Source organism: Pituophis catenifer, unplaced genomic scaffold (assembly GCF_029215685.1).
Source record: "Pituophis catenifer annectens isolate HBS135680 unplaced genomic scaffold, rPitCat1.0.hap2 SCAF_1, whole genome shotgun sequence".
NCBI lineage: Eukaryota > Metazoa > Chordata > Lepidosauria > Squamata > Colubridae > Pituophis > Pituophis catenifer.
In genome coordinates this window covers 296,550,928-296,695,106 of record NW_027256881.1, presented here as the reverse complement: position 1 = coordinate 296,695,106, position 144,179 = coordinate 296,550,928, and the positions used below count along the sequence as shown (strand labels likewise).

The following is a 144,179-nucleotide window of genomic DNA, read 5'->3' as shown; positions in this document are numbered from 1 at the left end:
AAAATGTTTCTCTGAAGTTGAAAAAGATGCCTAGACTGCTATGTTAAAAGTGCTAATGCTGACTTTTAAAATGTTAATAATGAAGCCTGAAATTGCAGGCAACAATTCTCTCATTTGGTTCTCAAACTGTTTACCTTGCTGAACCAGTATTATATTTAGCAAGAAAATGAGTAGTTAGTATTTGAACTGTGGGTTGTGGAGCAGATTTTAAAAGTTGTTGCTGATTGGGTAGTACTGTATCTTTCTGAGAAAGTACTGTATTTTTCGGACTATAAAACACACTTTAGACTTCCGGGTTGGCTCCGCAGCGCCATTGACGGTCTTTTTAGACCGCCGCCCCCGTGATTCCGTTGAGCCGTTCTGACAGCGTTAATCAGCTGTCAAACGGCTTGAAAATCTCCCCTTCGGGAAAAGAAGGGGAGGAGAGCAGGTGGGTGAGGGTAGAGCTCCCCGAAAACCCCTGGATTAATTCCAGGGGTTAGGAGGGCGAGAGCTCCCCGTTCAGCCCACTGAAGCTCCGGATCCGGGGGGACTCTGTTTTTTTTTACAGAGCTAGGCGTTGCGTCCAATTTCTGCTGTCAAACAGAAGATTAAATGATTTCAAAAAAGCAGGCGGAACAGAAGCAGGAGGACAAGCTTTTTGCAAGTATAATACTTAACTCCGGGGATACAATGTTTCTAATTGGATTTTCTGAGCTGGAAGTTAAGATGGCGTTTCTTTGTTGCGATTTTAAAAGTGAAAGTTAGAAGGAAAGTCTTTGCTAATAGACTCGTGCTCAGAGACTGGCTTTAAGTTGCTGGAATAGATTTTGAAGAGCTGTTTGGGAAAAGATTATTTCGTTTGGTGATTTATAAAGAAATTGCTGAAAGCTGCTCAAAAGGATGGCTCTGACTTTATGATTTTATGGTTGTGGGAAGAAAGAAAATCTTTTTAAAATAAAATGGCTTCTAAGAAAGGAGATCTTGAAAGTGCTGGAAGCTATTTGGAGGTGTCAGAGACGAAACAGTTGTCTGATTTACAGAGTTATAAGGATTTTGATGCAGAATTTACAGAATTTATAAAAGAAGCCATGAATAATCATACTGCAACTATAAGTAATCAAATAGCAATTCTTAAAGGGATAACAACAGAAATGACTGAGGAGACAAAAACAACTGCGGAGCATGATGACAATTCAGGAGATATTCTGATTGCAGCAGAGAGGGTGGAAGAATCTTCTCAAGAATTTTCGAGCTTATTCTCTGCTCTTTTCGGAAAAATTGATAGAATCTTTCAAAATTATGACTTGGTTTGGAAAAAAGTAGTAAATGACCAGATTTTCGAAGTTTCAGAAGATGAAGGAGATTTGCCAGTGGCATTTATACATTTAATAGAAAAGAAACAACTGAACTTTTTTTCACAAACTTTTGACAAACTTTGGTTTTACAGACGAAGGAATGAACTGATTTATATAAGCATGAAGAGGCGATTTGGGGGCTCTAAATCAGAGGAAATTTTCTCAAAAAGGGGACAATCTTTGCAGTTACATCGACCTCAAATTAAAATGAAAAACCTCCTCAAAATAGAAGTAGGAGGGATGCAGAAAGATTGGAAAAAATATAAAAAGAAAGCAAGAATGGAAGATTGACCTTTTCTTTTGGCTTTGTAGTTGTTCTACTCATGGTTAAAAATGATTATGTTTTAGGTGTTATAACTACTGAGGGGGAAAAAGTATAAAGTTAAATATTGATTTTTAAATATGATGTATTAATGGTTGATTAATCCTTTTTGGTTTTCTAGTTTATGTATTAATGGTTAATTATGTTGATGATTATCTTTCAAAATTTTAAAAGTTGGAGGGAGGAATAATGAAGGGGGGAAATTTAGAAACTTAAAAAATGTAGAAATTTAATTAGTGAATACCTAAGGTTTATTTTTTGTTATGAGATTTCAAAATAAGAAAGCAAGAATGGAAGATTAACCTTTTCTTTTGGCTTTGCAGTTGTTCTACTCATGGTTAAAAATGATTATGTTTTAGGTGTTATAACTACTGAGGGGGAAAAAGTATAAAGTTAAATATTGATTTTTAAATATGATGCATTAATGGTTGATTAATCCTTTTTGGTTTTCTAATTTATGTACTAATGGTTAATTATGTTGATGATTATCTTTTAAAAATTTTAAAAGTTGGAGGGAGGAATAATGAAGGGGGGAAATTTAGAAATTTAAAAAATGTAGAAATTTAATTAGTGAATATCTAAGGTTTATTTTTTGTTATGAGATTTCAAAATATCTGAACTTTGAGAAAAGTAGGAGGGGGAAAAATGTTTTTAGGTTTGAATGTTTAATATTTGTTAATGGTTTTAAAACTCTTAAGTTATTGGATTACATGCTACTTTTGAGTCTATAAAAAGGGAGGTTGATGAAATTGTAAAAGGGGAGTTAAGGGGTCTTGGGAGTTATTAAATCTTGCAGTTAGCTAGTTTATTTTAGCGAATGTTTGGTGAAATCTATACCCTGTTTTTGTTCTGGGAAGTCGGGGGTGGGGGGTGGTGAGGAGGGGTTGAAGATTGAGTTTACCAAGGATTGATTTTTTTTCTCTCTTTTTCTTGATGATAGTTTGAATGATTGTTTATATTGTATACTTGTTTGATCAGAAAATAAAAACTTTTTATTAAAAAAAAAACACACTTTAGTTTTTGGGGAGGAAAATAAGAAAAAAGCTGATTGGCAGGTGGAGCAGCCTCCTGGAATACCCCCAATCAGCTGTTCCCAAAAGTGACTTTTAGCAATTCCTTGGTTGTAAGCTCTGTGCCTTGCTTTTTTTTGCTTTTTCTGTCTCTGAAAGCCTCCGAAACAGCTTCAGAAAAAGCCTCTGAAGTTGTTTGGGGGCTTTTTTTTCTGAAGCTGTTTCTGATGCTTTTTTCAGCCTCTGAAACCTCAGTTTGAGAAGCTGGGCGGGGCTACATTTGGAGTATAAAATGCACCCTAATTTTCACCCTCTTTTTGGGGGGAAAAAGGTGCATCTTATACTCTGAAAAATATGGTATTTCATCCTGAAGCAGCTTATAGCTGTGTGATGTCATTTAGATCACCGGTCCCCAACCTTTTTGACTTGGTGGTCCAGCTAGTGGGTGGAAAGGAACTGGGCTGCATAAGTGCAGTTCAACTCACATGTGCATGTGCACCGGCTCGCCACTCATGCAAATTGAGCGGCGAGCCACCAGTTGCAAGTAGGCCACCGCCTGGGGAACCCTGATTTAGACTTCAAGATAGTTACAACAAATGCAGCCATATTGTGGATCTCTTTTTCGTACTTTACTCTATGTAACTGTTGGCAGGAGTGATTGCCTTGCATGTTTTATAGTTATGTCTAAATGATGATTTAATTTCTTGTGATGAGAGTGAATGAATTTCTTCCAGCCATAGCCAAGAAATAGTACAAATTACTTGCCAGGACAACCATAAATGCTGGAAATGCACCATAATCTATTAGGTAATCTGATGATTTCAGGGTTATATGCCAAGGCTTGGAAAAGATTCTCTAAAGTGTAAATGTTATTATATTTGGTTATTTGCCCTGTGCAAGCTTGAATTTTAATATCCCAAACTCCTTCATAATTAATTGATGTAGAAGAGCAGGCAGAGCCTGGTGTGGCGGTGGTGGTGTCAAGCATGGACTCAGCCTAGAATTGTTACCTGTCCACAAATGCTCCAAGTCCAATTAGTTTCACATTACCAGAATTTTTATATTGGCAGATAACTGATAAAGAACATTTTATTAAATAATAGAAAATAACAAGCAATGTAGATAAAGCTAACTTTATTTGGACTATTACAGAACAGGCTAACAAAGACACTAATTGTATAAAAAGCTTAAAAACAGAACAATACCATTCCATACCAACTATACTGCTATTTGCTTTATTACAAAAAAGTTCAAGTTCAGTTTCCTCACTCAACAGGCATTTTTAAGCACAACATTAGCTCCAAACAAACTATGCAATCCATTTATACTGCTATTTGAAAGGGTGTGATGGCCAATAATAATCTAGCTTTACAAGATACACATGGCATTCTTCTATCATACAGCAAAACACAGAAAGGCAAGTTTTTTCTTTAAAAAAAACCCTACACTAAGTATCATCCTAGAGAAAGGCAAGGTTTATGTAATTACAGGAATCACAAAACAGAATGTTATGTGTTCAAGAAAATTATAATTAGCCTGATGTACTTATTTTGCTTCCATACATGGGTAGTTACCTTAAGAAACAATAGTAAAAGCTTGAATCAAATTTAAATGAAAGCAGACACTTGCTTCTTTATGGGATTTGGGAATTCACTTTCTTCTTTACAATTAAATAGGAAAGACTAATGTGCAGAATATTAAACACTCTGCATGGAGTTTGCCAATAAATGGAGAAAGTTTTCTATGCAAGATGAAGCAGCAACAGGCTCTCACAAACCTCTGTAAAAGACATTTATTTCTACAAAAAGAGACTTATGATACAATTGAATCACACAAATTTAACTATGTACCTTTTAAAATATACAAGAAACTTTGAAGTAGAGGATACTTAAAAAATGGAGGGGTTTCAATATTTTATTTTACACATCTGCATCTTCACATAATTTGATAAGTAACCTTTTACAAAATCATGTAAAAAGCACAATTGCCTGGTAAAGAGTCTTCAAAAGATTTTACACTGCATGCAATTAAAGCAGCCTTTTCTTCCTTATATGGACTCTTTTCACTCAAGTAATCTTCTGCTGCAAAAATTAGGGTAGCAGCCTGGTCTCTTCTGTTAACGCCTTTTGTCTTTCCTGTCTGATTTACGGTCTCTTTCATTCCGTGAAGTCCTTTTGCCTGACCAACTACTTTCTGATATAGACCTTTTTCTGTCCGACCTTGAACTTTTATCCTTTGATCCTTTTGCATCTCTTCTGCTACCTTTTGATGACTTGTGACTTCTATCTACTCCTGAATTGTCCCTTCGCTTACGTTCCAAACTCCTTCTATGCTTTCTATCTCTATTATGTCCTCGCCCCCTGCTTCGACTTCTACTCTCACTGCTACTAGAACTACTAGTACTTTCTCGACTACTAGTACCACTGCTACTACTGCTGCTGGAACTGCTCCGACTACTGCTTGTACCACTGCTAGAACTGCTCCCACTGCTACTACTTGTAGAACTAGTACTACTAGTGCTACTACTAGTACTCCGACTTCGACTCTTACTAGTTTTGTTTCTTGCCCTACCTCTGCTTCTGCTCCTAATTTTGTTTTTAATTTCTACACTTACTGCCTGGACTTGATCTGCCTGCATTTCAGGCAGCTTTTCAGACACTACAGATTCTTTGTCTAATTGTGGCGCTTGGTCTTGAGCAGATTCCAAAAGTGGCAAAGGCTGTGGCCAAATCAGAGACTCTGACTGAGGCTGGACCTCAGCCTCTGATACTGGAATGGATTCAGGCTCCTTCTCTTCTGACTCCTCTGGTTCAGCATCAACTTCTGGCTTGCTGGGTTCCTCTTTTTCCAGGGCAACCGTAGGCCCTTCCTGTTCTGGCTCTGCATTACATTCCATTTCTGGTTCAACCTCTGTGCTAATTTCATTTTCTAATGGCTCTGTACAATCTACCTCATTAATTTCCATTACATCCTGCTCACCATCTATTTGCTGAATACCTTCACTTTCTACTTTCACTAGCTCAACTTCCTCAGTTTGGTTATCTGTCTGCCTGTCATTCTCTTTAACTTCAGCTTCCTCTTCTACTTTAACTTCCATTTCCTCTTTTTGCTCTTCCTCTTCCTGTTCTATCTCCCCATCACTATGACTAGCACCTATCTCCTTTTCTTCCCTTACCTCTTCCATTTCTATATCATTGCTCTTATTACCTGTCTCCATCTCCTCCACCTGCTGTACCACCTTACCCTCTTCCTGATCCTTGTTCTGGTCTTCCTTCTTTTCTTCTTTCTGTACCTCCTGGTGTTCTTTTTCCTTCACAGACTGTCGTCTGGGCCTGGCTTCCATTTTATTAATTTGCTCAGCAAATTCAGTGCGTCTATTTTCAAACAGTGCTGAAGAATAAGGAATATATAATAAATAGCAATTAGATTCATAGTTTGAATAACTCCCTTTATATAACAGTATCAAATAAATTATAATCCATGTAGGAAAGTCATGAACTCCACCTCTAATTCATCATATGACCAGCACATTTGTTATTTTGCCATATCTACTTGCATATAGAAATACATGTTTTAAACCAAGATACACAAAAGCCAAGTTTGTAAGGCATTGCCAATCTATGAAAGAAAACGTCTGTATATAAGTAGGTAGAGCTAACAATCTACACATTCTTTCATTTAAGCCAAGTTTGTAAGACACTGCCAATCTGAGAGAAAACTTCTATATGTAAGTAGATGCAGCTAACAGTCTACACATTATTTCATTTAGTCTAACATAGTGAACAGATGAGGAATTTTCATGGTTCCATGAGAAACCAGAGCCTCAGAACTTACATCACAAACTAAATACACCATGTTTATAGCTGCTTATTATTTTCCAATATGGAAGGAACGATTTTGTTTTAGTGTGACATGCACAATCTTACCAAAATTACTGCTTTTTACTATGGCAATACAGAAATAAAAACATACCATTTAGCTTTTTTTGGGAATCATCAAACATCTTCTGGGTAGCAGGGCACATTCTGCCAGGTATATAGAATAGATGAGGTTTTGTCTTCGTTCTTATATATTTAATTATTTTGGCATTATGTTCATTCCATTCTTCTTGCTGGAAAAAAAATTGTTTCTTTTTGTTTCTGGTTCCATCCAGAAAACAAATATGAAATAGCTACCATGTTTTCTTGAAAATACAACCTACCCCAAAAGTAAGTCCTAGCTTGATTTTTACATGTGCGCCCAATATATGTCCTACCCCCCCAAATAAGCCCTAAAGACCCCACCCACTCCAGAGTGCACAGGTAAAAATTAAGCTAAGGTGGGGATGGGGTGGTGGAGCTGCCTACTACTCACCTTCGGACAGTTGCAGCCAGGCCCATTTCTTCTGCAGCCAGGAAGGTTTTCCTGAAGGTCTGTGCAGCCGATCAGTGATCGGCTGCACAGACCTTCAGGAAAGCCTTCCTGGCTTCAGAAGTTCCTGAAGGCCTCGGACAGTGAAAAGGAGGTTGGGGAGAGGGAGCGACACACACAAGTGAGATGAGTCAGAGGACGACAGCCCCCGGAAAATAAGACCTGGTGCCTTTTTTGGTGGGAAAAAAATATAAGACAAGGTCTTATTTTCCGGGAAATACGGGTACTAAATTTCCACTCACCAACTGAGCAAGTTCAACTTTTTGTTCCAATAGTCGTAGTTCTGTTTGTTTAGCACGTCTTTCCTCAAAGAGTTCTCGTCTTTCGTTTTCAACCTGCTTTCTTTCTTCTTCTGCCTGCACTTCAAGTTTCTGCTCAATTTCTTGTCTTCTTTTTTGCTAAATTAGAATGGCTTATAGTTAATTCAATAGCAGCATTCTTATTTAAGAAAGTCATGATAATGCACAAACTGAACCAATTCAATTCTTTTAAGGCAAACAAAAGTATTCTTCCCCAGCATATATACTGTAGATGGAGATTTGGTCTAAGGAGATTAATACTGAAACAAAAATTGTCCCCAATGTTATATAAGATTAACAGCATAATCAAAAGTAGTATAGAATTGCGTAAAATATAACTTAAGATCAAATGTATTTCAGATGTTTCTTCTAATATAATATGCGGATGAAGGAGTTTGCAAAATTTATTTACCTACTCTGTCTTTCCTTTGCCAAGCCACAGAGTAAACTCACAATAAATTATATGGAGAAATTCCCCTAAACAAAGTGAACCATGGCATTAAGAAACTGAGATCAAATATGCTCAGTAATCAGATGGAGGTAAATTCTGTTACTGGAAGCTTGTTTCTCTTGTGGAATGACACTACTGGCTACAATCTACAGGATTTATCTGTAACTTTTTATGACTAGTAGGAGTTTGCTGTCTAACCTCCTGCTTCACTGAAATAAAACAGTTCAGATCTGTTATATCACTGCGAATGCACTACTGATTTCCCTACTGCTAAAATTAGATTTTGATGATCTCAAATTCTTATTTGTAAAATATGAGAAAATGCACCAAAAACATTTTGCTTTCTGTCATAATTAAAATGTCCTCCTAAAAGTTGCTTCAAAATAAAACATACGCATGACTAGAATTGATATGGCCACCAGATTGTGTATTTTTCTATTATACAGAAGTATTATTTTTCCTGCACAATTTACTAAATATGAAATTAATACCCTCTCAGTAGCAACTGTTGATTCTTGTTTAAACTTCTGAAGAGTACCCATCAACAGGCCAAATATACGCCGATTCCTGACAGAATACAAAATGAAAACATATAATTATACCACAAATATTGGTATTTTATTATATATACATAGTTTTTTTTTCAAAAATTTCCAAGATCACTAGCAGCTATAAATATTGTAAAATACCAGGCCTCTGTGGCTGAGTTGGTAGTTATAAATGTGATTATTAATAATTAACCAAATATTTTTTTAAAAATCAGCAACCATGACTCTGCCCACGGCCCAGAGTACAATTCTGATGTCATTCAAGGTTGAATCAGTCTTCTATCCTTCCAAGGTTGGATGCTATATTCCACAGTATATGTTTAGTACAGTTAGTCCTGACTTTTCAATAGTTCATTTAGTGACTGTTCAAAGTTACCACGGCATAGAAAAAAAAAGTGACTTATGACCATTTTTCACACTTATGACAGTTGCAGCATCCCCCTGGTCACGATTTAGATTCGGATACTTGACAACTGACTCACATTTAAGATGATTGCAGTGTCCCGGAGTCATGTGATCTCCTTTTACAACCTTCTGACAAGTAAAGACAATGGGTAAACCAGATTCACTTAACAACTGTATTACTAATTTAAGAACTGCAGCAATTCACTTAACAAATGGAGCGAGAAAAGTTGTAAAATGGGACAAAACTCACTGAACAAATTTTTCACTTAGCAACAAAAATTTTGGACTCAGTTGTGGTCGTAAATTGAAGACTACCTGTACATTTTAACTAAGTACTGCCAGCATTTTTCACTCAGAAACTGGTTTGGATCATTGTTCTACAGGCATTTTGTAAAATATCTCCCTTCTCAGTTCAGATCAAGCTGAAATGGAACAAATAGCAAAAATGTCCATTCCTAGTATCAAATATCTTTGATATTTGGAAGGTTGGTGGGTACCAAATGTTATTTTGGCTTATGTATGACCAGATATACTACGGCTCTGCTTGTTGGAAAGACAGTTATAGATAATCTAGTAAACAACAGTTTCAGCTGAATTGCTTAGTATAATTCACAGCACAGAATACTGTCAGCATTTCTTATCAACTTATACTACCATTCTTCAAAGTGATAGAACTGCTTTTGTTTCTTGCTGCTGGAATTGGGAAAATTTAAAATCACATGAAAGAGCATGCAATACCTTTGTTTCCCTTTTTCATCCATATTTTGATCTTGAATAAGGTCTCGGCGTGTTCGCTCTTTGGAGGTAGCAACAACAGAGGACTGCAACGCTGGCTGCATAAAAAGATCAGAGTTAGGTTAACAGAAGCCTATTCATTTATTAAACTTATGCTGCTCATCTTGCCAAAGGTAAGTCTTGCATTATATATTTCTCTATCCTTACGCCCCAATAATATTTCAAATATACTTTACTTTTTTAACATCATCATCCTCTGCGTCGCTTTCATGGCGTGATTCTCTCCTGGTCCGACGTTCACCAGCCAATCTAAATGTAATACAAAGTGTCAGAAACAACCAATGTAATTGAGATAATCAAACTTGTGCACTTATGCAGAATTCCAGAACTTGGCATTAGCCAATAAGAGTTTCTTTTATTAAATTGCATTGTGGAAGGAATATTTTTAAAACAAGTATTTGCACACTCAATTCTGATAGATATCTAGTAATGAGGGATGCTGCTCTACAGATAGTCCTCATCTCACAAATGTTCATTTAAGAACTGTCTGGAACTAGATTGGTACTTTACAGTCCATACAGCATTTTCAGCCGTCACAAAATGTTGCAAACTCCACACACATACCTGTGATCACGTTTGTGATTTTGTCACCTGGCAACTGGCTCACATTACCATTGGCTGCAGTATCTGCAGTCACACGTTCACAATTTGTGCCTTTTTTGCTAGTTTCTAGCAAAAAATGCCCATTAGGGAGAATGGATTTATTTTGCCATTGTATGATTTGCGTAATAATCACCATAAAATGATTGAAAAATTGGCCATATAGTGGTTGTAAAATCAAGGATTATCTGTAATATCAGGAAAGACCTGATACACCCAAATAACTCTCCTTCATGAGCTGCACTGGTTAAGTTTACTTCCAGGTGTGATTCAAAATGCTGGTCATTACCTATAAAGCCATACCTGGTATAAGGGTTGTGTAATACTTGAGGGATCACCAGTCTCCCATAGTATCTGCTCAGCTGAACTGATCTGGCAGAATTTGGGGTGCTCCAGCTTTCTTCAATTAAACAATGCTATCTGCTGGGATTTAGGAAGCACACCTTTTCTACAGTAGTGCCTGCCCCCTGAAATGAAATTTCCTCCAAGACTCAGACAGCTCTCACCCTGCCTAGTGTTTCAATGAGCTCTAAAGACCTGGCTCTTTGTCCAGGCATAAAGCATGTGTGATGAAGCCCACTTTTCTTCTTTTGAGCCCCACTTTCTTTTCCTTTGTTCTTATCTGAAAGGTTTGTAGTCTTTTCTTTTTTTAAAAAAATAAAAAATATTTTCAAACTGCCCAGAATTGCTAGGAGTCGGGCAGGATATAAATTTAATAAATACTGATACCTGCTAGCTTAATGTGATGTGCAAACCTGCCAAATGAAGCTACACATTGTGGGTAAACTAATCACTGGGCATATTCTACAGTACATTGTCTATGCATCTTGGCAGAAAATTATCCAAAATGTAGGAAACAGATACACTGAATATAGTAAGATATAAAAATAATTTGATTCTTCAACTTAGGTGTAAGTATTCTCTGCTCACCTATTCGTCGACCCTTCTAGATCCCTCTGTTTGGCTGGGGGTCCTCCTCCGCTATCCGAGAATCCACGCCTAACATAAAACAGCAAATTAGCTTTCTGAATGCATACATTTAGAAACATATAATGCTCTATGAAGCTGTATACAGTATATAAAATAGCTGTTAGTTTCTTCATGAAAGGTAAAACTGAAATGCAATAAGTGAAACTAGTAGTATTGTTAAGAAAGAAGCATTTTTCTAGTAAAATGAATAAAGGTTTTATAATTGGAGTAGTAACACACACACACACGCCCATGCATATATTTACTAAAGCATCAGGGTTCTAAAGCTTCCGACTATACCTATTGTGGCATCATGGTAGTAGACTACAGCAGCACAATATGTTTGGATTTCACTGTTTTTTTAGAAAATTTACACAGCCGCCTATTCGCTCACAGCTACTCTAGGCAGCTTACAAACAATGATCATGCTTGATGTTTGCTTGTCTACTCCAGAATTATAATAGAAATCTACAGATCAGATGAAGTCACTTCTGTGCCGGCTTTTCTGCAAAGAGCCTTGTATAATTCCAGTATGCTTATCCAAAGTGCAGTTGATTATAGTTTTTTTCCCCCTAACTTACTACAAATAAGCCTTTTTAGAGAGAAGGTGAACTATCCCCTTACAATATTCTTAAGGCAGCAGCAGCAGCAGCAGTCCAAACAAAGGATGAGCCTCCCAAACAGTAACACAGCGGTGACTTTACAGTAGGCTGCTTGCCACCCAGTTATGACTATCAGAAACACATACCTCGGCGCTTGTTTAAAAGTGGTAAGTGAGACTTAAGTTTGGCTAGCCTTAAATAGATACCGATGCTTTCATTTGGCCTCGACTAGTTAAAACGGAAGCTGAATTTCCGCACCGCAAAAGAACCGCGGGCGGTATTAAAACAGTTCGTTCCTCTCCCAGGTCCTCCGACACTCACCTCAGTAATAGGCTTCCGCGCCCCCTACCTCCACCAGGGCCTGTGATGGCCAACAGTCTACCTTGAGCGGGCCTGGAAAGGAGGAGACACACAATGAAATGCCAATCGCCGGGAGGACGAAGGAAGCACAGAAAGGGAACACCCGCCTCTCAAGAGCAACGCCAGGGGCCCTCGTGTTTGCATGAGCGTTTCCCAGCTCATGCCCGGCACCACCGGGCAAGCCCCTCCTAAGCAAAACTTCCCCCTACGATCCTCTTTTTTATAGCCCTCTGAGCATTTCCATCCGGACGCGGGAAAAAGGAAAAAAAAAAATAAAAAACCCCGTCGAGGACGCTCACCGCGGGCCTCTTCTATTGGAAGGCGGCGCCCGAGCTGCTTAGATCCGTAACGGGGGCAACTGCGAGGCCACCGACACCCCGGATTGCTTTTCGAAAGGAAGGCGCGAAGAAGGCCTCGCGGTGAGGAGTCAACCGCAAAAGCAGCCCTTCAAGTAAGCGAGCCTTTTTCGAAGCCCCAACCCTTCTTCCCCCGCTAGGGTCTCACCGCACATCGTTGGGGTCCCGCCCCGTGAGTTTGCGGATATTCTCATCGACGTGCTTGAGGCTTTCCTTGGCCTTTTCCAGCTGCTCCTGTAGAGCCCGCACGGCTACCGCCATGCCTGCCACCACAACCACGGCCTACCCAGCCGGAACCCAACGGAAAGCACGATGAGGTTAAGGGGGCAAGGAGATAGGCCAGCTTCGCGTCGTGACGTGGCTCCGAGGAACTCACCAATAAGAACTCGACGTTTGGAGTGATACCTTTTTTACCCAAGAGCTATTCGTAACCTCTAGCGAATGGCCAACCTATGAGTATGAGTGGCACGGCATTGCTCCAATCGACGCGCAAGTTCTTAAACCAATGAAGAACTGACGTTAAGGACGTAACGTTACTCGCAACCACTTAATCGCTCTGCTTCTGTAATCCTGCCAATAGCTAAAAATGCCCGGGTAGAATGACATTTTTACAACCAATCAAGTGACAATCACCTCTCAGCACAACCAATCCGTGATGGGCGGAAGGGTTAGTGCTTCCTTTTCCACGCTAGGACAATCCCTAGTAAAATTCGCGCGCTTCTGTAGCTTTCGATAAAGCTTCAGGAGCTGTGATTTGAACTTCAAAACATATCACCCCCAATTAAAAGGAGCCTTTTTATGGATGTATAGACAGAATTAAATGTCAATGACTTCACGTTGCCTCCTTTTAATTGTATTCATAGTTTTCGGTATTACGTTTTTGTGTGCGAAACATTTTACTTTCTATGCGAGCTGCCGTTTTGATTCTGGCAGTACAGAGGTGTAAAAGTACTTTGTTTTGGCTGTTTTCAAGTCAAGTCTCGACTCCTGGCGACTGCCCGACAAACTTCCTACGTTTTTTTGGGAAAGACTTTGGAAGTGGTTTTCCCTTGCTGCCCCCGCCCCCCCAGCTGAGACTGACTGGCCCAAGGTCATGCAGCCAGTTTAGTGCCCCAAGAGGAACTAGAATTCCTGGTTTCCAGCCATTCTTTCTAGCCCACAGCTCTCCAATCCTGGCAACTTTAAACCTGGCAGATTTCAACTCCCAGAATTCCCCATTCAGCAAAGCTAGCCAATAGCAACAGCCCTTAGACTTATATACCAGCAAAGCAAAGCTGGCTGGGGAATTCTGGGAGTTGAAGTCCGCCAGGCATAACGTTGCCAAGGTTAGAGACCCCTGCTCTAGCCAATAGCAACAGCCCTTAGACTTATATACCGCTTCACGGTGCTTTACAGCCCTTCTCTAAGCGGTTTACAGAGTCAGCCTACTGCCCTCCAAAATCTGACTCCTCATTTTCCCCACCTCGGAAGGGCGGAAGGCTGAGTCAACCTTGAACCGATAACCATAACTAACCATTGACCCACCACACACCATAATAAATATATTCCCGTTACTCTTTTTTTCTTTTCCGCAAGAAATTCGCTCCGAAACGAACGAACCCAGCATGTTGTTCCGAAACCATTTTAATATCGCCCTTCGCCTATTATCGCGTTTGCTAGGAGAGCGGCCAACTCCAGTATCCGCCTTTAGTTATCTGCGGTAACGAAACCGAGGCCGGAACGTCCGGAAGCTCCGCCCCGGCAGGCTGACGCCGGTTGCCTTGTTAACGCTGCCTTGGCTCTCAAACGGAGCGGTCGGTGGGGGGGCTCGATTTGCATCGATTGCCTCGGGGCGGGCAAGGGCCGCGGGTCTCTTTCTCTAGGCGGGAGAAGAGCTCGGCATGAATAAATCGGAGATGGCGGACGAAGCTCTCTTCCTCTTGTTGCACAACGAAATGGTGTCCGGGCTGTACCGCGCCGCCGAGCAAGGCGATGGGGTGAGTGTGAAGTTTCTTCTCGCGTGTGTGGGGGAAAAAGAAGGGAGCCCTTCGCGATTCCGGTTTGAGAGCAGTTGCTTCAACTCCTCCTCGTCCTCCTGAAGAGCCCAGGGCTGCTTCCGACTTCCAAACTGCTCTTTAGAGGGGCGCCTCTTTGGGGATCGTACGGCGGGGAAGGGGAGGCGGAGTTTCTGTCAGACTTCAGGGTCTGAACAGATAATTTTAGACGGCGAACCCGTTGGTCTTTTTGGGATAAATCCGAACAGGCGGGTGGGTAGCGCTGAATTCATACGTTTCCCTTTCCGTCTGTGGGCTGAGGAGGCGCTGGGTAACCCGGAATACTAGTGGGAGGGATGATTTGAAGAGAACAAGGACATGGTTTGTTCTCATATTCTTATTTTAGCCTAAGAAACGGTCTGGTTCATTTTTTTTAAAAAAAAAAATTAATGTCCAACCGTGCTTTTCTAATGGTAAATGTATGGCTTTATTTTTACAGGTAAGTCCTTGACTTGTGACCTCAGTTGAGCCCAAAATTTCGGTTGCTAAAAGCGAAACGGTTGTTAAGTGAGTTTTGCCCCATTTTACGCCCTTTCTCGCCACCCTTGTTAAGTGAACCACTGCAGCGGTTAAGGTAGTAACACGGTTGTTAAGTGAATCTGGCTTCCCCATGGACTTTGCTTGTCAGAAGGTCGAAAAAATTGATCACATGACCCCCTAGGACACTGCAACCGTCATAACTATTCCCAAGCATCTGCATTTTGATAATGTGACCATAGGGATGCTGCAATAATCATACGTGTGAGAACCGGTCATAAATTATTTTTTTAGTGCTGTTGTAACTTCAAAAGGTCACTAAATGAACTGTTACAAGTTGAGGACTACCTTGCAAATTTCTGAAGTTCCCTTCCTATAATGCACAATACTGGCTCCTTTTTTTGGGGATAGAGTAGATTCTGTCACTTGAATGAATGACAAAAACTGCCCATTCGGAGGAGTTGTAAATCCCTATTTCTGCCACATCCTGTTGGATGACTTACAGGAGAGGCAAAGCCCAACAGAGTTGACTTCTCATGAAAGCTGACAAGTCTTGTTTCCTTTCCTAGTGGAATTTACCTTAATATCCATGAAGTGGCTTTGGGTACCTCCCACCACCCCCATTTATCGACACTAGCAGTCTTTCTGATGCCATATGACTGTTTTTGCTACAAACACTAACAATTGTCCTTTATTAGCACAATACTGTAGAAGGATAACACGTGCAATGTTTTGCTCTTACATGACAAATGTCACAATTGCTTTCATTTTGATTCTACCTTAAAACAGTTAAGAGAGAATAAGCAGAACCATTTAAAACCATTTTAAAATAGATTATTTACAACTGCAAGGTTCTTTTTTTGTAATTATAGGAAAATGGACGTTGTATTACAAAATTGGAAAACATGGGGTTTAGAGTAGGACAAGGATTAATAGAAAGGTGAGTGCCATGTTTATTTTATTTTATTATTATTATTATTATTATTATTATTATTATTATTATTATTATTATTATTATTATTATTTTAACAATGGGGTTGTGCAATCTGTGGTGCCAAGCTCAAATGCTATTTCTCCAACCCCCTTTTTTAGTTCTTGGACCACCTTGGCTAAAATGTAATTGTTTTTATCTATTTGGAATGGGAAATAGCTGAAACTAGTGCAATGCCTAAAATAGATATATTACACTAAGAATAAACTTTTGGGGCTCTTGCTGACATTATCCAGTTTATAGTCCTGTGATCTTCTAAAATTATTAAGTATGGCCATTAGCCATGGCCGCCTTATTTTAAAGGACCACAGTTGGTAAAATACTAAAGGTAGATCTTTTATTGCCAGTTAGGAAGAAAATGATTGGGATTGGTGTTTTTATCATTATCGAATACATGAGTTGTTATATTTTATAATTAATGTCAAAGAAATAAAAAAAAATGAAAAATAGCTCCCATTGCTGCTATTTAAGAGAGAAAGTTGGTAAGTAAAGTGCAAAAAGTTAATTGCATATTGTATGATAATTTAGTGGTTGCAATAGCAATAAAGCTGCATTTTTTCAATGTAGCCCATGGAGTTCTCTATATTCTGCATACAGAATATGTATTCAATCACTTTTCTCATCCATCTCCTGTTATAAAATCTGTTGGTGTATTTAAGATTTGATTTGATAGGATGTACACATTTTTTAACTGATTGTTAACAGCTAACTGTTTGTATTATCCTATATGAAGATGATTACATGCTGCTGCTATTTGTGTTGCTTTCTCTTAGGTTCACGAAAGATACTGCCCGATTCAAAGATGAATTAGATATAATGAAGTTTATTTGCAAAGATTTTTGGACTACTGTATTCAAAAAACAAATTGATAACCTCAGGACCAATCATCAGGTATTGTAAGAATGAATAATGACTTGTAGAACAAGGAGTCAAACTATATTCCATTGCTGCGCTGTTCTGTTCCTTGTCAGACATTTCAATTCAGTGCATAGGTAAATGGATGTTATAAATAAAAGCAATATGTACATAGAAGTCAAGTTTATTTTTATAGCAATGCAGTTATTTTTCTCCTTGATGAGTGTCAGCAGTACTTATAGTCTTGAATAATATTTGTCTACATTTTCATTGTAATCTTTAAAACATTAATAAAAAAATATAGTGAAAATTGTTGAATATAAAAATTAGTTCTACTAATATGAGGTTTACTATGGTCATTATATGGGTAAGTAATATCATTATAAGGGTAAGTTGATGATACATTACACAGCATAATCCACTGACTTCTGCTGTCCACATTTCCTCTGTACTCAAAGGAAATGTCCACATTTCCATGAATCTAGGATATATTCCAAGTCTGCTAAATACATATAGATGCATAGTAAATCACTTGATAACATGCTACTAAATGTTTGAGTTAGCTAACAATCCCCTTCCCATGTAACATTGATTTGAAGATTTTGAGTAATAACAGAGACTCTTTTTGTCTTTCCAGTCATGCTAATAAAATCATAAATGCAAATTACTGCTTCATTTGTCATATCTAGATCTCAGTTTGCCTGTATACACTAGTGCAATGTATATATTCTGCTTTTCAAATACATCTTTTATTTCCTATCAAATTTGTTGGTCATGTTTGATTACTAGTCGTCTTTCTATCCCTTTGTTACCTTTTTAAAAATCCCTATTTCTCAAATTGAGCCATTCCATAATCTTTAGCTATTTGAAGACTTTTAAAAGTTTTTTTAAAAGTTTGTCTCTTTCTTTAATCACTGACTTGATTCTCCCATATTTTTGGAACATGAGTCCAATTGGACTCAAAAACTCTGAGAACAAGGCACTGACGGATTAATTTTTAAAGGTTGAAAATTTATTCTAAGTTGATTGAGGATAAAAGGACTATAGTTATAGTAGCAAAATTGCTAATGCATCCCTAACAAAAAATGTACAAACACTAATTTGGTTACATATGGGCAATCTTAACTAATTATATTGATATGTGGATCAGCTTTCTAAATGTTTGAATATAACATTAAAATGAATAGCAGGATATAAATGTATTAAATAAAATTTAAAGTGGAAAATGTTCATTTCTGCAGGGTATCTATGTACTTCAGGATAACAAATTTCGTCTTTTGACTCAAATGTCTGCAGGAAAGCAGTATTTGGAACATGCCCCTAAGGTATATATATTATATTATAGTCAAAGTAGCTTTAAAACATCAGGTCTTTCATGGATTGTTATTAAGCCCTCTGTGTCTCCATATATATGTGGGAAGGAAGATGAAATTGTGGTCTCCTGCTTCCCCCCCCCTTTCTCTCTTATGTGCACAGGTTACATCTTATGTATATTAGGCATAATATATATAATATACAACCTGTGTTTTAGGCCTTATATGCATACTGTGCTGATTTGTCTGAATATATGAGGAGCTAAAGCCTGGTAAAGTGAGGAATTGTGTAGTGCCTGCCAATCTTTTCCTCTTCACATCCAATTGAGGAAGAGTTCTGTTTTGATTCAATGGCATTTGAGTAAAAATCTCTCCAGACTTTGCTATTGAGTATTGCAAAATCTAAAAGTGAGGCATGGGGCAAATGTAGAAAGGGCATAGGATATTGTGCTAGCATGTTCAGTCCAATAATTTTACTTGGGTTAAAATATTATTTTTACCTTTGAACAATATAACCACCATACTGTTGTTTTTAATTTGTGAGACTGTTGTGTGAAATCTGGAAGATAAATATTGGATGGGAAACATGTATCTATAAAAAATTAAACACATTCTAACAATTAGATATGCATCTTTGTTACCAATATTATAAGACAAAAAAGATTTTTGGTTCTCTTTATAGGTTCTTTATCATCACATTTTTTTCTTTGGAACTATAGTCAGTCTATTTTGGAAAGGGTCTTAAGTATAACATTAACAGTTACAAGATCTTATTTTGTTATTGGGAAAAGAACCAAATGGCCTTTGCCATTCAACATGGGTATGCTGATTCCAATCTCCTACATACCCTGGCTATTATTTTCCCTATTCTGATAACCTTTAAGGTGGACAATAGTACCGTGTTTCCCTGAAAATAAGATCTAACCTGATTTTTTAGCATGCTCCTAATATAAACCCTTACCCCAAATAAGTCCCAGTTAAGGTTGTTATCACTGGGGGTGGGTTGGGGTGGCCAGCACTGGAGGTGGTGAGGGCATGGAGGCTGGCTGTGTCTGGCAGCAGCTGTAGCCCGCACAGCGCAGGTGAGTTGATTACCTGTCCAAGCAGCAGGCAGAGGGAGGGATGCAATCTGGACGCACTGCATGGACTACGGGAAAGCCAAGGGTCAGTGGGCCAGAGCGGGGGAGTGGCCTCGGGAGACTTGTCTTCATATGGCAGCACTGGAGCAGAAGGAGGCAGAGGCACGGGGTGGGGGGAAGGTAGGTGATCCTGATGCGCTGTGCGAGCCTCAGGCAAGCTGAGAGATGCAAAAATGAGCCTCCCTTGGCTGCCCAGCTGTTCCATCTCACCGTCTCTTGGCGTTCCTACGGCCTGCACAGCACATATGGATCACCTGCCTGGCCCTGTGTCCCTCTCTCCATCTGCTGACGGTGCCGCCAGGTGAAGACGAGCCTACTGTGGCCAGCTGCCTGCTCTGGCCCACCAACTCATTTTTCCCACAGTCCGCATGGCACGCCCGGATCGTCTGCCTCCCCCCTGTGCCTCTGCCTCCATCTGTTGCTTAGCCAGGTAATCAACTCACCTGTGTTGCATGGGCTTTGCAGCCCCAGAGTGCGCCAACCTTTGGCCCCAATGCGCTTGCCTCCTCTTGTGTGTGCATCAGTGGGGTGGGGTGCCCAGCCTGATATCGTGTTTTCCTGAAAATAAGCCCTAATGTGTCTTTTGGAGCAAAAAAAAGAAAAGGACCGGATTTTATATTTTCGGGGAAACACAGTATTGTATTATATACATTTAAGATACTGTAGCTAAATATGCAGCCTTCTGTCTATAGTAGTTGATTGCAAACTGAACATGATGTAGAAGTTGGATATGGCTGAAAAAAATGAATGTAATTTTACATTGTGTCAACAGAAGTGTAATTTCCAAATCAGAGGAAATAACCTACACCATTCCATATCAATTAGCATCCAATTTGAGCACCATTCTGGGCAATGTGCTTCAAGAAGGTTTCAGAGAAATTGGAACGGAAACAAAGTTAATTAAAAGTACAAATCAAGATGTATAAAGATACATATTGTTTATGATCACATTCTTTAAGTACCTGAAAGGTTGTTACATAGAAAATGAAGGGAGAATGGAGGGCACAGAATAAAGTATTTAAGTTACACAAAGCTGTGTCTAGTTGAATTTTATAAAAAAAAATTAAACAGTAAAAATAACTTGACATTGAAATCCATTACCCAAAATGATAGCATGCTTGTGTTTATTGGTTTTGCTCAAGTGAAGGGTAAATAGCCATTTGTCTGTAGTGCTTTAAATTGAATTCATGTACTAAATAGGGGATTGGGTTTGATGATCTAAATCACTGATTCTCAACTGGAGCCTTAGGATATTTCAAGGGGGCCATATGTGAAAAACATGTAATGGGAGCTATGGCATGTGCCGAGGGGGCTACAGAAATGTATTATACTGCATCTTGTTGATGCCAGAAAATGCACCAGTTACTGTACTATGTATGCTTTTGGTAGTAGGACCTGGAGGGGGAAGCACAGAGAAAAAGTTGGAGGGAGGCCATGGATGAAAAAGGATTGAGAAACCCTGGCTTAAACAATAGCTTTCTGACCCTGTCATCTTCTGATTTTTAGAAAGATATGTGTAGTATAACTTCCATTAGAACTTGGGCAGAAAGATAAAAATTAATGTTTCAGAAATGGATCAAGACCCAAACCTTTCCATTTCCCATACATTCCCTCCATCCCTTTACTATTATGGAAGGAAAAACTATGCTAGCTCTATTATGCTGTACTTTATTATCCTTCTGGGAATAATGATAAAACATATTTTTAAATGAAGTCTGAAACAGAAGCAAATATAATTAGAAGTGCCTCTCTCCAACTTTTACCTCATTGAATCATTAATTGTTTGAAATTTGGTGCAAGCTTCTTCCTTTCCAGGCTAGAAAAATAAGTTTGTATTTTCTCAGTATAAGTTTTATAAATTACAGTACTGTATTTTAAGATTAGAGTTTTACCATGAATATTCTGCCTTGATATGTCTTGCAGTATTTGGCATTTACATGTGGACTAATTAGAGGCGCTTTATCAAATTTGGGAATAAAGAGTATTGTGACAGCTGAAGTTTCAACAATGCCTGCATGTAAGTATGTGCTGTATTAGCAAAATAAATCTGCTCTCTTCTGTGTAATTGTAAGATAAAATAAGTGAAATTACAAAACAGTTGCTTTGAAAATACTGATACTAGAACTGAAAAGTATACTGTACCTTAATGTAAAATTAGTGAGATGCCCAAGAAATAAGGTAACAGTAGTTATTGGCAGTAATGTTCAGCAAAAATTGTCAAGTTGAACAGGACACCTGCTTCAACTCACAAATCTTTTCTAAATGTCTGGAGAGAGTTTTTCTCTACATGTGGTACAAAGCTGCATACAGTATATTTGAAGCACCAGGAATCAGAGCTAGCTAGCTCTTAGTTCTCTACTAATTTCCACAATTATGATAGTTTCTTTGTTTGACAACTGTATGAAAATAGAAAGTGCTGAATTATATTCAAATTTAGATAGGAAAAAATGGGATTTTCAGAATGTGAAATAATCCGTTGAGGAGGAAACAGATTGTAGTCTCATACTTTACTTAACTCCAGTTAAGTTCTACTCATCAAGGCAGTGAACAGATTGCATTGTGAAATATAAATTGAAATGCTTGAACCTGAATATTAATAGAATTTATAGAAGTACATGAGGTTGTTTCTGATAAAACAAATATTCCTTAACATTTTTTTTTAATTTGCAGGTAAATTTCAGGTGATGATACAGAAGATGTAAATATAAAATTCATATTGTTGCTTTGTAAAATGGCAAAATGAACTGTATTTTATTTATAAAGCATGTGAAGCTATCCTTTATTATATTACTTGTCAAATACATTTTTTCCAGAAGGGATTAAGTGCAATTTTTCATAATTTGCTGGTACATTTTTAATTATCTACAATCTGTGGCCATGAAAATGAATTTTCATCTTTGTAAGGATGAATAAAATATCCTAAATAAATGCTAAGCTGTAATATAGCCAAATCCTGTACAATTTCATTTTGTAGTGTTGAAATGGGTAAGGGCCATAGAGCTGAGAATGGTACTCCTGCTTTTCAGTTCCAGAAAGGTAGTTTAGATATATTCCATAGACAATAAAATTGCTTCAAGTGATCTTGCATAGTTTTTAAAATGATGCACTTGCTTATCTAGCTGAAAGTTAGATAAACAATGTTAATCTGACAATTAAGCTTGAACTGGGTAGTTATTGTTCCAAATCATATTTAATGGGTAGTATTGTCTGCTAGCCATTCAGATAATACAGATAAGTCTCATGCATTGCTAGATTTTACATTTTGATTTACTGGATTTTCTTTATAAGGTTGAGACTTTAAATAAGAACTTCGAAATGTTTTTGACATATTGGAATTAAAAACAGTGAAGTGGCAGCAGGGTAACAACAAAGCTGCCAATGGGCATGCCCGAGTTCTATTTAGAAATCTTGCTCATCAAACTGAAATTGATAGTACATGGAGACTAATAAGTTTTGGAAGGTAGAATGACCAAAGACCTTATATTCAAAAAGTAACCTTTTGCTCATAACCAAATACATCTCTTAGAAACAGATGCAGACATTGATCTGGATTGGTTAAGTATTTGACATAATGGTCAGAATCTAGCATAAATGTTATCAAGAGGCATATTGTTCATTCTAATCTGTTTCTAATCATATAAAAAAAGTTATTGCATAGTTGGTGTACGATATGCAGATTCTTGCTCAAATACTGTAGGTGCCAGGCATGACTAGGAGATCCTAGATACAGATTATTCTGGAGTGTCAGTTGCATCCTTTCCTGGACTGGAAGGAAATTTGCTCAATTACTCAAGCCTTGGCTACCAGATGTTTGCAGTATACTGGGACTGCCCTTGAAGACTTGGAAGTTACAACTGTTCCAGAATGTGATGGTGCATGTGGTGATGGGGGCTCCTAGGTTCACTGATATAACATGTATTGTGTGATCTGCATTGGCTACGTTTACTTCTGGGTGTAGTTCAAGGTGTTATTATCTTTAAAGTCATACAGCACAAGGGTTAGGTGATCTGTGGGACTTCCTCTTCCAAAGGACATCTACTGATCCTACCAAATTAGAAAGGGTGGGATACTCTACTCCCTTAAACATTGCAGTCTACTGGCATCTAGAAAGCATGCCTTTTCTGTGGAACTCCCTGAAGTTTGTCCAGGAGGTGCTTTTTCAAAAGGCAACTGGACTGTTTTTTCTTGAAGACTTTTCGCTTCTCATCCAACAAGCTGCTTCAGTTCTGAAGAATTCAGGAAACAAACTGAAGCAGCTTCTTGGATGAGAAGCAAAACATCTTCAAGGAAAAACAAAGTCCAATTGCCTTTTGAAAGACCACCTTTCAGACAACCATGACCTGGATGATTGAGAATCCCCTGACACCTTGAAGTCTGGTAGGCCTCTACCCTTCTAGACTTCTGTAAAGTATGCAAGAACTGGCTTTCCCAAGTGGGATAGGATGAGGTGGATTAGATGATTTAACATGGATGTTGGGACCTTGAGCTTGTTGCCAGGTTTTTAATATTTATAGTTTAATGTATTATGCTGTTGTATTGTTTTAATTATTGATTGGAAGCTGCCCAGAGTTTGATAAAAGATGGCTGGCTGTATATAGTAAATGTTTTAAATAAACACATAGATCAGGGTTGAATTATGTAGTCCTTGTGGTCTCTGATGTTACCTAGTTGGGTAATTAAACATCTGCAGGCAAACAACTAAGATCGGAGAATACCAAGGACTCCACTTGGATCAGGCTTTGCCACAATTCCACATATAGAATTAGTATTTGATTTTATCAACATATTATTCAAAGGAAATACATTCTTTAAAAAAAAAAAGATCTACAGTATAGGTCAGTTTTGTATCACACGATTGGATTTACGGAAGGATCAAAGCAGATGAACACCTGAGTGAATTTTGCTATTTTTAGAAGTTAAGCAGGTTTGTACCCTTGTTCAGACCTGAAGGGGAGACCAGTAAGAAATCCCAGAGCTTTATGGTAGTTTGGACAATCAAGAAACATTCTGAAGAAAGGCAATGACAAACTATTTCCATAGCGTTTCCAAGAGAACAATGTGGATGCATTGTTTGAATTAAGACAGTATTTTAAAGCCTCCATGTTTACACTTACAATGTTTTTAAAATGTTATTGTTCAACATAAATAACTTTTTTGATTAGTTTGCTTCAGTTCTGCTGGGTTTTAATAAGATAGACACTTATTGATTCACTGTGTAATACCTCAAAGAGACACACATAGTTTGTAGATCAAGCAAGCTGAATTATGGACAATAATTTGTAAGAAAATATTTTATTAACATCTCCAAATCAGTCTATTTTTAAAAAAAAACAACAAAAAAAAAACTTAAGTATACAAGTATCCACTAAGGTCACATTGGAACATGTGGTGCATCCATTCTTCATACTTCAGTCATGAAAGTACTGCCTGAGAAAGATTAACAACTTGTGCATGTATGGTTTCCAGATGTTTATCAGGATGCCTCGTCAGCCAGGTCGTATTGGTCAAAATACCTAACAGGTGGGAGAAAAAAAATTCCATAAATATTAGTAAAATCTTCAGACAAATCTTGAACAAATGTATCAAAGAAAGGCAGAATTTCACTGTATAGCTTGTCTAGATATCCATTTAGTTGAATAGTGGTATGAGAATTATACTATCTTAACTACTCTTCAGGTGCCTTTCAATGCAGGACACCCTGAATTGATCTTTGCATGAAATCAGAGCATGTGATTCAACGCCTAGTATTTGAAGCTAAGACAGCATGGAAAGACCTTATAAAAGAAGGTGCAATCATCATTGAATTTGATTATGCAATTTTAAGCTCTCATCTCTTTACAATACACAATACTGAATGAGGAGACATGAAAAAGGCACAAGTGAAATCAGAGAAACAGAAATGATATAGCTATATATTAGTTGTTGCCAATGAATATTGTAATATTATGTAACATAATCCAACAATTTACTTTTCAAGTCTCTGGAAAGATAGAATTGGGTAAAAATTACAAGTTATTATTACAAAACAAGGCTCATGTAAGTAACGGTGCAGACTCTTGAAGATAATGGTGGAGAGATTGATTTCCTTTCATAGCCAATTTAGTACACTAATTAAAATAATTTGCCGTACCTTCCAACCAAACAAATCAATAAATTTAGAGCAGAGAGTTTTTCGTCATTCTTGTTCTCCTGCATTAGAGGGAAGAAAAGCATTTAAGTAGTTTGTTTCACCAAATTTCAAGCAATTGTTTTATGTCAACTATTATGAATTTCCAGCAAATTAACAATGGATTTTGGCAACTGTCTGTGATTGATAGCTCTACTAAATATATTTGTAGAAAACACAATTCTCTTTTAAATATTCATTAAATTCATCAAAGACTGCAAACACCACCACCATATTTTGAACATTTAATATAATTAGTATTGCCCTTTTCTCAAGTTTTGACTATCATTCTGAAATATCAACATAACAAGTGACAAATGTACATATTTCAGGGAAATGATGGCTTCAAACGATTAGCATGATCAGGATCTTCTAGTATTCCCTTTCAAGGATCAACTATTTCAGCTTACCTCCAGTACTCTCACTTCAGAGCATTGCCTAGCCAGTTGTCGAATTAGAGAGTGAGCCTCTGGTAATAATGGTTTTTCCAGACAAGCTAACAAAGCATAAAGCCATCTGCCCTAGAGAAATTTTAAGAAATTGCAATAAGAATTTAAAGATAAAACCATATTTGCATTGTTTCTTTGTATCTCCATGAACACATCCATGTCAGTATCTTGGCAACAATGCAAATAATTTCCCTTGTCATCTGGGTTTTTTTTTTTTGGCTATTGTCTAGTTTTCTATTTTTCAGTACAGATTTGGGATTTCTTAATGGTCCCTCCTTTAAGCAATAATTAGGTTCAGTCTGGTTATTGAAGTTTTTTAAATGAGATTTTAAGAAACCACTAAACTTTACTTAGAGGGAAAATAGATTCATTGTTTTTGAAGGCATGGTGATAAGACCACAGGTAAATAGGAACAAATTCTGTATTTTTTAGATCAAAATCAATTAATGCAGATGTTTAATAGAGCTTATAGATGAAGGAGGACCAGTCTTTTCAGAATCTGGGTATGACTGCACAAGGCCTTACACATTTTAAAAAACCTTATACAGTAATGGCTTATGAAGCTTTGTGTGAAAATGGTAAATTGTTTTATAGATTCCACATGAGAACAATAATATTTTGTATTTGATTGTTCAAAACTATTTAATGAGAAGGACTGTGAGAAACCAATTCAGTATGCAGTGGGTGCTGACTTGATATTCTTTTTATAGAGTCTTGTGTATAGCATGAACTGTAGGAATCAAAATATGCTTTAGTGATGTAACAAACAGATTTAAAAGTTAGTTTTAGAGGTGTAATTTAAAATTTACAGGTTTTTATACAACTATGGCATACATTGAATCTATATGAAAGGAATATATATACTAAGAACTGAAAGCAATTCAAAATTCTAAAAGAGCCAATTCAAATCATTCACCTTAGGGGGACATATCCTTTTTATAGCTTTACTAAAATCCAGGAAAGTACTCATGTTGACAATTCCAGATTAAAAGAAATTATTGATAAATAAATGAGTTTCCTTCAATTTTAATTTCAATGGGGATAATGCCTCTTATAACATAAAACTGCAAGTTACCAGTTCTGGAGTAAATTCTTTTTCCACCAGCCAGTTTGTCAAGTATTCCAAGACACTGGTCACTGTTGCCTTTTGGGATAGAGAAACAGCTGTTAAAATTTTGCATGGTGGTTGTTTCTTTCCTTGTAGTAATTACTCATATATTGAATTCGCATGGTGGTTGTTTCTTTCCTTGTAGTAATTACTCATATATTGAATTCTTCTAGCATTTGTATAAAATACCTAATTATAAATCTGCAGATTTATAATTAGGTATTTTATACAAATGCTAGAAGAATTCAATATATGAGTAATTACTACAAAAATATTTTACAATCTTATGAAATACTTATTGAAACAGCTTGTCCTAAAAAGAATTTTAAAAAGTATGCAAGATAGTATAATGAAAATACATAATATAGTTTTTATATATTAAAACAAATTAAAGATCCACTAGGATTACAGACAAAATCAAAACTGCTTTTACCCCTTCTATTAATCTACTGTTTTGTTTAAATCTTTTTATAACACTGTCTCTTCTAGTGAATGTTACTGGATTCTTTGGATTATAGGCTCTCCTAATCATTTTTTTTAATGTTCACAGCAAAATGGAAAATTGTTTTATCGCAAGTGAAAGGGGCTCATGTAAATTTATTTAAAAGTGGAAATAACTGTATGTATGCCACCAACGGATTCCTATTAGGATACTTTCTATTATAATTAGCAGGATTATTAGGAGACCTGAGGCCAGAAAACAGTGCTTCTCCATCATAGAACTATGTTACAGAACAGCCTCTCTTCAGCAGTTAGAGTGGACCCCTCAGTGGGAATTTTCTAGAAGCTTTTCAAGGCACAACTCATCTGGAGAATCTCTAAGAAATGTTTATTTGCCACCTCTATGTTATTTATGATGAGCTATTATACTATAGGCTTGTTCTTATAGTGTACTGCTTTCTGTTATTCTTAATTGTGTAAAATTTTAATTTGTCAGCTGTCATAACTGTAGAAAATTCAAACACATATAAATTAAAACAATCAGTCTATATCTGAATAAATGATGGAAGAGCTATAAAAATTTGGCCATCAACAAGGCAAATATTACTTTACTGAACTCTCTGAAATTCCTCATGCCTTGTTAGCTGCAGCCTAGCAGGTCAAAAAGGGAAATGGAGAATTCTTTGTCTCTCTTCATCTTTTCTGGGCCTTTAAAAATTTTTCCTCTTATTACAAAACAATTGAGATATAACATATTTAAAATATACTTATCACTACTTTAAGGCTAAGAATCTTTAGGGCTCTTCAGATTTTGAGCAATACATTTCTATTTGGGATTACAGGTAGTCCTTGGTTTATAACCATTTGTTTAATGGCCATTTGAAGTTACAATGGCACAGAAAAAAGTGAGTTACAACAATTTTTCATACTTATGACCATTGCAGCATATCCATGGTCACATGATCAAAATTCAGGTGCTTGGCATTTAGTTCATATTTATGATGGTTGCAGTATCCTTTTGCGACCCTCTGACAAGCAGTCAATGGAAAGTCAGAGTCACTTAACAATTTTAGCAAGAAAGGTCATAAAATGAGGCAAAACTAACTTAACTGTCTCACTTAGCAATAGAAATTTTGGGCTCAATTATGATTGTAAGTCGAGGACTACCAGTATCCAAGCTCAGGTGTTTCAAGCAAGCTATGAAGGCAGGTAGGAAAAAAAGGTAAAGCTGGATTCATCACACCAAGACTGGAAATGAAACCGACAACAAAAGTAAAGTACCTGATTCATTCTGCTAACAATGCTCAACAATGGAGGAAAGCCAATCTGAATGAAAAGAAACCAAAATATGTTGGATTTTAAAAAATGGTTGGAAATCTAAATACTTAGCTTAATTTTAGATCTGAACACTAGTGCGCAATTGTCATTTTTTTAGGAGAGATTGTATAGATATTTTGAACGTTTAGAGCTTTGTTAAATTATATTTCATTTATTGAAAACATTTACATAGTTGCCCATCTTATATCAACTTCTGTATGGCTTCCATGTAATTAAACTCTAGAAATATATGCAACAATTACCATTTGCTTCTCTTGAAGCTTAAATTTTCAAAACCAGTTCCTGATATCTATTTATCTAAACATTAAAGCCTGCTTTTCTAATGTATATTCATAGCCATGTTCACAAGTAAAACCAGTACATAATTAAACCCATTTGAAAGAGAAATACAAAAAATACAATCTCCAATACAATACCCTGTTTCCCCCAAAATAAGACATCCCCTGATAATAAGGTAAATCAGGCTTTTGACCACATTTCAGGGTTCAAAAAAATATAAGAAAGGGTCTTATTTTTGGGAAAACATGCTATTCTTATTAGTAATAGTTTTCTAAAAGGGTTCCCAGGGTAGTGTGGCCATTGGGAAGACCTGTTTAACCCTACCAAATTTATTTATTTTATTTTATTTTATTTTATATCGAATTTATATACCGCCCTTCTCCCTGAGGACTCAGGGCGGTGTACAGCCAAAGTAAAAACATAAACTACAAACATTAAAATACAATTAAATATATATATATATTTATATTTGGCCCCATAATTAAAAGCAATGACAAACCAATTAAAAACATTTAAAAAAGTGTTAGGCCAGCCCGGCTTGCTGAAAAAAGGAAGTTTTAAGGGCACGGCGGAAGGCACCGAGGTCTTGGATTCTCCTTATCTCTGGGGGCAGCTGGTTCCAGAGGGTAGGTGGCCCCACAGAGAAGGCCCTCCCCCGGGGGTCACCAGCCTACACTGTTTGGCTGATGGCACCCCGAGGAGGCCTTGTGTGTCTAGTATCACTGGGATTCTGAATATTTTTCTATTTAATATATAAAATCAATAGTCCAGGTATATGCAGCAACAGGATAGACCCATTTTGTTGGACAAGGGATTATATTGTAAATATTTTAAGGATGATCATATGTACAAACTTAATACATATTTCACAATATGCATGCAAACTCTGGATCAAAATATAGTTATTTAAAGGTGATATAATTATTTAGGACAGATTTAACACTTACCTGTACATAATCAATTCCTGGACTTTCATCAGTTGAGATTTGATCTGTTAACTCTAAATACAACTTTTCACCTAAGCAGAATTTTTTCCAACCTTCTTCATCATCTGTTGTAGGCTGAACAATTGAAAAAAAAAAGTCAAGTTATTTTTCCTATTTAATAAATTAATTGGGTTTATTTCCCCTCCCCCAACATATTTTCCTTTATTCAAGGTTCTGCAGCCTTTATTTTTAATTTAAAGTAATTAATGCAAGGTTGATGCAGGAGATCCAGGGCTGGGCTGGCTGGATATCAGCAGCAGCAGGAGCCACCTACAAAGATAGGGGGAGGGGAAGGAGGCTGCCAGAGGAAAAAGTGTAATGATTTTTAGCTGAAGAATGCTGTCAATGCATATATAAAGGCCTACACATGAAACAAATATAACTTCTGAACTCTATGTGAGTCTGAATGTGTAGGGTTGCAAGGCATCAGGGTACAAACCAGGAACTGAGTTCTAATCTTGTCTTAGGCACAAAGCCAATTGGGGAACCTTGGGCTAATCACTCTCAGCCATGGGAAGAAGGCAATGCAAAGCACTTCTGAAAAACCTTGCAAAAAAACCAACAACCCTGTATGGACTTGTCCAGGCATTCTTCGAGAATCTGATACAGTTGAAAAAAAAAAGCTTATATGTAAATTGACAGCATCCTGAAAATATTATGTTTTACTTGCCATTGCTACATTGCTGTCCAAATGCTGTGCTTTCCAGTGATCCCTGTGCTTGTTCACACTCTGAAAGATAAACTTTTGATCAATTAAAAGATTCTAATTAACAAACATTTGATCACTTTAACATATACTTGCAGGTGGTAGACACTAAACATAGAAACATTATTCTTCTCACATAAAACAAAAATACCTCTTCTGTGATTATGCTTGCTGAACTATTTGCTTGGAATGATAAGCATTCCTTTCTGCTTTAAAGTGGCTATTCTTAGCCCTATGGAGATTTAACTAATTCCTTAATTTATACAATCAATTAAATTTAAATCAGATTACAATCCTATCATTAAATAGGATTTAGCAGGGAGGGCATGCTCCAAATTCCTTCTATTAAATGATTTTGTTGGATCCAAAAATTCTACCTTCTTTGTTTAAGAATCTACCCTGTAGAAAGACAATCCCTCTTGAGATCTAGATGGTCCCAATCCTGTTAAATTTCACATAGCATTAAAGACCTGGCTGTTTTCCCCTGGCATTTGGGCCAGAAGACTAAGTGAGTTCTATTGGTTGATGTTATTTTTATTGTAAACTGGCATTGTGTTTTGAGACTTTGTTTAAAAAATTGGAAATATATTATTTGGATTTTTATTCTAACTTTGGTTTTAACACTGCACACCAGGACCTCCAAACTCTTCAGCTCATTGATTCCCTTCATAAAGTTTCAAACTGTTCATTGATCCCCAAGCACTTATTACAATAAAATACATATTACTTTTACTTTTACTGCAAATAACAATGACCAATAACACCATCAAGCATCCACATTTGTCTATCCCAAGTCCTTGGGAAGGACTTGATAGCAAGACAAAAATGCCAAATCCAGTCTGAATATCTGCTGACTATGCAACAAACCATAATAGTAACAAAACCACCCTGCTTGAAACTGCCCATATTCTTAGATGGCACTTTAATAATTTTTATATCCTTGGTTAGGATTTGAATTAAGTGTGCAGTCTTAAATTATACATCTAACTGTAGATTACCCCACATAATAACCAACAGTCCTATAAACTTTGGGGATTGATATTGACCACTTAACAGAACCCTGTTGTATATTAACCAGTGTTGCCTTTCTTTTTACAAACTGTATAAATAAATAAAGTTATTTCATTTTGGTGTGCACTTTATATTTGATATTTAAGCCTTCAAAGTGGAGTATTAGTACCACTAGTACTTTTAGTACTATTTTATTACATATGCATTTATAGGTAAATGCAGTATAAAACCTAACTTTTTCCATAATATCATGTTTGTGAGGTATATTTGGCTGAGAGGCACCCAATGAGTTCTACACCTTGGAAATTCTCACTGATAGCAAACAACAATAGTAGAAAAGTGCCATCTTCCTAAAAATGGGAATTATGGCTGCAAAGACCAGAATAAGCACTGTCATAAGAAACACTCAATATAAAATCACTGAATTTATATACTTGTATGTATGTATGTATACCTGGCGTATGGTTGAAAAATGAGACACTTGTTGTTGTTGCCATTTCAGAGTTGGAGAGTATCCTTCAGGAGCAGGTTGACACCCTGAAATCTAAAAAAACCACAGACAACGCAATGAGAATATTAAGAATCTCATGTTATTCACATATACACAAAGATTTTTCAAAAAAGCAGGACTATCTACAATGAAGGATTGCATTGTAAAGATGAAATAATTTGCATAAATGGCAAAATTAATCTGTTTGATCATGGAAAAAACAAGTCTAAAGGACTGGAAATGTTTTATTAAGTTTTTTTTTTATTGAAAATGGATAAAAATGCCTTGATGATTTTTGAATTAGCTGATTGAAAAGGATCAAATATGGGAAGAAGTGAATTATGTGATGTAACTTGATAGGGAGTGGTGTGATATTAAGTATGCTGGTAACTGCTGTAAGAAAGATCAGAAGTTGCTTCTTTAAAAAAAAAATTCTTACTTTTTACTGCATTTTAAAGTTTTTCTTAAACAGAAAAAATATAGAAAATAGAATTATCTTCTATGTTAAAAAATTCTAATAGTAATAAAAGAATGTCATATTCAATTTTAAAACAGCCACTTTTGTAGGACTAGCTACCATGCAGATGGATTATGTAGAGTGCTTAATTACAAAATTGGCAATCTCTTAAAAGTATTGTACTGTTAACATCCAATCATCATGAGTAGTATACTTGTAATGCTTATAATAATGATTTTTTTAAAAAAACCTACTGAAATATTTACAGTCTGCTTCTTTTTCAGTTTCTTGGGATCAATCTGGGCCACAACAACATCAGGACATTTTGCAGCTTCAATCCTACAAAATAAAAATGTTTGAAATTTTAAGTACTTTTTGATTTCTAATTAAACCTAATTTAGGAATTAAAGAATTAAGTCTGGAAAATACTTAAAAATCATTCCAGCTTTGTCTGCTTATCAGTCTGGGTTTTTCAAAATGAGACAATGAGGCAACTGGACTTTTTTGTTTTTTCTTTTGAAGACGTTTCGCTTCTCATCCAAGAAGCTTCTACAGCTCTGACAGGATAGTGGGGAATGGAAGGATTTATATTCCTTGTAGTCAGTTGGTAATCTGCATCCTTTTAGGGTCCTTGAAGCACTTGGAAGTTTATCTGTGTCCTCAGGGTCACCTGAGTTCCTGTAGTCCTGGTTCCTGTAGTCTGCAATTTTTCTCTGGAAATCCATTCCTACTCCCACACCACTCAAAAGGTGGAAGCAGGAGCTCAGGTGACCCTGAGGACACAGATAAACCTCCAAGTATTTTAAGGACCCTCTAAAACAGAGGTCTTCAAGGTTGGCAGCTGTAAGACTTGTGGACTTCAACTCCCAGAATTCTCCAGCCAGCATAGCTGGCTGGAGAATTCTGGGAGTTGAAGTCCACAAGTCTTACAGCTGCCAACCTTGAAGACCTCTGCTCTAAAAGGATGCAGATTACCAGCTGTCTGCAAGGAATATACAGTAAATCCTTCCGTTCCCCATTATCCTGTCAGAGCTGAAGAAGCTTCTTGGTTGAGAAGCGAAACGTCTTCAAAAGAAAAAAAACAAGAAAGTCCTGAAAAAGCACCTTTGGGATAGCCTTCCTTTTTCATGCAGGAAATCCCACCACCGCCAAAGCAACCCGCCATATTGCATTGCCAGTAGCAAGACCATACCCAGGCGAGCCTCTGAAGTACTTCGTCAGGCCCTACCAGAACCGTTCATCATTATAGAAGAAACGCTTTCACTTCCATGCAAGCCGCACAGGAGTCAATATAAATACAGCGCCCATTTCATACAAATATTAGCGCCGGGTTGACCCCATCCAACTTCGCCCACTCAACCCAGCGCAGCCCCATCCCCAACCCGCCTCCCCTTCCCTCGGCGGGAGCCACCAACAACCACTTCACTTACTGGACCCGCTTTAAGTACTCTTGGGGAGTTCGGGGGGGCACCGTGGGGTCGAAGTCTTCGGCGAGGTCGCAGTCCTCTACGGGTAAGAGGCGGGGCATCAACTCCTCCACCGCAGACTCCATCGAACCGCTCGCAGCGCGCCGCGGCCTCGCCCAGCGCTGGCAATGCTCACGCGCAGAGAGACAACCGACGCTCCTGGCGGCGCCACGTTTGCGCCTGGCGAGTCGAACCTAACCTGACTGCGCACGCGCGCACTTTCTTTTCCCCTCCCCCCCGCTCGTCTGAGGGGACGGATCAGAGCGGCGAACGGGCTTTTTGCTTTTCTTTTTAACCTGCTTCTTCCGTTTCGGAACCGAATAACTCGGCGCGGCGTTTTATGTTATATTTGAAAGCTTTTCTGTTTGCAGTTCTAGCTCTAACGAGTGGAATTTCCTTCAAGGGAGGTTGTGTAAAAATCAATTGCAGGTAGTCCTCAACTTACGACCACAGTTGAGCCCAGCGTTTCTGTTGCTAAGCGAGACATTTGTTGTCAGGTGGCAAAAGGGGATCATATGATCCCAGGACACTGCAACGGTGATAAATACGAGTCAGGCGTCCGACGGGTGAATTTTGATCACATGACATGATCACATCCCATGGGGATGCTGCAATGGTCAAGTGAAAAACGGACATGTCACTTTTTTCAGTGCTGCTGTAACTTTGAACGGTCACTAAATGAACCATTGTAAATTGAGCACTACATGTACATTCACACTTGTTCGTTTGAAGGGTATTTCTATACAGGAACCTTTACAGTAGTTTCCGAGGGAGAGGGAGAGGGAGAGGGGGGCACCTTGTAACCTGGATTGTAAGGCAAAGTCCCATGATATGACAACTGCACCATCACGATTCCACTGTTAAGAACCAGGATTTGAAGAGACTGCATGTCAGTCCTCACAAATGGCTTGAATCCATATATGCACAGCCTAGTTCCGTATACAGACTTTTATGAAGATGCAGGAAAAATGCTAAATGAAACATTACCTTTTTCAGAAGCAACGCTAAAGTAAAATATTACAAGAGCTTTCCTTTATTTATTGAATTTGTTTCCCATCTCGCCACAAGGCAGCTCTGCTATTCATTTTTATGCTTCTCCCTCATCTCAAGATGTTTAACTGAGTTATGCCAAAGGAATCCTGCCAGACTGTGGTTTAAAGAAAAGCAGAAAGTTGCTGTTTTGGGGTGAAACATCACACTGAACCTAGGATCTTCCAACTCCACATCCCACAGCAATGCCTTTTAGCACCCTGGGGGACATTTTTCAACCTATATGTAGAATGCTTCTATGAATACTGGTACAAAAGAAATACATCACTGGCAGGGGTGAAATCCAGCAGGTTCTGACAGGTTCTGGAAAACAGGTAGCGGAAATTTTGAGCAGTTCGAGAACTGGTAGCGGAAATTTTGAGTAGTTCGGAGAACCGGCAAATGCTATCTCTGGTTGGCCCCAGAGTGGGGTGGGAATGGAGATTTTGCAATATCCTTCCCCCAGGAGTGGGGGAAGGAATGGGGATTTTGCGGTATCCTTCCCCTGCCACACACACCAAGCCATGCCCACAGAACTGGTAGTAAAAAAAATTGGATTTCACCACTGATCACTGGAGGTTTTTTAAAAAGAGACTGTACAGCCATTTGTCTGAAACAGTTTCCTGCTCAAGCAGAAGTCAGGACTAGAACCGTATGGCGAACCTATGGCACGCGTGCCACAGGTGGCACGCGGAGCCATATCAGTGGGCATGCGAGTGTTGCCCTAACTCAGTTCTGGCATGCATGCGCACGCCGGCCAGCTGATTTTCAGGCCTTCTGGGCCCACCGAAAGTTGGGAAACAGGCTGTTTCCGGCCTCTGGAGGGCCTCTGGGGGGTGGGGGTGGGGAAGGCTTGGTTTTCGGTCTCCCCAGGCTCTAGAGGCTTTCTAGAAGTCTGGGGAGGACGAAAACAGCCTTCCCACTCCCAGAGGCTCTCCAGTGGCCAGAAACATCCCATTTCCTGACTTCTGGTCCCACGGGAAGTCGGCAAACAGGCCTTTTCCGGCCTCTGGAATGGTGGGGAAGGCCGTTTTCACCCTCCCCACACTTCTAGAAAGCCTCTGGAGCCTAGGGAGACTGAAAAATGGGCCTACTGGGCCCACCGTGCCATCACTTGCCAAAAGTGTGGGGAGTGGGGGGGGGTCGCATGCGGGGGGCATTGAATTATGGGTGTGGGCATGCAACCTCCCCCTGCTTTTGGCATGCGACGGCAAAAAGGTTAGCCATCACTGGACTAGAAGATCTCCAAGGTCTCTTCCAATTCTATGATTCATTGAGAAGACTTATTCATACTTAAATAATACTTAAATTTAAATAAATAAATACAAATTAAATAAATACTGAAAGAATAAGAGCTGCATAGGAAAACCAATATAGGAAGGAAGTGTGAATAGGTTGAGAGGAAAGAGAAGGCTGAGAAAATTGTGTTTGGTTGGAGTTGATGAGAAAATGAAAGGTGAAAAGTTTAGAAAGAAGCAGCATATGAATACTGTAGAAGCAAAGATGGTTGCAATGATATTGGTGTAAGCTAGTTTTACTTATAATTCCTTTTTGCATCCAATACCTTACATTCTTTATTATTTCTTTTTGTGTTCTGCATAACATTGGCTATTCTAAAAAGGAAAAGTGATTAGCTTGGATATATGTGCACATGTACACTACTATAGGTAGTAGCAGGGATAAGAGGCAATTTGATTTAACAGCAGTGACTTTTGCTGTAGAATGACTAAACTGGATACTAATCTTGTATTAGAACTTTTTATATTAATTACTTTGTTATGTAAAAAACTACTCAAGGCAGATTTATAAGGAACTGTTTATTCAGTCTATTTTAGAAACATCACTGCTATTCATTTTATTTAAAAAAAATTATAAAAATACAGCTATATACATATTAGCATTCTCCATACCTGCTTACCTATGGAAAATTTCTACATTAGTAATACTATTCAGTAGACTGTCATCTTTAGAAAAAGCATTAAGCTATGCACTGCAACAAAGTGCATTAAGTTCACATTAAAATTTTAACATCAAGTATATCTACTATAAATCTAAAATATGATCAAAATTATTTTAAAAGATAATATGGGCAGGGGTTATATTCATCACTACAGTTGTTAAATCAAGGCTGATGAAGTTGTGTCTTTTAACTGTTGATGAATTTTAACTCCCAGCAGCCTTTAAAAACATAGCCAACATTAAAGGATGTTAGGAGCTACAATGCAGGTAGTCCTCGATTTACAACAGTTCATTTAATGACTGTTCAAAGTTATAACAGCACTGAAAAAAATGACTTATGATTATTTTTCAAACTTATGACTGTTGCGGTATCCCCATTGACATGTGATCAATATTCAAATGCTTGGCAACTGACTACTATTTATAAACATTGCAGGGTCCTAGAATCATGTGATCACCTTTTGCGATCTTCTGGCAAGCAGTAAATGGGGAAGCCAAATTCATTTCACAACTGTGGCAAGAAAGATCGTAAAATGGGGCAAAATTCATTTAACAAATGTCTCAGCAACATACATTTTGGGCTTAATTATGGTCATAAAACAAGGACTACCTGTAGAAGCACAAATGAAGAGCAGTAACTTTCCCAGAAGTTATAGGAAATAGTACAAAAGTCTTTATTAAAATAGCAACAATGTTATATTGCACAATTCATAATTAAAATTGGTCTTAATTTCAAAAAGCCAATATAATAAACGTATTTAATTATTTTGGTTCCCCCCCCCAGTGTTACTGGAAAAAGTCTGTGTGAAAACCTAGCTCTATCTATTTAAAAGTTCAAAATTTTCAGAATTTAATTCATTCAAATCTGACAACATTATGTGCATTTGTTTTGTTCTCATAAATAAAGTGAATTCTTGATTCACAAATCCAAAACTCTTCAATGTATTTGATGGGCTACATTAGACCCATTAGTAGTGTTATTACCAGTGCCTTGTTCATGAATTAGATACAAACATTTGTTTGTTATGGAACATAAAACTATAATCTACAAAATGTATTTCCTACTGATTGAAGGAAACAGTACACTTAATCTGAAGTTACACATTAAAAAATACATATCTACAGCAGACTTCTGGTATCCTAGAAGACTGAACAAATTATTGGCGGGAGGTAGATTGCAAATATAAGTAAAAACAGCTTTCCCTACTTAATACTCTCCAGGTGTGTTGGAATTACCACTTCAAAAATGCAGCTATCTTGAAGCTGAAATGCCAAGACATTCTGAAGCTATCAGCCTGGAAAGGATGGAAAAAAATGCCTGAGACAAATTGTTAAGTAGTAGAGCTTTCAATAACAAGTACAGGTAATCCTCGACTTAGAACCATTTGCTTAGCAACCTTTGAAATTACAATGACGCTGAAAAGGTAATTTACAATCACTCCCTGATGTCATATGATTGCAATCTGGGCGTTTGGCAGCTGGCTTGCATTTGTAACAACTGCAGTGTCCTGCAATCGTGCTCACCATTTGCAACCTTCCTTGCCAGCTTCTGATAAGCAAAGTCAATGGTGAAGTCTGCAGGAGACTGCAAGTCACAGTCACGTGATATTTCAAGGACTGATGGGAGATTTGCTTAATGATTTAATGACAAAGGTTGTAAATTGGTTGCAGCCATGTGATGCCACAGTTAACCGTTTAATAATGAATTTTTCAGTCCCTATTATGATTCTAAATTGAGGGCTATTTGCATCAGAGTAAATAGCAATGGATAATCAATTTTTAAAAAGAATGAAAAAAAAAATACTAGAATTGATTCTATAGGACAAGGCAAAAAGGAGTGCAAATCCACTCAGCCTAAGTAAAGTAGGCAGATGCACAAGATAAAATTCCTAAAACGAGTTGAAGGGGGTAGGTGGGGAGTTTGATCTATATCTTTAAATCAGTACCTATACCTCATGCAGTGCCGTGATTTTTAACAATCTAAAACACTGATATCACAGCAAAAATGTTTTTTTTTTCCAGTGATCAGTTAGTCTGGATCTTAAAAATCCTACCTGGATTAAAGTATCCTCAGAGTGTACTATGAAAAATGGAATGAAGGCTTCCTAGGGTTCTTGATATAAAGTAAAAAAAATAACCAGTTTTCATATCATTTCAGCAACAGTTACTGCATTTGTAATCTCTCTTGAATGATATATGTTGAAAATGTATTTTCTGAAGGAAGCATCATAAGCTTTTAGAGCATTCTTCTTGATAGCTGAAATTGATGTTCATTATTGCCATCCGGTCTGGGGAAGATTTGCCTGCACTGAAAAAGGTGTTCCAGAAGTTCCTGCTGCTGGGGGATATGCACTGAAACCTTCAGATTGAGAGCCATAGTTTTCTAGAGCAGAAGCAGAGTGTATCTTTAAAGAAACAAACAAGAAATTAATAGTATGTCTAAAAGCTGGAGCCTTGGCCATTCCAAAATCCAAATTTGCCAGCAAGGAAGGTAAATACAACTGTCAGAAAGTTTAATTCAGTGTTTCAGAATATGTAAATGAAAGTTACATCGCTTACATGCATCTGCACAAATTTCACACTTTGTTCCTAATGGAAAAATTAATGGATGAGGATGTTTTATGATACAAATAGTAGCACTGGTATATTGATAGAAGAATACAGTTACAACTATAATAAAAATGAGGTAATGAGGCTTCACTTGAATGTTCAGAATCTGTTATCTCATACAGAATAAAATGTGATTTCTAGAGGTGTTGGATAGTTCCCAGAATTCCCAGTTAAAGGCCACATTGGCAGAATTCCTCCAGCATATATGACAGATGCTAGCTTGGGAAAAGTTACATTAAAATTTATAACCACAGTCTCAGAAATTTGCTATTTAAAAAATTTAAAATGCCTGATTTCATGCAACAGTCCACACTTAACACATCTCTATCAGGGGCAAGCGACTGTTCTGTTATCAAGGGCTTGTATTATAGGAAGGATTTCTGGAGGCTGATGATCTGACTATTTCACTCCAAGCACCTACTGGAAATCTGTAAGAGATCCAGAAGGTACCTGGGGACACCTTCTTAGCTGAACCTTTCCACACAGAGATCATTAGTTCCAAGGAGGCTATGGAAATGTAGCAATTTATATACATACACGTGAATTGTACATTCCACATTATAGCCTATAACCACATATTTTTTAAAAATTCAGATATTTTTCCACCAAAATAATTCTCTGCTTCCACCATACAATCCCTGATGTTTCTTCCTCACATCAAATTTTAAATAACCAAAATAAAATAAAAACTTTTTGTGTTTTTGTATGTATAATACTTTTATTCTTACTGTAGATGTCGGAACACTGTGTTTTTTCCTGATCATTTCTCTATACTTCGTGCCTATCTTATCTTTTTTATTTATATATTGTTTTACCTGCAGTAATGCTGACTGTGCAGCTGCACTGTGCTGAAGTTCCTGGAGGGAAGATTGCGTTGCACTCTGAGCAAGTCCAGGGATGGCAGGTAGAGACAGAAGTCCTGGAAATACTGTATTTCCAGGGGCCTGGAGTCCAGACGTCAGGCTAAAAATGCAGAAGCAGAACATTTTCAAATTCACACATTCAACACTACCAAAAAAAAATATAAAAAAAATTAATAATTGTTACATTCCAACCTATGACCATACAGCTTATATAGATACAATGTATGGAAGCAATCAACATGTGATCAAGAAGTGTTTTCAATGTGACTATTTATTTAATTGTATTTATTTGTATCCCGCTGTATTATTTTGATAAATAACTCAAGGTTTATATATATATATATATATATATATATATATATATATATATATACCTTCCTCTTCCTATTTTCCCCACAACAACCCTGTGGTGGGTTGGGCTGAGAGAGCGACTGGCCCAAAGTCATGCTAATTTGGAACTGGTTATTTCAGTGTATGTAGTAGAAATATTCCAATATTTTATTCCTATTAGAATATCTCTCAAAGATTCCAATCAATTTAAAACAATTACATATCCTCTATTAGAATAAATCTTCCCCTGCTAGATTAAGGAAATTAAGAAAAACCATAGACAGGATCTGTCAACATTTAACAATAAGAGAATTCAGAAAGCAAACATAATAATTATCAGTATTTTATAATTCACACCTAAGACTTCATTTTGCACATTATTGTAAGAAATCTGCCAAAACGACTTTTGACTTTTCGGAGTAAACGTACCCAGCCTGTGCCACAAGTGCAGAGTTGAAGTTTGAGCTAAAGGCCGAGGCAAACCCTGGCAGCACCGGAGCTGGAGATGGGGCTGTGGCAGCTGCTGGCAGGGGTGCAACTGCTGCTACTGTAGAGGATGCCTGGAGCCCAGGGAAAGAAGGGAGAGCAGGAGTGACAGAGGGTGTGTTAGAGACAGGGAAAGGCGGGAAGGATGAGTTGCATGAGCCCAGGGGCACTTGAGGAACAGAAAACAGGGAAGAGACAGCACTGCACAAGTTAAGGGAGAATGGAGGAGCCGGGGCAGCAGCGGTGGCAATGAGTGGCGGAAGAACGGGGCCTGAGGAGCTGACATGTGGGGCAGACGTAGTTGTTGGTGGAATGGACAACAGAGGCCCCGTCGGAGTAAGTGCTGGATTGCCAGTAAAAGCAAAACTGTTGGTCAAGGAAGTGAAAGGAGGAAGTGCATTATATACCGGAGTAGATGAAGCGTGGGAGGGAATAGATGGGGAACTGTTCAGAGGAGAGGTCAAAGCGGGAAGTGCTGGATTGAGGGAACTAGTTAAACTGCATGGTAAGGAAGTAGCTGAGGAATAGGCATGCCCAAGGGCTGCCAAGCCTGAAGTGCTGTGATTGGACCCCCCAGAAGGGGTTGGGATTTTGAGACCTGAAAGAGTTGGGCTTGTGGGTTCAGTTTTAATCAGAACTGGGGCAGCTGGAGCGGAGGAAACTTGCTGTTCAGGATTGGCAGGGCTTGGGCAATGCGGAAGACCCACTGAGGAGCCACAGCTGACCGGCAAATTGGATGATGACATTGTTGTTAAAGGAGACTGCGATGACAACGCAGGAGAAGTGGCACTACTGCTCCCTCCTGGCTGACAGGCGAGGCCTGAGAAAATGGAGAGTCCTGGAGCGGAAAGGTGCTGCAGGGAAGAGGTAACAGTTGGAGTGTAACATTTGTTACTGGATGAACAGATGGCTTCGGAATTCTGACTGAGAAGACCAGATAAAGAAGCAAGCTCAGCAGTCACAGTCGAAGGCAGAGCATTTGAATTAATTAATGAGCTATCGTTCACTGAGAGAAACCCCTTTAAAGCTGATAAAAGCGGGTTAGGTAAATTAACTGGGCAAGGTAAACTAGTGGCAGGAGAATTGGCAATGGTCGATGAAATGGAGCTAGCTACTCCCTGAGGATTGGGGGTCAAGGACAAAGGCAGGCCAGCAAAAGCAGATGACAATGAATTAGGATTATTAGCTGGGGCAGTGACAGTGGCTGCAGAAAAAGGAAGGCTGGCGAAGGGTGCAGGGGCAGATGCAAAGGCTTCGTTAGGTGCAGGGGTGGCACACAGCGTGGAGAGCCCTTGGGGTGCTGCAGCGGCAGGCAGCACAGAAGCCAGTCCAGAGAAAGATGCAGGGAGAGGAGCAGTGCTGGCACCATGAGCAGATGTGGCAGGAACTGCAGGTAGCGAATGGGATTTGACAATAGTAGGAACGGGAGTGGATGGTTGAGGCGGATGGACGGAGGAGATAACCTGCCCAGGGAAGACAGGAAAGGCAGGGTTGGACACGCTTATCCCTGGGACAGCTGGAGATGGAAGTGCTGATGAGTGGCTTATTGCCTTAACCAATGATGGGGTTGGGACTGGAGTAGCAGCAGGATTAGAACCATGAGGTGCAAAGAGATGATTCATTTGTGTGGCAAAAGCTGGAAAGAAACAAAATCAGTAAGAATTCTTGGGAGGCAGTAGATATGTTTGTATTCAACATGAATGCATTTCAGTACAGTTTACATAGCAATGGATCAGCATAGGAGCAAATAAAAGATGCTACTACAACTACCAAAAAGCAAAATGGTATGCAAAACGAGACAAACTCACTGGTTCAGTTATTCTGCTGCCTGAACCGTTACCCTACAATTCAATCACAATTGATTTGGTATTAATTTTAATCCCACATCCCCATTCTAGCTTTTGTTGCTTTAGTAATATGGCCATTTAAAAAATGTAAGGTTCTGCATGTTTGTGTTCTAGTATGAATGTTTTTGTAGATGTTCATTTTTCCATTGTTTAGTTATTTATTAGGTGCTCAAAGCAATCTGGGCATTTTAAAAATCCAAATGAATCAATGTTCACACCACTTTTATTAGTTTAAGCTTCTGTGGCTGTCCATTTCTTATTTGAATGCAAGCAAGTCTCCTATTTTGAACTTAATCTTTCCCAAACAGAAATAAGTAGTGTGAATATTCAGAGGATTTTATACTATAAAATGGGTACTTTTAAGATTTTTCAAAAATTGAGGGCCTACTGTATCTCCATAATTCCTTCCTACCAACACACACACATTCATACAAAGCACCGTGCACTAAAATTTCCAGGTCTGATCATTCATGAGAATGAGGGCAATAGAGTGACCATCCCCAGGCTAGGTGGAACTATAATTAATTTTCTCCTGGGCATCTTTGGGACCGCGTTCTCCGTGTGGAACTAATTCCCCCTGTATCACGCTCCAAATTTGGAGCATTGCCTGTATATGTGAGATAAGTAGGGATCAGCAACATTTTTCTGTGGCAATGCACCCCGTGGAAGAGCCAGAGGTTGTTGGTGTCATTTCAGAAGTTCACCAAAGTGGAACTTTTTTATAAGACTGTTGTGTACATCTGAGATAAAACCTATGATTATTGGTTACTAGACAATCTGTGACCCATTGGGTTATTGTTTCAGAGATATTTTCTTACTTGAGCAGAGAAACAGAATGACCATGTGCAGTGAAAATAGAAGCAACTTTTTGTCAGCTTCCCTACTGACTTCCCTTGTGAAAAACTGGAAGGTACTATTGGAAACACATGACTATGGCTAACTGTGGCAGCATAGTGCATTGAAGAGGCCACAACTTTGCCAAATTTTAATCCCAGAAGAGTAATGCGTTCCAGCTTTTCTATGCATTTTTTAATTCAGCCCATTGATTCAAAAACTGTGTTTTAGAATACACCATTTTGCCCAACTGAAGGTTACAAACAGATGTACAGGAATATATAGATTATTTTAGGGCTCTATCTTACTAATTTCATTTTTATTTTGTCTGTCCCCCTTTGTGAGTCAGTCTGATCTGGTAGTATACAAGCATAAATAGATAAATACTACTGAAAGTAGAAGGAACTAAATTATGTTAAATAGGCCCGATGAACTCATAATACTTTAGAAACTCTGGAGTTTTTATAGTTTAGAAAGTATAGAGAAAAGCAGCATTACTCCAGAAAATATAATTGGAAGGAGTTGTACAGCAAAACTGGTGAACCATTAATTTGAGATAAAAATAATAGTTATTAAGCAACCGCATTACAAAACATACCTCTGACTAATTCTGCTATACAGGAGAAAAAAGGAAACCTTTCTGACTTTAAAGCAATTTTTTAAAGTACAGTAATTGGATCCATGTCTGTTGCCAGTGTTTCCCAATTTTCTTGTGTAACAATTCAGTGTTAGGAATTTTCAAATTGCAAATATATTCAGTTATTTTCTCTGGTAAGGGTAAATGAATACAAGGGGACAAAATTGCAATTATCCATGAAACCCATTATTGCTGGATAGAATTGAAAATTGTATTGTCTCATAGAAAGTCTGTCAATGGAGATTTAAAAAAGTTTACTGGTGAATAAGGCACTTTGTGTAAGACACTTCATTCTATCAAAGAAAAGGACAGCCATTCACTTTTCCAGCAAGCAATAGGACATCATTGCACTCTCATCTGTGACTCGATGCTAGAATAATACAATAATAAGAATAACTTTATTGTCATTGTATGTGTATACACAGTATACCCATACAATGAAATTCACTTAACACCCAAAGACCAGGTCCAACACACATAACAATCCCCAAACACACTCCCACCCACCACAATTCCCCACCCCTAAACCACCCAAACATCCACACAAAGAGACCAAGTACAATGCCATACATACTGTTCACATTTGAGACATACTGCAGAGAACAGTATGCAAAAGCATGTGAAAGGCAGAATGATTTTTATACATATTTTCATTCTCCTGATTTATTCCTGGTTCAACCCAAGTTTATTTTAATGGTTTAATTTTAATTCATTAAACAAAAATGTAATTATTGTTCAATTGGTACTTTAATTGTTCTTGGATACTTTAATAAAAAATAAGGTTTCATGTATTCTCTTTTATACTATATTCATTGTATTGTAAATAGTTAAAGAAAGGTTGTTTTTTTTAAAAAAAGTACAATCCCCTGCATGTTTACCCAGATAAAAGCTCAATGGGGCTTACTTTCAAAGCACAAATATTTTTAAAAGAATTTAAATCAGAACTTGCATCTTATTCTTGTTTTAAGTGGAAATTCAGCTACCTATTGATGAGATCAAATAGTCTTTACCCACTTGTGCTAAACAAAAGCTTTCAATTAATAAAGTCAAGCCATCTCATTGCAGAAAAAAGACTTAGCACATCCAAATCATTATCTAATCAAACCTAGGAACAAACACAATGAATTTCTCACAATAATTCTCAGTATGATATATATCCAGGACTGAGTATGTATATACGTATGAGATTGACTATCAGGGAAAAAACACCTCTAATCAGTTAGTAAATTTGGCACATTTATACTTTATCTTAAAATTGGTATTTTTTAAAATCTGCATTAGATTTATGTATTTGAAATTACAGTGGCTTGTCTTTGTAAATAGATAGCTTACCTTGACTTTGGGAAGATTTTGCTTGATTGGAAAGTTCTTCATTTTCTATATAGAGTATAATGAATTAAGGAAGAAGCGAATACTAAAACTGGTCCAGAATGCGGCCGCGCGGGTGATTACGGGAGTGACATGGCGCTCCCATATAACACCTCTCCTGCGCAAGCTGCACTGGCTCCCGGTGGTCTTCCGGGTGCGCTTCAAGGTGTTGGTTCTCATCTTTAAAGCGCTCCATGGCTTAGGGCCAGGGTATTTACGAGACCGCCTTCTGCTACCGATAACCTCCCACCGGCCAATATGTTCTCACAGAGAGGGCCTCCTCAGGGTGCCGTCGGTCAAGCAATGTCAGCTGGCGGCCCACAGGGGGAGAGCCTTCTCTGTGGGAGCACCCGCCCTCTGGAACGAGCTACCTCCCGGAATACGGCTGATCCTGGATCTCTGCACTTTCCGTAAGACATTTTTATTTCAGCAAGCCGGCCTGGCTTGAATAGGTTTTATGGGTTAGTTTTTAATTGTATAGCTTGGGGTTTTAAATTGGGAGGCCGATTAATTTAATTTATTTTTAGTTCTAGTTATCTTAACTTTTATATTGTATGTTATTTTAATTTTAATGTTCACCGCCCTGAGTCCCTTTGGGGAGAAGGGTGGTATATAAATTCAATAAATAAATAAATAAATAAATAAATAAATAAATAAATAAATAAATAAATAAATAAATAAATAAATAAATAAATAAAACAAATTACTTATCAAATGCAAACAAAAATCTAAGGCTTCCTTTATGCTGCTTTGATTACCAACTGATCTGAAAGAAGAACCAAGATATTTTTGCTGAAGCCTAGTACAGGTAGTCTTCAACTTACAACCATAATTGAGCCTAAAATTCCTGTTGCTAAGCAAGACGTTTCTTACCACACTTGTTAAGTGAATCACTCCAGACGTTACGTTAGCAACACGATTGTTCAGTGAATCTGACCTCCCCATTAACTTTGCTTGTCAAAAGATTGCAAAAGGTGATCACATGTCCCTGGGACACTGCAACTGTCATAAATACAAGCCAGTTGACAAGCAGCTGAATTTTTATCATGTGTCTGTGGAGATGCAGCAATGGTCATAAGTGTGAAAAACACTCATAAGTCACTTTTTTCAGTGCTGTTGTAACTTCAAACAATCACTAAATGAATGGTTATAAATCAAGGACTACCTGTAAAGTGTTTTGCCAGTAAAACCTGGGTTCAACAATGTTAGGGAGAATAACAATTTGCTTCTGCTATAATTTGAGTAATTGGCCAATAACTTCTAGGCTCCATCTAGTTAAAAAAAGGCCATCGTCCTGGCTCAAGCTTCCCCTTTACTAAAGCTCTGAGGTGCTAATTCCCCCCACTGTGATTTTTTTCCTCTTGACGAAGTGGTAAAAAACACCCTGATAGATGCACATCATTTGACATTTCCTTTTCAGAACAGCTACAGCCAGGGATGGGTTGGGGGACCCTGGCAGTGGCTTGCTGAAACCAAGAGCAGGAAGCTGTCCCAGTCTTCCTTCCTACCTTCCTTCCTTCCTCTCTCTCTCACACTCATTCCCCACTCCCTTTATTATTTCTACAAATAACTCAAGGTGGCGAATATGTTCCATATACCTTCCTCTTATGGTTTTCCCCACAACAACCCTGTGAGATGGGTTGGGCTGAGAGAATGTGACTGGTCCAAGGTCACCCAGCTGGCTTTAGTCTGGTGCCTTAACCACTAGACCAAACTTGCTCTGTCTCATGTTCTTTATCATTTACATGTTCTTTTTTACTTCCTGGCTTGGTTGAAACATAAACCGATCACCTAGGCTTTTCAAGGATACCTGCTTTACCTGTTCCTACAGTACTAGAGTTATATGATGGTGTAGTTGGCAAACCAGGAGCTATGACGTTAGCCAGTGGAACAAGACCTGCATTGTTGTAAGCACCTGGTAAGGAAACAAGACACAGAAAATTGGAGAAATAATAAACTAGCATATATTCCTATTGGGTTGCTCTGTTCATTGTCTCACCTTAAGTAGCACATGTGAAAATCACAGTTCCTCCACAAGGCTTTAAAAATATTTTAACATTATTTACTTATGTAAAACTATTCAATAATATTATACATTTCCTGCATACAGTCTGCAAAAAAATAAAAAAAATAAAAATAGCTTAATTTATATTATACTAGGTGTATAATACATAAAACAATCTTGTTGATTTGGCCTGGAAGAAAAATGAAATGTTCATTTGGTATCCAATAAATGGAAAAAGATGCTGGGCAAGAATTATAACATTGTTCGCTCTCCTTCCTTTTATTCTTTTTATTGCTATTTATGGAAGGAACAGAAAATGCGGTAGCTTCAATTCCTAGCACACAACAGATATTTTGCTAAATGTCAATAAAATTCTCCAGGGAGAAGAGTTTTCAGCTCTGAGCACCGCCTATTATTACAGGCTACTAACTTATCAGAAAAGATTAGAGACAAGTATAAAAGAAATATACAGGAAGCAAGCAACCTCAGAGAAAACAAATTTATTCATATATAAATAAGCATATCAGGCTATCAGCTGTCTATGAAAAGTACCAATTAGGTACACAATTAGAATCAATGTCAAATAACAGGAGGAAAGCTTACTGGGTGCAATTGTTGCATGTGGTCGACAAGGAGGAATCGGATAAGGAACAGGCTTGTGTGGATTGTATGTTGCTGGAGCCTAAGCAAGAAAATCAAAGATTATATGCAAAGCTATCATGAAAATAGGCTACCCAAGATAGTGTGCAACACACACGTGTGCCAAATGACACATTTGGCTTTGATAAAGGTTCTTCTTTCCTGTGCTCCTTTCACTGGTTTTCTTTTAGTGGTAAATCTGTTCATTATTTGATTCATCCTCCTGTAGGTTTTCTTTTCTGTCTAGATTTCACCTCTGTGATCAGCTAATCTAAATCGTGGCTTACTTCTGCTTCTCTTTTTTATTCCTGCCCCTTTCTTTGAATCTCAATAATTTTAGCAATTGCATATCGAGAGGAAGTACGGCTGTACCTCTTGCTCAACACCATCTATGCACTGAGGAAACATGTCATGTAACCCTAGGATAAACCTATAGTTCACTATGCTGTAACAAAGCCTAACGATAGGCACTGCCAGCCTAAGTACACTCCCTAACTTATAGTTGTGTTGGACTGCAATTCCCACATTCTGCATGCACAATGTTGGGCACAAATTATAAAAATTATAATCTAAATAACTGAAAGATACCAAGTTGGGAAAGACTGTCCTTAATCAAACTTCTGCTTTCTTGCATTCAGAATGTATTTGAAATACTTTCTTTTCATTCCTTTTATGAAAGTTGTTCTTTCTTAATAGCTAATTTTATAGACATCTGAACAAGGTTTTTTAAACAACAAAATCTTAAATTTATATATCAGCTGCTATTTATAACAAATAGGGGTTGTATTTGTCACATTTGTATTCTTAGTTAATTCTTTTTCCTACTAAATTTATCTGGTTTTCAATAGCAAAGTCAATGGTATCTTTTGATCATGGCATTAATGTGACTTACTGGTTTTGATGGTCCAAGAATGCGAGCTGCTATTCCCTTGCCTTCACTAGAATAGTCCTCATTTTCCTTCTTAACAGGGGAACCCTTTAAAATACAGATTTTCCATTAGTGAATATATAACACTACGTTCGAAGCAAAAAGATCTGGTTCAAGGAGTACTGTACAGTAAGTCATGATTTGCTTATATATGTGTGTTTCTGAAACCGGAGTGTAATATATTTTCAATTTATTCGATAAAGGAAAATATATATGATGATAAACAGCATGACAAGACAGTTTCCTCTACATTTAATCAGCATGGATACAATTTTATTATATAAGCTAGAAGTTAAATAACACGCCTTCTTTGAGATAACCTGAGCAGAATAAACTTTCACAGAGAGAGGCTACAGTTTTCCACAAAACACGATTTATATGTTAAAAGACATATAATAGAAAATTCAGACAAATGGAAAGGTCAGTAAGACCACACGTACAGGAAAAATTCCATTGATACGGCTAGGCTTCCCCTTTGGATAAGGGTTCCCAGGGATCATGCCACAGGAAGATATCATAGCATGAGGTGCTTTGCATCCTGCTTTGGAAGCCTAAAATATAAAGAAACAAAGCAAAGCAAAGCAAAGCAAAACAAAACAAAACCACACACACACAAGAAGTCAGAATGAGTATTTCACTACTGTGAGAGAACATAGCATGTTCTATAAAACATATGAAAGGGAATATTAATGTAATATCCCTATTTCCAGACTGCAGATGAATTATGCTTACTGCAGCAAGATCAAGACAAGCATAGCCTCTATGACAGGGCCAGGCATATCTTGTTTTTACATGCTCCTCTTTCTTTTTTTCAAAGGCCTTCAACTTACACTGCGAGGAAAGAGGGCAGCTGTGGGCAAAGGCCAGCAATGATTTTCTTTTCTTTTATCCAGCGACTAGGAATACCATTTTAGAATTCTAGGCAAGTTTATATTTTGCATAAAAATCCTCTCTGGGAATGATATTCCCTAGCTGCATCTTAGTTGAAATCATCTTTTTTTGCCCTACCTAAAAGTAGTTCTGAAATTTGGGGCAGGGCAAGGTAGTGTCAATATTAATTAGGCAAGTTTCCAAGGAAGATCTTCTAATAAATAATCATTGAAGAAAAATAAGGAAACTATAGTGAAGGTATTTCAGCGACTATTGTATAATAGAAACCCTATATGTAGAAGCTGATTTTTTTAAACAAATATTGTGCTCTTTTCTTTCCGACTTATGAAACAGGCTGCCTGGCCCCCTCATTTGAGTGGAACGGCCTGTTTCTTTTATCCCTTGTTTTGCATAATCAGATTTGCTACCATTTATTTTTCATTCACCGTGTGAAAACTAACGTTCACATCTTACAAGCACTACCCAAATTCTCAAATATTTGAAACAATTGTTTCAGTCTCTGAGTGTGTGCTTAGCTGGGCTCTCTGGGTGAGTAGTAAGATGCTTCTGGGTTCTCTCTGCAAATTTACTTTCAATAGATTTAGTTTTTAAATTATGCTCTATTATGGAACCTCCCAACTGATTTTTTTTTCTTTGACCCTTTAAATAGGATACTTGCTATTTATTGAGTGAAAGAGCCTCACACGTTTTGGTGCCTTAAGAATTAACTCAAGCCAATTGTATCCCTCAGCAATCTTTCAAAATGCCTCTTCTTAACTTTAATCTCTAGCAGGCATCTCCCAATTTCTTTTGGTTAAATACTCCCACTTATTAAGAATGCAATTCCCAGGATTCATAATTAGCAAGGCGGCTGAAATTTCCTCATGGCTAGAGAGGTGTAGAAGTTCTATTTACAAACATTTTCCACAGCCCCATTGTGGATATAATGACTAATTTATATTTTTAAAAATTAAGTTAACAATTTCATAAAGCTCAGAAAATTATTTTTCTTTTCTAAACAATTGGAACATGTCCACACCATTAACATTCTTCCCATGTACATCTGCTAGATTTCTTCTGAGAAGAGCTCATGGATGTTTTTCTTCGACTAGTTTTATAAAAACTCTAAATCATACACGTTCCTTGCCTTAATACCTGCTCAAGAATTCTTCTGCATCTCTTCTTCTCAGACATATTAACTCTGAAGAGGTCTTCAATAAGACGATAATTCTGAGCATCAATTATATTGCTACAAACAAACAGTTTAAAAAAATTCTTTATAATCTTTATAGCCACAATTTTATAATTTAATCTTGCTTCACTATATTTTTCAAAAAGGAAATAATAAACAAAAAGCTAATATGAAAAAATATGAATTTTTATCTAAATATTTATTGTTCATGTACAAAAACGAGTTGTACAGAGCAAGATGATACAAAAGTTACAGCCTTTTAGAAAAAGTGCCTTAATCAAGCAAATAAAATCACGTTTTTATCCAACTAAGTATCAATAAGACTTAAGCTACTACTCGACTTACAACAGTTCATTTAGTGACGTTCAAAGTTACAACAGCACCAGAAAATTGACTTATGACCGTTTTTCACAGTTACCACCTTTGCAGCATCCCCATGATCATGTGATCAAAATTCAGATGCTTGGCAAATGGTTCATATTTATGACCATTGCTGTGTCCCTGTGATCCCTTTTGCAATCTTCTGGCAAGCAAAGTCAGTGGGGAAGCGGATTCGCTTAACAACCGGGTTACTAACATAGCAACTGCAGTGATTCACTTAACAACTGAGACAAGAAAGGTCATAAAATGGGGGCAAAACACATTTAACAATAGAAATTTTGGGCTCAATTGTGATCATAAGTCAAGGATTTCCTGTATTAATGAGAGTATGCATCATCAACAGTGAATACTTACGAAGCCAATAATTCTAGTGCAATAAGTTTGTCTTTGCTAAAAGTGAAGCAGTTGAGGATATTAACCACTTTTGCTGCAGAAACAGCTACCATTTTCTAGAAACAGAAGAAAAGTGGCCTCAGTCCATGTTATATTCTCATTTTAGGCTCAAAGTACAAGCATTTTAATATTGTAAACTGCCCAGAGTTACCTCGTGGTAAGTTGGGCAGTCAATAAATTTAATAAATAAATAAATGTATTTCAGCTTCTGGCAAAAGAAATTTGGATCGGAGACTATATTAATAATATATTAAGTATGAAAACATGCTTTCCTCAGAAAAGAGACTAAGCTATAAATTAAATGAATGCAGGAAAGGCAAATTAAAAAAATCTTCAGTGGGATAAAATTTATTATTACATTAATTTTAAGAAGTCATTGATTCTTCAGAAACTTACATGCTGTAATGCCTTCATCGCTTTTAATTGCGGTTCAGCCCAGGAAAAGTACCTCAGCAGCTCAACAATCTGCAACAGAAGCCATTCTATCATACACCATGTACTTATGCAAGATAATTTATTTGGAACTACTGTCTTCTGTTGAACTAAAAGCATTTTCTCTCATCTTCAAAGCTTCTAAATGCCTCTTTAATAGGCAATAACAAATTCAGTATGATTTGAGCATTTAATATCTTTATGATATAAACATTTTGAGTAATTAGAATGTAAAATTTTCCTCACATTTGATTGGTAAGTAAATAATTTATTTCTATAATTTGAACGTTGGTGTTACAGATACTCCTTGAATTTTGACTGCACTTTGGGAGTGGGATTGCTGTCATGAAATAATGAAGTTATAAAGTGTGACATCATGTGGCTGCACCTCTTAGTGACAGCAGTCCAGGAATTCCCAATTGTTGTAACCCGAAGACATGCGGGCCATTAAGTGGGAAGCAGATGGAAGAAGTGCAGGATTGCAAGGGAGGAGGAGAAGTCTGGTACAGGCCACATGTAAATTAGGGTGGTATTGCAGGGTGGGAAAAGCTGAGGGAGGGAGGGGAAAGAGGATGCAGGTTGTGCGCGCACGTGTGGGGGGGGGCTGGGGAAAGAGGGCCTGGGGAGCATGCATGTGTATAATTGCAGAGAAAGAAGATATGGGATGTGCACATGAGAATGCTGGTAAACCCAGGGAAGGAGAGTGCTGGTGGATGCAAGTGAGTGAAGGAGGAAGGAGGACACATTGCTTCAAGTGAAGAAAGCCGGGGGGGAGGGGGTTGGTGGGGGGGGGGGGGAGGAAAGACACTTGTTCAAACAACTTGTGATGTTCCCTGCTAGCTTCCCCCATTGACTTTGCTTGTGGGAAGCTGGCAGAGAAGGTCAGCAATGGATTATGAGATTATGATTATGAGTGCAGGATCCTGCAACTGATCTTAAGTGCAAACTAGTTGCCAAGCGCTTAAATTTTGTTCAAGTAACTGCAGGAGCACTGAAATGGCTGGAATTTTGAGGACCAATCAAAAGTCCCTTTTTCAGTGCCATTGTAATTTCAAACCGTTGCTGAATGAATGTTTGCTTGAGGACTACCTGCCATTGACGGTGGGCATTCAGTGTTAAGTCTGTATCAGTTCCCACATTCAGCACAGCACAAATCAGAATATATAAAGTACAAACATCTTGTATTGTCCTTTCATACAGTACACTTCTTACAATGTTGGATTAATCAAGGTTAATCTCATGAGCTCTTTGCACAATCCATTGTCAAGGGCTGAAAGGAAAACAAAATACCTTTAAGTGCCTTTTTCATGCTGCAGTAAACTTCCCTTAGTAGTAATGGTTTATAAAACAGTTCATCTCCCTTACCTGTTCACTAGAAAAGTATCCATGTACATATTCAATTGCTTTTAATTTGTATTCCATCAAAACAGCCTATAAACACAGAAATAGCATTTGTTAGTCTTACAGGAATTAAAATGGAAGGTTTCTGAGAAGTCTGTTGAGTGGACAGAATATGTATCAGAAATGAAGATTCTATACTTTTCATAATTTATTTTCTCTTCATTGTTAGCTATCTCAAGTACAATTATTTGGTAAAAAAGGGAGGGTATACAAGTAGTCCTCAACTTACAACAGTTCATTTACTGAACTTCAAAGTTACAACAGCACTGAAAAAAGTGATTTATGGTTGTTTCTTTACCTTTTGACCATTGCAGTATCCTATGGTCATGTGATCAAAATTCAGTCAGTTTGCAACTGGCTCATATTTATGATGGTTACAATGTCTTGGGGTCATGCGATCACCTTTTGCGACCCTCTGACAAGCAAAGTCAACGGGAAACCAGATTCACTTAACAACCAACTTAATAGCAGTGATTTACTTAACAACTATTGCAAGAAAGACCATAAAATGGGGCAAAACTCACTTAACAAATGTCTTGCTTAGCAACAGAAATTTTGGGCTCAATTTTGGTTGTAAGTCAAAGCCTACCTGTAAATTCCTTAAATAATTGGGCCAAAAGTATCAGTATAATCATTCCAATCTGTCTTCTAAATTCAGTGAAGTTCTCACCTTCTGTATATCTTTATTGTACAAACATTGATTACCTTTCTAATTTCATCAAGAACTGTCTCAAATGCTTTTTTATCCATCTTGTTATCTTCAGTCACAGCCTTTTGTCTGTTCCGGTCACCTTTCCTTTTATTGCAGAATTGTCTCCTACTGAAGGAATAGAAAAGTTGTTGGTGGGAAAAAAATTTAGGAGGATCCATTCATCGGACTGTTGAACAATACAGTTGTCTCTGTTAGAATAACAGAAACCTCTCAGGATAAACACACATTCATACCCAGCCTGATACAAGCATCTTGTACATTACGGTCTTAAGCAGAGGCAACAAGATAAACCTCTTGTTATCTTGTCTTGTGAAAGATGCCTTAGATTTATAATGCAATACAATGCATTTTAGATGACTAGTCTCTTTGAATACAACAAGGACTCACCTTGTAGTAAAACTGAACTGAACTCATAACGTGCTCTGCTTGGTCTTTTTTTTTACAGACCCAACCTCTATTCTTATAAAGCCTCGTTTTACCACATTAATAGAGTCCACCACTTGTTTATTCAGTACACTACATACGGAAATCGTGGCCAAACATGACATGTGAACGTCATGGACATTTAATTTTTTTTATACTACATGAGCGGCGCGCAGGTTCCAGACTGAATTCCTATGGCAACATAAGCTCGGCATGCTATTAGGAAGTTAAGACCAGAGACTGAACAGTTTTACTCGTAGGTCAAGCCTTCCTTGGGTGGGTTTGGCTTTAAGGCAGGGGTCTCTAACCTTGGCCCCTTTAAGCCTGGCGGACTTCAACTCCCAGAATTCCCCAGCCAGCTTCGCTGGCTGGGGAATTCTGGGAGTTGAAGTCCGCCAGGCTTAAAGGGGCCAAGGTTGGAGACCCCTGCATTAAGGAACGGCATCAGGTAGGAAAGCGACCTCCAAGAAATCTTTCCCTGCTCGGAAATGCAACCTCGAAACGAGCGAGGCAGGCAGGCCCCAAACCCTGCCCGCAAAAAAGGCTCGAAGCTCCGTCGCCCGTCCTTCCAAGCGCGGCGCTCGGCTCTACTTACCATCAGAGGCGGACCAGAGAGCAGGAGGGGGGGGAAAAAAAAAAGAGCCGCTGGCCGGCGACTGAACCGCTCGCGCGAGTCTCCGAGGCCCCCTCCGCTCGCAAGGAAACTTCGCTCCTCGGCGCGCTTCGGGTGACGTCATCAGACCGGCGCCTCCAACGAGGATCCTGCTCGCCCGGTCCTTCGTTTCAACAGGGGGATGCCGGGAAGGTTGCTCTGGTAGCCCGTTACGGGGCTAAGCGCGGGGCTCCGCACGAAGAAAACGACGCCCGCCAGCGGGATTTAGAAAGGATTAACTACTCCCGGTGGTCACTAGCGGTTGGAATTCAATTCAACTCAAACCTTTATTGTCAGAGTACAACATGTGTATCATGAGATTGGCTGAGCCTCCCTTCGTGCGCTTGGAAGGAAGAATAACTTGACATTTGACTGTATTCAGCGAGCGCGCATTTTCAGAGCTGTGCCAGACTTCTTAGGTTTCCCCTCCTGTAGAAGAGGTCGGCTTCAGATCTCACCGTCCCCCATCTACTGCCTAGAAATGACAGGAATTTGAAGCTTTGTATGGCGGGCACCGACTTGGAGAAGCCTGATGGGGCTGCCTCCCTGTTCAGCTACCAGAGCATACAAAACATTTGCTAGACCAATTCTCGAATACAGCTCATCTGTCTGGAACCCACACTGCATATCGGACATTAATACAATTGGGTGTGTCCAGAAATATTTCACAAGAAGAGTCCTCCACTCTTCCGCTCGCAACAAAATACCCTATGCCACGAGACGTGAAATTCTAGGCTTAGAAAACTTAGAACTACGCCGCCTTCGGTATGACCAAAGCGTAGCTCATAAAATTATTTGCTACAATGTCGATGACTACTTCAGCTTCAACCACAACAATACAGGAGAACACAATAGATACAAACTTAAAGTGAACCGCTCCAAACTCGATTGCAGAAAATATGACTTCAGCAACAGTGGTCAATGCCTGGAATGCACTACCTGGCTATGTGGTTTCATCACCACACCCCCAAAATTTTAACCTAAGACTGTCTACTGTTGACCTCATTCCGTTCCTAAGAGGTCTGTAAGGGACGTGCATAAGAGCACCAGCGTGCCTACCATCCCTGTCCTAATGTTCCCTTTATTTGTATTCATTTTATGTATTCAATTCATGCTTATACTTATATATATATATATTATCTAATACGTACTTGACAAATAAATAAAAGTAAAAAAAATTAAAAACTTAGGGATAAAATGCGTTATTCAGCCAGACTGCAGACAAAGTGGCACTTTGGCACCGAATCTTATATAAGCCCACCATTTTTTATACAGCCAGTGTTGACTCCAGGCAACCACCTAAAATAGTCTCTGCACTTTTATTGGCATGAATTGAGAGGGAATAATTGGCCCAGAGTCACCCAGTTATGTTCATGCCTAAAGTGGGACTAAACTTTTAGTATCTTGTTTTCTAGTACGGTGCCTTAACCACTAGATCAAACTGGTCTCATCAATCCAGTTTAGCTAATAGTATTTATTGCAGGGTTTACAGAACAGTTAGGTTGCAATTCCTGGTATCACACATCATATTTAAGCTGTACACAATTTCAGACTACATTGGCTGGATTCACACAAAATGCGAATAAAAGAAACTATTACTTTTTCTGTGCTTTGAGATACTTGTACCTTAAAAAAATGAGCACTGAAGATGTTGAAGTTGATTATTTACTCCTTATTGGTAACAGTACATTTTGCACAAGGGTATTTTATCATTCATTAGCTCTTTTCCAGGGATAATAGCTTTAACATTCAATAACAATCTTGTGGCACTACTGAAGTTTTCAAAGTAATATTTGTAGGTATACTGGGACAGGAGCTGGAAATATGTTGGATTTAACATTTATTGAAGATCAATTATGAATATTCTTCTCTTTCACTTTCCTAATAATGTTAGTTGGCCAGATTTATATGGATCAGCATATTGGAATATTGTTCCAAATTTTGGAATAATGGATTAATAACTTATCTGAATAGCCTCAGGCGGCATTAGACAAGTGGAAATCATTTACTTTATGCTGTACGCATTCACTGCCGTTACTCTTGATCCTCAACTAAGGACTGTGAAAAAGTACAGTTGGATCAAGCCATATGTGCATTTAGTGCGGCCCTGACACACTGGGCATCTGAATGCATTTAAGAAACTGACAAATCTGAACCGGTTTGTATGCTTGTTGTATCCCAGCAAGGAGGTTTATAGCATGGTGTCTCAAGGAAGGTAATGAACAGCCATCACTATTAATAGCCATTGATGAACTGATTCTTTTTTTTTTATTGAAAAAGTTTTTCAAATACAAATTTTTCCCCCTTTCTCCCCACCCCGCTCCCTTCCCCCCTCCCCTCCCCCCATGGCTTCTACAAGATGAAATCCAAATTAATATCACATTATATAATACTTTACCACCCTTCTACACCACCCCCTATGTGCTAAACATTTCTTTCTAACATTATTATTATGTCCCCCATATACTATACGTTTCAAAACAACATTCGGCTATGAAACTATATAAGATGAACTGATTCTTCACAACCCAGTCTTCGTTTCAAGATTGTCCTGATTATTTGCCATTAGCATCTCTGGGCTACAGATTTCATAGTTTAACTATATGGTGTATTTATATATACTTAAGATATATAAATATTTCCTTCTGTGAGTCCTGAGTCTGTCTGCATGTAGCTTGGATACATGATCTCCATCCAGCGTTAACGCCGTGTAGGAGAAAAGCTGCTCGTAGCGCATCTCTCCTCACTCTTCCCAGCCGAAGAGCCCAACTCGTGGCGGTCCTTCTTTGGAAGGGAGCTGGGAACCACCCCCGCCCCCTACGCCCCCAGACCACGACAGGCATCCGCCGAAAAGATGCTGTTTCGGAGTTGCGGAAGCAAAGAATTTAGTCATGCCAAGCAGGCGGGTAAGCGCTGAGCTGCAAGCGGCCGACACACAAGATGCCTTTTCCATTCCCTCGGGGATTGCACAGCGTCGGATCGGAGCACAAGAGAGAAGTCATCAGCGGCCTTCTTCCTCCTCCTCCTCCAGCGTCCAAGTCGCTCTTCAGAAGAACGAGCGAGAGCCAATCGCCAAGCAGGAGAGGTTTCCCGGCACATGCAAATAAGCATTCCCGCAGAGCATTGTGGGAAGAGCGCGAACCGGAGCTCGCCTCCGTTGGCGACACGGCGGAGCCTCCGGGAACCTGATCCGCTCAGGAGAAAGGGTTTGCAAGGATGAGGGTAAAAGTCCGGCGGAGCATTGCGGGCCACCGTGACCTGAAGTGAGTGGAGCGATGGTGGGAGCGCGTCCCGGCGCGAAGCAAAGCATACTTACCTGGCAGGGGAGATACCTTGATCATGAAGGAGGTTTTCCCAGGGTGAGGCTCATCCATTGCACTCCGGGTGTGCTGACCCCTGCGATTTCCCCAAATGCGGGAAACTCGACTGCATAATTTGTGGTAGTGGGGGACTGCGTTCGCGCTATCCCCTGATTTATTTGGTTCAAAAAGCAGAGGAATATTTTTTCGTTCTTAGTAATTTTGCCAAATGTTTCTTTCCGCAAAATTTGAAGACGGCCCGAAATATTTGCAATTCTGATTCGTAAGGCTTTTAAATATGGTGTTTTTCATATACAAAAAAAGCCTTAGTTTAAAAAGCTCTTCATCAGATGTTATAAAATGACTCATCCGTTCAAGTCATGTCCGACTATTGGCGATTCTTGGGACGAGGTCTCCACATACTCCGGTTTTATACTGTTTTTAAGAGTTTCAGGTGCTTTCATAATATCCCACTCATGGTGTTCTTTGTCACCCAAAGAACACGAGATCCTTCCAACCTGCCAGATCCTTTTCCATCGCTCTTTCTCCAAGCAAACAAAGGGGGGACAGCAGACACGGATGGAAAAGAAGCAAAAAGCAGACTGATAGAAAACTTAAGACCCCTTACGCGAGTAATGATTAAATTAGAACAGCATTGAAGCTGCTTCTACAATCGAAAATATTTTATTCTGTTTTTTGAACCAAATAAATCAGGGGATAGCGCGAACGCAGTCCCCCACTACCACAAATTATGCAGTCGAGTTTCCCGCATTTGGGGAAATCGCAGGGGTCAGCACACCCGGAGTGCAATGGATGAGCCTCACCTTCGGAAAACCTCCTTCATGATCAAGGTATCTCCCCTGCCAGGTAAGTATGCTTTGCTTCGCGCCGGGACGCGCTCCCACCATCGCTCCACTCACTTCAGGTCACGGTGGCCCGCAATGCTCCGCCGGACTTTTACCCTCATCCTTGCAAACCCTTTCTCCTGAGCGGATCAGGTTCCCGGAGGCTCCGCCGTGTCGCCAACGGAGGCGAGCTCCGGTTCGCGCTCTTCCCACAATGCTCTGCGGGAATGCTTATTTGCATGTGCCGGGAAACCTCTCCTGCTTGGCGATTGGCTCTCGCTCGTCCTTCTGAAGAGCGACTTGGACGCTGGAGGAGGAGGAGGAAGAAGGCCGCTGATGACTTCTCTCTTGTGCTCCGATCCGACGCTGTGCAATCCCCGAGGGAATGGAAAAGGCATCTTGTGTGTCGGCCGCTTGCAGCTCAGCGCTTACCCGCCTGCTTGGCATGACTAAATTCTTTGCTTCCGCAACTCCGAAACAGCATCTTTTCGGCGGATGCCTGTCGTGGTCTGGGGGCGTAGGGGGCGGGGGTGGTTCCCAGCTCCCTTCCAAAGAAGGACCGCCACGAGTTGGGCTCTTCGGCTGGGAAGAGTGAAGAGAGATGCGCTACGAGCAGCTTTTCTCCTACACGGCGTTAACGCTGGATGGAGATCATGTATCCAAGCTACATGCAGACAGATTGGTAACTCGCAGAAGGAAATATTCTGTTACTATGTCCTCTTAACCTGGAGATTTTGGAGAGTTAATTTTTTAACTCTCCAAAATGCCTATAGTGGCATCCCAAGGAGAGGAGTTGAAACAGTTTATGTCTAGAATGTAGACATGGTATTTTCTCAGCTTTCCTTCTAATCCGCACAATATACAGGTCTTCAATGGAAACAATTGCTTACAATTGTTTTTTTCTGCAGACTTAACTATCTATCTGTTGGAGTCTGTACCTGTCCTGTTTGGTTGCTGTATCAAACCAGACAGTTATAGAAGTACAAATGACAGACTCAACAATTTGTCTGTAGAACAGCATCAATGGCTCCTGGGGCAGTCTGAACTTTCTGAATGGATGCAGGAAGAACATTCTTTGTTGTGCCATTTTAATGATGGTTCTAATGTTAGGTGTCCATTTCAAGTCCTGGGAAATTATGCTGTAGAATCCAGAAACTTGAAGGTCCCTATTGTTGATACTGTGTTCTCTAATATTGTAAGAGGCGGTAGAATAGGAGGCTCCTCCTAAAATACAATCTCATTTCTACAGTTTGAAGCATGTTCAGCTCCAGATTGTTCCAGCTGTACCACAGGGCCAGTTGTTCAACCTCCTGTCTATGTGCAGGCTTGTCACTGTCTTGAATGAGACCAATGACTGTTGTATCATCTGCAAACTCCAGTACCTTAACAGAGGGATCCTTAGGGATGCAGTTATTGGTATATAGAGAAAACAGCAAAGGAGAAAGCATACACCCTGTGTTAATTGCCCAGGTATTAGATCTAATTTTCCCTAGCTTCACCTGTTGGTTCCTATCTGTCAAAAAGCTATGTAATAATTCACCTACAAGTATGGACAGGCACAGCTAGCTGAATCAGTTTACAGTGAAGAATTTCTGGAATGATAATATTGAATGCCAAGCTGAAATCTACAAAAAAGACCCATGTATAGATCCCCAGGGATTCAAAATATTGTAAGATGTTGGGCACTGCTACTGTATGTCGAAAATGCACATGCATTGAAAATAAGAGTTTGGAACTCCTGTGCAATTATTTGAAAGTACATTTATTAACCAGAATGGCATTTAATTTTCAGTAAACATATTTAAGGTATTATATTCTGCCTGTTATTTTTTTTTTCATTTTTTAAGAAGAATAATTGCAGGGGAGACTAATACAGAGAGTTAAATTGGTGCAATGTTTAAGCATCAAGCTAGAAACCCAGAGACCCTGAGTTCTAGCCCTGCCTTAAGGTACAAAAATAGCTGGCTAATCTTGGGCTAATCATTTTCTCTCAGTCCTAGAAAGGAGGCAGTGGCAAAGCATTTTTGAAAAACCTTCCCAAGAAAATAGCACACAGTCTAGGAGAATTGGACAGAAGGAAAAAATAATAATTTTCAACTGCCAGTTATACATCTCTTTGTGTGCATATATAATATATAATTATATATACATAATATATAATTCAGTGGTTTTCCACCCATTGTGCACTCATGCTAGTTAAGGATAAAATAAATAATAAAAATCTTACTAAAATTACTGGTTAAATTACAATTGAAATTAAATATGAACTGATTATGAAAAACTTTTGTTGTGCAACCTGTGTTTCTTTGAATAATGTTGAACTATGATTTCAGATTGACAATAGAAATTCTACATTTTGGGACCCCCTCGTTGGGGCAGCTGTGAATTGCTTTGGCATATGACTTTACATCAGTAAATGCCATAAATTTCAGAACAAGTAAGTACTGTCAGTATTTGTTTCCCATTGATGATAATCAGAAACGTTGGCTGTGCTGCCTAAACAAGTCTGGGTTATGACAATCCAGTTTTCTGGATTTGCAATGCATGATATACTGGACCATAAATTTACCCCATTGGTGGGATTGCACAACGCTCCATGCTAAAATGTGGTTGGCTAGTTTGTAGTTTGGTGCATCTTGTGAAGATAGCCATGGTTTGAGGACATACCAATTTAGCTTTTTGCATGTTGGCATTCCTCAAAGTATGAATTCCATCACTATCAGCCAACGAAGAAAGTTGCATGACAATGATTCAAATTGTAGGGCCTTTTCCAGGTGCTGAGGTAATGCTCTCCTTTGGTTCTTGAGTTTCAGAAAACCTTGAGGTTTCTGAAGATTCCGTATTTACAGTCCCATTGCTGATCCAGCTCCTGCCTCTCTTGCCTCGGTAGTCGACCTATTTCCTTCCAAATAATAAGTGACCAGTTTAAGAGACTGAATACTTTCTGGCTGCTCTGCATGTTGTTGCAATACTGGAGGAAATACTATTTGAATGCAGTGGTGGAATTCAAATTTTTTTACTACCAGTTCTGTGGGCGTGGCTTGGTGAGCGTGGCAGGGGAAAGATATGTAAAATCTCCATTCCCTCCCCACTACAGGGGAAGGTTACTGCAAAATCCCCATTTCCTCCCGATCAGCTGGGACTCTGGAGACAGAATAGATGGGGGCGGGGCCAATCAGAGGTGGTATTTACCAGTTCTCCTAACTACTCAAAATTTCTGCTACCAGTTCTCCAGAATTGATCAGAACCTGCTGAATACCACCACTGTTTGAATGTAATGTACAACTAAAGGATGTGTTAAGGCCAACTCTCTCAGAGGCAGGGGTATAAAGCAAAGACAACAGAGCATGCAGGAACAAATATCAGGGGATGATGGCACTGGGTGTTTGTGCCAGTGGGAAAGGCCTCATTGAAGAAAACATCTACAGGTAATATTTGACTTACAACCATTTATTTGGCAACCGTTCAAAGCTACAATGCCATTGAAAAAAAAGTGACTTGCAACCAGTTCTTTCACACCCATTGCAGCATCTCCCAATGATCACAATTATGGGATCAAAATTTGAGTGCTTGGCAAACTAGTTTGGATTTACAATGGTTGCTGCTTCCCAGGGTCATGTGATCACCCCTTGTGGATTTTTCAGCAGGCTTTCAACAAGCAAAGTCAATGAGGGAAGCCAGATTTAGTGAAGGATTGCATGATTCATTTAACAATTGTGGCAAAAAAGGTAGAATTGGGCGCAGCTCACTTAACCGCCTTGCTTAGCAATACAAATTCTGGTCCCAGTTGTGATCTTAAGTTGAGGACTTCCTGCAGAACATAGAGTTACAGAAGGCAGCGATATACCATAAGCAGCATTGAGTCTGACAATTCCTCAACACAAGGATACTGAATGTGGATCCATCTGATTATCACAGCAGCTTTCTAGACTCCCTCAGTGTTTTTCAAACTTGGTGACTTAAGGTATGTGGTTTCACACATGCTGGCTGGAATTCTGGGAGTTGAAGTCCACACATCCTAAAGTCACCAAGTTTGAAAAAGAGTACTCTAAATTAGTGGTGAAATCCAATTTTTTTTACTACCAAGGTTCTGTGGGCGTGGCTTGGTGGGCGTGACAGGGGAAGGATACTGCAAAATCTCCATTCCCACCCCACTTTAGTAGAAGGATACTGCAAAATTCCCATTCCCTCCCCACTCCTAGGGGAAGGATATTGCAAAATTTCCATTTCCATCCCACTCTGCGGCCAGCCAGAGGTAGCATTTGCAAAATTTCCGCTACCGGTTCTCCAGAACCTGTCAGAACCTGCTGGATTTCACCCCTGCTCTAAATGCAATTTTACACTGTCTTAATTCTGTGGACAGAATTTCAACAGTTTTATATCAGAAGTGAGGAACGAGGGACCCTTTGACTTGTGGACTTCAATTCCCAGAATTCCTGAGCCAGCCCGGCTCAGCATGGCTGGCTCAGGAATTCTGGGAATTGAAGTCCACGGGTCATAAAGAGGCCATAGTTCACCGCTCCTGGTTTATATGAACGCCCAGCTAGGACATGCAGTGAAGGAAAAGACTGCTGGTGTTGAAGTCCCCTCAGTGACGGGGCGTTTAAAGCGAGGCGAGGAAGAAGGCTTCCCGGCGTCTCATAAGACTGCGAGGACCTGGCGCTGAAGGAGGTGGAGCTCCCGAACGACGCAACAAGCGAAAACATCCTCCCCTTTCAGTTTACGCAATAGCCTCGCTTGGATCTTCGCAATCAGCCACGCCCCTTCGTCGCCTTCCCTCTGCTCTTTTTTTTTCTCCCGCCGCTCAGGGCGGGGCTAATCGGCTCCAGACCCGCCCGTCGCTCGCGGCCCCGCCCCTCTCGCGCGCTCTGTGCCCTTTGACGTGGCACCGGTTTCTTTCCCCCCCCCCCCGCCCCTTCCTCAGCCATGATTGTTGCGTCGGCGGCGCTCAGTTTGCTGGGTTCAGTGTGCGCGAGAGCGAAGTGAGAGAGGCGGTTGGAGGCTCGCGGAGCCGAGGTGAGTCGCGTGAACGGAAGGACGGATGGAGGCGGCACCGAAGAGGCTCGGTCCCTCGTCGTCTGGGCCGGGGAAGCTGGGGGGGGGCACCCACCGGTCCGGTATAGGGAGCGGGAAAGGAGAAGGGGTCTCTTTCGATTTCTTCCGAGCCCGTCGACTCCCCTTACCGGAGGAGATGCCGTTCGCGCTCCTTTGCCCAGTATCCTAAGATGTCCTCGCGGGCTTAAAGCTGGAGGGGCTTCCCTTCCTTTGAAATCGTTTAGCCTGGTGTTGGTGGAGGTTTCGCCTTCAGTATCTTCTGTCCTGCCCGCCTTTATCCGTTCTTCTCCCTTCCTCTTCTTCCAATCACTCCCCCCCACCCCAACGTAGCTTTAAACCCCAAACTGGGTTTCCGACATTCGGCGAGAGGGTTTCCCAACTTGGGAAGGAAGGCATTGTGGGTGTGAATTGGGCAGATCAGTGAGTGTTCTGCTTCCCTGTTGAAGTGGGCGTGTTTGAACATTAGAGCATCATGGAACTATCAGGTGGAGCTGGACTCTCTCTTTTTTTTCTCTCTCTCTCTCTGTGTCTTTGACCATCCCATCTTCTCTGGAAGGGGGTCTAAAGTCTGATCCTCCTAGTTGCATTGAGTTGTATCTCTGCAATCTAACCTCTGACATCATCCCAAAGTGAGATCGTGTACAGGTAGTCCTCAACATACAACCACAATGGAGCCCAACATTTATGTTGCTAAGTGAGAAATTTGTTAAGTGAGTTTTGCCCCATTTTACGACTTTGCTTGCCGCTTTTGTTAAGTGAATCACTGCAGTTCTTAAATAAGTAACACGGTTGTGAAGTGAATCTGGTTTCCCCATTGACATTGCTTGTCAGAAGGTTGCAAAAGGACTCTGGGACACTGCAACTGTCATAAATGTGAGTCAGTTATCAAGCATCCAAATGTAAATCACGTGACTATGGAGATGCTGCAACAGTCATAAGTGTGAAAAATGGTCATAAGTAACTTTTTTTAGTGCTGTAACTTTGAACTGCTGTAAATTGAGGACTATGTATATTAAGCCTATTTCTAAAGCAAAAAAGGGAGAGAGAGATCAGTGTCCTTTTTTAAAATGGAAGTAGGCTGTGGAAAAAGTGTCAGTAAAAAAGGGAGTAGAATAATGTAAAGAGGTTCTTAAAATCAAAACATTAAGCGGGAAAGAGAGAAGAAAGGACTAGATTAGGTTTTTTGGGGGGGGAGAAGCTTAGTAGATTTTTGTAAACTTGAATATTTACTTTTTATAAATTCAAGTGTGTCTGCTTACTCTGCTGCTAGTGGCAAATATTGCCAGTTGTACAAAATAATACATGTATGATATGTTCCTCAAAAGCAATGTAGTTCTGAATCAGACAGTAGCAAATATGGCTTGAGCTTTTGTAAGCCAAGATGTTAGATGAATGAAGGGGAACTTCATAGGATTTGAAGGGGCCTTGGAGATTTTATAGTCCAACCTTCTGCCAAGATAGGAGTCATCGTACCATCTTGGATAAATGGTTATCCTAGCCTTCCTTGAAAACCTTCAGTGATGGAGCACCAACAACTCTGGCAGGCAGATTGTTCTATTGATTATAGTTCTCACTGTCAAGAAATTCCTCCTTATTTCCAGGTTGCTTCTTATCTTTACTTCAGGTGCTATGGAGAATAAATTGACATCTCTTCCCTTCGTCATCAAGTATTGTTATCATGTCTGCCTTCTGTCTAAATATACCTAGTTTTTTCAGCCATTCTAAAGAAGCCATAGAAAGATTTAGCTTCCAAGACTCTTATCATCTTTGTTTCCTTTTCTCTTTCTAGGGCCTCAGTATCTTTTTTGTGTGAGGTGTCAGAACTGAACACAATATTCCAAATGTGGCCTTACCAGTGCAGTGTAGAGCAGTGGTCCCCAACCTTTTTATCGCCGCGGTCCGCTGAGCGCGCGCAGGGGTGGGGCCACGGCCCAGGAGCCTTTGCGCAGGCCCATTGCGCACGGCCCAGGAGCCTTTGCGCAGGCCCATTGCGCACGGCCCAGGAGCCTTTGCGCAGGCCCATTGCGCACGGCCCAGGAGCCTTTGCGCAGGCCCATTGCGCACGGCCCAGGAGCCTTTGCGCAGGCCCATTGCGCACGGCCCAGGAGCCTTTGCGCAGGCCCATTGCGCACGGCCCAGGAGCCTTTGTGCAGGCCCATTGCGCACGGCCCAGGAGCCTTTGCGCTGCAGCGTTCCTGTCCCCCGGCCGCTGCGCGGCCCGGTGCCAGGTACTCCACGGCCCGGCACCGGTCCGCGGACCGGGGGTTGGGGACCACTGGTGTAGAGCATATCCCTTGATCTTGATACTATCCTTCAGTTGATACAGCCCAGCCCAGCCCAGCCCAGCCCAGGACTGTGTTGGCTGTTTTGACAGCTGCAGCACACTGCTAACTCATACTTCAGCGGTGGTCCACCAGGACATCTAGATCCCCCTTATAGGTACTACTGTTGAGCCAAGTACTGCCTATCCTGTATCTGTGCTAGAGCTAATTTTTCCTGCCTAAGTGCAGGATATTACTTTTCTTGCTATTGAACTTCATCTTGTTGGATAGGCCACAATGCTCAAACCTGTCAAAATTCAAAATCTGAATCATGACTCTATCTTCTGAAGTGTTAGCAGTTCCCACCAGCTTTGTGATGGGAACAAATTTGATAAGTGCCCCTTCAATCCCCTCATCTAGGTCATTTATGAAGATGTTGAAGAGCAATTGTCCCAAGATAAAACCTTGAAGAAGCTCATTGCATACTTCCCTCCATATAGATGTAGTTCCATTAAGGATCACAAGTTGAATGTTTTTGATAGAGATACTGTCTGTCTTACATTGTTCTATTTTATTGAGAAATAGGCTGTGGTCTATTTTACAAAATGCCTTACTGAAATCTACCGTGTTTCCCCGAAAATAGAACATGTCCTGAAAATAAGGCCAAGCCTGATTTTTGGGGTGGGCCTAAATATATGCCCCTCCCTGAAAATAAGTCCCTCCTCTCTCACGCACACACAGGTCGCTCACCCCCCCAGCCCTCCCAAGGCAGACACATCCCTGTGAACTCCTGCACCCCCCGCCCCCCCTCGCTTTTGGCTGCATGCAAGGAAAGCAGCAGAAGTCTTTCTTTCTCTCCCCCAAACTCTGCCTCTGTGGCTTCCAAACCCCAGCCAGGACAGCAGCCACTCGGGGAGTGTGCTTCCCACTCTATTGTGATGGCTGGAGCTGGACCTTGCAGGGAGAGCTGGCCCAGGCTGTGGCTTCCATGCGGGTGCTGGTGGTGGGCGTCGGCGGCATTGGCTACAAGCTCAAGGACCTGGTGCTCTCCGGCTTCGCCCACATCGACGTGGTGAGGCCTAGGAGGCGCGCAAGCAGGGAGGTGGGGACAGGCACTCACGTGGGTTGGTGCCTTTGGGCCGCTCGCGTTCTACACACGCACACACACACACCATGGGAGGGGAGGGGCTTGATGGTGGCATGCGAAGGGAGCCTCTCTGCCAGATTCCCGGCTGTGAGTGTGCAGGCAGTCCAGGGCCTCCTGCACCCCTGAAATAATAAGACCCCCCCGATAATAATGCCAAGCCCTTATTTTGGGATTCAAAAGAAAATAAGACCCTGTCTTATTTTCGGGGAAACACGATAAGTACGCTGTATCCATAGCATTTCCTTGGTTCATTAATTTAGTCACTTTATCAAAGAAGGCAGTAATAACCAATTTCTTAAATATTTTGACCTACATTTCTCTTTTGTTTCCCAGGTTGCTGTTTTTGATAGGTTGGACTATTTTTTTTTACTTTTGCAAAAAGACAGATGCAAAAAAGGAATCAAGCAGTTCTGCCTTCTCCCTACTGTCACCTTTTTGTTATTTTCTCCTAGTGAATCAACCATTTCCTTGACTTTCCTGTAGCTCCTTACATATTGAATTTTCTTGTTATTTTTGGTATTTGTTGCAAGTGTTAGCTCATTCGTGAACCTTAGCTGTCCTGACTCCGTCCTTGTAAAATTGTGCTATTTTCTGGTAATACGCTCAGGTTACAAGACCCTCTGTCTATTCTTTATACTTGTCCTCTTTGTCCCTCAGCTTGTCATACAGTTCTTTGTGCAACCATGCTGGTCTCGTCAAATGTCTCTTGTTTTACTTTCTGTGTGATATTGTTTTTGTTTGGGCCTTTATTATCTCATTTTTCAGAGTTTTCTATGCATCCTGATTTTTTTCTCCAGCTAGAATTTCCATCCATGGAATCCTCCTTATTCTTTGTCTTAGTTTGTTGAAGTCAGCTCTCTTAAAATCTGGAACACTAGTCCTTCTTCAGTTACCTTTGCATGCAGTATGGTGAATCCTTATATGATACGGTCACTCTCTTCCAAAGTTCCTACAATTTCCACTTCCTCGACCACTTCATCCCTATTAGTAATTATCCAGTGTAGTTGATCCTTTAGTAACCTCTCCATCTTTTGGGTGATATGTATGTTAGGAACCTGTCAGGGTAAAGTTCCTCTTTACTACAGTATGTGTTTCCTGGATACTTCAACTAACTGATTTATAAAAAAAAGTTCATCTATTTCTTCTGCTTGGCTGTGTGGCTTGTAATACATACCTATACAATGTCATTTCTTTTTCCCTTGTATTTACATGTACCTTAAACTTACATTTTTAAAGAGTGAAAAAAGGCAACAAGAAAATTATGCAATATCTGATTTTTTCAAATATAAAAGTACTGTATCAGATTTTAAAATCTGACAAATTAAGATTTTATGTACTTTAATAAAGAGATTGAAAGACATGAATATTAACTGTGTGTAACGTATTCCATGAGGATTTGCAGAAAAAACAAGTTATACCCCAAGGGACTAATTTGTAGTCATCTGTTTTCCAGCTTGACTAGGCATATTGAAATAGAATTAAATATTTTTTTCAAAGGGATAGCTGAATATGTGCAGAAGGTTGTTTCCTGGACTTTGAATTGATTACAGTAATTGTTTGACTACAGTAATAAATAGACATATAGCTGATAAATATGTTTAGAAAGAATTAAGTCCATGATGTAGTGGTTGATGTAATGGTTTATTTTTTATTTATTAAATTTCTATGCCATCCAGCTCTCCTACAAGGGACTCTGGGTGGCTTACAAATTATAGAAAAAACTGAAAAAAAATTAAAAGATTAAAATAAACTGACATTAAAATATTAGTAAAAACTGCACTAAAAACTGCAAAATCTCCATTCCTACCCCATTCCAGGGGAAGGATACTGCAAAATCCCCATTCCCTCCCCACTCCTGGGGCCAGGCAGAGGTGGTATTTGCCGGTTCTCCGAACTGCTTAAAATTTCCGCTACCGGTTCTCTAGAACCTGCTGGATTTCACCCCTGGTTCAAAGATAACCCCGTGTAGAGCGCATTACAGTAATCCAGCCAAGATATGATTAGAATTTGAGTAACCATGCACAGGGCCCCAGGATTCAGGTAAGGATGCAACTGGTGCACAACGTAAAGTTGCACAAAGTTGCACAAAGGCCATCCTAGCCACGACTGCCACCTGCCTTTTGAGCAGGAATTGTGAATTGTGCAAGTTGTCCACTGAATCAGTCTGGGGTAGTGCAAATCCATGCAGAGTTAATGAGTTAATGATGATAAATCACCAGATCCAGAGATCCCTTGCACAAATTTGAAATTTGATGGTAATAAAGTTTAGTACAGTGGCCCCATTTTCTGCTTAAAAGTGAAAAAAATAGCTGTATTAAACTTCTGATAGCACAACTATTTTGCTGAAAAATATCCAAGAAACTGAAACAATAACTGTATCACGACTGCAGTTCATCTATACATAATTTATTTTTCCCTTAGTAGTTCCTCAGAAAGCAGCCATGACATGTAAAATCGTTACCTACCTGCTTCTAGGAAATTTTAGATATCATCAAATATCATGAAGCTCAGTAACTCCTATGACCAGCATTTTATCCTACCTTTTCCTGATTTGTACTTCAAATGCCTATTTGATTAAGACATTCTTACTTTATCTTAATATAATACCTAGTACTATTGTAGTTAGATAGTTGCTTTTATTTAATTCATTCTGTCCAAAAGAAGAGGTGGGCTCTGGTTTCTGCTTCTATTGCATATTGCTACTGAGCTTGCACTAAATAGTTTCCAAGTTTTGTGTACTATAACAATTGTCCTTGGTTAGCACATAAGAATGTATGATGTATACTGCAGAGTAAACTAGGTTGAATTTGTTAGTTTAAATCTCAAAAGAGCCTTGGTAGTACAGGGGTTTAAGGCATCCTGTTATTAAGCTGGTTATTAAAACCAGCTGCCTGCAATTACTGCAGGGTTCGAATCTCGCCAAGGCTCAAGGTTGACTCAGCCTTCCATCCTTTCTAAGGTAGGTGAAATGAGGACCCAGTTGTGGGGGCAATAAGCTGACTTTGTATAAATATACAAAAGGATGAAGGCTATTGCTGAGCACATTGTAAGCCGCCCTGAGTCTTCGGAGAAGGGCGGCATATAAATCAAATTAAAAAAAAAAAATGCAGCAGTTCTTTTAGGCTGTTTTCAAATGAATGCAAGTGATAACCATGATAATTTGTCAAAATAAGATTTTTCAAAATGAAGCTACATAGTAGGATAACACCTACTATAATTTCAGAATTGCTGTAATGTTTTGGAGTGAAACCATTGCTTAAGGTACATGTGCTTGTGCATTTGGAAATGTCCAAATTTGCATTTTGTTAAGCAGTGAAATAGTTACTAAAGAGAACAGAGACTCCTAATTGTTATTCATTTTCCTTCTATAGTTTTATGGATAGACAGGAATTTTCATGGTTTCCAGATGACTGGTAATGAAAGTACATGAATTCCCTAAATATAGAAGTCACCAACATTTATGGCTTGGCGGCTTGACTGGGGGGGGGGAGGAGAAGAGGGAAACTGGGCTGTGGGAGTGGTGGGCTAGTGTATACGCAACCCTTGTGCAAGTGGTGGGCTGGCAAGCATGTGCCGGCCCACTGCTCACACAAGTTAAGCTGTGAGTGTGCATGTTCCGGTCAGCACCTCATGCAGCCCAGTTCTGAATAGGCCAGGATCCAGTAGTGGGCCCATGCCTGGGATTTGAGGACCCCTGCCCTAAAAGTATTGCATTGCTTTTAATTTATCCTCAAGAACTTGCATGGTTAAATTCAATATATCTTTTCGCTACAGATACAAGAGCTTCAAAATGACAACCTTCTTGGAGTTCATTCAGCAAAATGAAGATAGAGATGGTGTTAGATTCAGCTGGAATGTGTGGCCTTCCAGTCGTCTTGAAGCCACAAGAATGGTGGTTCCAGTTGCTTCTCTGTTCACACCACTAAAAGAGCGTCCTGATTTGCCTCCCATTCAGTATGAGCCAGTTCTCTGCAGTCGCACTACCTGCCGTGCTGTTCTAAATCCGTTATGGTAATTCCAATAAATATTGTTGGTTTTGCTGACATGTTATTAGTCTTGTGATTAAAAGATTGCTTTGTCCCAATTTTACCAATTATGAGCAGTCAGTCTTTGTATAGCGTTATAGCTGTTTCCTAGAAACCCAGGTGCTATGTACTGTTACGCAATTTGAATAACAGAGCTTATAGAAAAAAATGAAGTTGGGGCAGATCATTCAAGAATGACAACACATTCTCAACCCAAATATTACTAAACACAATAAGCCTATTAAAGTACTTACGTAGTTGAAAAACATATTAAATGCATAAGTAATGCAAATTTAGACTCATTTTGAAAATAAGTGAAAACAGCTTGAGGGATAAAAGATGAATTGAGGCTGAAGACTTATGAAGACAATGGAACAAAAGGATGACCGTCAATGATGAAGAAGAACAGATGCAGGATTTAGATGAATATGGTCACATCACATGCTTCTCTTGTAAATAGCTGCTTATATGGCTTTAAATAAGATTAAAGTGCATGGCCTGCTATTCTCCTTTCTGCACTGTCTTCTAACCATTGCAAGTTCTTCCCAAATGCAATTAGAACTGAAGCAGAATGCTTTTTTATGGTGGCTTGCTGGACAGTGACTTTACTTGACCTTCATCAATAAATTGTTGCAGTTCTTTGGTTGAAAATTACTTTGCACGAGATTGAAACAGTTCCTCTAAGTCCTCTTCCTCCACTGTCAAACCCAGCCTGCTGAGTGAGAGCAATACAGTTTGCTTTTATTTGGAAAACACTTTTATGTGGTCAACCCCTTTCAAATTATACATAAAATCAGAAGGTCCACCAAGCACTATGAGAATAGTCTGTTTTAACCTCATTTTGAGCTTACAGAATAATACAAATTGCATTCTTTATGTTGAATTGCTGCAAAAATTGAGGAACTGTGCATTTTTATCCTCAGTAGCTGTGATAGCCATCTTATATAACAATGTACAAAATCAACAAAACTCTGGAATTTTTGCTGCTTTCCTTGGTAGCTCCTTGATTGGAGTATAACTATAGTAGATGCATAGGTGGCAGCCTCTCCCTTCACTAGCACGACTTATGTTACATAGTTGGCTTATGAAACATACTGCAAGAAGCAACCAAACTCAGAGACCTCCAAGGACTCCATAGTTTAGCCCTGAGCAATATATTCTATTGATAGCAGTAATTCTCTGATTGAGAGGTTGGAAGAGTATTGTTATTTGAGGAAATAAAAATAGGATTTTAATTTTTGGTGAGAGCTCAGTAATGGCCAAAGGATGATTTGATGTACAGGTAGTCCTTGACTTACAACTATTTGTTTAGTGACCAAAGTTACAAAGGCACTGAAAAAGTGACATGACCATTTTTCACACTTAGGATCATTGCAGCATTCCCATGGTCAAGTGATCATAATTCAGACGCTTGTCAACTAGTTCACATTTATGATAGTTGCAGTGTCCTGGGGGGGGGGTATCATGTGATAACTTTTTATGACCTTCTGACAAGCAAGGTTAATGGGGAAGCCAGATTTACTTTACAACTGTGTTACTAACTTAACAACTGAAGCGATTCACTTAACTGTGGCAAGAAAAGTTGTAAAATGGGTCAAAATTCACTTAACTGTCTTGCTTAATAACAAAGTTTCAGCTCAATTGTCATAAGTCGAGGAATACCTGTATTGTCCAAAACAATTAGATTAATAAAATCACAGTTTTGCTCTTATAAACACTTCAATTTTGTTTTCTTCAGTTTAAGATATCCTCAGATATGTTGAGTAGAAGTTTAAATTGCTGAGCACATTGTAAGCCGCCCTGAGTCTTCGGAGAAGGGCGGCATATAAATCAAATTAAAAAATAAAAAAAATAAAAATAAATAAGGTCTGCTCTATCTTTTACCCCTTTTTAATGTGTCTGATATAGACACCAATGACCATATCCATTTTGGGGCTTAGTAATTGGTTGCATGATAAAAAGTTACAGGCTTCAGTTTCAGGTTGCTAGTTTAAGCATTATAGTCAATCTATCCTTAACACCTTTGAATCCTTGAGCTTAAATGCTTCCTTCCCTGAAATATCAGTTTGTGATGGCTTGTTTTCCAATGAAAACCAATTGCATCAAAACAATATTTGAACAATGTATGTATAGTCTTTGTAGTAAATTATTTTTTATTATTGCAGAAAATACCCTCAGCAAAAAACTTCCTGTTATCCTCTCAGCATTTCTTCTGATTGTTTCTAGTACTGCTAGTAGCACACACAATGTCACACATTTCATTTATTTCAAAAGAAGTTTGAACATTTCAAAATAATTCTGTGATGCTAAAGCTTTTCTGTTTCTTTCTCTGCCTGAAATTTTATCATCAGCATGTTTCTTTGGTATATTTTTTTCAACTAGTGTACTCATTTGGAGGGGGGAGAAGCACAGCTGAGCTGTAATAATACTCCAAAATTGAGGAGAGAGCTGCCATAGACACTAATAAAGTACCATATATGTGGTAACTGATTTGAGTAAACAGTGAATAAAGCAGCTAACTATTGTGTTCAAGTGATTATAGCTTGCTATGTTCATTTGCCATTTGTGATTGATGCCATATTGAAACTCAGGAAAATTATGTGTAAATCATGCTATGCAAACATTTTTCTCTTTATCATCTGTATATGAATAAATTAGTATTGCATAAACGTACTACAATATATGAGAACTGATTCTACAGTGAACTTAGCCCAGCAAAAACTAATTAGAGAGGAGCTAAAATAGAGCATCCAAAGAGTCAAATTTAATAAGTTTTGTTAAATAAAATCTAGAGATGAAAGTATGTAATCTATATTCAGATTTGAGCTTGAAACTGCATTATCTCATAATTTATTGAAACATTTAATTTTATGTTTGTAGCCAGGTTGATTATCGAGCAAAACTATGGGCTTGCAATTTTTGTTATCAGAGAAATCAGGTAAGTCAACACTTATATTTGTCCCAGCTATTCTAACATTTTTTTTTGCTTTATTAAACATACAGATATAGTGATAGCATGGTAAAAATAAAAATAATGTGAAAATCATTTTGATGTTATGTAGAAATGAATCAATATTAAATCTGAAATAATAGTTAATGAGCAAATGTTGGGTAAGTAAAGAAAAAGGAACTGTAAATCCTGGAAAAGAAGTGTCTTTTTCTTATCTTTGTTGAAAAAGGATTACATTTTTTGACAAGCAAAATAGTATTAGTAATTTTTTATATGTCAAATGTAGATTAATCTTTCTGATAATCTTTACTTAATGACCATAATTGGACTAGAATGACCATAATTGGACTAGAATTTCCATCATTAAGCAAAACGGTAACTAGGTAAAGCACCACGTAACCACCCTTTAGTGATGGCAGTTCCAATCGTAGTTGTTAGGCGAGGACCATGCCATCATTTGGCAAGGATCTCCTGCCTACTACACTCATTTCTGCTTCAACTCTTCCCATCTGTTCATATCTCCATCACTGTCATTTTGGCCACTCTGCATTTTCTGGTCTTATTCCTATTCTCTAGTTGATCTTCATTATCTTCTTCCATTTGCTGCTGGCTTAGGATCCAGGCACTGGGCACGGGTAAAGACCCGCAACAGATCCTTGCCTGCTGAAGTGAGCTTGCTGAGCCTGTCTGATGGGACAGCAAGGCATGGTGTGTTCCATTACCAGGCGAGGCAAGAAAAGTTACAGTGAAAGTGGAAGCAATGAGGGAGGTGCTGTTCAAGATGACAACAGAATTAGACGAAGCTGAAGGCTAGGGACTTCCTGGAGGTGCAGTGTGTGGAGGCAGTCCTGGAGAACCAGCCTGCCAGGCTTCAGCAAGGAGTGGAGGCAAGCCTACTGTCAACCTAGGCGCGGTCCCTCTGTTCTCTCTTGGCTCAGCCTTCCTTCTGCAAAGCCTTGCAAAAGACTAGCAGCTTTCAGTGCACTGAAGCCCACAGACCTGTTCTCCCAGGGCACTTCTGAGATATGCTCTGCTGCTCTTGTCCCTCCACTTCCTCCAGTTCTGCTGTCACCCTGAGCAGCACTTCCTGCATAGTCTCCACCTTTACCTGGGGAGCCACCTCCTCTCCTGCATAGCCTAACAATGGAGAGTTCCTCCCTTTGCCACCCTGCTGTCTCTTCCCCTGTAGGGCCTGGCAAACTCCCTTCAGCTGACAAGGCTCTGTCCATCCTGCTGCACTTGCTGTGTATATCCCAGGGCTGCACTCTTGCCCAGCTCCTGCATACTGGCCCTGCAGGAGGAGGAAGAAGACTGTGAAGGTCGATTGGGGGTAGTGGCACTGTGGGGGGGCGAGGTAGCAGGAGTATGTGGCAAACAGCAGGTGATGAAAAGTGTAGAACCCAAATATTGATCATATGACTGTGTGGGTGCTGCATTGCCCAGAACTCCAAAGAGGGTGGTTGTAAGTACCATTTGTTCAATGACACTAACTTTGAGTGGTCACTGAACAAACCAAAGAACACAAATAGCAATTTGTTGTCAGCCATTCCGTTGAATCCAATCCTCGGCCACTCTAATTAATATCAAAATAAGTCCAAAAATAAATTGAGGACTAGCTTTCCTTATTGTGACGTGCACCCCAGGCTAAAATGATGAATGGTAAGTCTGAAAGATTTCAGGTAGAATGATATGGTATGAATATTAAGATGCACAAATAGAAATAAGGATAGTAATAAAATTCAGAATGTGATGTGTTAGGTTTATATGAACATTTCTGTCATTTTTCTTTCAGTTTCCTCCTACATATGCTGGCATATCTGAAATGAACCAGCCTGCAGAACTTTTACCGCAATTTTCTAGTATTGAATATGTTGTACAGGTAAATATGATTAAAAATTTAGAGGTGAATGTTGAGCTAGTGAACAATAGTAGAGGGAGAAGTTGTGATGGCCAGTATGGCAGCATATTATAACAATATGCATTATCGTTTGTTAATATAATGGAATAAATCAAAATTATGCTTTTCACTGTTTGGCATAATTTGATGTGGTATATCATAGAATGGTATGATTTATTTTGTAAGAACAGCATAGATACTTCTCATACCATTATAGATATTACCTATCACATTTGTTCTTAACACATTGAACAGTATAACAACATAAACTTGAATTGCACAGAAATATGCTCAAATTCTATATTTGCAGAACTCAATACATCTTTGTGAATATTTGTTTATTGTTTTTAAAAAAACCCTAACTATGAAAGAAGAATAGGAATAGGAATAGGAATAGGAATAAGAATAGGAAAGCAAAAAATCAATAATAGTTTTATAAATATTATAAAACTGAATAACATTTTCAAAGTAATCTTAGTCTATATATTAAGATGTCAATATAACAATTCATATATTATTAAAATCAAATATAATATGCAAGAATTAATGGCAAACAATGTAGTATATTTTTAAAATCAAGATGAGTGAATAATTTCTGTCTACTCTAAAAATTCTATCCTTATTTAGCAAGTCATTGAGAAACTCAGATACTAAAAGTTTAATGTTAGAAGAAATCAACACTTGATACAGTACAAATTCATATGTGGATTTATAATCTGGTAATGCTTTCCATGTTAAACTGGATAGTTCATTGGATAGTTTTCTATCCAATTTGTTTTTGTTTTAATGTTGTTGCATACTCCCACTCTAAACTTAATTTGCCATTGAATTATACACAATTTCCAGTGGGAAACACAGATTATTCTAGAATTGTAATCAGTTTGATATACTTTGTGAGAATCTGTGGTTTGGTTATTAATGTGAAAATAGTTGGGAAAGAGAATTCACTCTTCAGAATTTGTTTTATTTGGTTATAAATTATTTTCTAGAATTATTGGGCTTTGTAATATTCTTATCAAATAGAAAATGATGTGACTTGATTATAACATTTGAAACAATTTTTAGAGAATGAATTATATGCTATATTATTTATACAGGTAGTCCTTGTCTTACAATAGTTCATTTAGTGACTAATCAAAGTTACAATGGCAGTGAAAAAAGTGATTTATGACTATTTTTCACAGTTACAGCTAATTTTGCAGCATCCCTATGGTCATGTGACAAAAATCCAGATGTTTGGCAACTGGTTCATATTTATGACATTTGCTATGGATTATGTGATCATCTTTTGCGATCCTCTGACAAGTAAAGTCAATGGAGAAGCCAGTTTCACTTAATAACAAGGACTACCTGTAGTGCAGTAACAAACACTTAAATGTTTTAATTAGTGAAAGAGAGAACAAGCACTCCAAAATTGTTTTTGGCATTATTGGTCTAATAACACTATTGACAATGATCTGTATTACATGCTAATTTGTCATGGTTCTTTTGTGAATTAATAATATTAATATTACAATGTTTTTCATTTTACTTAAAGCGTGGACCTCAGATGCCTTTGATATTTCTTTATGTTGTTGACACTTGCATGGAAGATGAAGATTTGCAAGCTTTGAAAGAATCCATGCAAATGTCATTAAGTCTCCTACCTCCTACTGCTTTGGTAGGGCTTATTACTTTTGGGAGAATGGTGCAAGTTCACGAGCTTGGCTGTGAAGGCATTTCCAAAAGTTATGTGTTCAGAGGGACAAAGGATCTATCTGCAAAACAACTTCAGGTAGCTATCTGATATTTAATTTGATCACTTATTCTGTGATTGTTGTGTCTTGGAAAATAGAAGAAGAAATTGTCTGCTGTATTGAACAAAGTATTGCAGTTCAGAAGATAAAAGTGTATTTTCTGATTTTCACCTACTTTTTTTTTAAAAAAATGTTTAAATGGTGTTCTTAAATGTCAGGGGAAATGTTATAAAGTTTGAATTACCTGCCGAGTACTGTCAGTGTATCATGCTCAACTTTAAAGTTGCCACTAGTACTCATAATTTTCCACTTTAAGATTATTAAAAATAGTGGAAAGATATAATACAGATTTATTAAAAATTTGTAATGACTTCAATAACTATACACACATACATGGAGTCTAATACTGAAGTAGCAGGGTGTATTAGCTGGACCCACAGTCTCCATCTAGTCCGGCTTTAGAATCCTTTTCCTTTTTCTTCTTGAGACTTGAAAGCTCAGTAATGAGTGAATTGTATAAGCAGATGGGAAAAGAAGCCTTGGACAGGTATGTTAGAAACTCATGCTCAAACTTGATTCTTAATTATAAGGGGACATAATAGGATTCAGAAAAGGAAGCCAGATAACTGCTTGAAAATGAAAACAAAAAGCTAATCTTACTAATCTATATTAAACTTCAAGATAGCAACATAGAGGTATTAGCATAGCAATGAACTGCTTAGGCAGAGAGCTAAGTATCCTTAAACAAGGCTAGACTATAGATTACTGGGGAGTTAGAAAAATGCACTTTTCTTTTTTAATTCAAGATATTCCAAATTGGGTTATGGATGGCAGCTCTCTTAGTCAATAATGCTTGTAGGTTTGTTTTAAATAAGCACTGTTGATATAATGAACAGAAGGAATAACCTCAAGGAGTAAGAAGAATTACAACCAAGGCAATGGTCAGATAAAAGAAATCTGAATCTGGGGCAGAAATGTAATTTCAGAAGGCATCTCCGATATTATCCTCTCTAATTCACATGAAGAAAAAAAGGACAGAGGAGGAAAGCACATTCAGACTTGCAAGATTCTGTTACTATAACCCTGTAATAAAACCCTACTACTATATTGTCTTGCATGTCTTTGATCCCCAAGTTTGGTCTGTCTTGGAGATCTTCATGAGAATTAGGAAAGATCATGTCTCAAATTATATTTTTGCGTCAGATTTTTTAAATCTGACCCATGTTTTGATTACGGCTCTTCCTCTCCTCAAGGTTATTCTTTCTGCCAATTTCATATGGGTAGTTATTTTGAGTGATTTGCCAAATATATAGCTGTTCTGTTATACACTGTTCACAGGAAATGCTAGGACTTACAAAAATCAATGTATCACAAGTGGGTCGTGGTCCTCAGGTACAACAGCCACCACCATCTAACAGGTATCAATTTTTATTTTTTAAAAAATGTACTCTAACTTTACACTAAGTTCTGCTTTGTTATGTATTACTCTATTTTATCAGTGCTGAACCCTTATGAACCAGCATTAATCCTCTTTTTATTTATTTATTTATTTTGGCTAAGAACCAAAAGGATTAGTGTAGGCTACTAACAAAACAATATATTATTTGGTCTGGTATGTGTTGATTTCTTGAATAACTTGGGTTATATCCATTGGTGGTATGGTGACTATGAACTCCTGAGCTGACCCTGTTTCCATGCCACCTGTGAGCAGATTGTAGTCTCCAAGAACTATAAACCTTGGAGACTTTACTGCCAGTCTGCTGAAAGAATTTAGCAACTCAGATAGGAATTTTGTTGTGGTGCAGGGAGTCTGGTATAACAGCAACAAGCCAATTACTCCCTAGAACCCAGCTTCAACCAGAGTGTGTCACATCTGTTCATCTGTGGAACAGGATAACTGAAAGTCTTCAGTCTCATGGATGACCAACTGCCACTCCAACCCATGTCACCCCACCTGGGCTTGTGGCTGATACCAAACTTGACACGTAGGTGGTAATATCATTGAGAGAGAAATTCCTCCCTCCCAAACCATCCAGGTCTTGGTTATACATGTTAGATCAGCTGCTTCATCTTATGGTGGATGTGCATGATCTTACTGCATACCAACTTGGTAACAGCAAGTCAGCAGAGTAACAGCAGACAGAGCCCAAGACCTCAACAATCCCATGATGTGGACTTATACTTTGAAGGCAAGATAAATCTTAGTCACTGACTTCACCATTCTTGCAAGCAGCCCATCCTTAGCTTCTCTCCATATCTTCCTCTTTTAAAGTGTGTGTGTGTGTGTGTATGTATATATACATATAGTATCTTCTTCCAAATGATCAGCATGTTAAATAAATACAGATTGAGAATTCCATCCTGTCATGAATTATGATCTTTTTCAGTTGTGCAGTAGATTACAATTTTACAAGCTTGATAACTGCAGAATGAATGTAAATCATATTTGAGAAATTGAGATTGTAGAACAGTATAGTGCATATTTTCCAAAATGAAATCCAAAATATTCTCATTGGCATTATTCTTTTCTTTTCCTTTGACCCTCTTACTCATTGTCAAAACATTCTTTAGAACAGATTTTGGGTGGGAGACAGGTGTAGGTAAATGGGAAGAACTCATAGAATGGATTTCTCCTTTTGTGAGGCTGAATTTTACCTCCCAGTTGAAAAAAAGAAAATTTTAAATAATTTCCCTAAGAGCAAAACTGTTTTTATTCTTTCTAGATTCTTACAACCAGTACAGAAAATCGACATGAATCTCACGGATCTCTTGGGTGAACTGCAACGAGATCCTTGGCCTGTTCCCCAGGGGAAAAGACCTTTGCGATCTTCAGGAGTGGCTCTTTCCATAGCTGTAGGACTGCTAGAGGTAACAAGTTATCTCTAATATAAGAAAATAATTAAGTTAATGTGAGTTTGATTTAAATTACAAAGATAACTCTTTTTAAAGATAGTAAATAATTTTCTGAAACATTTTCTTATCACAAGTATCAAATATACTAAAATTTGAGCAATAATTATTTTTCAACTTTACATATCTAATTTGGACAGTGAGATGGACAGCAAATTTAATAAATAAATAAATACTTGATACTGCAATTCCTTTTAGAGCATGAATAAACAGTTCTAAATATCAATGGAATATTTTGGGCTTCAGGAAGCTCATCTGTTTCTTGACTTGTATTTATTATCCTGCAGTGTACTTTCCCTAATACTGGTGCTCGTATAATGATGTTTATTGGTGGACCGGCTACCCAGGGGCCTGGGATGGTTGTGGGAGATGAACTTAAGCTCCCTATAAGATCTTGGCATGACATTGAAAAAGATAATGCCAAATATGTTAAAAAAGGTACTAAGGTAAGAGATTCAATAAATGCTACTTTTCATTTATGTTAGCTAAGAAGTGTGTTTGATACATTCCAAAATGATCTCGTCCTTAGATTATATATATTTTCCAGAATTAAAAAAGTCTTTAAAATGTTTACAATCTTTCTAACAATATTCTGAGAAACATTCTGACAGTTACAAACTTCAGATGGTATATTAAAAAAATTAAATTAATATTGATGGACAGTATATCAATTTATAATAAAAATATATTCCATGAGTTGTTTGTATAGCATGCTTAATAGATATAGTTTTGAATATTTTGTTGACATTTTTGTTTACCTTATGTAATCATGGAAAGAAATACAGCAAGTCAGTACTATCAAAATATACTGAGAAGGATTAAAAGGATGTAAATCATTTAATATTTATCTTTTTGTGAAAGAGCTGAATACCCTGTGTTAATGAATGGCTATAGAAACTCAAGTAATTTGGAAAAATTATATTTTTTTGTATAGCATTTTGAAGCTCTTGCAAATCGTGCTGCTACAACAGGTCATGTTATTGACATCTATGCCTGTGCATTAGATCAAACTGGTCTTTTGGAGATGAAATGTTGTCCTAATTACACGGGGTATGTAATATATGAAAGTATATAATTTACCGAAGAACTATTATTTCAATAAACCGTTAAAAACATTCACTGTATGTGCCAACTGGACTTGCATATATGAGCATATGTAGTTAGTATGCAAGCAAAAGCTTTTGATGATGAATAGACTTCATAAATATGATTTTTTTTTATTTTTTCAAAAGTTAAGTTCTATCATTTAATTCTGGAGCCCTATTAGCAGTGGTGAAATGTAAAATTTGTTACTACCGGTTCTGTGGGCGTGGCTTGGTGGGGGGTTAATGTGACTGGGTGGGCGTGGCCAATTTTTGTTAAAAAACGTTTAAAACCATTTTTTTCTACAACCTCTTCGGCTGAAGAGGTTGTAAAAGAAATGCTTTTAAAAGCCTCTGCTGATCCCAGCTGAACCGTGCGATCATCAGAGGCTTTTTTTTTTACTTTTAAAAGCATTTTTTCGGCCGAAGGGGTTGTAGAAAAAATGCTTTTAAAATTTTTTTAAAAAAGCCCCTGATGATAGCGCGGCTCAGCTGGGCATGGGGGTGGGTGGGCAGGGATTTTTGCTACCGGTTCTCCGAACCACCCGCTGACATAGCTACCGGATCGAGTGATCCGGTCTGAACCGGGAGCATTTCACCCCTGCCTATTAGGTTAAAATGTGCTCAAATTGCTAAATAGGATTTATGGGTATTGCTTGACTCATTTGGGACCGTCCACTCATCTCTTCCCCTAAATCTGTGTATCAGGTAGACATTGAATTTTGATCACATGACCACAGAGTTGCTGCAACAACAGTAACTTCAGGCATGATTTGTAAATCCATTTGTTCAGCTTCTTTGTAGCTTTGAATGGTCACTGAATGAATGGTTGTAAATTCAGTGGTATCTGCAGTGCTCTTCAAATGAATTTTATTCACCTGCTTGGTGAATTTTATTTCTTCACTAGACAACCCATGATCCCTTGGGCCATCGTTTCAGATATGTTTCCTTATTAGATTCCTCAATGCCTTTAACAACAGTAGAACTTCTAATATTTCTTAAAAATTCAGGGAAGTACAGTATTCAGAGATGTATTTGTCTTGAAAGACCCATGTTGAACTGTATAGCAACATCAGGAGTTCACCACAGGAAATGTTTTTATGACATTTTGTATTATAGCATAATGCTTTATGATAATTTTATATAATGAACAGTTTTATGAAATTTTTCAAATTTCAATTTCATGGAAGTCATGGGTCATGGATTTTGAATGCATTTTGTAATTTAGCTATTCTGTAGTTTGAGACACCGTGCTCAAAATTAATTACTCTATGATGCACCCTTTCACCCAATTAAAGGTTATGGGAATCAGAGTTTTTATAGCATATAGATTATGCTCTTGAATAAATTGTATATTAAAAACTCAGTATATATAAAGTAAAATGACAGATGCCAGTTGTAGTTGGAGACCAGGTTCTGAAAGCAATAAATGATAATGTAACTTGTTCTTTAGGACTGTCCATATCTGTGTCTTTTTTTTTTTTTTTGTCTTCATGTAGAGGTTACATGGTAATGGGAGACTCTTTCAATACATCTTTGTTCAAACAAACATTTCAGCGGGTGTTTACAAAAGATGGACAAGGACAATTCAAGATGGGATTTGGAGGTACCTTAGAAATCAAGGTAAGAAATGACATTTACTATTAAAAAATATGGCTCTGGTGTTCTTAGCCCATAAAATCTTACTGTGCACTCAGAGCTAAACAGACTTTTGTGGAAAGAGAGTATTGCTAGCAGTAACATTCAGCTTAAATTTTTAAACCTTGGATTAAAGTACTTTATTTCACTGTGAAAATAAACTCTTTAAATTGAACAGCTTTTCACAATGAAATAAAACATTGACTGATGTTCTTGGGTTAAAGATGCAAAGTAAACTTTTAACTCTGCAGCTGTGATTCTGCACTCATTGTTTGGCTAAACTATATTAATTTCATTTCTTACAAGCCCACAAAATAAATTGCTGAATGCATTTTATGTTCCTGTGCAGTTAAAGCAAACTCCCTAGTGCATGGGAGTATAATCATAAGTAGGGTATTTAGATTCCATTCACATGATGTACTGAATATTTAATAGAAATCTTTGTCGATGTGAGCATTTTTCCCTGTCTGCCATTTCAACAGTTCAGCAGCAGCATATGAAAACAAGATAATATATATGGTTTATCCATACTTTGCTCAAGTAATGAAATGCTGCTCAAGAAATAAAATAATATTGAAAAGAGGCAATAGCTTTAATAGTAAATGCAGATTTTTCATGCTGAGGGCTCAGTCTAAGTTCTGGATTCTCAGTTTAAAAGCATCTCATCCTGGTGAGCCAGTACTTGTGAGAATTCTATAATCATGGCCGCTATACATCCGTAGTATGATTTGATATAATGCTGAATTGGGAAATTATAAGGATTCAAAGGACAATAGAAATATTCTAATTCAGATTCCTGATCCTAGAGATCACCCAACACCTGTAACCTAGTACTCTTCTAAAGGAAAATAAATATTTTAAATTTAAAGAAAGCTGATTAATTTGGTTTAATAATATGAGAAAGCAGTGAATAAACACTAGAAAAACTTTTAATGCAAAATATATAGTTTTGAGGAAGAAACATAACCATTTGTTTAGCAAAATCATAGATATTATTTTTCAAAGATTGACTGGTTCTGCACAACTACTTAGTTTCACTTTTACAGGCTACAGTAAAATTACTGGAGTGAATTTTAACCCACCTTTTGTATATTATTCTCTTTTACTTTGAAATCTGTGCAGACTTCAAGAGAAATAAAGGTATCTGGAGCAATTGGACCCTGTATATCTCTCAATTCTAAGAGCCCTTGTGTATCAGAAAATGTAAGTTATATAAAATCAAAAAACAGATACTGTCAATCTATATCATTGCTCTTTTTAACATATGAAATACAATAGAAATTTTATTCTTTGTAAACTAACCTAAATAATTATTTTGTTACTTAGTTACATGTTTGATTATATGCCATCAAGTCAGTGTCAACTCTTAGTGATCACATAGATTTTCTCCTGAAGGATCTGGTCCTTCATCTCTTCCAGTGATGCACTCTTTGCCACAATAATTGAGTCCCTCCATCTTGCTGCTGATCCTTTTTTCTTTACACTTTCCCCAACATTAAAGATTTCTCCAGAGAAATATCTTGGTATTCACATAATGTGTCTGAAGTAGGATAATTTGAACTGGCATTTGTATCTCAAGCAAAAATGCTGGGTTTATTTGTTTGATGATTCATTTTTTTCATTTTCTTGGCTATTCATGATATTCTAAAGAAGTCATCTCCAACACCAAAGTTTCAAAATATCAATGTTCTTTCTATGCTGCTGCTTTAAAGTCCAGCTTTCGCTTCTATAGTGTCACATAATATGGCATCTGAATATCTTTTTTTCATTTGCTACTTTACTAAGTTCTGGTCTGTGACATATTTCTTGATTGCTGATTACTGTTGCTAGTTGATCTTAAAAGGTAGAAGTTATTCAGCATTTCAGTAGCTACACTGTCAATTCTAAGGCTGGTTGCTGTACCTTTTGCCATTAATTTGGTCTTTAATTTTACTTTCATTTTTTCACTGTGCTTTCATTACTAGTGCTTGCAGATCATTTGCATTTTCAGCTATCAGAGTAGTGTCATTAGAATAGAACAGGCTATTGATTTTCCTCCTTTAATTTTAAAAACACATATATCTTCTTCCAAACAAGCTTCCCCCAATATGCATTCCACATGTAGGAAGAATATGACAGTTTAGGGAAGTAGTTAAGGTGCTTGTCTAGAAACCAGGAAACACTGTTTTTAGGCCTCCCTTAGTCCTGAAAACCAGGTAGGTGTCTTTTAGACCAATCATTCTCTCAGCCCAATTCACCTCACAGGGTTGCTGTTGCGGGAAAATAGGAGGCAGGAGTATTAGATATGATCATTGTCATATACAGTATATTTTAACATTGCAGGATAAAGATATAACAATAACAATAATAAAGTGTACAGTCTTGTTTCACTCTTGCCATCTGTTCTGTGGCTTCCTAACCTGTGGATAGGATTTTTGCATGAGGACAATTAGATGTTCTGGAAAAGCCTCTTAATTGTCTGTATAAAATACTACTGATTTTCCTTTTGATTTCCTTTTTCTTGTGAGAGATTCTGTATCGTCAAAATCTGCTCAGAAACGGTGTAAAAGTCCAATCTTCTAGAGCAAATTCTGAGCTACCCAGGGAACTATGGGTAAGAAGAAAGCAAATGGTCTGCCCATGAGACTTTGGATTCCATCTATTATTATTTCCATCTACTATCAACTATATATCTTTAAAACAAAATTTTGACTACAGTAGTCTTCAATTTTAGGCCAAAATGACTCTTAATTTCAAGAATAGATATCTTTTTAATTGCATTCTGCTTTCTCTTACTTAACATTCAGAATCAGTGGGAGTCGGGTGGTGTATACACCATCATCATTCACTAGATTTTTTTTCTTATAAAAAAAAGTGGCATCCAAAGGTCTGATTCAAATTTTCTCTTTTCTTCTGCTGGCCTCCCTGTGTCCTCCAAATCCACCGTAGAGGATTTTGGAATCCTCTGGAGCAGATTTGGTGGACAAACGGGGGAAACATTGGTGAAACATTGGATTTATTCTTTGATTAAGGATTCATGTACACTGCATCATGAAATATAACTGCAGGAACTAGTCCAGGCAGTTGCCAGGATTCAAAACTGACTCCAAAGTGCAGACACAGACTTTACAACATCATACAATTACATTAGCAACATTCTTTTGAAGTGTTAGAGATAAGATAGATAAGAAAGTTTGAGCTCATTTATTTTACCCCTTGTGCTGTCTTTCTGGTTTCTGCCACTGAAATAGCTGTTGTATAACTATTCAAGCATTTGTAACTTCATTATTAGAGAATTTCCTGTTTTGTTTATTTTTTTGGATCTGCGCAAGGAACCCCTTGCTAAGTATCAGTATAGATACTCTGTTGTTTTCTTTTTGGCCATAAGGTGGCATTTTGTTGCTTCCATTGTTAGATACTCCATCATGCATCTGAAGTAGGCTTTAGTCTCTCAAAATGTTTTTTTAAATATAAAATGAGTTAAGCCTTTGAAAACGTTCATTCTTTTTGGAGAGGGCATTATTAGAGTTCTAGAAATAATGATTATGCGGACTTTACTTCAAAGGAAACATGCCACTAGGTATTGAATCTGTAGGGAGGAAACACCAAAAAAAATTAGTCTGTATTTGCTTTTTACTTTCTTCCTTCTAAATTATTAGTAGTTGTTGCTGATTTGTGTTATCTCAGGTATCATGAAAAAAAGTCTCATAAGGTTTCTGCATCTATATAAACCAAAAAGAGGTGTTCTAATGTAATATATTTAAAGCCAGAAAGTTTTACTAATATGTAGCAGACTGTATTATTACTACAAATTCATTTGCAATCTCCTTATAGGAAATAGGAACAGGAGGTACTTGTCAATGGAAGATTTGTGGACTTAATCCTACTACAACTTTAGCTTTGTATTTTGAGGTGGTGAATCAGGTAAGATAAAAATAGCTGAACATCCTTTATTGAGAATAACAGGGTTGTAAAAAGGGAGTTACTGTAATTTTACAATTAAGTGTTCCTGCAACAATACTGTATTTTTATGAAAATAGACTAATGGCTTGCCTTAGTTGGCTTTGGGGAATAGTATTTAAATATGGATATTAATAGAAATGAAATCTAGCAAAATTTTAGAGAAGAAGGCATGTAGTAATCTAAAAGCTGAGTTTTCTATAGCACATCTTTCAGTGTTTCATTTTAAAAAATCCTACTTTATTGATAAATTGTTTTTCAAAGAAGAATCAACACATCAATAGAAAACTGAGTAATTTTGCTGTCTGGTTTATGACTAACTAAATTTAGTTCCCTAATATTTGCATATTCAAATAAGGCTGGTCAAACTGGCAATTACTATATAACTGTTTCCAGAGGAGAGCAGCAGTTACTTTTCTGTTCTCTGCCTTCATCCTTCTCGGCTGCTTCCATCAATTACAGTAAGATATGTTTTAGAAATAATAGATTAAAGTTATTTTAATCAGAGCAGAATCACAAAATAAAATTAGAGTGTGGGAAAAACAGATGAAATTGTTTTGTTTGACCATCAAAGATAAAGAAAAGCAAATTCTATGTTCTTCATTTGAATTGTGTCAATTTGATGAGACATAAGCATTGTAAACAGTCCTCTTTGATAAAGAATAGGAAACAGGAAGGTCCTGCTTTATCTTATCTGTGCCATAAACTCAATAGATATGTGCAGACAAATTAACATCAATAGTCATGAGGAAAATAATGTTATTTATCTTAATCTGTTACATTACAATGCTACATATAGCACTTGGAAATTTTTCTGTGTTAAGAATTGTTAACATGTCCAATTTAATATAGAACAAGACTTATTATCAATATTGATTAAGAACCATTTTTGTTTTGAGAAATCTATGTGTATTTCAAAGGTCCAGTTTTAGATATAGTTAGATATAGCCAGGGGTGAAATCTAAATTCTTTTGCTACTGGTTCTGTGGGCGTGGCTTGGTGGTCATGTGACTGGGTGGGCGTGGCCAGTTTGACGTCACTCACTGTTGGAGCCAGGAGCTCCAGATTCTGACACAGAACAGCAGCACTTTCTGTCACAGAAGCCAGGAGCTGCTCAAAAGCACATTCTGCCTTTCTGAAGCCCTCAACGCTTTGAGTTTCCCTCTGGCTTGACTGCCCAGGCGAACCTCGGAGCCTTCTCTTGCCGTGCTCTTCATCCCAGAGGGCTGTGCATTCCCCTCCCCACCGCCAATCCTCCGTACAAACTGCCCACCCTGTTTCTGCAAAGGCAGAGCCTCCCCCTTGCAGGGCAATCCAAAGAGGAGAGGGGGCTGCTGCTGAAAAAGCCGCCTTCCACCTGGGCCTCCTCCTGCAGCCAAACGTGCCCAGCCGTCTGCCTTTTTCTCAAACTGGCTGTGCATGGGGCGCTTGGAGAGACAGCGAGCAAGAGAGCTCTCCAACCTCTGTTTTGTGTGTGTGTGTGTGTGTGTGTGTGTGTGTGTGTGTGTGTGTGTGTGTGTGAGGGAGGGAGGGAGGGAGGGAGGGAGCGATCTGAAGCCGAAGCACCCAAACCTCTGGTAGCGGCGGGGGCAGCTTCTGAGCAGCCCTGAGTCAGCCAGATCCACCTGACCTACTCCCGGAGTCTCGCTGGCTGACTCAGGGCTGCTCAGAACCCCCCCGCCCCCGGGTGCCAGAAGTTTGGGTGCCTTGGCTTCAGATCGCTCCCTCCCTCCCTCTCACTCACACACACACACACACACACACACCACACACGTTGGAGAGCTCTCTTGCTCTCTCTCCAAGCGTCCCATGCACAGCCCATTTGAGGAAAGGGCACGCACGGCTGGGCGCGTTTGGCTGCAGAAGGAGGCACAGCGCAGTGGGGTTGTTTTGTTCACTGCGGTGGTACTTTGGGAGGGCAGGCGGACATCTGCAGCTGACAACTATAATGAATATGTCCACCTGCCCTCCCGAAGCACCACCGTGGCGAACAAAACCATCCCATTGCTATGGATCCATAGCTTTTCAGGGCTGAGCTGGGAAGCTGCTGCTTGAGTTGTGGTGGTGGGGAGGGCGAGTAAGGTGCTAGCTCCTTCTCCGCAGCCCTGCCATGCTTGCCTGCCTTCCACGTGGGCTTCTGCTTGCTTGCCTTCGCAAGCTGGCCACCGGGACACCAGGAAGGCAGCATGGAAGGCAGGCAAGCATGGCAGGACTGCGGGCCATAGACCGGTTCGGGGGCGTGGCCAGCCAGCCATTGCTCCCGGTTCGGCGAACTAGCCTCAATCTCTGCTACCTACTTGCCCGAGCCGGTCCGAACCGGGAGCATTTCACCCCTGGATATAGCTAAAGTTGAGGAACAAATTTACAGATCTGGTAATTTAGCTTGCTTTTGGCAGGTAATTTTTAGAATAGATTGGGTAATATAATTACCTCCTTAAATTCCTTTCTCAATGTCTTTGTGACTCTATCTACCTTTTCTCTTGTCAAAACAGCACAATGCTCCAATTCCTCAAGGTGGACGGGGTGCAATTCAGTTTGTGACTCAATATCAGCATTCAAGTGGACAAAAACGGATTAGAGTAACCACTATTGCCAGAAAGTAAGCATTAATTTTTGGTGTAGCATTCCAGACATCTGAATGATTTGTATATTAGTTAATAGTATTCAATAGGGAAGTGATGCTTTGATAGACAAGTTGAAACTTTGCATCTTAGGCTGCAATTTTAAACCAGATTTATATGCTTGAGAAGTTAGTTTTTTATATAGAACAGAGTTGTTGGGAGTGGGGGGAGAAAGAGAGAGCAACGACATTGTAAAACAATTGTTTAGAATTCATTTTGAATCAGAGACATGTACACAATTCTGTTGAAGTACAAATTGGTTGGCAAAAGACAAATTTACAATATTGGGGCATACACAGTGTGATAGTATTTCATGAATATAATTTCTTTCTAGAGAGTTCTTGTTATGGGTTTTATCAAAGTGTCCCTCGTTCCTCTTAAGTCTACCTCTTGGAATCTTTTTCCAGTTTATCGACATTCTTTGCCTTTCCAAATGTCTGTGGTTTTGCTGACAAGTTTATTTTTCTCTGGAAAAGTGTATTTGGAGAGGGGTTTAATGTATTTATCTACTCTAATGCCATCTTTTCTCCTTCAATATCCATTTGTGGATTGTTTTTAATTATAAAGGTTGAATCCAGATTTCATAAAACAAATATAATTATTTCTGCTCAAATTGTAAAGCTTGATAACATTTTATTTAAACTGGCAACATTTTGCTTGCAGTGCAGATCTACTATGCATTTGGAATCCTGCAAAACTTCCCATGTGAATTAGGAAGGGTTTTTCCTACATTGGATTTTATTTTTTTTTTACGTTGGAGGGTTAATACTGAGAACTAATAATATTGGTCATATAATAAACATATATAATAAATATTGGGTATTATGTAGAAAGTGAAGTTGGATAAAAAAATTAAAAACCCAAATGATTTGATTTGTGCAAAAAATATACTTAAACTAGGATAAAAGTCACAGGTTTTGTGGGGACTGGGAGAATTTTGTTGCTAGTACAGTATGTGGTTATCCATATCTGATACCACTTTCTTCTGGGAAATATTAATTGCTGGTTGTTCTGCAAAGAATGCTTTGCTATAGTGTTGAAAATGAATATGAAGAAAAGTTCAGATTTGTTCAAGTGACAAAATTATAAATTGCTGTTTTTGCTGCTTTTTGGCTAAGTTTGTGATAAAATAGTTGCTTTTTTCGTTTTGCAGCTGGGCAGATGCTCAGACACAGATTCAAAACATTGCGGCTTCTTTTGACCAGGAAGCAGCTGCCATTCTTATGGCAAGATTAGCAGTCTATAGAGCTGAAACCGAAGAAGGACCTGATGTGCTTAGATGGTTGGACAGACAGCTTATCAGATTGGTAAGGCATTCAAAATGTTTTAGAAACTGTTTCCTTTCAAGGATGAAGTCTCTTCAGAGATGTTTATCCAGAGGTTACACTTCAGAAGAGTTATTGTTCCATATTTGTTCCTCAACTGTTTGTTTCCATTATTGTAGACATAAAAGAACAATTAAGATCCTATGTTTAAATATAGGCACCATGGCAGTGATCTTGTATGATTAATTATTGCTAACTACTTCAAAAAAATTTATAGAAATCAGAATTGATAGAGCTTCTTTTCAGCAGAGTAACAATTTGGAAAGCCTATTTGAATATTTATGGATAATAGTTTTTAGCCCACTTTTAGTTGATTGAGCAATTCCTGTAGTAGAGATTTTCAGCGGTAAATCTTAAACTGAATCCAGATCTTCTTTAAGCAGAGGCTGGCTGCAGACAGAGCATTCCTGCTCCTGAATAATTGGGTAGTTTAGGGGGTAGTTTTTATTATTCCTTTCTTACCCATAATATATTTTAGGGCGTAGAACCTCTTTAGAACATTCTAGCTCACTGATGGAGAATTAGCAGAAATCACCTCCCTCCTTTTCTCTGATTGTTAAATCAGATTTCTGCCTAGAGCTTTTCTTCGGCTATGAACAGAATGGTTTCTTTGAATCCAGTCTATTGAGATTAGGCTAGTGTACATGGTAATAATGCTAATAATATTTAATGATGTGTAAAGAACAGTATTTTGTTATTGTTAATCCTTTCCTCGTTTATATCTAAACATGAAATAGTTCTTAAGTAGTAAAATACCTTGTTAAGAACAAGTAGCACATACTAACAATCCAACTTAATATGCTATTTATAAATACATATTAATAGCATGTTGCGTTAACAATGACTTCATATAGCTGTTGTGAGTCCAATGGATTATGATCCTAGTAAAGAAGTAGGTATTTTTAATCTAGTTCATGCCAAACTAAGGCTCTCATTTTTCTTATTTGCCAGCAGGAAAGTTCCCACACATCTCATCTGCATGTTTTCTTCCACTATGAAGCATGTTCTGAATTGGATCTTCTGTTAGCCTCTGTTACTTATTTATAAGGAATATCCTGACTGCCACCTGAGACATTCTTCCCTAAACCTGTGCTTTTTAATTTCTTTTATAACTGAACATGTCCCTTTGCTAGGTCTAATGCAAATCCAGTGATTTAAAAATACTAAAACCATAACTGGGAACAATAAACACCTGAAAAACCTGCTCACTGTGTGATGAAAAATATTAGGAAAATTGACAATTGGTTTTTAATTTGACATATTGTATAATAAAGTGTTAATGTAAGAAATAAAATATTTATTTGAAGGTGATAGCTACTTGTATAGTTATTATATTAACAGAGTTTCTCTCCACATATGTAAGTTGCCATAGTTTTTCTCAGTTGCTGTCCATTTAAGTTAACACTTTATTGTCTGGAAATCATAGTTGTGAACATAATTGAGAGCAAAAAAGTAGCATACAAAATAGAGAAACTATTATTTAGAGATATTCCTGGCTATTAAAGTTGATGTAATATTTCTGGATACCGATTGACTCAAGATTTCACTTTTCTGAAATCTGGTTTGCAGACTTTTAGAGGAAGATATAGTACATATTATTTTACAACATAATATTAAAAATGCCATACTGAACACATTGACTTTGTTTTTAAATCTTACAGTGCCAGAAATTTGGAGAATATCATAAGGATGACCCAAATTCCTTCAGATTTTCAGAAACTTTTTCCCTTTACCCACAGGTGAGTAAGAATAATGCATGATTACAGTCTGACAAAAAAAAAGTTGTCAATGCAGTGTAGTTCATTTTATGACAAATTAGAGGTGAAATACAGTGGAAAATTATTGTTATCTGCATCTTGGAGATTTTGAGGCAAGCAACTCGGTTAATGGAAGTGGAAGTGCCTGTCTCCAGTCCTCTGTAAAAATGTTAGAGATGAGGATTTAGAAAAAATTGATAGAGGCAACCATGAGCAAAGGCTGCCTGAAAAGGTGAAAAACAGTAGGTTACAACTCTGCGACATTTCAGTAAAATTATTTTGTGCATGAGCTCTATTGGACTTTTTTGGGGTGGTGGTGGTAATGGGATTTAAACCTCTGCAGAGAGGTTGCAGTTATAATAGAAGTCAGAGTCTTACCAATCAGACTAGAAAAGCAAAGCTGTTTTTTTTTCTCCTAAAGGATATTACTTGCTACTTTTCAAGATTAAATTGATTGTGTGTTATTTGTGAATACTGCTTGATTTCATCATGAACTAAAAGATTCATTATATTTAAAAGTTTGATTATAAGATCTACATACTGAGACAATATTATATGCATTAATCTATACTGTAGATGTTTCAAGAGAGGAATCCAAAACATTTTTCATCTGATAATGTTAGTGCACTGATCTGAATTTGATGCACAATGAGGTTAAACATTTGCTATAGTAGAGTTATGTTGGACTTGTTTTCTTTTGCAGTTTATGTTCCATTTAAGAAGATCTCCTTTCTTGCAAGTTTTCAATAACAGTCCTGATGAAAGTTCTTATTATCGCCATCACTTCATGCGTCAAGATCTGACTCAGTCACTTATAATGATTCAACCAATTCTTTATGCCTACTCTTTTAATGGACCTCCAGAGGTATAGCACATAGGGGGAAAAATCCAAGAGAACAGATTTTGCTTCATCCTATTTTTTTTTAATGCATATGCTATTTTGATACAAGGGCTCAGATTGAAATATATGTTAAGCAGATCAAATAAGCTTAGCATCAAAAACATGAAATAAAACAATTGAATATGTCTTAATTTGTCACAAAATGGTAGACTCAACATTGATTGACAGCAATTTAAAGTGGAATCCTTTTTGTTTGGAATAGGAATTTCTAATTATTGTCTTCCTCTTCCAAAATTTAATTTTGTGCAATGCAAAAGTAGAAAAATTCTTTATTGAAGATTGCTTTTTAATCATGTGCTAAATGCCATCAGCTGGCTATTCAAAACTTGTTCTGGCCTGGAATGCTGTTCCCAAAAGAGCATACTGCTCTCTGTTTTCTGAAGGGAAGATCAGGAATTGCCACCAGGTAGTATTGGTTGGCAAAAACTTGGTTGGAGTTTCTTTGGAGTGGGATGGCATTTAAATGTAATACAATAAATAAATAAGTTACAGGATGAGAGTTCACTGCTTTTTCCATACACCTTTAAAATCACACATATTTTTTTTAAAAAAAGGTCTTTTACATATGTGTTATAAATGAGAGGTATGAAACCTATATAATTATTTAATGCTAAACAGAATGTAAGTGAGGGTTAATGTTACTGTAAAACGCATTGCCTACTGAATCAAGGTATCAGGGGATCCCAAAACATGGAATCATACACTTCGTTGCTGTTATTGTTATTGTTATTGAAACATGCTTATAAGATTCATGCTTAAACTATAATTAAACAAAATAAGAATACATTATAAATATTATTTTATTTCCTAACTAATTGACACAAAACTGTCTTTAAACGTTTTTGATAGTTTTGAATATATTTAATGAAACATGTTTCCTTTTTATATTAGCCTGTTCTTTTAGACAGCAGCAGTATTCTGCCTGATCGCATACTTCTCATGGACACCTTTTTCCAAATTCTTATTTATCACGGAGAGGTAAGAGGAAATGATTTTTGTTTTCTTTAGAAAAGTTTTTGAGTAGCAACTACAACTATATATAAATTTTGCTATTTTTGAAATGGTACTCAGTCTCTGAGGAAATTTACTATTTAATCTGGGGAATAAAGGAGCTAAGAAATCAGTAATGGGCAGATTCAGAACCAGAAGTAGGCATGAACTCCTTTTTTCTCATCATCATCATTTTTTCTCTTATTTTCCTTGCTATATCTGTATTCATGTCTGTTATCTTTTTCTTTGCCCAGTGTGGAAGAGACAGGTTGATACATATACTGCACTATATAGTATTTTTACATGTCCTATAAATGGTTACATATGAGATTCTTTTTTCCCATTACTTTTTCTTTTCTTTGCACTTTTATCTTGTTTTTTGTCTGATTCTTTTTTTTTTACTTTTTACTTTTAATATTCATTTTTATTCATTTTTAAATTTAATAAAAATATTAAAAAGGGATTTTGACAACTGATAAAAAAGTGTTATCTAGTATAGTCAATAAAAATCTGCTATTACCCAGTAAGTTATTATTTTTTTAAAGTTTTGGTCAATTTGAATTATCACATGGCATGCGTGGAACTAAGTAGGCAATTTATGATACAAGTATATTTTAGATACATGAATATTAAATATTCATAACCACATTTCTTGAAAATATGAATGTATTGTTTTTTTGTTTTTAAGGATTTAATGAAATGCCATAATTATTGAGTTGCTCTTAAAAAAACGATTGCAGTACTAAAATTAATCAATAGATAGTCTATTGTGGTATTATCCTCCAGGTACTCTTTCAGTGTTTGTATTTGGTCTGTAGTTGTTATTTACTTGTTTTAATCCTATTTAATCCAAATCCCTTTAAGTTGCCTGGTAACTGGGGCAGCATATGAATAATTGAATAATAATAATGGCAAAAATAATAATATTGATTTACCTTGATCTAACAATCTTACTATTAAAACCGATTTATATTAAATTTTCACTAAACAGTGAATGTTGAATTGCTGTCTCTAGACTATAGCTCAGTGGCGCAAATCAGGCTATCAGGATATGCCAGAATATGAAAACTTTCGTCATTTGCTCCAAGCCCCAACTGATGATGCACAGGAAATACTTCATTCAAGATTTCCAATGCCACGATATATTGATACTGAACATGGAGGTAGTCAAGTAAGTTACTTTGATTTCTACCTGGGGGACTGTCTGTTAAATAAAAAAACAGATTGTTTTGGTAGAGTTCTTTGGTAAGCTTTATTTCATATAATTAAAGGGAGCATACAGAAATTAAAGTATTTACAGGATATTCTGTAAGTGGTTCTCAACTGGGAATAAAGCCACTGTTTGTATGTTTTGATTATATGAAAGTGTACATGCTGTGATTGAAACCATTTTAATTGTTATTTAATAAAATTATATTTTTCTTTCTTTCTTTCAAGGCCCGTTTTCTACTTTCTAAAGTAAATCCATCTCAAACACATAATAATATGTATGCTTGGGGACAGGTAAGCTGTAGCATAATTAATCAACCTGCATAGAGTAATTAAAATATTATTTTCTGTGTTAACATTTCTGGGCATCTTCAAATTAAGGACTAAAGGTAGGTACTAAGATGGAGTGGTAAATTAACTACTTATTAAATTAAGAAAATATTGTACTAGTTTTTTCTAGAATTAGACATACATTTTTGATAGAAAGTTTTCTTTGAGACTTTTTAAGTAAGGCAAATCTTCAAAGTTATTAAAAGTGTAAATTTTTTAAAAACTGCTTTTGTTTCCAACATTTAAGAATTTGATAAAACTATATTGGATATATTTATACTGTGTATATCTACTGAAAAACAGATTAATAGTTTTATTGTATTATAGATAACTATTCTAGTAGATACAGACAGTCAAAAATGACTCACTTTTTTAGAAGACAGATTCGGGAAATGAAAGAACAATGTGCTCATGAACTAAACTGCAAAGCAAATGTGAGGTCTGAATCCAAGATACACAGTGTCTGTTTTTAAATAGTTTTCTATTCTTACACATATTTTTCAAAAGGCAAACTTATTACCCCCATTAAAATAACTGTTGAGACAGTTATTTTAATGGGGAAACTAAATATAAGGTGTAAAGAATAAGACCAGAAATTCCAACAACAGATGTCTGTACCACAGAGCACAAAAAATGTCCATTCATTGATGGCAAACTGGTTAAGTTTAAAGGAACGGAACTCTGAGGCTAGGATGCATTCTTAGAAATAAGGATGTTGCTACAAATCAGTGTTTGTTTTGCACTATTCTCACCTCACAATATTTTTAAATCTATAAAAAAAATGACCAGGAGGGGCAGCATTCCTGACAGTGCCACATACATATCTGAAGGAAGAGTAGTTGCACATAGGCAGCCCAACTCATTTTTCACAGCTTCTTTTGCTTCCTTGTAATATATTTATGTGACACAAAGTCTTTATTAGAAAATGTATATAGCTGCCCATCTATCAAAAGGAAAACTGAGTGAACACATTACATTAAAAACCACAGTTTAAAACAATAACCTGGTTAAGGCCCCAGTAAAACTTAACATCCATCCACCCCATGCAGCTCTGTCAACATCCTAGCTTCACTGCCTGGGGAAAAGCCAGATATGCACTGCTTTTCTGAAGGCCAACAAAGCCAGGACTGTCTGTGTCTCCGGGGAGAGGCTGTATCATAAGGCAGGCACCCTGACAGAGAAGGCTACTAACATTTTCCATTCTGTAATAGGAATCTGGAGCACCAATTCTTACGGATGATGTCAGTCTGCAGGTCTTCATGGATCATTTGAAGAAACTAGCTGTATCAAGTGCTGCTTGAAAAAATGTGGAATTTTACACATGCTGACAAGTTGAAACATTTTCACTTTATTATTCTTTGTATGTAATTGTAAAACGGAATGCCCAAGCTGCCTAACTACATCTTATAAAAATGTAATTTTTAAGAGAGTGTTTATTATCAAAGGCCTAAGAACAAACATAATTTTGAAAAGTAAATGAAATAGGAATATTGAGAGAAATCTTTTAGATTGCCTTAGTCCAGAGGTCTTCAAACTTGACAGTTTTAAGACTTGCCCCCAAGTCTTAAAGCTGCCAAGTTTGAAGACCGCTGCCTTAGTCCATTAATAACTAGCTTTTAAAGAAATATTCTAATGGTGGAAAGTACCATTCTGGTTTGCACTGCAAAAATATGGCATAATCATGCTTATACCTTTTCACTAGCAGAAGAAATTGATAAGATACTACAAATCCAACTTGGTGATATCTGAAAATATTTATTTTCTCTGTTTAGCTATACATGGATGTTTTAATAGTTTTGTTTTTCATTGTTTGGTAGATAAATTGTTTCTATATGAAGAAACCAAGCAAACAGAGATTGAAAAAGAATTGTTATCCAGTTGTTATCCAAAGCTTATATTTTGATAGACTTCTAGTGTCAATCTTGCTACAATTATTCAAACGCTATAAAATTGAATGAGTTCAAGAAAGGCAAATTAATATCCTATGCCTGTCGCAAATGTCTTTGCAGGAGAATACAAAAATTGTACTATAAATAAAAACTATTGTCTGTTTCCCAAATATACTTTTTTTCTTATAATTATATAACAGTATAAAATTGTGTGTTCTTGTGCTATGTTCTCTTTCTGTTTTGCTATTAAATTATATAGGTAGCAATTCTTTTCCAAACAGTATTGTACACTACACACCATAATGATTACAAATCTGATAATATTTAGCTTTGTTTTTTGAGAAAATCTATATTTACACACATGTACATATCTTTAATAAAGTTTTTTTTGTTTGAATACAGATTGGCTTGTTGAAGCTATTTCTATACTCAATATTTGATAAAGGTACAAAGGTATTCTTAAATATAGATATCAAGACATATCCTGTGGCCTTGCATTATATATATTACAATGTGTGAGCTCCTTGGCCCCAAAACGAATAGAAATTGAGCCAAAGGAGGAGTTTGACAATTCATTTCAAGAAACAATATCCTTTGCAACCTTGACTTAAGCACCCTTCATTTTGACTCTAGGAGAAAGAGAGAGGGGATTTGTAGCTTGACTGGGAAAGAATAACTTTGCTTGATGGTTCCTCATTTTAGCTGGTCCTTATTAGAACTGTTATTTGAGATGAGTACCTATGAGGGTTGTCCCCCCCCCCCTGCAATGTAAAGGTACAGGTCCAAGCTATGCTTTTTACTCTGTTGAAAAGCAGGTTAAAATATTTCAAATAGATGAAGCAGACTGTGCTTCATTTTTATAAGTTGAAGTTAGTAAATGAATATCAATACCCAAATTAATGTATTGTCAGGTCTTTAACAGGGTAGAAAGAGTCTTAGTAAATCAGCCAAAACATCTGTCTGTCTGAGCATTCTTTTTTTCCTAAAGTGCCATCTATGTGAAGCCCTTAAGAACTTGAGCATGAATGCATGGATTTTAATAACAACTTCTGTGATTCCATATCACAAAAAGGAGACACATTTTTACTGATTTATCTACCACAATTTCTTGATCATTTTATGCCAGTCTAAATGTGATATTACTTTTTTAAAATTTAGTTTTCACATAGTTTAAACTAAGATTTGTTTTATAGGTAGTTTGCTTGAACAAATTTCATCTATTTAATGGAAACAGTCTACACTTTTGCAGTTGGGTTATAAACATTGGCACATTTTAACTATGGCTTGAATCCAGAATGCTCTCCTATTTTTGGTTTTCTATCCCCAACACACTTCTTGCTAATTGACAAACATGTATAGTAAATAGTTCATATACAAAACACAGGCAAAAATCAATTAGATGAACAGAAAATACTTTGAACATGTATGCAAATTTGTTTCATAGGTTAGGATCTTTGAGATGTCATTAGTGGTAACAGCAATTGATAGCAAGCTTGCTAAACCACAGTCATTTTGCTGATATAGAAGGGTAATTCTGGTTTGTTGAATAACGCATATTTAAAATAATTTTTGGTGCCAAGTTAGTTGCATATATAGCCAATGTATTATTTTAATTTTGTTTCCCTTTTAATGTATCTGCTATTTTAGTGCTTGCTTCTCATGTTGCACTCTTCTCTATTACTTTACTATCCCTTTCAATTTTAGCCACTCTGAATAATTTGGAGCCATTTCCTAACTAGCAAAGTTTCTGTTAATTGATAGGGTGACTCTTCACAGCTGGACTGAGAGTGTTGATAAATGAGGCTGTGTTGTGTTGACCTTGGGTGGTAGCAAGTTGAATTCCTGTGCAAGACCTGCAGCTGCCCCAATGCTATGTAAAGTCCCTTGGAGCCCATTATTCTCTCCCATTCCCATCTCGGAAAGATTTGGCAGTCTGGGTCAGGTATTATCCATAAGCAAATGATGTGCAGCTGTATATCCCAATCCATGATTGATCAAACAATGTTCTGTCCTGGTGCCTGGAGGTTTGTAGAGTTTGGATGGGGAGTAACAGACTTGGACTCAGACTGAGTGTCTGGATTTAATAAGCTGTTTCCAGGGATCTTCCAAAATTAATTACTTATGGGATTCTACTATCGGGCAGAATTTGTATATAATTTTGGTGTTCTGGACTTTCTGCTCTTGCTTAGTAAGCAAATGGCAACTGTGCCAGGGTGCCTTTGCTCAGTGATGTTTGATGCTCCAATTATGGCTTCTGGATTGGGTAGTCTGTTTATGCCTTAATCACCTTTTGTCTGGACTAATGTATTCTTGATGATCATCTGGGAGCTACAGCTGGTCTAAAATGAAACTACAATGAATAATGGGAATGTGTCATTTTGCTACATCTCTAATTTACAAGCTGCATTGGTTACTAATTGGCTTTCAGATGTGATTCAAGATGTTGATTGTCATTTATAAAGCCCTTTATAGCTTGGGCCTTACTTACCTAGGAGAATACCTTTTTCTATTTGTTTCTGCTCATTTGGTAAGATCCCACAGGGTCAGCATGCTCCAGTACCAAAAATGATAATTGCTCAGCCTTTTTTGAAAGGGTAGATATGGTGATTAACTCCTTGGCTGTTCCCTGATTTTTCTTTCTACTGCTTAGGTTTGTAGCCCTCCAACTTCCACTTATAAAATCATTTGTTCTACCACTTATCTCTGTAGACTAGGCTCACTATCTAATAATACACCTGGTCTTGAAGATTCACGCCATCTTACTGAGCTCCTAGTGCCAGTGAGATTGGCAAACATTGCTCTAGAAAGCTTAGATAAGGCTCTTGCAGCTTTCCTATAGGTATGCCCAAAGGTATATAACAAATTGCAACAATCCTGCTTCATGCAAGGCCATTAGGGGTGTCAAACTTACAGCATCACGATGGTATCATGTGATGTATTGGGACTTCCCCCCCCCTTCGTTAAACTGGGTGTGGGCGTGGCCAGTGTGTGATGCATCCGGCTCGCAGGCTGGGAGTTTGACAGCCCTGGTTTAGCAGATCCTGCTCATGTGACTTTCATTTACATAGAGACAAAACGTTGTCCATGGGGTCGAGATGGGTTAGACATGACTTCGCAACTAACAACAACAATAGCAACAACAAAGACTGGCCATCTGAAGAGAAAACTTGTTTTCTCAACTACAACAATTCCTAAAAGGAGTCTCTGAAGACATCAAGCAAAATATTTGAGAGAACAATGAGGAGTGGGAAATTAACATGACTATGGTAGTCAGAGGTGCTTATGAAGTCCCCAGCTTTTTATGTACTTTGTGGCAATACAGTAAAGCAGAGCTCATCCAAATTTAAGCTGTGGAGCTAAATTATCACACAAACACAGAACTTGATTATAGCAACTGCAATGAGGGTATGAAGACTACAGAAGACATATTTTTTAAATTACTGATGTCATGTACTCTACATTTCAGAGTCATTGTTCAACTTTTTTGGCAGTGTAAATAAGCTTCAGTCTGGTTCTAATTACCTTACCTTCAAGCAGACTTCTGTGTTAGTTTCATGATGCTGTTGTGCTGAGGGTCTCATTTTCTTCAGCTTGTGATTTTGTATCTTAATTTGTGGCCTTATTATCTCCATGTAAGATTACATGGTGCAGCTCTAATTAATGGATACTTTGTGAATAAACTGTCTGGGAAATGAGATATAAATTAAGGTTTAATGTAATTAAAGTTAGTTTTGCCTTAATCAGCTTTAACTTTTTTCCATTCATTGCAATATGTTTTGTTTATTCTAAATCATTATTTCAAACTACTTTCATTATTACAGTAGAACAAACATGGTACTGTATACACTCACAAGATTATAGTTTTCATTCCCAGAATGCATATTTTAACATGCAGGTTAGCTATAAAAAAACTATAGCAAATTAATGTGCAACATTTATTGTTGAAAATTTATTTATTTATTTATTTATTTGTTTAAATTTCTATACCGCCCTTCTCCAATATAGGACTCAGGGCGGTGAACAGCCAAAGTAAAAACAAGACATACATACAAAACATACAAAATCTAAAAAACTGATTAAAATAATTAAATATCTTGGCCATAATTAAAACTGTTCCAATTTAAAATTACTTTAAAATTTGACTCAAGCCAGCCCAGCTAGTTGAAATAAATGGGTTTTCAGGGCCCGACGAAAAATCCGGAGGTCTGTTATTGTACGTAACTCTGGGGGGAGGTTGTTCCAGAGGGTGGGCGCCACCACAGAGAAGGCTCTCCCCCTGGGGGTCGCCAGCCGACATTGTCTGGCGGACGGCACCCTGAGGAGGCCTGCTCTGTGTGAGCGTACTGGCCGGTGGGAGGCTATTGGTGGCAGAAGGCGGTCTCATAAGTACCCTGGCCCTAAGCCATGGAGCGCTTTAAAGGTGGTCACCAACACCTTGAAGCGCACCCGGAAGACCACCGGGAGCCAGTGCAGCTCGCGCAGGAGAGGTGTCACATGGGAGCGCCTCGTCGCCCCCATAATCCCCCGCGTGGCCGCGTTCTGGACCAGCTGGAGCCTCCGGGTGCACCCCAGGGGGAGCCCCATGTAGAGAGCATTGCAGTAGTCCAGGCGGGAAGTGACGAGTGCCTGAGTGACTGTGCGTAAGGAGTCCCGATCTAGAAAGGGACGCAACTGGCGTATCAGGCGAACCTGATAGAAAGCCCCCCTGGCCACGGCCGCCAAATGATCTTCTAAAGACAGCCGTGCATCCAGGAGGACGCCCAAGTTACGAGCCCTCTCCGTGGGGGCGAGTAATTCACCCCCAATAGCCAGCGATGGCATCAGCTGGCTATATCGGGACGCCGGAAGCCACAGCCACTCGGTCTTGGAGGGGTTGAGTCGGAGCCTGTTTCTCCCCATCCAGGCCCGCACGGCCTCCAGGCACTGGGACATCACTTCAAGGGCATCATTGGGGTGGCCTGGGGTGGAGATGTACAGCTGGGTGTCATCAGCGTACTGATGGAACTCCACCCCGAAGCCACGGATGATCTCACCCAGCGGCTTTACATAAATGTTGAACAGAAGGGGCGAGAGGACCGACCCTTGTGGCACCCCACAAGCAAGGTGCCTCGGGGTCGACCGCTGCCCCCCTGTCAACACAGATTGCGACCGGTCAGAGAGGTAGGAGGAGAACCACTGCAAAACGGTGCCTCCCACCCCCAACCCAGCCAACCGGTGCAACATGATACCATGGTCGATGGTATCAAAAGCCGCTGAGAGGTCTAACAGGACCAGGATAGAGGAGCAACCCCTATCCCGGGCCCTCCAGAGATCATCCACCAATGCGACCAATGCCGTTTCCGTGCTGTACCCAGGCCGGAAGCCGGACTGGAGCGGGTCTAGATAGACAGCTTCATCCAGGTACCGGGGAAGCTGTTGCGCCACCACACTCTCAACAACCTTCGCAACAAAGCGAAGGTTGGAGACTGGACGATAGTTAGCCAAAACAGCCGGATCCAGAGAGGGCTTCTTGAGGAGGGGCCTCACAACCGCTTCTTTCAAAGCGGCCGGCAGGACCCCCTCACTCAAAGAAGCGTTAACAATCTTCTGGAGCCAGCCTCGTGTCACCTCCCGGGAAGCCAGTACCAACCAGGAGGGACACGGGTCCAATAAACATGTGGTCGCGTTCAGCCGTCCCAGGACCCTGTCCATGTCCTCGGGAGCCACAGGATCTAACTCCCCCCAGATAACGCTCTCAAGACCTGCCTCAGTCATCCCGTCTGGACATACCCAGTCAGAGGCCAGCCCTTCCCGAATCTGAGCGATTTTGTCATACAGATACTGCACAAAATCCTCAGCTCGACCCTGCAAGGGGTCATCCCGCACTTCCAGATGGAGGAGGGAGCGGGTCACCCTAAACAGGGCGGCCGGGCGATTATCTGATGACGCGATAAGAGCGGCAAAATAGCTAGTTTTCGCTGCTTTTATCGCCACTAGGTAGGTCTTAATATGAGACCTCACCAGTGTTCGGTCAGATTCGGAGCGGCTGGTCCTCCAACTACTCTCCAGGCGTCTTTTCTGGCGCTTCATCTCCCTAAGCTCCTCAGAGAATCAAGGAGCCAGGTGAGTTCGGTGCCGGGTCAGAGGCCGCAAAGGCACGACTCGGTCCAAGGCCCCGGCAGCCGCACTATCCCAGGCGGCCACCAGGTCCTCAGCCGAGTCATGAGCCAGAATCTCAGGAAATGGCCCAAGCTCCATCTGGAACCTATCAGGGTCCATCAGGCGCCTGGGGCGGAACCACCTGGTCGGTCCCGCCTCCCTGCGGCGGGGTGCAGCGGTTAGAAAGTCCAGTCGAAGGAGCGAGTGGTCAGTCCATGACAAGGGTTCGATGGCTATATCCCCTATATCAAGGCCACTCAACCACTGACCAGAGACAAAAACTAAGTCCAGAGTGTGTCCCCCTGTGTGAGTGGGGTCATGAATTAACTGAGTAAGGTCCATGGCCGTCATGGAAGCCATGAACTCTCGAGCCACTTCAGACGTTTCACCGACAGATGGCAGGTTAAAATCCCCCATGATAACAAGTCTGGGGTTGTCCACCGCCACCTCGGCTATAACGTTAAGCAGCTCGGGCAGGGCCGTTGCCATGTGGCAGGGAGCCAGGTACGTGACCAACAAGCCCATCTGTACTCCACGACCCCACTTCACAAAGAGGGACTCACATCCGGCTATCTGTGGAACAGTGGTCTCCCTTGGATCCAGACCTTCCTTTATAATAACCGCCACCCCCCCGCCCCTGCCCTGAGCCCTCGGCTGATGAAATGCACGGAAGCCTGGTGGGCATATATCCACGAGGGGGACTCCCCGCTCCTGGCCCAACCAGGTCTCCGTAATGCCCGCCAGGTCCGCCTCCCCCTCCTGAATAAGATCGTGGATGAGGGGGGCTTTATTAACAACGGACCTGGCGTTGCATAACATCAGCCGGAGGCTCTGGTCCTGAGAATCTGGACAACCTGGGGAACGAGGAAAGCATTGGGGACCGGAGTGCGCAATCGCTCTAAGATAGCGAGTGCGCATTCCCCGAACATGATATGGTCCCCAGCTTCCGCCATATCTGCCCCTCCCACTCACAGTATTGATGGAACAGCCCTCTTCAACTCGAACTCCCACCCCCTCCCCGACCTCCGGTTCTACGTCCCTAATGTCGCAGCCCTTCGCTAAGGCTGGTCTTGAACCTGGTGGATTTCCCCCAGAACCCACCCTAATCCCCCCCGAACCCCTTAAAATTTTTGTTAAAAACCCACTAAAAAACCCACTTAAAAAACCCCTCAAACTCTTCTTTGCCGCATGCCATCTCTCGGGGCTCCAACGCCCGTCATCAAGATAGGCCCTCGATAACGAAGAGGGCCAGACCTGTGAGAGGGGGGAATCTCGCAGGGCACGAAGGTCATTCACCGAGTACATCGAACATCAAAGGGAGGTGATAGTCCATGGCCAATAGCCAGGGGCCAATTTGATGTTATCACAGTCAGAAGGAGTGAAATGCCAGACTTCCATAGAGTTCCAATGGAGCATGTGGAACCTCAGTGCCCTCTCACGGCAATGGCGGGAGTAAAAATGCTGTTTCGATCCAGCAAAGGGTGACCCAGCCCCCCTCTCACGGCGGCTGGTCAACTGTGATCGTCCAAAAAGCCGGAATTGAGACAGCAGCTATAGACCCACTCCACTAAGACTTGAATCCCCAGATGTAACCTCCATTCAACGGAGGGAAAGAATGGGATCAGGTCAGTCCACATAGTCCAGACAGGCTCCAACAGCAGAGATCATAACCGTCATTACTTCCGGGGAGGTCAAGATGGCACCTAGACCCGGAGACGATTGTTCAGCGGGCATACGCAGCATGGCCTCACCACATTCAGGAGGGATGGGGGGTGGAAAGGAGAGCAGAGGCAACAAATGCCTCAGGGGGAAAACCCCTCAGTCATAATCCAGCTCTCCCCAACCCCTCCCAGATCTTCCTTGGAACCATGCTGCTTGCCTCGTCCAGCCTCGCCCAGCCTCCATAAATCCTCATGGAGGTCTCTGGGACGGCCAAGGGGCCAAACAACGCCCCACGGTCGCCCAGGAGATCCAGCACAGCAAGTAAGTAACTGCCAACCTCTCCGACGCTCCCACGCACCAAACTGTGGTGGCTTCTTCCTTGTCCTGGCGGCCGCCATTTCCACGCCGCCAGCATCACCGCCGCCGCCGCTGCCAGCCTCCGCGCCCTCACCTCGCCCCCCCCCTCCGCCCCTAGCACATGTCCAGGGCGGATTGGGCTGGCGAGGATCCCGGCGAGGGTGCCGCATCGCTGCCACCGCTGCGGCGCTGACGCCGTCGTCCTGGCTCTGCCGCCTTCGCATAGAGAGTCTGCCGCCGCCCCTCCTCCTTCGGGCCGCTCTCGCCGTCCTACGGTCTCTGCGAGCCTCAAGGACACTCTAAGAAGCCGGAGACCCCTCAACAGAGAGCCCCGACACTCCTCCAGCTGGGCCAGGGCTGCAAGGATCGAAATTCAGCCCTCCAAAGGCCCCCTGGAGCCATAATCGCCCCCCAAGATCACCGGGATCACAGGGAAGTCGCCATCTTGCGCATGCGCAGAAGAGAATTTTCTCTTCTGAAAATGAAGAGAAAATGAACAGTATGGAAACAGAGAACATTAAAATAATATAAAATCCACATTCAAACATTGTTTTTTAATTCAAGCAACAGTTTACAAAATGGTTACAAAGTATTCAAGATTCTAAAAACTCTTCATCAGACAAGATGATTAAAAGTCCAGAGAAAAGATCTACAATATCCATTTTGTGGTACAGGAATGTGTCCAAGAGGCCACCAGGAATGAAACAATTCAAAGGAAATGTTTTCTTTTTATTGAATATTGCTAGAATGCATATATTTCTAAAATGCATATCATGCTATAGAATTGTAGAAAGACAAGACACTCAAGTTGAGCTTTAGTTCAACTTCATTCCTAGTGATCTACAGAATAATTAGATAAAATTTATATTTTATTTTGTTTTATTAAATAAAATTTGATAATTTTCTCTTTAATAATGCTTTCCATCAACCTAGAACAGTGAGTAAACAAAGTAACCTGATACTTCCTGCCTCATTTTATTCTATTTTATTTATTTCATTCCCATTTTATTTTACTGCAGTAGCCTATTTCAACTATCATTACTGCCCTCTGAAGATAATTAAATTGTCATAACATCCTGAGCATCTTGGAATTTAATTTAAATCTGTAAGAAAAGGTGACAGAATAAAGAAAAAAAAATCAACAGAACAAGCCTACTTTTAGACTTTACCTAAAATAACAGAGCAGCCCAATATCAACCAGGCAAGAAATTCATGAGTACAACTAACAACAAAACAAATCCTATTCCCTTTATTTACACCTTAAACAGATATGACATCCTGAATTGGGATTTGGAAATAGAACTAGAAAAATAACAATTTACAGCTCTCTTCAGGAGGAATTAAGCCATCAGAAGGAATCCCACCCCTATTAGTTTCTCCCTCTGAAATAGCTGTTATTTCTCCAATAAATTTATCCACAGTGCCAGATGAACAAGTTATACAAGGAAATAAAGTAAATCCCTTTAAAGGAATTTATAACAGACCTGATGGCCAGAGTCTGTTTACTGACTGCACAAACAATATTTTCTATCTTTGAATATTCAATGTTTATAAACGGAAGTGTGGAGGCTCTAAAAATAGCTTTTGGAAACTCTGTGCTAAATAATGCAGACAAATTAGCAGCTCTCTCTTAAGCTCAATACACTGGCACTAGGAATGAACAGTTTATGGCTAGTTAGGAAAACTAGTGGGTGAAAGCAAATTAAGATAAGTAAGAAGGAAAAACACAAGGAGACATTTGGGTAATGTATCCCATAAAAGTGACAAATCTAAATAAGCATAATTGATTACTTCAAATGTTTTTTAGAAGCCTTATGGATTGCACTTGATGGAATTAAGAGTGGCCTTTGGCTTGCCAGATGTTATTAATCTTATCATTAAGTTCTCTTTTCCATGTCAATAAAATTGACTTAAATGCTATTAAAGGGCTTCTCAATGTAGCAGAATACAAAAGGATTTGCCTTGACCATTCCACAATTCCCCAAGAGCTGCTTAAAATGGAAATCTTTCAGAAATATCTTCTGTGAGTATTTCATAATGAGAAAAGGAGAGCTCAACTCAATACACCATTCTGAGCTGAGTCTGTCTTGCCTAATGTCAAGGACAGGGTGGCAAATGATGAAAAATGATGGCAGCCTAGAATTACCAGCATCTTTGACAAGACACTTTATCAGTAATGATCCTGAGATTACACAAGAAAAGACTGTTACAAATCAAGCACTAGAATTAATTACCTCTTTGGAACCTTACCAATAGTGAATAAGAAGCAAGACCATAAAGATTCTATTAATGTACACTGCTGATGGGGTATCAGCCAAAACTAATAATTCAAATGCCCCACTAACAGCTGAAATTTTGGAGATTTTTGAGATCTGATACACTTCAGGTGAATCATCAGAAGATTCAAGATTTTAGAAAGAAGACACAACACCTTAACATACATCAGCCAAGGTCCACAGTCCTTGAATGTATCAACAATACGAGGCCAGATAATCTTTGATTCCAGTTTGTTGCATAGTTTTTGATCCCTCATAGTTGCTATATCAGTCCCATAATAGGAAAAAGAAGGAATGGCTAACATGGTGCCATTAGTATGGAGCTGTCAAATACTTTAGGAATACATTGAACATCTGAGTGAAAATAGTTTTCCATGAACCTCAGTAGAAGAGATGAGTGGCAGTAAACCTAATTTTCTCTGCATAGTTGCAGATTTTCTGGTTTCTGCAATGAGTAAAGAAAGTGTTGGAATTGCATGTGCAACTCCTGTGGCCACAAGGAATGATTGTGCAGTTGGATATAGTTTTCTTAAAACTTTCATTTAAAATTCTATCAGGTATAAATATTAGGGAAAATGGGATAATAAAAAGCAAAGCCACTTAAATTGAGCTAGATTCTTGGTTTCCAAATAGACATGTCCGGTGACCACACGGACATGTCCACCTAAACTTTTATCAATAATACCAGTAATGCTATTTTCTTCTAGACTTTTAACAAACTTCCCCATAAAACTGCAGCTCTGCAATTTACCATGATTCTCCTGTTCCAGTGCAACCAAATCCAATCTTGTGAGATCAGACAACTGGGTGTTACCCTCTTTGGAGGTGAAGGAGGAGGAGTGGGATAGAGCTGCATTTGTGCGTATGAAGAAATAAAGCACATCTGGCTGGTTGCTTGAATGTTAATGATCCATATTGATGGCCACTTAGTTTATCATGCAATCAAATCTATGCAGATGTTCTTTTGCTAAATTCATTTTACAACCTGCAGGTGGCATTATTTCAATGTTTTAAGCTATATGTAACATTTTGATGATTTTCATATAAATTTGATAATGGAATTTACTTTGCACTGAAGCCAGAGCAATCAAGAAGCAAAGAGATGGCATTTTCAAGCAAATATACATCCAGATAAACAATCTAAACAGGCTGCAAGTTTGGTTGGAAACTAATCAAGGAGAGAAGCAACTTAGAACTAAGGAGAAATTTCCCGACAGAGCAACAACTTGCCTCCAGAAGTTGTAAATGCTCCAACACTGGACATTTTAAAGAAGAGATTGGAAGAGATTTGTCTGAAGTGGTGTAGGGTTTTCTGCCTAAGCAGGGGGTTGGACTAGAAGACCTCCAAGGTCCTTTCCAATTCTGCTATTCTATTCTATTCTATTCTATTCTATTCTATTCTATTCTATTCTATTCTATTCTATTCTATTCTATTCTATTCTATTCTATTCTATTCTATTCTAATGCATAAAAGCCTTTTCTCCAGTTTTCTCCTGTCCTAATTTCTCTACTCACACAATTCTATTTTGGAACCATTGCACGAAATGTCAAAACTGCAATGAAATAACAAACTGTAGAGATCTATGGAGATGACCTTGGAGAACCCATCCAGAAGCCATTAAGATAACAGGAGCAGAAGAAATATGTGTTAAGCTAAGGCTGGAAGGCAGGAAGACTTATTACAAGTATCAGAGACATATACTGGCTGCTCCCTGACTCTCTGGAGTATAAATTGAAGGAAGGGAAAACACAAGCAGATTTGCAAGATTCTGTTTCTATAGCCTCTCTCAATAACTATGGTTCTAATATATCCATGGAATCTGATTTTTGACCTGGTCTACTACAGCTGACACTGCCTTATCCTCCATTTTTACAGACTTCCTGACTTTGCAAGGAGGATTGTTGAATACAAAATACTGTTTAAAACACTTGCACTATTTGATGCAATTCTTTCTCCATTATAAAAGGTGGATTAGTCACAAGTAAAAGCTACACTGTTTTTTTTTCTCCCTAGGGCATTATTTAATGCTTTAATATTTTAGAATATGACAAGAAAAGTTGTTACTTTTTGTTGGATTATAGCAAAATGCAACCCAAGTTTACATCCTTTCTTCCCTGACTACAATACTTATCTTGCTTTGGTCATAAACTACAGTATATTTACAAAAGGCCTCCAATTTCCTGAGCTATGAATAAATACTCCATAATTTATTTTCACTCAAATATCAAATTGAACTGTGGACTAATCTTTGGGGTTGAAGCTACCTGCTTTTATACCATCTTATCAATGTCAGACAGCTTTCTAAACACAAATCTGCTTGTTGACCCATTAGAGGAAATGGCTATCCAGCATCTATTGGCTTTTATTTTCTGACTAATTAATAAATAAATAGCTGCTTTTCTTGCTCTATCAAAAGGGTGGCCTATCTTAGCTAAGATAACCTATTTCTAATGCCATTTCTCTCAGTTCATGCTGTAATAAAAAGAGCTATTAATAACAGCATGTTCAGGGTTGAGGTATACATAAGTACTGTGTAGCTGTGCTGTGCTGTGATTTGGGGCCTCAGGTACATTTTTTTTTTTTTTGGATGCAGGACATTACCCTGAAATGGAAAATACAAAAAAAAAAAAAAGTGTTCAAATGTAAAGAATATAGGAAAAAACCCTTGCTTTCCAGGCTATTTTTCTATTTATTTTTATTCAGCTTTCTTGTCACATACTGTATCTCTAAAGGAATTTTGCAGACTAGATTGGGTATTGATTTTCATATAATAATAAAATATAATCTATTTGTTTTTTTTAAAAAAATATATATAGGACAGTCCAATTTGGAAAGACATTAATACTGAAAATGATTATATTAGAATTATATTATAATATTAACTTAAACATAATTTGTATTAGTTTAAAGTGTTGGAAGATATTTAGAACCAATGATGTCATATCTATGTCCGTTGTTTTTAATTTTGAATGATTAATAAAAAACTTTTTAAAAATAAAAAAAATACTGAAAATGATTGGTACACTTCTGCTGTAATGTTTAAGAAGTGCTTGTTGGCATAAATATATGAATTAACTGCTGGACCATAGCTATGGGTTTCAACTTAATTCACTGTCAAGATTAACACTGGTTCTGGTGAACTAATACTTCATAAAGTAAGATCTTCTTCAGACATTTAAATATATAGTAATAGTGCCAGGGTGTAAGGTAAAAGGTAAAGGTAAAGGTTTCCCTTGCACATATATGCTAGTTGTTCCCAACACTAGGGTGCAGTGCTCATCTCCATTTCAAAGCCAAAGAGCCAGCGCTGTCTGAAGATGTCTTCGTGGTCATGTGGCCGGCATGACTAAACACCAAATGTGCACGGAACGCTGTTACGTTAAAGGTGTAGGGAGGGGTTGGCAAAAAGGTGAAGATGAAGGCCAGAGCAAAGGTTTAAGAAGATCTGCATTTTGGAAAATGTTTCTCTTAGGCAGAACTCAAAAGTGTGCCACAGGTGTAGCCTTAGTATGCCATAAAACGAAGCAGATTGTTTCAGATTGTGGAATATTATAGAAAAACAAAAGCCAAAAATTGAGTCAATGTCTGCTTGCTTTAATGAGACTTGAAAAGTACTTTCTTAGACTGTAATAATACAGGATTTGGTGCTTTGCTTCACACAGTTCATATCTTTTGGGTTGTCATTGCTGTAGCAACATGGTAGTGTATTAGAGAATCCAGCTGTGAGCTGCATTTGTTTTGCTATTTATACAGAGAGCTGGTTGATGTGACTATAAAGGATTTTTATCTTCTCTTCCCTCTCTGGCTTTTGTACGTGGTGAACTAGTTGCATGAATCATCCAAGAGTGCTTCGCCCTATGGCAAACCACATGATCAATTTGCTTTGTGAGAACCAGCAAAAAATCTAGAGTTTTATCTCCTTTAAACAGAAATGACCTTTCCTTCTCGGGCTTGGCTGATAAGATTTTTGTGAGCATTTTGAAATACGTTGGCAATCTATTAGCTAGGTAGAGAATGGATTGTGTATGAGGAGTGGTGGGTCTGACTCAGAACAAACTGATCCTTTTCACCAACTTCTGAATAAATATAATTAGACCAGTAGACGGTTGTACCATTTTGATGTCTGCTTGCAGAGGTCTGGTGAACACACGAATGATTTCTGGTGGGAAAGAATACTTGAATGGACGAACCTTTAAGTATCGGGTTGGGCAAACTTTTAGGCCCTGAGAAACATGCTTGTTTCTAGGTCAGAGGCTCTATTTACACAAAATACATATAACCAATTTGGCACAAATATTCTGAGAGAGAGGAAGAAGACTCATCTATTGCAATCCCAGCAAGTCCTGTCAAAGTTGATTTATTTCCTGCTGCTGATTTGTAATCTAAGCAGCTGGACTGCAAGAAAGGTTGGAGGTATGGAATTCAGAGCAATGCAGACTAAAAACAATGCCCAGATCAGAAAAAAAAGAGACAAAGACAGTTTTGTACTATTTCCTCTGGGGTTGTGGGGCAGGCATTTTCTCATTGGTAGAATTCTTGTTTCATACCCCCATTTGTGTAAAATCGGCTTTGCGTTTTCTTTCCTCCTTCTTACAGCCAGGGCTGCCCTTTGCCACTATCCCCACTTCTCCCTCCTATCCTTGAAGAGGTGGCTTCGATCCTACAAGCTTGATTTCTGCCTTGCCCTAAAATGTCAAGAGCAGAAGCCGGACAATAGCTAACTGCCATTTTTTGCACTTCCCACTCTCGGCTGAAAGAACTGCTCAGCATCATGGGAGAATGGAGGAACAGTAATGGAGGCTTACACAGATGCCCAAATATGCAGGCTGTCGGTAGTATGAGAATCAAGTCTCACATGACTACCATTTCGGGACAGCATCCACCCGGGAAAAGAAGAGAGAGGATTTCATATACCACTGTACAAAAAACAATAACTTGGCAAGCTACTTGGAGTATGCATTTATTTAAAATTAACTAGTATAATGATAGTAGGAAAGTAGCAATGAAAGCCAATTCTCAGTATTGTCCTTTGAAAAGTATTTTTGGGGGACTGCAGACACCAGGAGTCAATTTCTTGGCAAGATTTTTAGAAGTGGTTTGTTATTGTCTTCTTTCAAGGCCTGAGCAAGAGTAGAGCAGCTGCAGAGAGCCAGCAGAGATGACAGGCTCCAGACCCTCTATGATGAGGAACAGCTCCCTCCCTACTCGATCTGCGGGCAAGAAGAACAGAGTGGAGAGAGGCACAGAGGTCAGTGAGGCTGCTTATGAGGAAGCAGCTCTGCCCCTCCTCACAAGGAACAGTTGAAGAAGGCTGATTTAACCAGACACTGGAGGAAGGTGTGTTTGTCAGGAACACCTGCTCATTTTGATGTGCTTTTTCCTGGCTTCCCTGGATCCTGTTCCTTGAACTTTGGACTGTGTTTTTGGACTCTACACCTCAGACTCCTGTGGACTTGGAGTTGGCTCTTGGACATGTTTTGGTATTGTTGGTATTGTTACTTCCCTCTTGCCTCATGGGTTGGCTGGGACTTAGTTTGGGAATCCAGACTGAGGGAAAACTGAGCGCTAGGGTGGAGCTTCATCAGCACCGTTGGTGGGTTGTTTGTCACTTTCATAAGTGAACAATAAACAGACCCTCCTCAACCTTTGCCTTGCTCACATGACTTCGGTCAGGACACTTTCTTCCTACACTCAAGACAATTTTCTGTCTTTAAGATATAATAAATATTAGGTAGTAGCAGTGGGGAAATTCAAACATTTTCCCTATTGGTTCTGTGGGCGTGGCTTGGTGGTCATGTGACCGGGTGGGCATGGCTTGGTGGTCATGTGACCGGGTGGGCGTGGTTGCACAACTGACTCACACACAATGTAAACACAGCTGGACTTCACACAAAATGGCTCCTGCAACAAGCAGGAACCTCACAGACAATCAGGCAGAGCTGATTTTCTTACAGCTGATTGGTAGTAAAAAAATGCTAAAAAAAAAAAGTAAAAAAAGTTCTTACATTGCCCGGCATAGCTGATTGTCGTACAGCTGATCTCCCCCCCCCTTTTTTAAAGCATTTTTTTACTACCAGTTCGGGCGAATGGTAGCAATTATTACTACCGGTTAGGGCAAATTGGCCCGAACCAGTAGCATTTCACCCTTGGGTAGTAGGGATAACTGAAAGAGTAGGTAATTGGAGAAAAATTGAAAAAAAGCAAGAAAACTCTCATTGTTAAAAATTTATTTGTTCCTACAATAGCTTTGCTTTTCAGTCATAGTAATAAAGATGAAAAAGTTAATTCATATTAACTTTGTATTTTATTTGCAAGCAAATGTAGAATGATTTATAAAGATTAAATCTCTGAGAAAATGATGACTGTAAGCTCCCAAATAAATGTTTATTCTAAATTTAAGTTGATTAAGTTGTTAGCAACTCACTATTCATCCATTTATGTACCCAGGATTATTCATAAAAAGATAAATAAGGTTTTTAATTGAGCCATCAATTATAATACTCTCTGGGTTTGTTTGACTAAGGTGTTTGATAATTTCATTTCATTTTCATTTTATTAGATTTCTATACCGCCCTACTCCTGAAGGACTCAGGGCGGTGCACAGCCAAACAATAAAAACACATACAATACAAAATTTAAAAAATAGAATAAAATCAAATTAAATAATTTTGGCCCCGACAAATTTAAAACCCCAAACTTTTAAAACCAATTTAAAATTGAATATATAAATACTAAAAGATATTTAAAATTTTAAAAATCTTTTATAAAAGAGGGGGAAAATTAGGCCAAGCCGGCCTGGTGAAATAGTAAGGTCTTTAAGGCGCGGCGGAAGGTGCGCAGATCCGGGATCCTCCGTATCTCTGGGGGGAGCTCGTTCCAGATAGTAGGTGCCCCCACAGAGAAGGCTGTCCCCCTGGGGGCCGCCAGTCGGCATTGTTTGGCTGACGGCACCCGGAGGAGCCCCTCTTTATGGGAGCGTACCGGCCGGTGGGAGGCTATTGGTGGTAGTAGGCGGTCCGACAAGTACCCGGGTCCTAAGCCATGGAGCGCTTTAAAGGTGATAACCAAAACCTTCAAGTGCACCCGGAAGACCACCGGGAGCCAGTGCAGCTCGCGCAGGAGAGGTGTTACATGGGAACGCCATGTCGCTCCCATTACCACCCGCGCGGCCACACTCTGCGCCAGTTGGAGCCTCCGGGTGCTCCTCAAGGGGAGCCCCATGTAGAGAGCGTTGCAATAGTCCAGGCGGGAGGTGACAAGGGCATGAGTGACCGTGCGTAACGAGTCCCGATCCAGAAAGGGACGCAACTGGCGAATCAGGCGAACCTGATGAAAAATCCTCCCGGTCACGGCCGTCAAGTGCTCTTCTAAAGACAGCCGTGAATCCAGGAGGACGCCCAAGTTGCGAGCCCTCTCCGTGGGGGCCAATGATTCGCCCCCAATAGTCAGTGATGGCGTCAACTGACTATATCGGGACGTCGGAAACCACAGCCACTCAGTCTTGGATGGGTTGAGCCTGAGCCTGTTCCTCCCCATCCAGATCCGTACGGCCTCCAGGCACCGGGACATCACTTCAAGGGCATCGTTGGGGTGATCCGGGGTGGAGATGTACAGCTGGGTGTCGTCAGCGTACTGATGGTACTCCACCCCGAAACCACGGATGATCTCGCCCAGCGGCTTCACATAAATGTTGAACAGGAGAGGCGAGAGGACCGACCCTTGCGGCACCCCACATATGAGGGGCCTCGGGGTCGACCTCTGTCCCCCTGTCAACACAGACTGTGACCGGTCAGAGAGAAAGGAGGAGAACCACCGCAACACAGTGCCTCCCACCCCCAACTCTTCCAACCGGTGCAGCATGATACCATGGTCGATGGTATCAAAAGCCGCTGAGAGATCTAACAGGACCAGGACAGAGGAGCACCCCCTGTCCCGAGCCCTCCAGAGATCATCAACCAACACGACCAATGCCGTTTCCGTGCTGTACCCGGGCCTGAAGCCCGACTGGAACGGATCCAGATATGTCGTTTCATCCAGGTGCTGGGGGAGCTGTTGCGCGACCACACTCTCAACAACCTTCGCAACAAAGCGAAGGTTGGAGACCGGACGATAATTTACCAACATTGCTGGGTCCAGGGAAGGCTTCTTGAGGAGAGGCCTCACCACTGCCTCTTTCAAGGTGGCAGGAAAGTCACCCTCACTCAGCGAAGCATTTATAATCCCCTGGAGCCAGCCTCGTGTCACTTCCCGGGAAGCCAGTACTAACCAGGAAGGACACAGGTCCAATAAACAAGTGGTCGCGTTCAGTCTACCCAGAATCCTGTCCACGTCCTCAGGGGTCACAGGATCAAACTCATCCCAGATAACATTCTCAAGACCTGCCCCTGTCTCTCCCCCTGAGACTACCCAGTCGGAGTCCAAATCTTCCCGAATCTGAGTGATTTTGTCATACAGATACTGAACAAAATCCTCGGCTCTACCCTCCAAGGGGTAATGAACCTTTAATTTATTAATCACACCTTTGAATTAGACAGTGGTAATTGTCTCAACCTTTCTTTTTAACTTCATGTAATAGCTTTCTCAGTCCTAGATGTAAGTATTTTTAACTTCCTGTGAAATGGAAAGTTGCTACATCACTCAGAAGCTGGTCTGAAGAAAGGAAAACAGACATGAGTGTTCATTATAAAATGGTAAGTTGGTATCACTTTTCTGAAATTAATAACTATACAGAGTCACTGGGTATCTCTATTTAGACTCCTGTCTCATTGTTTCTTCTTCCATTTAAAGCAGGAGTGTCCAACCTTGGCAACTTTAAGACTTGTGGACTTCAACTCCCAGAATTCCTCAGCCAACTACGGGGAAGTTGGGAGCTGAAAAATTGAAGTCCAAAAACCTTAAAGTTGTCAAGATTGGACATTCCTGTCTAATGGGTTACCCCGAGCCTTAGTCCTTCTGTTGATCTCTGCTGTTGTACTGTATCACCCCATCCCCATCCTGAGCTTCTTATGTCCACTTGAGCTCTTGTGTAGCAAAAAGCACCATTCTGGCTCTCCCCCCAGATCTGCCCAACCTCATCTGAATCATGTTCTTCCTGAATTAGTAGGTTTGGTACTTCCCTACCCCAAATCCCATTATTACCCCAACTTCTCCTTGCTGGGCAGCAGCAGTAGGATCAATCTACTCTTTCCTTTTTTAAACTTAATGTGATGGCAAGAAACCCCAGAATTGCATGACTCTGTAGCTACCTGCCATGCTGTGGCTCTAGGCTGCAAGGAGTCCTTAAGCCACAGTGCAGCATGAAGCAGCTGCTGTCCTTGGAAGCCTCAGCTGCTCCTGCCCACTCCAGCATGCCCCAGAAAGCTGAAATGCTCAAGAAGTCCCAGCAAGCCAGCAAATATTTGTTTACCCAGCTGTCTTCTCTCCCAGTTCCCCACATCAATTCTTTGCCCTTGGTGTCCAGTTACCATGGCCAAAGCAGAAGCACTTTCTTGCCTTTGCTGTATCCTTTTCGAGCCCACAACTGCTATGCTGTCTTGACTACTCCAGAAAAGCCCTTCTGCTTCAGTTGTGATGGCTGGGTGCAAAAGACAGAAGGTCAATGTAGGGAAAAATGTTTCCGGGACTTCCTGAGTCCTGCAGCTTGCTGGGGTGGGCTGGGGCAGCTGAGGCTTCCTGGTGGCTATGGCTTCATGCTGCAAAGCAGTTCAGGATTTCTTGCAGCCACTGAGCTCCTGGTACCCTCACGTGATTCTCAAGTGAGGATACCAGGAGACAGAAGGGCAGAGATAGAGGGCAGATAGATGGGTAGGGGTAGTTGGAGGCAGTCCTTCACCTTTATTGAGGCTCAGGATTGGGAAGGACCACGCTCAGAATGGCTTAGATTGTGGTGGGTCCTCAGCTAATCCCACCTCAGCTAACTGGTAGGATTAATGATAGCAAGCGATATTGCTGGATTGCCATCACTAAGTAATGAGATCATGTGATGTCTCATTTTATGACTGCATCACTTAGTGATGGAAATTCCATCCCAACTGTGGTTGTAAGTCAAGGACTACAGTAGTTTGCGCTGAAATTTTTGAATTCTACAAAACAGTAGATGAATTTGAAGGGGATTATACTTGGAAAAGGGCTTTGTGCACTTCCTCTCAGCCCTCCTAAATTCACAGCCAACAGCTCTTCCCAGCAGCCTCTGGGTAGTTCAAATTAAATGGAGATGCAACCAGTAGCTCAGCCCACCTTGTTCCTCTGCACTTCCTCTCAGCCCTTCCATATTGCCTCACCTTGTGATGGAATGCTAAGCAAATTCATTGGGCTACATTCATTGGACTACATTCCTACATCAAGGAATGTCTACTAAATGGATAGATTTTGGCTGTTTCCAGATATAGAATATAATATAATATAATATAATATAATATAATATAATATAATATAATATAATAGAATAGAATAGAATAGAATAGAATAGAATAGAATAGAATAGAATAGAATAGAATAGAATAGAATAGAATAGAATAGAATAGAATTCTTTATTGGCCAAGTGTGATTGGACACAAGGAATTTGTCATGACACATACGCTCTCAGAGTACATAAAAGAAAAGATACATTCGTCAAGAATCATAAGGTACAATACTTAATTATAGTCAATATAAATATAAAATATTTATATAAAATAAATATAAAACAGTCAATATAAATCTTAAGGATACCAGCAACAAAGTTATGATTTTAATAAAGAATTTCTTGGTTAAGAAATGGTTTTTTCTGTACGCTATATTGTCTTCCTTTTGTAATTTTTATAATTAAATTTTGTATGTTTGCTAGATGCTATCTGTCCAGGAATATGCTATAATTGTTTTCCCCCTCTGAATATTATTTATATATTTACTAATTTTATATTCCACCTTTCCAATTAGAAACATTCTTCATAATACATGGGCATAGCATCACCCTTCTTCAATGTTTACTTGTTTCAGCTCCTACTCTTTTCAAAGTTCAGAAGAACTGATGATTCCTGACTAGAAGAGATCCCTAAAATCATTTCCTGTGTAATTAAGTTAACAAGAAATCTCTGCCACGTCAAACTAAAATCCAGGATTCTATTTCCATATTGTCTCACCTGGTAATAGAATGCTGAGCAAATACATTGGACTTCAGAGGAGGAGGCAAGAGAGGTAAGGGAAGAAGCAAGGCCTTTGCAATAAAAAATATTGAATCCAGGAGGAGGGAAGAAGAATGTGAAAGCAATTAAAGTGGCTCTACCTTAATTATGCTAGGTATAAACTGCGTGGGAACATTATTGATTAATGTCAAGACCTGCAAGGCTAGCAAACCCAGGAAGCAAACTTTCTGGAAAGGATGAATCTTGAAAGCATATTAAACGAATCCTTCCATGCAACATATACTTAACTAAGGCAGAGTGTTAGGACTCTCCTGGCTTGGGCATTTAGGAAAGAAAGACCCTCAATTCCATCTGTAGTGAAGGTATACTTTTACTAAAGTCAAGTGGTTTCAGCATAAATAAAATATTCAGATATGAATATTCCCACATAAACCCAGGGATTTGACACTTGTTTGTTGGATGTTTGCATTCGTTTCCCATGCCTGTGTCCTTGGATCTTTCAACCGTTGTCTCTGGTTGACACGTCTGTTTCCTGTCATTCCCCCCTCCCTATATTCCCCCATTCCCTCTCTCCCCTTTTATGGCAAGATGCCACCAAAGCAAAGCAAGGCTGAAGAGGTGTGATGGCAGATCTGATGCAGAGTTTCTTTGACTCTCCTTCCATATTTCCCCTTCTCCTACATTCAACGATATCTTCTCCAATGTCCCTGTTTCCTTCCTTATAGTCCTTCCAACTATCTTGTCACCTCCTCTGTGTTCCCAAGATTTGTTAGGGTTTCATTCTAATGCTCTGGATGTCCAGAGTAAAACATAAATGAATATCATCTGTTTTTAGGGTTCTCTTTCTACCTTTGGTTGCAATTTAGAGACATATTGGCTTTGATACTAAAAGTAACATAAAGCCATTGTAGTCTAATACAGAAAACAGTATACCACCTTACCATTCATAAAATCTTTGGGGCCAACAATGACCTAGAAATGTGGAAAATGTTCTCAATCTGAAATACTATTTTGAGTGATTTGAATACAGAACAACAACAAAAAAGAATTCTAGAGTTTTTGGCTGGTAGCTTGACAAATGGAAATACAAACACAAAGGTCAAACAAAAAAACACATAAATACACCCAGTCATTTCTCTGCATATTATGATCCCAGCTAGATAAAGGAAGATATCTTAGTTAGTTTACTTACCTCTTCATGGACCAGCGGTAGGGAAAAGAAGAGCATTTGAAAGGGAACTTCAGTGGTCAGGTACTGTTAAATCTATCCTTATGGGAGCAGTTACTCAAGCTGCAAATCCCTCTTTAAGCAGTCAACATGAGGATCCAAAATTAGCCACCCAGGAGCATAGACAGCCTTTTCTTTGAAAAGCGAATCTACATATCCAGCAGTGGTGGGTTGCTACCGGTTCGCCCCGGTTCAGGCGAACTGGTAGTGGCGGCGGTGGGATGCTCCGCCCTCCTGCCCGGATGCTTCTGCACATGTGTAGAAGCATTGTGCACTTATGCAAGCACACGCGTGCCCTTGAGTGAATTGGTAGTGAACGGATTTGAAACCCACTACTGATATCCAGCAACAAAAAGTAAGGGAAAATACGTTGCAATTTAATATCAGTGATTGTCCATGGCTTCTGTTTTTCAAACAATTATTGTAATTATTGTAATATTTTGTTGGACTTCAAGATAATTTAAATTTAGTTTAGAAAATTCAGAGAAAAACATTTTTCATTCTCTTTCTCATATCTCTCTAGAAGGGTGAGGCCCTCTTTTAAGTAATATGGGATAGGTTCCATAGTTCTGAATGAGAAGGGAATTATTCTAAATGATCTAAGGATTTCAAGATGCATTAATTTAAGGAAGTTTGTAGAAAAAAGGGTCTCCTTATCGTAATGTGCCAAGTACTGTGTACCATATTCTTTGTGACCAATCTGAGTGTCTTTTTTGATAGTTGTAAGTTGTTAAAGGAAAAGAACAGGACATTTTCCTTAGTATCCAAGCCAGTTAATTACTTTTATAATTAACCCACAAAAAATCTTTGGAGTGAGATGAATAGAAAGGGATTATAGTTTAAAGCAAAATGTAAGCAATAGATATAAAATTGGATCAGGTTCTGACTTCTCTTATCTTGGATTTTCAGAATAATGAGATATGAGTTTCTTTTTTTATCTGAAAGTCCTATTCCTAATAGACAGGACCAACAATGAGATAGAAAACATGATAAATTTGGAGCATAGACTCTCCACTTCACAACTGCCAGATACATTTTCAAATTTCTCTAGAGATACGGTGTTTCTCATTTCATATCAGTGGGGAAGAGAGATAGGATGGAAGAAAGGGCAAACCACCTGAGTTGCCATGCAATTGTGCTGGAGAAAAATTGTAGTGCAACTCTGAGGAGGAAGATCAACTTTATTGAAGCAAAATTGTTGGGTTCCAGTATATAGAAGATGATCAGAACGCAAAGGGAAGATCTGAACTTTTATTTTGAACTGTGCTCTGGGCTGTTTTCAAGGTTTTGGTTTGTTGTCAGAATTTTTGGGGCCATAAGAAGGAAAAATCTGGTTAGTTTATGTTGCAATATTTTCAGGATCAGACTCAATAATATTAGTGAGAGTTAAAGTTTTAAATATACTTCCTTTTATTTACAATAGGCATTCTATATTCACTGAATATTCACAGATAGAAGCGAGGAAAAGGGTGTAGGTGGCTCTTTATATATACAATGGGTGGAGCTATAAGTGGGAGTGGTGAATTATGAATACATTAAGAAGTGAAGAATAAGTTAACCCCTGATACCCCATTCATATACTATTTACACATTAGAGAATAAGGCATTTACATCTGACAAATCCCCCTCTAAATGCCGATTCGTTATACAACACCAATTACATTCAGATTCAGGACAATACAAGACATACAATTTAGATGTTAAATATTTGTGTTGCTTAGAAGGTAAAGGCTTTGTCAATATGTCAGCTAATTGTTCTGAAGTATCACAATGCACTGCTTTAATAAATCCATCCTGAGATAATTGTCTTACATGTTTAAACTTTATATCTATATGCCTGGACCTTTGTACAATGGCATCAGATCTAGATATTTCAATGGCTGCTTTATTGTCTTCATGCATAACAAAAGGCAAAGCAGGTTTTTTCCAAACATCTGAAATTAAATCATTAAACCATACAAGGTTATTTGCAGCTTTGGATAAACAAACATATTCCGCTTCTGTCGTTGAAGTGGCTACTAGTTCTTGTTTACCAGTATACCAGTAAACTGGACAGTCATTTAAGAGAAAAATATAACCAGATGTACTTTTTCTGCATGATGTGTCTCCAGCCCAGTCCGCATCTGCATAACATGTAAGCTTTGGTTCTTTATTATTACTAGGTTCTAATACTAAGCAAAAATCCAGTGTACATTTCAGATATCTTAAAATTCTTTTAACAGCTTCCCAGTGATACATTGTTGGTTTGCTGACGTGTCTGGATAATAAATTGAGTGGTAAGGCGATATCTGGTCTAGTCCAATTAGATATATAAAGAAGTGAACCTATGATTGATCTATAAAACGTGTTATCCTTGAATTCAGGTGAAGATTCATCAGTATTTCTAAGAAAATCAGTTTGCATAGGAGTATCACAGGGTTTGGCATTGTTTAAATTGCATTTATTTAAAAGTTCTATAATCTTATCTCTCTGAGTAAGTTTGAATCCCCTTCTAGTCTTATTAATTTGAACACCAAGATATTTGTTCACTTTACCTAGAGATTTCAACGAGAAATGTTCATTTAACTTATTTACAAAAGTTTCTCTTCTCTCTTTGTGTTTTCCTATATATAAAATGTCATCTACATAAATCAACACAAATTCAGTGTAATCATCACCCTTTTTGACAAAGAAACAGTTATCAGCAGTGGTAGCGTTGAAATCCATGGTCTTAAGTACTTTTACTAAACAATCATACCATCTTTTACCAGATTGTTTTAATCCGTATAAACTCTTGTTCAACAGCCAAATTTCATTTTTGTTTGTGTATTGACTGTGAGGTGCTCTTACGTATATTTCCTTATCTAGTTTTGCGTGTAGATACGCAGTTTGTATGTCATATTGAAATACATCAAGGTTGAGTGCTGATGCTACCACTAGAGCTGTTTTGACACTCTCTGTTCTTACAGTGGGGGAATACGTGTCAGTATAGTCCTCCGGATATTTCTGTGCGTAACCTTGTGCAACTAATCTAGCTTTATATAGAGTATTGCCTCCTTCTAAGTTCTTAATTTTATATATCCACCTGGTACCAATAATCGTTTTATCTTTAGGTGCAATTGCAGGTGTAAATACATTTAATCCTTGTAAACTTTCCATCTCTTTTTTCATAGCTAATTCCCATTTTTCTTTTTCTTCACGAGGGAGTTTTAACACTTCCTCATAAGTATTAGGCGTTATTGGCTCACCATCCATATGCATTATGTAATCTCTGTATTTATTTGGCATTTGATTTCTGTTGTTTCTAATGGCTCTTTCAGGTTTGCTATTGTTATCATGCAAATATCTTGCTTCTTTTTTTGTTAGTGTGTCTGTCTTTATTTTGTGTTGGCTATTTGTCCAAGTTTTGGTTTTGCTTTTATATTTGTTGATATTCTGTTTTTCTATGGTCCCTTCCTCTTGAGATTTTGTATCTTTACATTTATTTGGAAATATTTCATTAAGATGTAATTTAGACCAGTTGGCCTGTTCATGGAACACAGCTGTTCTGGAAACTATAAATTTGTTATTATTATCAATGAATCTGTACCCTTTGGTGCCAGTTTCATATCCCATAAATCTGAGTCTTCTGGATACGTTTTCTCCCTTTCTGCTCAACTGTTTAGGTATGTGTACGTCTGCAGTGACTCCAAATATGTGCATGTGTGCTAATTTTGGTTTCCTATTATACATTACTTCATATGGTGTCTTATTTACAATACTGGACCAGGTTCTATTTTGTGTGTAATTTGAATAATGTAAGGCTTCTGACCAAAATTGTTTGCTTAAGCCAGCATCCTCCAATGTGCATCTAATCATGGTTTGTAATGTGGAATTCTTTCTTTCTGCAATCCCGTTCTGAAACGCAGAAAATGGACTAGACGTGTAATGTAGCATTCCTCTATCCTTTAACCATTGGGAGAATTCTTTAGACATGAATTCACATCCCCTATCTGTCATAATTTGTTTTATTCTGATATTGTGTTGTGTTTCTATGCGTTTGTAAAATTCCTTAAATTTTTGAAAGGTTTCATCTTTGTGTTTTAATGTATAAACAAACCCATAACGGCTATAATCGTCTACTATTGTCAGGAAGTAACGTTTTCTATAGGTGATTGATGGAGTTAATGGGCCAACTAAGTCCATGTGTACTAAGTCAAAAATTTTGTTAGTTGATCTAGTAGATTTTCTTGGTCTGGGACTAGTTTTTAGTTTTGTAGATTTACATACTGAGCATTCCAAATAGTTTTCACAATTTTTTATTTTGACACCTTCTGCGTGTTCAGTCATTTTTTGTACTACAGGAAAACTGGCATGTCCTAACTTCCTATGTAAGATGTGAGCACACTCATCATGAATTGGTTTACCTATTTTTGGTTTTTTTTCATTGTGTGCATCTGCGTGATCATGAGATATTTTACATTCATCATTGTCACTGTTGCTAATATTTTCATCATCTGCTTCAATACAATCTTCCATATTTGAATCAATGTTATGCAACCATTTTTCCTTTGTTATCAGATAAGGTAGGCCTCCTTTAATCATCACAGTGCCTATATTTATTTTATTCTTCTCCAAAGTCGCTTTTCCCTTTGAGAAAACTATATTAATGTCAGAATCTCTACTTAGTTTTATGGCACTTAGTATGTTATGAGGTATTTCAGGTATTAGCAATACCCCCTCTATTTTTCCTAGACCAGGTAAGGATACATTCCCTCTACCTAACACTTGAACCTTTTCTTGGTTAGCTACCTTTATTACAAATTTATCTTCTACAAATGAAGACAATATATCTTTGTTATTAGTGGTGTGATTAGTTGCTCCAGAATCAATAAGCCAATTACTGTTCTCATTCTGCTGTGTGTTAGTGTTGTCTTGTTTATTTAATCCATTCAGTGAACCAGATTTTCTATCCTTTGAATTATCTCTGCCCCCTCTATTCTCTTTGTAATTTGGTGGGCTTCTATATCTATGTCTATCTATGGAAGACTGTCTATAATTGTATTTGTTCCTATATTCTGACCTATGTCTTTCCTTTGAAATTTTGGGACAATCTCTTCTATTGTGTTCCCTGGATCCACAATTGTGACATTTAAATGTTTCATTATATTTTTCTTGGAAAGCTACTTTCCTATAAGGTTTGTGTTCTGTGTGATTGCTAGAACGATTTCTTCTTGAATTGTCTTCTGCTATCAATTTATTGGATAGACTTTCTATGGATAAATATCCTAGATTGATAGTGTCTAAATGTGACATAAAACTGTCCCATGATGAATCAAGTGAGTTGATAATAACACTTTTCATTGTTTGGTCTGAAATTACCTCCCCCCTCAAATGCAGCTCAGCTCTTATTTTGTTTAAAGATATTAAATGCTCACTTATGGAAACCCCTGGTTTCACTCTAGATGAAAAGAAATCCTTAGACATTCTTGTGGTGGTAGCCACACTATCGCTGTGAAACAAATTAAACATGCATTGAATAATTTCTGAAACAGTCAGATTAGGTTTGATGCTATGATACATTGCAGGAGACACACTAGATATTATTAAGAAAAATGCTCTATGGTGTAAACAATCTATTTTTAAAGTCCAAGGTCTTTTTGGGGGACTAGTGATAAAAAATAGTAAATTTTCCTTCATAAAGACAACCTGGAGTTGTTGATACCATTCTTGCAAATTAATGCCATCAACCCTTAGTTTTGGGAAGTCACTGGGTAAATTTCCGACATTATTTTGTCCATTACTTACGACCTGGGGCAGTCCGTGGTCTCGCAAGTGTAGAAAATTGCAAAACGGCATGGGGATGCTCGCAACGAGTCTGCGTGGTTCTCTCGCCAGTTCATGTCTTCCCGGACCGTCTGCGTAGTTTCGCGCATGCGCGTTGTCCATTTCTTCTTTGTAGTCGTCGTGGAAGGTTCTCTCCATTGCGGCTCGCTCGCTCTGCTCTGCTTCAGACGAGTCGGTCTCTGGTTCGACCTTGGGAGTTCTGACAACGGCGGCTGCTCTCCTTTTTCTTTTGGGAGCGTTGGCACTTGCTTCGGTCTGTGGTGTAGGGCGGAATCGACAAGGCTCTCTGGGTTCGGGCGTCGGCGCTTTCGAAGTCAGGATGGGAGCGGGCAGGTCTTGAGGTATCGGCTTGCTCGCTCGCTTCTTCGGTGACTCTTTGGTAATTTTTAGTTTTGGCCCAAATGCAGCAAAAAGTGTTTTTATTGCTGATTTTATTTGGGATTTTGTTGAGTCATCTTCACTTTCTGATTCTGATTCTTCTGAGGAGTTCGAATCTTCTTTTTCATTTTCGTTGTCTGATAACGTTTTTCGCGCCAGAAATTTTGAATTGAGCATTTTGATTGGCTCTGCTTCGCTCACCTTGGAGGCCTGTTGAAACCAAGATGGCTGCCATTCAAAATTTCGCGCGGGATCACTGTTTTTCTTCTTCGTAATGACTTTTTCTGCAGTCATATCACTCACTATTTTTGGGTCTTTAGACTTCTCATTAGTGATGTTTTTCTCTCTCGCTGCTCCGCTGTTCTTCAGCATTTCTTGGAGGTTCGCGATGAGGCTTTCATCATTCTTCTGGCTTTTTAATAGTTTTAATATCTCTGACCTGAGTTCGTTATTCTCTATTTCGATTTCCTCCTGGTCATCACTTTCGTCTATTATTTCTTCGTCTTCAGTGGTGTATTCTTCGGATTCTCTCGAAATTGCGTTTGTGGATTCGTTGATTATTTCTTGTTCTGTTTCCATTTCTTTGCTGTAGGCCCTGGTGTTGGGCCTATCTTTCTTAGACATTTTTAAGTTTTTATTGAGTCAATTAACCATCCTCTGCTACCAGCTTGTTGCAATATTTTCAGGATCAGACTCAATAATATTAGTGAGAGTTAAAGTTTTAAATATACTTCCTTTTATTTACAATAGGCATTCTATATTCACTGAATATTCACAGATAGAAGCGAGGAAAAGGGTGTAGGTGGCTCTTTATATATACAATGGGTGGAGCTATAAGTGGGAGTGGTGAATTATGAATACATTAAGAAGTGAAGAATAAGTTAACCCCTGATACCCCATTCATATACTATTTACACATTAGAGAATAAGGCATTTACATCTGACAGTTTAGTCTATAAAATAAAAGATACATTTATTGCTAAGAAAAACAAGGCTTTTTAGAAGCAGCCACAGCAGCAGCATTGGAAACAACTATTATACCTTTGCTAACAAGCATTAGAATGTTGATGAGATTAGGCAAGTCTCCAATTTACATAGAACATTTGCAGCTTTTCTGACTTACCTTGTTGATCTTTCCCTAATTAGGCATATGTTGGACAATTACATTGGTGCTGGGTCCCTGCTGTTTTGTGTCCTTTCATTCTGCTTTTGTTAGCAAAAGGAATATTTATTGTCCTTCAGGTCCTGATGAGATTAAGGGGCTTTGTTTTGGGCAAGGAATAGTTTTTAGACATGATTGAATTTTGTAAATAAAAAGCTAAATGTGGTGTCTTTCATGTCCACTGAGACAGGGAGGGAGGAAAGGAAGGAAGGAAGGAAGGCCTGTCTTTACAGAAAGCACTATTTTGGGGAAGAAAATTATTGCATTAGAATTAGGGTATCCTTATTAGACAGTGAGTGAGCTCTGTGAAATATTTCTCTAATAATAAAGCCCTACATAAACTGCCCTTAGCTGATCTTGAAAAGCTAAACAGAGTTGGACCTGATTGGTACTTGGATAAAAGAGCACCAGGAAAATGCATTTTTAAATGCTAATAAGAAAATAATGATTCAGAAAGAAGTTTTGATACCTTAGGGTTCAGAGATGCCCAGAACAGTCCACAAAATGAAAGAGGGCTGACTCTTTGTTCCATTGCCTTCTGTCATTTGGGCATTCTTTTAAAGCTCTTCAAGTTGTCACTTGTTAGTTCACAGGGGTTAAAATCTTGGATTTCAGCCTTGGGAATGTATGGAGAATGCATATAGTTTAAAAGAAGACGAGCAACTTTTTTACAGCCAGGAACAACATACATACATACCAGTGGTGGAATTCAATTTTTTTTACTACCGGTTCTGTGGGTGTGGCTTGATGGGCATGACTTGGTGGGCATGGCAGGGGAAGCAAAATCTCCATTCCCACCCCACTCCAGGGGAAGGATACTGTAAAATCTCCATTCCTACCCCACTTCTGGGGCCAGTCAGAATTTTTGCCAGTTCTCCGAACTACTCAAAATTTCCGCTACCGGTTCTCCAGAATCTGTCAGAACTTGCTGAATTTCACCCGATACATACATACGTGTGTACATGTGTACGTGTGTGTGTGTGTGTGTGTGTGTGTGTGTGTCTTTGTGGTACCTATGAAGAAAAAGACAGTACAGCCAATATTAGTGTGGTACAAGGAATCACAATTTTTTTGGCCTGCTTTTTTAGTTAAAAGGGTATTAAAGGATGAAATAACTGCCTTAATCTTTGAAGATTTTTTAAGTCCCACTTTATGGCCCTTAAACCTTCCCAAAACAGAAAAAAATTAACCTATTTTACTTTTTTAAAAATGATGAAATTAATACTTTTTTGCAGATTGCAATTCATGACAGTTTATGATATAAATAATATTTTTTTAAGGTACCACAAAACTCATGGCTATTTTATGTTGCTAGTGAAATCATGGAAAATTTAAATTCACAACAATTCAGGCAACCTAGCCTATGATGCTTGGTGCTGAAATTAAGTCAAGGTTATTCTTGAAATATGAATGGACGGTAAAGGTGATGGAGTTGGTAGAGATGGCAAATCTGATTTTTCCTTTTAACTTTAATTTTTCTTGTATTTGTATTTTATCTTATAATAAATTTTAATAACATTTTAAAAAGGTTCTTAAATTATGCAAAATAATTGAAAACTATAATGCTAGAAAAATTTTGCATAGCATGATTAAACAATATGACTTTTTGATGTTATGTTTGGCTAACATATTTAACTTTTTTATGAGGTTTTACATTGGATAGTTCACCAGAGGGCACTATCTTTCTAGGATACATGTAGTGAAATAGTTATTTTAATTTCAGGAAAGCTTTCAAAGTCATTTAAATATTGTAACAGCATCTGACATTTTTTATATCTAAGCTCAGTTTACTTTTTTTAGTTACTAGATGTACTAAAATAAATATTTTATCTTGACTCTTCAAAATATTTCTTTTAAAAATATTTTGGATACGATTATATTATGTGATTAGTTCAAAATTGATTCCTCCAGTTCCCCTTTCTTTTCTGTCTATATTCCTTGTGTAGATTGTGTAACTATAATATTAAGAGCCTCAGAAGTTCATGGCTACCATGACAACCATGGATCTTGTCCTATTTATTGAGGACTAAACCCATAAGAGAGGTCATACATTAGATCTGATCTTTATCTTGGGGGCTGAGAAATGTTAACATCTGTTCCTTGTCACAGATAGATAACCTTTCCTAGCTCTTTTTGGTGTCCATTCCTTGCTGCTGGAAGGTAGAGCTATTTAATCAACTGGCCCAGGCAACTGATGGACTCAACTGGATTTCGGAAGTAACCTGTTTTTTTCTTGGAAGCTCTGGAGCCTGGTTCAGCAGAGGCCGTGGTTGTGGCTTGGAATGAGCTTCAATGAGAGCCTTGAATTGGATTGCTCCTGCATGGACTCTCTGTGATCACAGAACCTATAGTTTCTTAGTTTACTGAGCAGCTGCAGGAAATGAAGCAATGTAAGTGATGCCTATAACAGTGCTGGCAAAAAAAAGAAGAGCAAGCTGACTAAGTACAGGTGAGAGTTTTACCTTGTGATTATAAGAGCAGCAGAGCAAGCTTATTTCTTGATTCGTATTGTGAGCACAAATAGCCAGGCAGTAGGATGTTTAGGATGACCAGGCCCCTTTTGGGGAAGGAGAGGTTTAGAAAACTTTTGCAGAGTTGCTGAATATGCAGAGAATATTCTTGGCATCTGTCAGATAAAGTTGCTCAACTTTGCTTGGAGTTGTACTCTGGCTGGGCAGGTGTTATGGAAGATATATCTGTGCTCAGATTTGGGAAGGGTTTGAGCCAGTTACTCACAGGGAAGTAGGCAGGATCCTTGGGGCAATGAGTTCTGCCACCTATATTAAGATCTCCATGGAGGTGGCACATGATTAGGTCAAAGTAATGCCTCATTGTAAAAGGCAGTGCCATGTTCCTTTCAAACCTAGTCCTATATGATAATACTATTTATAAAAGCAGTATTATTATGGAGTTGATCAGCTAATAAATTTAAAATACTACTAGTAGTAGTTATAGTAATAAAATATTGCAAATTTGAATGCTCCCCCTTCTCTTTATCTTTGTGAGAACTAGTCTTGCTTGAGACAATTTCTCAGTTCTACCTCAACTCAGATTTCCTTTATCTGACTTGTTTAGATTGTGCCTCTTCCTCAGGGTTATTCCTTCTGTCCATTTCTCTTTTAAATTAGGGAATAAACCAGGCAATATGACCTGTGGAGAGCTTGGAATGAGGGTGTGCATCTATCCAAACCCTCCTGGATCTTTTCTTGAGGTTCAATACCATCAACCATCACTGGACATTTTTAAGACCATCGCTGGAGATTAGCCATTTGTCTGACATGGTATAGAGTCCCCTGCTTGAGCAAGGGTGTGATGACCCGGGACAAGGCACGAAGGTCACACAGCTAGCTGAAAGTTCAAACTCCCCTTTAATGCCCCAAATGTCCCCTCAAATGCTCCCACGTTCTTGGAAAGTCCCAGAGCAAAGCGTGCGCACACCAGTGGTGGGTTTCTACCAGTTCGCCCAAAGTGGCGGCAGTGGGAGGCTCTGCCCACCCAGCTGGATCCATCATGGATGCTCTGTGCATGCGCAGAAGCGCCATGTGTGAGTGAAGCAAGCATGTGAATATGCGTACTCCCAATTCTGAACCAGTAGCAAAGGTAAGTGGAACCCACTACTGGCACGCACACACACACATGGCAGCCTCTGCAAACTCCAAATGTCTGTACTGGCACACCAAACTCTACCAATTCAGCATTTTTTCCTGACAAACGCCCCTCCCCACAGCGTCTTCTTAAATCTCAGCCCTCAGGTGTGCCTTGTGAAGAGGAGCGGGGCACTCTCCTCCCAAGTTGTCGGGTTGGCCTGAGCTGTTCCTGCCTTCTCTCCACTCTCCATGCTTAGGGATCAAGAGGGGGCAGTCCTTGCTCATCGCCTGAGCTCTGTTGCTCCTCATGTCCACTGCTTGCCCACTCTCGGTCATCCTGCCCCCGTTCCTCCCTGCTAACAAGCCTTCCGAATCCTGAGGGACCCTGGGCTGCCTTGGCTTGCTCCTCCCCACATTCCTCCAAAGCCAATGAAGCTGCCCCCTCGATCTCTGTCAGCTCTAGCTCCGGCTTGTCCTCCTCTGTAGATTCAGGCTCCAACGGGGGCATGACAAAGGGGTTGGACTAAAAGACCTCCAATGATTATTCTGTTCTATTTTGCTCTATTTCTTTCTGTGAGCCAATCCTGGTGCACACCTTGCTTTACTGAGGAACTCTGGGAGATGAAGTGTCAAAAGGGACATTTGAGGCACTATTAGAGAAAGACTTGGAGTCAGACTGAAAATGGATAAGGAACTATACTAGAGATTACCTCTTGGTGATAAGGGAGCTAAAACTTCATATATCATCATGAGCTGTGCTCATGCAGTAGTTAGAATGGAGTACTGCAGGCTACTTCTGCTGGCAGCTAGGGGTTCAATCCTCATCAGCTCAAGGTTGACTCAGCCTTCTATCCTTCTGAAGTTCGTAAAATGAGGACCCAGATTGTTGGCGGTAATAGGCTGACTCTGTAAACTGCTAGAGAGGGCTGTAAAACACTGTGAAGTGATATATAAGTCTAAGTGCTATTGCTATATAGAGGTTGAAAAAGAGGAGTGACACTGCCAAGCCCTGACACATCCCACATTACAGGGACTTAAGACTTAATATGTCCTCCCTCGCAACACCAATTGGAGCTGGCTACAGAGGAAGGACAAGAACCATAAACAGAACCTCCAGTCTCAACTCCGGAACCATTAAAGAAAAGATATCAAACCATGTGATCATTTTCAACTTCAGTTTCCTCTGTGCAGCATTTTCATATTTTTGCATCAAATCATGTTTTCTGATGAACTGAATGCACATGCTTGAATAACAAATTATCTGCATTTTCATCACATGTCTTTTCTAAGAAAGCATCTTTGTTGCTCATGTCCAAAAAGCACAGGTGGGACTGAAAGACACACATGATTTGAACAGGGAGCATAATATTGATCTTGTAAAGACTTTTAGCTGAATTAAGTAATTTATAGCATTGAAAATATTGCTATGCAAAATGGACAGCCTAAAACAAAGGAATTTCTGTGAAAGCCTGTTATTTGGGACCAAAAATGCAGTTATACATATGCCTACCTAAAAAAGCTGAAGAGTTCAATGTTCAATGTTAATGAATTCCTTAGCAGCTGTTGTTTTGATTCTGTTAACTTCTCCCTAATGTGAGTCTCTGAAGGACAGTTATCACACCGACAGTGGGAAGCTGTTTATTGGAATAGTCATACAATGCAGATACTTTTGCTCCAATAATCTACTTTGCTTTCTAAGGTAGCTGAATATTACAGGAGAGCTGGTTGTAGAAGAAAAGAAAGTAAGTAAGTAAGTAAGTTAAGTAAGTTAGTTTATGGTAATTGAAATGTCACTGCACCTTAGATAGACGCAAAGAGAAGTCACAGATTTATTCTGAGTACAGTATTAATTTTCTGAGAAAAACAACATTGGTGTAATAATTTTTGCCTCTGCTGAAAATGAATTAAGCTTCAAATACTGAGCTTGGAGCATGATTAAAAAAAAAACAGGACACCTGAATATTTCAAAGAGTCTTCTGAGAGCTATCAAGTTGTATATGTGTGAAAGGAGGACTTTGGGTAGGCAGGTTGTGAGATGGGAGGAATGGGATGGGAAGAGTGTTTTTCTTTCCAATAATCTCTCTGTCATGTCACAATGAGGTTTCTGGCAGCAGCTGATGACTGTGTCTGTCATCTTATTTGGTCCTTAGACTTTGAATTAGGTGCTTGTATTTTCAACAATAATCGAACAGGTGCTGGAATAACAATTCTAGGTTAAATTATGTGTAAGAAATTCTAGAAAATATTAATTCCGTGTTTCAGACAGTTTTACATGTAATTTCATTTTTTAAAGGTTATATTATTTTATGGTTGTATTTAGACTGTACTGTAAGCTGGTAACAGATATAATAATTATACTGAGGCTGAGACCATACATAAAAGTAGTCTGTGACACAATAATATTTACCATAATTTATCATCCTATTTCACAACAACAACCCCCCCCCATAAACTTGATACCTATGAAAATAAACTCTTGCCTCTCACACAGTCATGCAACTGCAGAAGAAAGATGCACATATTTCAATCAAAGTGCAATCAGTTTGCTGCCTAGCTCATCATACAACCTGCTATTCCACTGCAGCCACCCACTTCATTGAGACATAAGCTAGTAGTTCAATGCATCAATCTCATTCTGCTTCTCCATGGCAATAAAAACATTGAGAGTGATATTGAAAAAGTGCTAGTTATGGGCATGATTAGACTTTGCAGACGTAGAAGGGACTCACTCTCCAAACATAGAGTTGAGTATGGCTTCTGTGTGTAGATTACAGACAGCTGAACAAGTGGACAGAGCCTGACTGCTTTCCAGCACCATGCACTGATGATTTGTTCAAACGACTGAGGAAGCAAGTATTTAACTAGATCTAACCACTGGTAAATTGCATTGAAGAAATAGGATATAGGAAAGACAGCTTTCTCAACTCATGGTTGTAGGAATAGTTTCTTTTTGTCTTTGAAATGTCTTAGTTACCTTCCAAAGGCTGGTTAATGAGTACCTTAGGAGATTGTGTGACTTTTTAATGTCCTATTTTATAATCTTCTCAAATACTTGAGATCACTATATGGAATACCATGAGATTGTATCAAAGATTCCAGACTCAGGATTAAAGCTAAAACAAGTCAAACTAGTCTTTAGCTATTTTATTTGGGTGTAAGGTTGGGTTGAGTATCATTTCTGTGCCTAGCCCATTCCTAAGGGAGAACTCTCTCCTCCGCCATCAAGTACAGTCTTCCTTGGAATTGGCTGAATGTAATTATAATTGGGCATAATTATAGAAAAATAGGTATCTCTTATACACTGGAGTCTGGTTTTGCAGGAATGTGGCTTCAGTGTTGTACACATCCAGACTAGCTTTGTGGTGCTCTGCCAGGGAACCATATAAAGATACTATCTGCTGCATTATTGTTCCTATATAATCTGTTATGATGATTAATTTATATTTAAAAGTTAATAAAGAACTGGTCTTAATTTAGAGTAAGGTTCTCAGACTTCTGAGAAGTTATTTAGACCAGGAGTTGCCAACTTCTGGATTGTGGCCTGATAGTGGGCCATGAGGGGTTTACAACATGGAAACAGCTGGCAAGCAGTGGGTGAGTGTGCTCTCCATTTAAATGAGTGGCATGCACACATGCACACTGCTCACACAAATGGAGCTGCGTGTGTGCACGCCGCTTGCCGGCCATTCACATGGAACCATCTCTTCTCCCACCCCCATCAGTCTGCAAAGCCGGAAAAGTGGGGAACTCTGATTTAGGCCACCTTTTGATAGAGATGCCTTTTAATAATTTTGATATATTTGATATCTTTGTGATTAGAAATGGACAGATATGATTGCTATGATTTGTATAATATTTAGATCTGCTGTGATTGAATTGAATTATCTTATTTCAACTGAATTACTTAGTTTTTTGTATTTATAAAATAATTAATTAAAAATTTATAGTATTTTAAAAATAATTGTTACTTAAGTTATTCTTTAAGTGTTGGTTTGTCCTAGTGCTACTAATTCCAAAACTGCTTTAAGAGGGAGTCATTTGTTTAAAAGCTTAGGTCTGGAAAAAGGGGAATCTTATGTTTCATTCAGATTCCTGAGAAAGAATGATTAGGTAGAATTCTTTCATATGGGGGAACAGCTACACACAGATAATTTTTAACTCAGGAAAAGGGGATGGGATGAGATAGGATGGTGGAGATCCCAGGAAAGCATTTGTGGGCTTGTACCTACACAATTACAGTGGCTTAACTATTGTCTAACTCGCCCACATCATGACAGTTAATCAGAACAGGGAGAAAATCACAAATGAATAAGAAAACTAATCAGCTTCTATACACATTAAGAACCGGTTCACTAATGACAGCCCTAGAGCTAATAGCTCTGATCCCATTCACCTTTATACTGCTATTTAATATACATTTAAAATTGTATACCTTTTAAACGCTATACCCTGTGCAATGTGTCCCTATGGAACAGTCAATCAGAGGATGCACTAAATGTTTGCTTTATAGATGTAGACAATTTTACTGTTCTATTTATGAATGTATGGAAAAGAACATTTTAAGAGTGTCATTTCCTGATCCTGCAAATGTCCTTCCTCAATTCTAAATTCTGCTCATTCAGGTATATTTCAAGGCCCTTTTCCATGGCTGCAGCATATGAGCAAACATTTCACCAACCAGAAGGGCCTGTGCCTGTCAGATAAGCATTGCTTGGGTGATTAAAAGCCAAAACTGAAGTTTAAAGAGCTTTCTGATTTATAAAGAACCCCCACAAAGGTCAATTTGTCTATTTTAAACAGATAGCAGAGAAAAGGCATATGCCTTGAATCCAAAAAAATTTAGCTGTGACATACAAGGTAGATTTCAACCTATCTATTTTTTATCCAGCATTTATAGCTGAAGCTATCATACCATATATAACCTTTGATTTACTAAATTCAGTTAAGTCCCGTGGAAGAGTTGTCTGTCCCTGGGTATGTAAGAAGGTATTGGAGAACAAGGTGGCTTTAAGGCTCAAAAAGGGTCGTTTTTCTCGTGGCCAATGCCCTCGGAAGCAGTGGTGGGTTTCAACTGGTGTTACCACCGGTTCACTTCATGCACACATTTTGCGTGCGCTTCGCTCCGCTCAAGTGCAGTGTATTACAGAACAGCTGAGATGCGGCAATCCGCTCTGCTGCGCCTTTCAGCTGGGCTAAAAATAAATAAATAAATAACTTTATTGTCATTGTACTTGTATACACAGTATACCCATATAACGAAATTCACTTAACACCCAAAGACCAGGTCCAACACACATAATTCCCAAAAACACTCCCACCCACCACAATTCTCCACCCCTAAACCACCCAAACATCCACACAATAGACCAAGTAGTATTGTCCAACAGCTCACTGATGGTGGCCCTTTAGTTCATTGTTGAGTACAATTATAGCTCTGGGATAAACTATTCAGAAAATGTGTGGTCTGAGTTTTAGTTGTTCTGTATCTTCTGCCAGAAGGCAACAGTCCAATGACCGTATATAAGGTATGTATAACGTAGCGGCAGGTGGGAGGGCCAAGCTAACCATCAGAGAGAACTGGTTCGCTCTCAGCTCATCATCACCGCTACCAGCTTGCCCAAACCAGGCCGAACCAATACAAACCCACCACTGCTCGGAAGACTATTCTTCCAAATGCACTTAATAGCCTTGCCATATATTTTGTAACACAGTCATTCTAATACAATAGAATGTGCTTAATGCAAGAGATAGTTGTCAAGCTATGACCGTAATGGAGCCTGCTCATTATAGTTACAAGTTGTGCCGATCATTGAGAAAGGCACCCAGGTACTCGGCTTAATGATACACATACAGCCAGTGCTCTCCCTGATGCTCCCAAGGTCTCTCCCAACCCTTGAGGCACCTTGCATTCTGCTTTCCACCCTTTTATTCTGCTTCCCACCCCACCAGTAGTGGGATTCAATTTCGGCTGCTACCGGTTTGCTTGCTTGCACGTGCGACGCTTCTACGCATACGCAGAAGCAGAGACCTCCAGGCAGGTGGGCAGATCCTCCAGCCGCTACCACTACCAGTTCGCCCGATCTGGGGTGAACCTGTTGCAATATTTTCAGGATCAGACTCAATAAATTTAGTAAGAGTTAAAGGTTTAAATATATCTCCTTTTATTTACATTAGGCATTCTATATTCACTGAATATTCACAGATAGAAGCGAGGAAATGGGTGCAAACAGCTCCTTATATATACAATGGGTGGAGCTAGATATGGGAGTGGTGAATTATGAATACATTAAGAAGTGAAGAATAAATTAACCCCTGATACCCCGTTCATATACTATTTACACATTAGAGAATAAGGCATTTACATCTGACAAATCCCCCTCTAAATGCCGATTCGTTATGCAACACCAATTACATTCAGATTCAGGACAGTACAAAACATACAACTTAGAAGTTAAGTATTTATGCTGCTTAGCAGGTAAAGGTTTTGTCAATATGTCAGCTAATTGTTCTGAAGTTTCACAATGCACTGCTTTAATAAATCCATCCTGAGATAATTGTCTCACATGTTTAAATTTTATATCTATGTGTCTGGACCTTTGTCCAATGGCGTCAGATCTAGATATTTCAATAGCTGCTTTATTGTCTTCATGCATAACAAAAGGTAAAGCAGGTTTTTTCCAAACATCTGAAATCAAATCATTAAACCATACAAGGTTATTTGCAGCTTTAGATAAACAAACATATTCTGCTTCAGTCGTTGAAGTGGCCACTAATTCTTGTTTACCAGTGTACCAGTAAACTGGACAGTCATTTAAGAGGAATATATAACCAGATGTACTTTTTCTACATGAGGTGTCTCCGGCCCAGTCCGCATCTGCGTAACATGTAAGCTTTGGTTCTTTATTACCGTTAGGTTCCAACATTAAACAAAAGTCTAGTGTACTTTTCAGATATCTTAATATTCTTTTAACAGCTTCCCAGTGATACATTGTTGGCTTGCTGACATGTCTGGATAGTAAATTGAGGGGTAAAGCGATATCTGGTCTTGTCCAATTAGATATATAAAGAAGTGAACCTATGACTGATCTATAAAATGTGTTATCTTTGAATTCAGGGGATGATTCATCAGTATTTCTTAAAAAGTCAGTCTGCATAGGAGTATCACAAGGTTTGGCATCACTTAGATTGCATTTGTTTAAGAGCTCTATGATCTTATCTCTCTGAGTAAGTTTGAATCCTCTTTTAGTCTTATTAATTTGAACACCAAGATATTTGTTTACTTTGCCTAAAGATTTCAATGAGAAATGTTCATTTAGTTTGGTTACAAATGTTTCTCTTCTCTCTTTATGTTTTCCTATGTATAAAATGTCATCCACATAGATCAATACAAATTCTATGTAATCATCACCCTTTTTGACAAAGAAACAGTTATCAGCAGTGGTGGCATTGAAGTCCATGGTTTTAAGTACTTTTACTAAACAATCATACCATCGTTTACCAGATTGTTTTAACCCGTATAAACTCTTGTTTAACAACCAAGTCTCATTCTTGTTTGTGTATTGACTGTGAGGTGCTCTTACATATATTTCCTTATCTAGTTTTGCGTGTAGATACGCAGTCTGTATGTCATATTGGAATACATCGAGATTAAGTGCTGATGCTACCACTAGAGCTGTTTTGACACTCTCGGTTCTTACTGTGGGGGAATACGTGTCAGTATAGTCCTCTGGATATTTCTGTGCATAACCTTGTGCAACTAGTCTAGCTTTGTATAGGGTATTGCCTCCCTCTAAGTTCTTAATTTTATATATCCACCTGGTACCAATAATTGTTTTATCCTTTGGTGCAATTGCAGGTGTAAATACATTTAATCCTTGTAAGCTTTCCATCTCTTTTTTCATTGCTAATTCCCATTTTTCTTTTTCTTTACGAGGGAGTTTTAACACTTCCTCATATGTATTAGGTGTCATTGACTCACCATCCATATGCATTATATAATCCTTGTATTTATTTGGCATCTGATTTCTGGTGTTTCTAATTGTTTTTTCAGGTTTACTATTGTTATCATGCAAATATCTTGCTTCCTTTTTTGTTAGTGTGTCTGTCTTTATTTTGTGTTGGCTATTTGTCCATGTTTTGGTTTTGTTTTTATATTTGTTGATATTTTGCTTTTCTATAGTCCCTTTTTCTTGAGATTTTATATCTTTGTTGTTACTTGGAAATATTTCATTAAGATGTATTTTAGACCAGTTGGCCTGTTCATGGAACACAGCTGTTCTGGAGACTATAAATTTGTTATTACTATCAATGAATCTGTACCCTTTAGTGCCTGTCTCATATCCCATAAATCTGAGTCTTCTGGACACGTTTTCTCCCTTCCTTCTTAGTTGCTTAGGTATGTGTACGTCTGCAGTGACTCCAAATATGTGCATGTGTGCCAATTTTGGTTTCCTATTATACATTACTTCATATGGTGTCTTATTTACAATGCTGGACCAGGTTCTATTCTGTGTGTAATTGGAATAATGTAATGCTTCTGACCAGAATTGTTTGCTTAAGCCAGCATCTTCCAATGTGCATCTAATCATGGTTTGTAATGTTGAGTTCTTCCTCTCTGCAATCCCGTTCTGGAACGCAGAAAATGGATTAGACGTGTAATGTAACATTCCTTTGTCCTTTAACCATTGGGAGAATTCTTTAGACATGAATTCACATCCCCTATCTGTCATGATTTGTTTTATTTTGATATTGTGTTGTGTTTCTATGCGTTTGTAAAATTCTTTAAATTTTTGAAAAGTTTCATCTTTGTGTTTTAATGTATAAACAAATCCATAGCGGCTATAATCGTCTACTATGGTCAAGAAGTAACGTTTTCTATAAGTGATTGATGGAGTTAGTGGACCAACTAAGTCCATGTGTACTAAATCAAAAATTTTGTTGGTTGATCTAGTAGATTTTCTTGGCCTGGGGCTAGTTTTTAGTTTTGTAGATTTACATACTGAGCATTCCAAATAGTTTTCACAATTTTTTATTTTGACACCTTCTGCGTGTTCAGTCATTTTTTGTACTACAGGAAAACTGGCATGTCCTAACTTCCTATGTAAGATGTGAGCACACTCATCATGAATTGGCTTACCTATCTTTGGTTTTTTTTTATTGTGTGCATCTTTGTGATCATGAGATATTTTACATTCATCATTGTCACTGTTGCTAATGTTTTCATCATCTACTTCAATACAATCTTCCATATTTGAATCAATGTTGTGCAACCATTTTTCCTTCGTTATTAGATAAGGTAGGCCTCCTTTAATCATTACAGTGCCTATATCTATTTTATTCTTCTCCAAAGTCGCTTTTCCTTTAGAAAAAACAATGTTAATATCAGAATCTCTACTTAGTTTTATGGCACTTAGTATGTTATGAGGTATTTCAGGTATTAGCAATACCCCCTCTATTTTTCCTAGACCAGGTAAGGATACATTCCCTCTACCTAACACTTGAACCTTTTCTTGGTTAGCTACCTTTATTACAAATTTATCTTCTACAAATGAAGACAATATATCTTTGTTATTAGTGGTGTGATTAGTTGCTCCAGAATCAATAAGCCAATTACTGTTCTCATTCTGCTGTGTGTTAGTGTTGTCTTGTTTATTTAATCCATTCAGTGAACCAGATTTTCTATCCTTTGAATTATCTCTGCCCCCTCTATTATCTTTGTAATTTGGTGGGCTTCTATATCTATGTCTATCCATGGAAGACTGTCTATAATTGTATTTGTTTCTATATTCTGACCTATGTCTTTCTTTTGAAATTTTGGGGCAATCTCTTCTATTGTGTTCCCTGGATCCACAGTTGTGACATTTAAATGTTTCATTATATTTTTCTTGGAAAGCTACTTTCCTATATGGTTTGTGTTCTATGTGATTGTTGGAACGATTCCTTCTTGAATTGTCTTCTGCTATTAATTTATTGGATAGACTTTCTATGGATAAGTATCCTAGATTGATTGTGTCTAAATGTGACATATAATTGTCCCATGATGGATCAAGTGAGTTGATGATAACACTTTTCATTGTTTGGTCTGAAATCACCTCCCCCCTTAAATGCAGTTCAGCTCTTATTTTGTTTAAAGATATTAAATGCTCACTTATGGAAACCCCTGGTTTTATCCTAGATGAAAAGAAATCTTTAGACATCCTTGTGGTGGTAGCTACACTGTCACTGTGAAACAAATTGAACATGCATTGAATAATTTCAGAAACAGTCAGATTTTGCTTAATGCTGTGATACATTGCAGGAGACACACTAGATATTAATAAGAAAAATGCTCTATGGTGTAAACAGTCTATTTTTAGAGTCCAAGGTCTTTTTGGGGGACTAGTGATAAAGAACAGTAAGTTTTCCTTCATAAAGACAACCTGGAGCTGCTGATATCATTCTTGCAAATTAATGCCATCTATCCTTAGCTTTGGGAAGTCACTGGGTAAATTTCCGAC

At 38.8% G+C, this 144,179-nt stretch overlaps 5 protein-coding genes and 2 non-coding genes across 10 annotated transcripts; 3 read left to right on the top strand and 4 right to left on the bottom strand.

The window, feature by feature from the left end:
- Positions 1-3,786: 3,786 nt before the first annotated feature.
- Positions 3,787-12,806, bottom strand: PNN (pinin, desmosome associated protein). The gene is made up of 9 exons (XM_070940617.1): positions 12,613-12,806; positions 12,070-12,141; positions 11,108-11,176; positions 9,754-9,826; positions 9,521-9,615; positions 8,321-8,396; positions 7,322-7,477; positions 6,642-6,780; positions 3,787-6,059 (listed from the first exon to the last, which is right to left on the bottom strand). Exons 1-9 carry the CDS (start codon positions 12,723-12,725, stop codon positions 4,786-4,788), a joined length of 2,067 nt encoding a protein of 688 aa, XP_070796718.1. The 5' UTR covers positions 12,726-12,806; the 3' UTR covers positions 3,787-4,785.
- A 1,413-nt stretch (positions 12,807-14,219) lies between these two features.
- Positions 14,220-22,416, top strand: TRAPPC6B (trafficking protein particle complex subunit 6B). Its single transcript, XM_070931400.1, has 6 exons — positions 14,220-14,440; positions 15,847-15,914; positions 16,739-16,856; positions 18,062-18,145; positions 21,196-21,289; positions 21,943-22,416. The coding sequence occupies exons 1-6, from the start codon at positions 14,345-14,347 to the stop codon at positions 21,972-21,974; spliced, it is 492 nt and encodes a 163-aa protein (XP_070787501.1). The 5' UTR covers positions 14,220-14,344; the 3' UTR covers positions 21,975-22,416.
- Positions 22,417-24,548: 2,132 nt separating this feature from the next.
- Positions 24,549-34,342, bottom strand: GEMIN2 (gem nuclear organelle associated protein 2). Of its 4 annotated transcripts, none has more exons than XM_070931395.1 (10): positions 34,134-34,342; positions 32,958-33,042; positions 32,211-32,300; positions 30,710-30,769; positions 30,001-30,114; positions 28,718-28,762; positions 26,963-27,031; positions 25,849-25,959; positions 25,403-25,461; positions 24,549-24,785 (listed from the first exon to the last, which is right to left on the bottom strand). In XM_070931395.1, exons 1-10 carry the CDS (start codon positions 34,253-34,255, stop codon positions 24,746-24,748), a joined length of 795 nt encoding a protein of 264 aa, XP_070787496.1. In that variant the 5' UTR covers positions 34,256-34,342; the 3' UTR covers positions 24,549-24,745. The 4 variants fall into 4 exon arrangements, with proteins under 4 accessions (XP_070787496.1, XP_070787497.1, XP_070787499.1 ...); XM_070931396.1 differs by having other exon boundaries at positions 32,970-33,042; XM_070931398.1 differs by lacking the exon at positions 25,849-25,959.
- A 2,658-nt stretch (positions 34,343-37,000) lies between these two features.
- Positions 37,001-56,207, bottom strand: PROSER1 (proline and serine rich 1). Its single transcript, XM_070940602.1, has 14 exons — positions 56,104-56,207; positions 55,079-55,193; positions 54,338-54,403; positions 52,937-53,005; positions 52,502-52,596; positions 51,730-51,823; positions 50,145-50,255; positions 49,669-49,752; positions 48,741-48,819; positions 47,943-48,047; positions 46,097-46,141; positions 41,390-43,082; positions 40,583-40,730; positions 37,001-39,562 (listed from the first exon to the last, which is right to left on the bottom strand). The coding sequence occupies exons 2-14, from the start codon at positions 55,121-55,123 to the stop codon at positions 39,431-39,433; spliced, it is 2,766 nt and encodes a 921-aa protein (XP_070796703.1). The 5' UTR covers positions 55,124-55,193; positions 56,104-56,207; the 3' UTR covers positions 37,001-39,430.
- A 3,261-nt stretch (positions 56,208-59,468) lies between these two features.
- Positions 59,469-59,632, top strand: LOC139309195 (U1 spliceosomal RNA). The gene has a single exon (XR_011599843.1). It is a non-coding gene; the product is annotated as a U1 spliceosomal RNA (small nuclear RNA).
- Positions 59,633-60,170: 538 nt separating this feature from the next.
- Positions 60,171-60,334, bottom strand: LOC139309152 (U1 spliceosomal RNA). The gene has a single exon (XR_011599810.1). It is a non-coding gene; the product is annotated as a U1 spliceosomal RNA (small nuclear RNA).
- Positions 60,335-65,225: 4,891 nt separating this feature from the next.
- SEC23A (SEC23 homolog A, COPII coat complex component) lies at positions 65,226-100,369 on the top strand. Its single transcript, XM_070940591.1, has 20 exons — positions 65,226-65,320; positions 72,542-72,778; positions 75,673-75,730; positions 77,535-77,621; positions 79,177-79,413; positions 80,714-80,793; positions 82,099-82,243; positions 82,573-82,731; positions 83,220-83,335; positions 84,867-84,990; positions 86,128-86,208; positions 88,819-88,908; positions 91,437-91,543; positions 92,719-92,872; positions 94,552-94,629; positions 95,351-95,512; positions 96,440-96,526; positions 97,554-97,709; positions 97,976-98,041; positions 99,289-100,369. Exons 2-20 carry the CDS (start codon positions 72,558-72,560, stop codon positions 99,376-99,378), a joined length of 2,298 nt encoding a protein of 765 aa, XP_070796692.1. The 5' UTR covers positions 65,226-65,320; positions 72,542-72,557; the 3' UTR covers positions 99,379-100,369.
- Positions 100,370-144,179: the final 43,810 nt, after the last annotated feature.

Bases quoted from the DNA above. Each gene is read 5' to 3' on its own strand.
- PNN (XM_070940617.1), bottom strand. From the start codon at position 12,725: ATGGCGGTAGCCGTGCGGGCTCTACAGGAGCAGCTGGAAAAGGCCAAG. The intron at 11,177-12,069 runs GTGAGTGTCGGA...GTTTTATGTTAG, and splicing joins CGCGGAAGCCTATTACTGAG to GCGTGGATTCTCGGATAGCG. The intron at 8,397-9,520 runs GTATTGCATGCT...GTATTCTGTCAG, and splicing joins GATGAAAAAGGGAAACAAAG to GAATCGGCGTATATTTGGCC.
- TRAPPC6B (XM_070931400.1), top strand. From the start codon at position 14,345: ATGAATAAATCGGAGATGGCGGACGAAGCTCTCTTCCTCTTGTTGCAC. The intron at 18,146-21,195 runs GTATATATATTA...TATGTCTTGCAG, and splicing joins ATTTGGAACATGCCCCTAAG to TATTTGGCATTTACATGTGG. The intron at 21,290-21,942 runs GTAAGTATGTGC...TTTAATTTGCAG, and splicing joins AGTTTCAACAATGCCTGCAT to GTAAATTTCAGGTGATGATA.
- GEMIN2 (XM_070931395.1), bottom strand. From the start codon at position 34,255: ATGGAGTCTGCGGTGGAGGAGTTGATGCCCCGCCTCTTACCCGTAGAG. The intron at 27,032-28,717 runs GTACTTTACTTT...CTATCCCAAAAG, and splicing joins TTGTTAGCAGAATGAATCAG to GCAACAGTGACCAGTGTCTT. The intron at 25,462-25,848 runs GTAAGCTGAAAT...CCTCTAATGCAG, and splicing joins CTGAAGTGAGAGTACTGGAG to GAGAACAAGAATGACGAAAA.
- PROSER1 (XM_070940602.1), bottom strand. From the start codon at position 55,123: ATGGATAAAAAAGCATTTGAGACAGTTCTTGATGAAATTAGAAAG. The intron at 48,048-48,740 runs GTAAGCTTTCCT...TTTCCTTACCAG, and splicing joins ACATGCAACAATTGCACCCA to GTGCTTACAACAATGCAGGT. The intron at 43,083-46,096 runs GTAAGCTATCTA...GTTTCTTTCCAG, and splicing joins AAAATCTTCCCAAAGTCAAG to CTTTTGCCACACAAATGAAT.
- SEC23A (XM_070940591.1), top strand. From the start codon at position 72,558: ATGACAACCTTCTTGGAGTTCATTCAGCAAAATGAAGATAGAGATGGT. The intron at 80,794-82,098 runs GTATCAATTTTT...TATTCTTTCTAG, and splicing joins CAGCCACCACCATCTAACAG to ATTCTTACAACCAGTACAGA. The intron at 91,544-92,718 runs GTAAGCATTAAT...TTCGTTTTGCAG, and splicing joins GTAACCACTATTGCCAGAAA to CTGGGCAGATGCTCAGACAC.